This window comes from Lissotriton helveticus, chromosome 5_1 (assembly GCF_964261635.1).
Source record: "Lissotriton helveticus chromosome 5_1, aLisHel1.1, whole genome shotgun sequence".
NCBI classification, from domain to species: Eukaryota; Metazoa; Chordata; class Amphibia; order Caudata; family Salamandridae; genus Lissotriton; species Lissotriton helveticus.
Genome location: NC_136065.1, coordinates 881,619,122 through 881,763,300, shown reverse-complemented (window position 1 = coordinate 881,763,300; position 144,179 = coordinate 881,619,122).

Below are 144,179 nucleotides of genomic sequence, written 5' to 3'. Positions count from 1 at the left end.
GCCCCCTGAAGACGCCATCTTAAATGTACTTTGCTTTCCTGGTTGGACCAGGTTTGCTCTAGCTTCCCTGAAAAGGAGAAGCCCCTTAGATCTTACTGGTCTGCAACAGAGCCAATCTCGACATCCTGCGTGGGCTGCGGTTGCCACGGCTTGTTGGGTCCAATCTAGATACTGACAACGCAGTCATCTAAATCCATTGTGGGACAGCTTAAATCCAGTGCCTGGTCATCGTTGATGGCTCCTGGACATCATGGCTGATGAGACAAACTCACCTTCTTCACCTTCAAGCACCCGACATCGCCTGGTTCCTTCCTGGTACCTTCCTGGTCACTGGCTAGTGACCCAGACTCTGTCCCCTCTGCTTTCAGATTCTTCAGATCTTTGATCCACGCTTGGATCCACCCTAACACTTTTCCTCTGGTCGCCTGCAGCACTTCTTTGCAGCTCTCCATAGAAAACGATGATGAGACCCGACACGAAAAGACACCCATGCACCAGGCTTCCCTGGGTGAGGTAACACGAGTACTCCGGTGCTCCCGTGGGTCTTGACTCTTAAAGTATCCTAGTTTAAAAGGGTTCCATCTTAGTCCATACGGAAGTGTCCTTAAATTGTATATTTGTAACTTCTTTGTTTCCCACACAAAGTCAATGGTAACCCCTGTCTGTGTTTAGACACTGCACGCATCTCCCGTGGGCTTCATACTTCCTAACCTTTGGTTGTTTAGTGTAGCCCCAGCGATTCCACAGGCCCCAGGCCTGCTTTCTAACTCTCACGTGGTACTTATACCACTTTCTTAGTATATGGTTTGTGAGGCCCCTAGGGCATAATGTGTACTGTGCAAGTTATCGCATATTAACTCTGTGACTTGTATTGTATTTTGACCTCTGACCTCATAGTGCAGAGGGGTTGTGTTTAGAGTAAATACATATATATTTGAAACATACTTTGTTTGGTGTCCTTTCATTTGGTACTCAAGTGATTATATATAGTAAAACAACTTGCTTAACTCGCCTACTGAAGTCTTAGCCTGAAGACTGCTGGTTCTTACTACCACTAGGATAGCTTTCTATAAGGTTGACTTTACAACCACCATCATTAAGGGTCGATTAGACTGGTGCAAGCTGCCCACTAGAACTAGTGGACATCATATGACAGGCTAACTTCTCACAGATCTTTCCCCTCAAGCAACAGACAAATGTCCCTATGCCAGTTCTATTTCCTTTGAGACTACATGTACTGATCTACCCAAAAAAGAATCAGATGTTGTGCCAGCTTGAGAATTCACAGTAGCACTGTTCTTCCCTGCAGCCTATTTGTGTTTGGCTGTGGCTAATGGCTAGGCTGGCAGATAATAGGGAACAGAAAAAGGACTCACCAGAATATATGTGGTATGACATCAAGGGTCAAGGTGGGTTGGCCTAGCCCAGCCTCTTCCTTGCAATGTCTGGCAAATACGGGCCCGGTCTTAGCCTGGTCTTGGCCCGGCCTTTGTCTGGGTGCACGTTCAGATGCATCTGGCACTGTGGGAAGTTGCCAACCCTTTACAGTGCTTCCTACATGCTTGTAGCCCCTCCTGGAATAGGGGAATGCAATGAGATGTTGTCCAACCCCAGCAAGGCTGAAAGAATCAAGGTGCAGCAATGCAAGCCGCTCCCCGGGGGCTCCAAATGACAAAATGTAGCAACGTGGGCAAGGAAACCACTGCAGGCACCCCCCCCCCCCCCCAAGCTACAGGAAGCTGCCAGCACTTTAAAGTGCTTCCAGCAAGTCTTTAGCCCATCCTTGAACAGGATAATGTTGGGGGACATAGTCCCAAATCAGAAGGCCTCCATAAATCATGGTGCAGAAAAGCGAGCCTCCCCTGTGGCTCCAAATGACAAGGTGCATCAATGTGGCCAAGAAAACTGCAAGGAAACCGCTTCAGGCACTCAAAATTTCAGTGTTCTAAAAGACACACATATCCCATTAGATGACAGATAATATGCGACTCCTGTATCATTGCAACTATGTTTTGGCTTTGTTTCATATGGTGATCAGCTTAAACTTTACAGATTTGTTGCTAAATCTTAAATTGGATATAAAGTGATGGAATGCTTCAAACAGAAACAAGGCAGTTCCTCTGTGCTTTACATGGTTATACAATACTTAACATGAGCTGGATGAATTTACCTGTTTATTCCACACTGATTTATGCACTCTGATCTGTGCAAGACAGACAGCTTTAAATGCATGTCATTATCATCAAGTGTGGCTCACTGGTTAGAGGCGGCAGACCCGTAAGCAGAGAACGGCCCGGGACCAGGGTTCGATTCCCGACACGGCAGGGTCGTGGACCAGGGTCAGCGGACTCGATAATTCTCGCCTCGGTGCCTACTCTAGTCAGGGACCACACGCGGCAACTCTGGGCATCAGCTTGCCTCATCTTCACAACGGCCCCCCCAGATCGCCGGGGATACTTGGTCGCACCTTAGAGATACCCATCTGGGACCATCTCTCAGGGTGAGCCAGGACGGGTTCCCCAGCGGTCGAAGCGTGGAGATACTCCTCCGGGAGTCGATTCCTAGCGCTATATAAACCCACAATTAAATTAAATTAAATTAAATCAAGAAATCATCAAGATACGATTCACCATATTTACTGTACTTCATGCACCGGAACGCTGTACTAAAAATGGCAGCAAAGGACATACAATAGCCAGCACCAGAAGTAGTAAGAGCTGCCAGCTGATGATGGCACTTGTGCTAAATCTAGGTGTCACAGAAAGCCGTCTGCTGTAAAGCAAAGGGGGCTCTGAACTGTACAATTAAGGATTTGTACTGTAAGTCCACCCTCCTTTGCAAATTTCTAGTTTAGATACCAGCACAGGGGTGACACATTTAGGATGTGTTCCCTAGGGTAAAACTCATGTTATAAGTAGATATTTCAGAAGGTTCACCTCTTGAATCCATGCTTGAGCCTGATTTCATTCATTGGATTTAGTTTTCAGGAAAAAAGCAAATCACTCTAATTTAATCAATCTGATTTTGCACCAAAACCTAGGATTTTCACACTAGTCCACACTACATATACCCCCCCCTTGTATATATTAGCAAGAGGATAACAAGCACTTAAAAGCACGATACTCAGGATGTAATGGCACCTACTTTCATTAATGGTTCTTGATAAAAGGTGCAGCGAACTGTCCTCATGTATGCTAGAGGCTAAATGTGTGGTGGATGGTGTTGTTGATAGTAATAGCTATAAATAACACTCTACAGATAGTGGTAATAGCGTTTCGTGGAAACCTTTGCCTATTGAATGACTGCTAACGTCTGTCGTCTACCCCGCTACTCTGGCTTCCTCTTCGCAACCTTTCTATGGGTGCAGATGATGCTGTGTTCTTTCCTAATGAAGCCTTAACCCATGCCAAGCTTTCTCCCTCTTCTTCTCCCTAAATATTCTTATCCTGTTTAGCATTACATCTTCTCCATTTGTTCATCTCAGGAGCCCTTGACTGAAACGAGTTGGGTGCGGGATATTATCCTGAGCTCTCTTTTCTACAGCTGCTTTAATTGGTCCTCAAGTTCTATGTATTCCTTCCTTCTTTCAATTTCATCTTGATTCAAACCTGAGTCTCCTTTTCACTCCTGTTGACATTCACATTAGATTGGAGTTCACCTTCTGATCTCTGTCTGGGCAGATTGGTCCAATTCATCTAGTGTGTGCTAGAGTGGAATTTGGGCAGCTCCCCCTTTTCTTAACACCTGGACTGTCTGATTGATTAAAGCAAAAAGAAGTCCACATTCAAATGAACAAATTAACATTCGTGCAGTCAATTTGGCAACAGAAGGAAAACTAGGAATTGGAGGATAATGTTCAGTAGATGTGTTACAAATTCACAATTAGTCCATAATTTATGCACGTCATGATTATGTCAATGACATACAAAATTAAAATAGATACATTCAGATTTCGGAATAAGTTCAACCTTTGAAGTAGAAGACATGAAACAAAAAGAATCACAAGAATGCAGATGGTTTCAAATAAAATGTGATGCTCCTTAGGGAAACTCTGATTCTCCTCTTTAAGCATGAATAAGGTTAAATGGTAAGATTAAAATCCAAACGGAGTTTAGCACAGTTGAGACTTTCAGCTTTGAGCTCTTAATTAGGAAAAGGTGCAGTGGTAACCATAAGTCTCTAGAGAGTCAGGAGGACGAATTGAAGATGTCAGCATTGAAGAAACATCAGTAGAAGTATTCCAAAAAAAGAAGTGTTACTATAAAGCCACACTCAGAAAGGAATAAGGGAAGCAGCGAGGTCTGTACCGCTCTAAGTCCAAAACAATCTGCTTTTCCATGAACTGTGCGAACACCAGGGCATGGCGGAAAACGTGAGATTCAGATGGTGTTATTTTGATCACACCACCATCATCCAAGGAGAAAACAGTATTCAGGTGCTTTGCAACATCGCTCTTCCCTCCCCTCCCTCCCAATATCACAGCTAACACGACAGTTCTCAGCCTTTAAACAACTTGCCACTCCTGGTACAGGATGGGCAGGAGGTATTCATGTAACATGTTAGATCATCACGTTCTTGCCAAGATTTTCGTCCCAGCCTTGCTATCACTGGTACATTATCTTCCTAACTCTTGCTAATGAATCCACAAAAAGGCAACTTCAAGGTAAAACGTTATTGCAAACAAAATCAGAAAAATACATCTTCACGTTAAAGAAGTACAGGCCTCGGTAGAATAAAGTTAAAATAAACTCGAAGTGGGGATTTTTAAATGTGGCTATAAGTGCACTAACAACTACAAATAAAAAAGTAAACTTTATTAATAACTCAGGATTTTTCTTAAGCTAGACTTTCAGTAGCTTTCACGTTATTCTAATGTGGGGTATGCTCTTCTTTTCAGTTTACATCTCTTTTTTACCTGGTCCTCCTCCCTCAGTGTCTGAGGATTATTGTTTAGTCTTGTTTTGGCAGGAAAATCACAGCATGCCTTCTTTGCCCTTGAGTCTAAAAGCCATTTTACACAGGCTTGTTGCCTCCATGGTGACCAACTCCTTTCTTCCCTGGAATTATTTGTGCTCCCTTTGCCAGCAGACCCTTTGTTGTCTTTTCAGCACATATCACTTGCCACAGTAAGGTTGCTAATTTGTCTGGGTGCCTATGGAAGGCATTGCATGACCCTCAGGGACCTCTGGTGGCTTTCAGGTCTTCTTGATTCAAGAGAATTTGCGGCCTCCATGTCTGCCTTGTTTCATGAGTGAAATGAATGTCTTTGGAATTTTAAGTTGAAAACCTACCAGATATTTTTGATTTAGATTTGACCCCCAGTCGCAACTTCAGGGTTCTTTCTGCAACCAACTGTCAAGTGGGCTACTAATGTTGTAGCTAGGCTTCAAATTATAGTATTTCATAGTCTCAATTACCTGTTTTAAGGGGGGGTTACAAGTTTTAGCATAAAATATGTCTAAGATTTCATTAAAAAATATTTAAGCACAATGCTGCTTCCTCTCTCCCAGCAAGCAACTAGAATATTTAAGTAGTCACTAGTAGGGTATTTCTGTTTAGTTTCCTCTCACTGTTTAGTAGATACATGCCACTGTTCCACTCAGGACGTCTTCCTGGTCATGTTCTTGCCCTCTTGCAAAATTCTTGCCTTTCCATCCAGCACAGGAGTCTTTTCTCAATGCTTTAGTTGCGGTACTGCAATATCAAGTCACCCACTATCCGAGGTGTATCCTATTCTCCACCAACTGTCTTTATATGGGTCAGTGATTAGTTGTATTGTTTTCCAGTGGTTATTCATGCTATCATTGCTTTCAATTGCAGCTTTTTTCCCACTCTTTAATGACTTAGCACAATACGATTTAGAATTTGGCAGATGGAGTGAAGGCAGTCAGGGTGGCAGAGGACATTACTTCTGCCATTCTGCCTTTATTCTGCTCCCAATTCCAGAGTTCACCATCGACCAAGTGATTGAATCTATTTTTCTTGTTAATTATTTTTAATTGCAGATTCACCAAGCATTGACAAGAGAAACAATATTTGCATTAGAACATAACTATCAATATTATTGCTATGTTCAAAAGAAAGTAAAGGTGCTTATTATTTATATATATAAAAACAAATGTATGTCTGTCTGTTTGTCCTTTATGCATTACTACACCATTCATCCGATCGCCTTGAAACTTTGGGAAGTTGTTGAGTACACTCCCGCGAATGTTTCTGGCATAAACATTTTTTAAATATCGGCCCCCCAGGGCCCTCATAATCTTTCGAATACTAATGTATGCACCAAACGGAAAAACAAAAAATCGTATATCCACAAGCACTCGAATAAATAAATAGAATTAAAACGACACTTTGAAATGTTTTCCATATTAAAATGAAAAAGTTTCAATAAAAATGACACAATGTAAATTGAATTTTATCATAACGAGTTTCCTTGAATTTTCTTTCTAAGGAGATCGCAGCAACGCGCAACGGGTAAGCTAGTTTTATATAAAAAAGAGATAGAAGAAGTTGGAGGGGAAAATTTAGGGGTGAATGAGGAAAAAAAACTATACGTGTAATTAACATAGTGATGCGTGTGAGGAGAAATAGGTAGTAAAAGATAACCAATATAAATCTGATTTGATATGCTGATGTAGCATTAATGAGGAAAGTGTATGTATTCTATGTTCCTCACATACAAAATGCCACCATGTTATCTAGGATAATTTAGATGCATCTTTCCAACATGAAAGTAAGACGTTGAAAACAAGTGCAATAAATAGATCATACAACAAAGGCTTGTGAGATACATGTTCAAAGTCGATTGACATAGATCGTAAGAAAACGTTTTGGAATGTCATCAATACATCACATTTAATATTTTAAGGCATTTATACCAATAAGATTTCCAAAAGTTGAGAACATGAGAATAATAATATAATAAATGAGTCAGAGCACCAGTACATGTTGTGCATGGCCAACATAGTGAAAAAGTGGATGAGTCAAATTTAGAAATACATTCTGGGGTAATGACAGTTCTGCAGTAACAATGAATAGAGATTGTGCAATATACTCAGCTTGGGAGGTGCTATATATTTTACGGTAACATTTTCACTGAATTGTACATAGAATGATATGGGAAGAGCAGCTTATCGTAGCATTTCAATGAAGTTTTTAAGTCTCATAGAAGTAGGTGACATTACATTTTTATATATACAAGCAGCTTTGGGATTAGAATGATGGTAAAAGCATTCCAAAAGTGTCAAAGGCAGGAGTGGGACTTGGGGAGGAGGGAAGTTATGAGTGAGTAAAAAGGAATGGAGAGCTAAGGATTTTGCTCATATTCCTATAAAAAAACTATTTGATAGTCGATATTGCTGGAGAAAAGATATGACAGAGTTCGCATTCACCAGTTGGTGCACAAACACGATACCCTTCTCCATACAATGTTTAAAATTAAATGATTTGTGACAAAATTTGAGACATTCATTGTACTAAAGTAAGAAGGATAAAAACATGGTTAAAAATCAAGACCAAAGGATAATGTATGTAACAAATATTGGGAGCATTTTTTAATAAGATGTTTGGATATAAAAGAGCAATTTAAAATATATATAACTGCTTTTGAAGGGAAATAATTCAAGAAGGATCTTTCAGATGTCATCTATTGTGGAATGGGTGATTCTTTAAAATCATTAATCAGGGAATCGGGGAATGAAACTGTCAAATCAACTGTCAAATCAAGAAAGCAGAGTAGTAAAGCTTAAAATCATGGTATCAAAGTCCCCCTTAATTTTTGGGGCGTTCAAGTTTAGATAAGGCAATATGAGGCAATATGAGGGTATTATTGTTCCGTAAGAATTTTGTACATATGAAATTAATTTGTGAAAATAGTAATTAGGAATCTGGAAGGGTAACATAGAAATTGTATAAATTGTATAAAGAACATGTGGCATAATCATCATTTTAAATGTAGGGGAGACCAAGATGAGACTAACATTTTTAATGTTGACTTTAAAGTGGTGAAATTATGACTAGGCGTGTTGGAGCTAGTAAGAGAGAACTGTTATATTCTGTATATATAGTGCAAGTATATTATTTACATGTATTTAAATATATCACTTTAAGGCATGAGACTTGTTATCTTCTGTAATTGACTCTGTATTCTAAACAGAGCTTTGTTAATGTAGCATTCTGTACTGGTTAGGCAGTTGTATCCTGCTGCCATCCAGTCAGGACTTATGATGTGCTGTTTCTTCAATTAAACATCTTAAAAGCTTCTGGATTGGATTCTTACAATTTTGGCGACGAGGACCTATTACTCCTGCCTTTTTCAGCACAGGAGCGGAGTATAAATTGAACCCATGGAAATTTTACAACTATTTTTCATATTTATGGATATTCCTTAAAGATGCTTCATTATTCAAGTTACTGTTTCTTTACATTGTTTCTCTAGTGATTACTACCTTTTAGACTGGTTTTTTTCTTTTTATTAAATTTTTACGAGTTAATTGACTTCGTTTTTCAATTTGCCAGCGTGTGGACACTTCGTTTGGATTGTTCCACATCTATTTTACTGGTTCGAATTTAACCTGTAAAACTTTCAAAATTGTACCTGCTGTGTCAAAATTGTTATCCAAGCGCGTTATTTCCAGCGCCACGAAGCCTGCATCCTTTAAATTTCCCCGTGTTGTTGACGCGTGAGGAATTGGAGTCTTCGTTCACCCGCGTTGCTGCCTGGAAACAAGACGACGTGCTTCTTCCTATGACGCTGATCGCGTTGCTGCCTAGTAACAAGACGCTGATCTCTTTGCGCTTGACGTAACATACGCGTGTTACAACTAAGACGTCTTGCATCGTGTGATTACCTAGCAACTAAATAAACATCACGGATGCAGCCGCAGTGACGTCTTGCATCGTGTGGTTACCTGGCAGCTGAATAAACAACACGGAAGCTGCCGCGGTGATCGTTCCTTCGTGTGGTTGCTCGGCATCTTTTAAATGACACAGAAGAAGTCTCTGCTATTACGCTTTACATTTCAACAAATTTAGCAACACGGAAGCGCTTTAAAACACAGTTGAAGCACACTCAAGTGTCTATTGGAGTTTACTGATTTCTTTGCTTTGAATTGCTGAAGTTTTCACACGGTAACATTCTATTTTAAACGAAGTATTGTTAATCCATTTATTTACTTATACCTAACCTGTTATTCAGTACCTGGATAAAATCTTACCATTATAATTATATTTATTTTTCTACTGTACTTTCAGTTCTTGTTAAAAAAAAAAAATGCAATTTGATCCCCCAGCCAAATTTTTACAAAGAAAAGGTGATCCTCCTATGCCATGATCCAGATGGAAGGAGGAATTCTTTAACTACATGAAAGCTATTGATGGGGAGCGCATGGGTGCTGAAAGAAAGAAAAGCATTTTGCTTCACTGCCTTGGCTCAGAAGGCCAAGAAATTTTCAGAACGTTGCCACAATCTGCTTCACGCATGGGGGAAGGTGATGCCTTAAATGTGTATGTTGAAGCATTGTCTAGACTTGAGAAAAGATTTAAGCCAACTGCTAGCATTGCTTTAAATAGATTTAAATTCTACACCAGAGCACAAAAAAATGATGAATCTTTTGATGATTTTCTCACGGCTTTAGGGTCTCTTAGCCTACATTGTAACTTTTGGACAATGTGTGATGAAATGCTTCGGGATCAAATCATCGTCCATGTTAAAAATAAAAAAATCCAGGAGAAACTCTGGTGCATGGGAGATCCCAATTTAGAAGAAACTATTGTGGTAGCTAAATCCACTGAAATGTCTGAGAAATGGATGGATGTCGTCAAACAAAACTCTAATACTAACAAATCCATTTCTGAAGAAGAGGTTTGCAATATTAAACCAAAATCTGATAACAAAGGTTCTTATTTGGCGCAAGGAAAGAATAAAGGGAATGTTAATAATTTCCTTTATAGAAGACAAGATAATTATAATAATTATTTTTCTTGTTGTAGGTGTGGTAGTAAGTCACATATTGCTTCTTTTCATGGATGTCCGGCTATCAACATGGTGTGTAAGATTTGTGGGAAGATTGGACATTTTAGCAATGTTTGTAGAGACAGACGTTTTAACCAGACACGCACTTCTTCCAACAAATTAGACCCCACAAAATTGTCTTATATTAGTGAAAGTACAGAAGTTAATCAAACTCAAGAACTCGACAAAGGTTTTGTTGTTTCTATTGTACAAAGGGGTTGTGTTGTTATAGGTAGCATGAGTCTCCTATATGTTCTTTTTATGTGTATAGTAAGGAAATAAATCTTATGGTTGATTCAGGATCGCCATGGGCGATCATTACTAAAGAACACTTTAGTGAGAGACTTGTAGACGTATGTGATATTAGATGTTTACTACCGTCTGATATCATTGCCGAAAGTTTCAATGGATCTATCATTGATATTGAGGGTTTCTTAAAGGTACCGCTTACTTTCAGGAACAGAACTGCTATGATTAAGGTATATATTGCGGTCAAGGGTGTTAATGTTTTAGGTTGGCATGATCAATATGAGTTAGGTATCATTCTCAACCCACGTTCAAAAGATCCAGTATCTTTATGTAGTGAAAAAGACATGGTAAGCACTACTAGTCATGAAGTGGTTGGAAAATAAAATATAAGGGAAGACACGAAATATTGGAGTCTCAAATATAGCAAAGTGTTTTGTGATGATTTGGGAAGGTTAAAACATTTTGCGCACAAAATTGTGTTGAAAAATGATGCGGTTCCTGTTAAACAGAAATTGAGAGGTGTTCCTCTTAATGTAAGAGATGAGTTGAAGGAGATGTTAAATGACGTTCTTAAGGAGGACATAATAGAACCAATTGAGTCCTCAGAATGGGTTTCTTCCATTGTTCTAGTGCGAAAACCTGATCAAAAATTGCGTGTGTGCATTGATTTAAGAGCATTAAATTCAAATATCATAAAAGACTTTCATCCTCTTCCCAACATCAATGAGCTGGTTTCTTTATTTGATGGTGCACAGATCTTTACCATACTTGATCTTAGATCGGCGTATCATCAAATAGAGTTAACTGAGGAATCCAAGAAGTATACTGCATTTATCACACCGATGGGGTTATTCCAATATAAGAGTATGCCTTTTGGGTTATTATTATTATTATTATTTATTTTCATAAAGCGCGTAGTCACCCGTGAGTATCCCAGCGCTAAAAGCCTCAGCGGCCTCTGTTTTTCAGAGAGTAATGTTTCAAATATTTAGAGACTTGGATTCCTTTGTCAAGTGTTTCCAAGATGACATTTTAGTATTCTCTAAAAATGAACTTGAACATGTGTCACATTTGGATCAGGTTTGCAAAAGACTGGAGGATAGTGGCCTCACTTTAAAAGCACATAAATGTAACCTTTTTTGTAAATCAGTTGAGTATTTAGGACATACATTATCAGGGGAAGGTTTAGTTCCCAAGAAATCTAATGTAGAGGCTATTCTTAAAGCACCAGCTCCAGTAAATAGAGACAACTACTTTCTTTTCAGGCATGTGCGAATACTACAGTAAGTTTGTAGAAAATTTTGCAACCACAAAGGAACCGTTAAGAAAGTTGTTGAGACAAAAGGTAACTTTTGAGTGGAAAGATGAACAAGACAAGGCCTTTCAGGATAGTAAAAATGATATTGTTAGTGCTCCTACATTGAAACCATTTAGGATGGGCCATAAGTGCATTATAACTACTGACGCTAGCTTGTATGGGCTGGGTTGTTTTCTGTCATAACGGGATGGAAATACTGAGTGGAATGTTGCTTTTTCATCTAGAACTCTGAATGAAACTGAACGGAGATATGCGGTCATAGAGAAAGAGTTGCTTGCATGTGTGTGGGCGGTGGAACATTTTAGAGTTTATGTTTGGGGCAGCAATTTTGTACTTAGGACAGACCATAAACCTCTTATACACATATTATCAGCAGGTGGAGGATGGAATTCTACGGCAAGGTTTGCACGTTTGGCATCTAAATTGCAAGAATATAATTTTACTGTGGAGTATATTCCTGGGAAGAAAAATGTCACTGCGGATTTTCTTTCACGTCTTCCTTGTAGTGTTTGTTCAGACAAGGTAAATGTAGTTAATGATATGGATTTTATATTGGGTGTGACGGATGTAATTCCATCCCATTATCAAGAAATTACTGAAAGTAAGTGGAAAGAGTCACAAGATACAGATGAAGTGTTTATAATTCTCAAGAAATATGTGATGGAGGGTTGGCCCAGCAAAAATTGTATTAGGTCAGATTTGTTACCATTTTTTCATATTGCTGATGAATTATTTTTAGAAGGAGATTTTCTATGTAAATCCGTAAAATGTATTCCACCACATGGTCTGCGAGAATTGATTTTAAAGTTGGCACACAGAACCTATCCCGGCATTTCTGCAATGAAACGTTTGATAAGATTGCATTTTTGGTGGCCAGGCATGGACAGATTCATAGATCGCACAGTCAGGGATTGTTGTGAATGTTGTGATAAGGACAAAATGTTAAGAGTTCATGTTCCACCGCTTAAATTGTTCAATGGCCTCAAGCTCCTTGGAGTAAAATTGCTTTTGACATCTCTGGTCCCTTTTCTATCCTACCAGAAACCTCATGTTTCGCACTGGTCATGATTGACTATCACTCGAAATGGCCTGAGGTAAAATTTGTTGCCATGGCTACTACGAGTGCGGTCATTAGTTTTTTTAGAGAAGTTTTTGCACGGGAGGGTTGTCCTTCTACTATGGTCTCGGATAATGGTGTGCAATTAGTCTCTGCAGAGATGGAAAGTTTTCTGAAGGGTTGTCAGATTAAACATATGCGCACTTCTTTGTATGAACCCCATGAGAATGGACAGGTTGAGCGCTTTAACCGGGTGTTGAAAGGGTTTGTTGCGGATGCAGTTAAGGTGATTGGTTGAATATTGTTAGAGAAAAATTATGGACTTATCGCATCACTCCACATACCACCACAGAGGTTAGCCCTTTTAGATTGCTTAAGGGTCGAGAACCAGCTTCCGCTATTTGCCCTTGGTGGTTTAAGGAGAAGTGTACTAAATTAATGGAAAACAAGGTTGATCTTCAGGAAGTTGCTGATAAAGTTATTTGTAAACAGGACAAAGCCACGTCATGGTACAATTATAAATGGAAGACTAAAGAACATGACTTTGTAGTTGGTGATTGGGTCAGGATTCTCAAACCTTTTCTTGTCAGTAAAGGAATGAGTAAATATGGTAGACCAATTCAAATAAAAAAAGTTTTCAGAAATACTGTTATTACCCAAGACGGTAAGGTCTGGAATTCAAGAAGGGTGGCTAAATGTCCTGTACAAAATATCAAACGGTACCAAGAAGATTCTATGCATGAAAACAAAAGTGTTGATGTACCAATTTGTTATTCTGTAGCATCCTGTATCAAAAGTAATGTTCGGGTCAGCAACAGGCCCGTTTCCTTACATGATTTTGTATAACTTATTGTTTTCTTTCATTTACATATGTGCTTTATTTAAATGGGGAGATGTGTTATATTCTGTATATATAGTGCAAGTATATTATTTACATGTATTTAAATATATCACTTTAAGGCATGAGACTTGTAATCTACTGTAATTGACTCTGTATTCTAAACAGAGCTTTGTTAATGTAGCATTCTGTACTGGTTAGGCAGTTGTATCCTGCTGCCATCCAGTCAGGACTTATGCTGTGCTGTTTCTTCAATTAAACATCTTAAAAGCTTCTGGATTGAATTCTTACAAGAACCAAGTACCAAGGTATGTAATTTGGGAGGCACACCATGTAAAACTAGTGTTGGGAAACATATATTGATAACAAAAGGAGTTTAATGCTAAGATTTCAGTTTTGGAAAAATTAACCTTATATCAAGATATACCGGAATATAAATTGATCTCTTGTACTAAAAGATCCAGGGAGGTCGAGGGATTGGGCATATAGATAAAAAATACATGCAAGGAATGGTTCTAGACAAAGAACAAAAAGTAAAGGGGAAAGGGGGCAATCTTGTCTGGTACCTCTATGCAAAGTAAAATAAGATTAGGAATAACCATTAACAAAAACAATGGCATAAGGGTCAGAGTATAATAATTTTATGAATGAAATACATTTTGGACCAAAGCTTAACCATTGAAGAGTGGTGAACATAAATTGTCAGTTATAAAGGCAAATGCTTTTTCAGCATCTAGAGATAGGGCTGCAAGAGGGGTATTTATTACTCTTCTTACCCAATGTAAAAGTATTAGAAAATATCCTCTGTTTAACACCTAATTGGGAATTAGGTGTTCACTGTGCATCCTATTAAACGCCGATTTAGTCCATATGTTTTCCACCTGCCCGCGGCTTGAGCCAATAAAATTTTTTATTACGGCTTTCTGTGAACACACCTTGGATATTAAAATTAAGCTAACTCCAACCCTAATGCTCCTCAGGATTGACAGCACCCAGGGGCAAGCCTCGAATGTTTGCCTTTTGTTTCATGTTATGGCAGTTCTCCGAATTTGTGTTGCTGCAGCCTGGCTTGATCAAGCCACCCCAATTTTTTAACTTTGGCTAGCTAGGTTACTAGCGATGTTTAACCTGGAGAGGGGAATTTACGAGAGGAGGGGTGAAAGAGGAAAAATTTTGGGTAAACGTATCTGGGACCCTATCTATAATTGGCAGGAATCACAAATCCAAACTGGGTCTTGATTTTCGAAAAATGACTGACACATAATTTTGTTGTGGTGTTTTCTCTCTGTTAATATATTTGTTTGCCAGAATTTTATTGTAAAGGATATTTGTCAGAATTTTTTCTCAACTGTGGATAACTCTTAGTTTCCTGACTTGATTAGATTTTTTTGTTTTCCTTTCCCTTCCCTCTGAGAGTCTACTTAAATTGTATTTCAGGAATTTGTTTTATTTAATTTTGAAAACCCTGGATGTAAAAAATGGAATTATTAATCCTCATACGTGTATGAATTCCATATGTATTATTGATGCTGTTTATAATTAAAAAAATAGCAGTACAAATATTTATTTAAAAAAAAGAAAATATCCTGCCATTATCAGTGGCAGCCAATCCTTAATTAAACCAGATTATTCAGGTTTAACAAGAAGGGGAACAACAGTTTTTATGCAAGATGCTAGAATTTTAGCAAACATTTTGCGGTCATAATTGATGTATTAAAAAAGTGTGATCATTTTTGCAGACGGTATGATATTTATCGGGCTAGGGGATAATAACAATCAAGGCTTCTAAAAAGAGTCACTAGCCTCTGAATTCAAAGAAAGGATTTGAAGAACTGTAATAATTTAGGGGCACAAAATTTTGAAAGGGAGGACATTAATTTTATAGAAAATCCATCAAGGCTTGGTGCCTTAACTTTCGTTGGTATTTGATGGCATCTAACATTTCTTGAAAGGTAATATCAGCTTATAATTCTTGTAAAGGGTCAGATAGGGAAGGAGGTTTAGGGACCACTGAAATAATATTAGCTTCTGATGGGGTGATATCTTCTTTATATAATGATTTGTCATAGGATTGGAAGGTGTTGGAGATATCAAATTCAGAAATCACTGTGGTATTATTAGATTAATTACAAATGGGGGGGCTATATTTTCACATTCTGTTATAATTTTTAAATAATTAGCTAACATTTTGTCAGTGTTATTCTGACCACCATGGAATTTAGATTTCACTTTAAGTCAGATGTTACATACATCAGTAGTAGCAAGTGTATTGAGATTCAATTTATCTGTGATTAGTTCAGGTAAGATTGAGGACGATTTTGAAGAGAAGTAAGTATGTTCAAGTGTTTTAATTTAATTTTAAATTGGGATATTGAGAATTTAACATCTTCTTCCTTTTAGCGAATTTGGTATACTGAAAACCGGAAAAAAGGCTTTAAAGCATCCCAATTGTTGGAAATGGATGAATTTGAAAAAACTCCCTAATAACAGTAGTAGTTTCAGTTATACTTTTTTATCAGAGAGTAAGAGATTAATAAATCTTCTTTGGCCAGTTTTGGAGTCAGTGAAGGATTGGTCTGAAGAGGACAGTACTGGAGCGTGGTCAGCGATAAAAATGAAGCCTATTTCTGATGATTGTAGAGAGGGGTTAAGGATTTTGTAACTAAAATATAATACATTCCAAACATTGTTTGATGTACATTAGGAAAAAAAGTAAACTCACACTTATCGGGTTACATGTTTTTCAAACATCGAGTAATGGTTTAGAGGTGATACCTGAATGGAATGCCTTATGGATTTACCCGGATTAGGTTTGCATTTAGATTTCCTATCTAGAAAGGGGTCTCACCATTAATTAAAGTCTGCTGCTATAATAATTTAGGGATTGCTAACATTAGCAAGTTGTGCCTTACTAGTGTACCACAATAAGGGTTGACTGGACCATAGACATGCAACAAGGACATATGTAATTCTAAATAATGACATTAATCTACACCCATCATCTATTAGCATCACATTCAGTTGATAAGGTCAATAGTTTCATTGTTTTGTGACAGAGAATAGCAACACTACCCCTGTGATCAGTAGCTAGAGAAAAATAAACCTGACTAACCCATTGTCATTTTAGTTTTAGTGATTCAACATCATTACAATGAGTCTCCTTTAAAAAAGCAATTATATAATATACAAACATTCATATAATAGAAGTAAAAACTAAGAAGAAGATAGGAGAAAAGGTAGAAAGAAAGGGAATACAGTAAAGTAGAAGAAGAGACAGATCCTTGTCATATTTGGGTCCTTTTAATTGGAACAGACTGCAGCTTCACATCTGCGTTTGTTCTGATTTTGTCGGTTTCAAAAAGCTACTTAAAACCTAGCTCTTTTTATCCCATTTCTTTTCATCCTCTTTCCTTTGTGTCTGCGCTTCAGTGCCAAGAGAGCCTTTCGGGGGTGATTTGTTGCGCTATATCAAGTATTGCTAATATAACAATACAGATCAAGAATAGGAATCCAGATCTGAGAAGAAGATCATTGGAAATGAGAATGGGACACATCAACATTGTAACAAAAACAACAACAGAGAGTAGAAAATAAAAAAGTATGTAGACAAAGCCATATATTCCAGAAATTTGAAAAATGCAGAAATAAACTGGTGTAACTCAAAGTTCTTAGAATTTCTCAGCATTAGTGTCCAAAGCATGAGGTGTGATAGCCTGAAGAAACATTTTTAATTTAACAGAAGATCTTTAGGGTGCCTTCATAAGTGATTTTGCATAAGCAAGTATGGCGGATGCCATAGCTGACATTCAGCTGTTTCATTTGAGGTCTGACGTTAGTGGCATTGGATGGATATAGAGAGATTAATATTTTGTGTCCGGACAAGAAAAGACGACATTTTTCCTTAGCGGCTTTCAAGATGCGTAGTATGTCTGTGAACTCAAGAAAGAGCGAATTGATTCTTCTAGGCTTAAAAGATTTAGGAAGAGGACAACCCAAACAATGTGCTCACTGAATATTAAGAGGAGGAGCATTAGAAAGTCTTCTGGAATAAAAGTATACCGGGACATTCAAGAGCTAATGGAAGACCATATAGGCAAGGATTATTCCGTCTATTCCTGTTTTCCAACTCTTCTGTATGCAGTTTAAGAATTTCCTGTTCAAGAGAAGAGATCTTAGTGGTCACATGCTGAAGTAACCTAATACATTGCTCCATTTCCGCCAATTTCCCCTCCATAATATTCCAGAAGTCCTCAATTTGTTGAAGCTGTTCACTAGTAGCACACATAAAAGGTTTTAAGCCCCTCACTTCATAGAGAATGGTATCTAAAACTGGATTATGGGAGGACATGATAGATGACAGAGGATAATTTTTCACCCTTTTAGGTTTTGTGCTATAAGAGATAGTTTTAGCAGGTACAAAGACATCTTTGGCTATTTTGGTGTAATGTACAGAATGGTGAGGATCCTTCTGGAAGGTTTTTATATCCTGCCCATAAAACGACGTAATGACACAAGCAGAGTGTGAGAGTCAGAGAATAAAGGGGAGCAAACTTTAAAAGTGGCGATCAAAGGTAAATACATTTTCTTGGCGTGATAAATAGGTGGAACATATATTCCCATTTTCAAAATCTTGGCATGCACTAGAACAACATTGTGACAGCTTTCCCAGAATTCTTAATGGTAAATACAAAGCACTCTATGAGGTAAATAGGAAAATATAAGCAGAACAAATGATTTCTCTGAAAGGCTGCATATTCATACAATGCCATTGAAGAGTTTAGTGTGTGTCCATCATTGGTGATGGATGTTTACACCAAATGTTTGAAAGTTTTACACTTTTCAAAAACAAACTTCGATGGAGGGAGCTTGTTTATGAAATATATAAAACTAATAGCCCCCTTGTTCCTCATTCATGGTTTTACCTAATCTGTAGGGAGTAATCTTTCTACTAAACAATGTTAAGATATTAGCACAGAGCTCTAGTTAAAATACTCAATGGGAAATGCACTCTTTTACTTTTTGAAACTTCAGTTGGTTAATGTGATCCTTGTAGATGTGCATGTGTGTGGGTGACCGGAGAGAAATAGAACTAAATCCTAGTTGATGAAGTGGGGAAAAGTGATTTGTGTGTTGCTATATGGACCCAATTTATATCAGAATGTACGATGAGGATGTAAGTCATTATCTTAAAATTATATTACACTAAGTATTAGATAGGCTACAGGAAAATAATTTAATGTTTACGATAAAAGTGCTTTTAAAGTATTGTTGTGTTATCCCTACTAATCCGTAGGATCTGTGATTTGTTTGAACAACAGAAACTAGGGGTTTGGTGCCAAGACTGATTTCGGACACCCCCGCAGGATATGTTGGCCTATAGACCAGCTAGCTCACAGTGCCACCATAAGCCCCCATAACCTACCAAGGAGCGAATGGTTTCTAGCAGCCACTGAACATGACAACTCTGACCCCCTAAAGGATCGTGGAAACAGTAAAGAATCTTTTGCTCAGTCACTCGTGCTCATTTATTCTCAAAGAAGTATACAGAGCTTATACAGTCTGACGTTTCTAATATCTTTATCGAACCAACCTTATTCTTGTATAGAATACATGTGCAGCAATGATTAATAGACAGAAGCAGAAAAAAGTGAATAGTAAACATAGTTCTACCATTGTGCTAAAATAATGTATGTATGCAGGCATATAAAACAAGGCAGTAAATGAATGTACTCCCTCCTTCTATGCAAGCCCTACTCTAAGTATACCAAGAGCGTGTGCAGGTGTAGAGCCAAAAATCCCCACAACTTGGTGGGAAAGAATGAAGGCCCCTCTCTTGGTCGCAAACTGGACACCCTGGACACCCTCATGAGATGTCAGATCACTGAGTGGTGATTTCTCAGCATGCAAGGACCTCTGGTGTCAACTTGAGTGCCTCCTCTGCTCATCTAGCAGGATGCTCATCTTTTATAATAGCCTTGCGATGTGTGTATAGATTAGTGATGTTATGGATAAATAGATAGCCCTGTCACCCCTTGGATGACGATAGAGATGACATTTGTACATAGTGCAAAATGAGACCTTGTACATGATGTTCAGGGAGTTGTGATAAATTGCAGAGCTAGATGTGTTAACAAGTTACATTTCAGGGAAACTAATCCAACATTGTTATGCATGCAAATATGTGCAAAAGGTCACCGCTGAAAATGTGATTGTGAGGACAATGTAAGAAATAAGCTGCTTCGCTACATGGGCCTATCTTGGGAACATAACAGTATATATTTAAGTAATACTTAATCAGACATCACCTACTGCTAAAAATATTTTTTATTTCTTCGTTATGTTTAATCAAAAAAGCATGACTATGTTGTTCTCAGCATATCCCATCCACTTCAACCTCGGTTTATATGCAGATTTTCCTTGCTAGCATTCAGCCTTGTTAACCTTGCTGCACAGGGAAGAGGGTCCAAGAAATGTTAATGCAAGATCTGGGCTTTTTTCTTTTTTTTACAGAAAGGAGTTGACAGTTGACTTTGGGACTGAGGCCTACTAATGATGGCCCAGTGAACTGGTCAGAGGAGACAGCCTGCTTCGGACCCTGTCAATATCATTGGTGCTGCAGGTGAGATTGCTTCATTGTTTTGTGACAGAGAATAGCAACACTACCCCTGTGATCAGTAGCTAGAGAAAAATAAACCTGACTAACCCATTGTCATTTTAGTTTTAGTGATTCAACATCATTACAATGAGTCTCCTTTAAAAAAGCAATTATATAATATACAAACATTCATATAATAGAAGTAAAAACTAAGAAGAAGATAGGAGAAAAGGTAGAAAGGGAATACAGTAAAGTAGAAGAAGAGACAGATCCTTGTCATATTTGGGTCCTTTTAATTGGAACAGACTGCAGCTTCACATCTGCGTTTGTTCTGATTTTGTCGGTTTCAAAAAGCTACTTATAACCTAGCTCTTTTTATCCCTTTTCTTTTCATCCTCTTTCCTTTGTGTCTGCGCTTCAGTGCCAAGAGAGCCTTTCGGGGGTGATTTGTTGCGCTATATCAAGTATTGCTAATATAACAATACAGATCAAGAACAGGAATCCAGATCTGAGAAGAAGATCATTGGAAATGAGAATGGGACACATCAACATTGTAACAAGAACAACAACAGAGAGTAGAAAATAAAAAAGTATGTAGACAAAGCCATATATTCCAGAAATTTGAAAAATGCAGAAATAAACTGGTGTAACTCAAAGTTCTTAGAATTTCTTAGCATTAGTGTCCAAAGCATGAGGTGTGATAGTCTGAAGAAACATTTTTAGTGTAACAGAAGATCTTGAGGGTGCCTTCATAAGTGAATTTGCATAAGCAAGTATGGCGGATGCCATAGCTGACATTCAGCTGTCTCATTTGAGGTCTGACGTTAGTGGCATTGGATGTATCTTGAGAGATTAATATTTTTTGTCCGGACAAGACGACATTTTTCCTTAGCGGCTTTCAAGATGCGTAGTATGTCTGTGAACTCAAGAAAGAGCGAATTGATTCTTCTAGGCTTAAAAGATTTAGGAAGAGGACAACCCAAACAATGTGCTCACTGAATATTAAAAAGAGGAGCATTAGAAAGTCTTCTGGAATTAAAGTATACCGGGACATTCAAGAGCTAATGGAAGACCATATAGGCAAGGATTATTCCGTCTATTCCTGTTTTCCAGCTCTTCTGTATGCAGTTAAAGGATTTCCTGTTCAAGAGAAGAGATCTTAGTGGTCACATGCTGAAGTAACCTAATACATTGCTCCATTTCCGCCAATTTCCCCTCCATAATATTCCAGAAGTGCTCAATTTGTTGAAGCTGTTCACAAGTAGCACACATAAAAGGTTTTAAGCCCCTCCCTTCATAGAGAATGGTATCTAAAACTGGATTATGGGAGTTGTGATAAATTGCAGAGCTAGATGTGTTAACAAGTTACATTTCAGGGAAACTAATCCAACATTGTTATGCATGCAAATATGTGCAAAAGCTCACCGTTGAAAATGTGATTGTGAGGACAATGTAAGAAATAAGCTGCTTCGCTACATGGGCCTAACTTGGGAACATAACAGTATATATTTAAGTAATACTTAATCAGACATCACCTACTGCTAAAAATATTTTTTATTTCTTCGTTATGTTGAATCAAAAAAGCATGACTGTGTTGTTCTCCGCATATCCCATCCACTTCAACCTCGGTTTATATGCAGATTTTCCTTGCTAGCATTCAGCCTTGTTAACCTTGCTGCACAGGGAAGAGGGTCCAAGAAATGTTAATGCAAGATCTGGGCTTTTTTCTTTTTTTTACAGAAAGGAGTTGACAGTTGACTTTGGGACTGAGGCCTACTAGTGATGGCCCAGTGAACTGGTCAGAGGAGACAGCCTGCTTCGGACCCTGTCAATATCATTGGTGCTGCAGGTGAGATTGCAGCAGATACTAGGAGTGTGAGAGGCCAACTAGCCACAATTATGGGTGTTTTACTATCTTTCCTTGCTTGCATTAAGACTCTTGTAGTGCAAGTGTTGCTTTCTGCTTTGAAGCAATGTCCTACAGAGAGAAACTGAACCAGAGGAGGCATCTTATCACGGGCCTCAGGTACGTGGCAGTGATGGAACAAGATGGGAGTCCATAGTGTTAACAAGGAGAACAGGAGATATCATTAGTGACTCAAGTGCAGTGGCACTGGGACCCAGGGATGTGATTGGCCCGCTGCATCACAATTATGACTTTCTTTCTTTACAAAAGGCCCCAGGGGAATCATTTTCCTTGCTGGCATTGGGGCAGAGGCAATCTTACTGAAAAGTAGGGGGAAAAAGGGTAGCTATTGTTTTTCTGAAAGCAACAGCGAGCCAGTTTCAATATTGAAGCAATGGTCAGGCATTGCAGGGAAGGAGTGAAAGAAGAATAGGAGACTTCAGGGCAGTGTTATATTCCATATAGTAATTGCAATATCAGCTCAGGTACTACATGCACCTTTAACCTACATTGCCTCATATTGCACTACATAACGGTTTTTAGGACTGACTTTTTACCTAGTTGAGGTAATGACAAGAGGACCTGGGGATGTCTCTGAAAGGCCTAAGCCTCATTCATTATGCATGAGGATTCTTGAAATCACAGTTCGTCAGCAGGCCAAACATCCTGTGCATAGAAACTATGTACAAGGGTCATTCCTTCCGTCATCCTAGTTCAACATGACACAGCTAGGTATATCCCCAGGGAGTATCTCTTTGGATATATATATATATGTATATATATATATATATATATATATATTACCTACTGGCGGTCGCCAGTAGGTATATATAGTTAGGATTTTTTCTCTATGGGATTTTTGAAAATTCTATGTCTAATAACTTTGGCGTTTGTGGACGGAATTGGCTGATATTTTCTGGAAAATGGTTACTGAGCAGCCCCTGAAAATTTGGGGGGGTTCGTCAAGGGGGGGCCGAGAAAAAAGGGGGGTCCCAAAACGCATTTTTCCCATGTTAATTTCCATAGGGCGGTTGGCCTCACTTTTAGCCCGAACGGCTGAATGGATTTGCACGAAACTTGGCAAAATTGTAGGGACCGGTAGCCCGATGTGCCTTTGCTGGGTCTCAATATATGTGCTGCAGTGGATTTTGAGAAATTAACGTTCAAAAAAAGATATATATCTGTGACAGCGTCCCGGGTAGCGCTCCGTTTCGCGTACTTTTCGCGTTACGGAGCTTTGCGAAGCGAAGCTGATTGGCTCTCCGGCGTCTGTAAACATTCCAAACAGTCCGTAGCGGCCGCCATCTTGTCTCTCGGTAGGATCGAGAGACAAGAGGAGGCCAAAGCGAAGGGGCAAATGACCATAAGGGGGCATAGTAGATCCTCCCTGACCCCCTAGGTTTGATGTGGAGGTTTTAAAAGGGCCCCGCGGGGCAAAAAAATAAATAAATAAATAAATCGAACGGCTGAATGGATTTGCATGAAACTTGGCAAAATTGTAGGGACCGGTAGCCCGATGTGCCTTTGCTGGGTCTCAATATATGTGCTGCAGTGGATTTTGAGAAATTAACGTTCAAAAAAAGATATATATCTGTGACAGCGTCCCGGGTAGCGCTCCGTTTCGCGTACTTTTCGCGTTACGGAGCTTTGCGAAGCGAAGCTGATTGGCTCTCCGGTGTCTGTAAACATTCCAAACAGTACGGAGCGGCCGCCATTTTGTCTCTCTGTAGGATCGAGAGACAAGAGGAGGCCAAAGCGAAGGGGCAAATGACCATAAGGGGGCATAGTAGATCCTCCCTGACCCCCAAAACTTTTTTTTTGGTGGGGTGCGCCCGGTACGCGTAACGAGAAGCGAACTGGGGAGCGTACTACAAGGAAACAAGAATGATTGACTTTTAACTTATTGTATGTTTATAGACTTTTTTTTTTCTTTTTTTTCTGCTGAGTGACGTCTCGGCCTATGTCCACGGGATGCAGTCCCTACCATCTCGGCGTTTAAGCCCAGGGGGACCGGTAGTGTGGGAGAGATAACGTCTGTTAACGCTCGATTCGAAGGAAATCAGGAAGTGTTGATAAACATTGTCTACGCCATCTTGCCTTTTTTCAAATGCCACACTTTTCTCGTGCACGGCAGCCATTTTAGATGCCTTGACCAGACCCACTCTCTGCACGCTGTCGATCCTTAGCATGGCTCCCCACCCTCGCAAGCATCTCCCCCAGGCACTGGTCACCCCGCTCTCTGTCTTATGCATGGGCAATAAACCTCCCCCCATCTGCGCTGCTCTTCCCTGAGAATCACACCCTGTGCCCGCCCGACACCTCCCTTTCGCCCTATTCACTACCGCACCCTCTGACACTCCTCTTCCTCTGTGTCCGATTGTCCAGGCCGGTCCCAGGCTATCAGGTAGCCCTGCAGATGTAGTTTATGGCCCCAGCTATAAAGAATCACCCCTCTTCAAAGGAGTTACAGTAGATCAAGGCCCCCACCCGATGAGATCCGTCACACCACACGCGTTCCTACTATCTGAAAACCATCCTGTATTGTGATTGGGGAGGGGACCGAGCCTGAAGCAGAAGATTCCAGGGATGCCTCTTTGTACATCAAAGTTTTTACAATTATGTGTCACATTAAAAATATATAGCACTCCAACAAAGTAGTAGGATTATAAAACTTTAATAACTTATAAATATATACAACGCAACAAAAACAGTAAAAACATTTAAACATTTTTAGGAAAAAAGAAGCAACAATGGTCAGTAGCTGTGTTTTGTGCGAATAGTTCCAAGGCAGCACAACGTGCTGAGTTCTGGATGGCACCCAGGTGATGTTGCCTGGGTGCCGCACTGGTTTTGGGTATCCTACAATGCTGCTCCGAATAACGGCGTGGGGCGTCCCGGGGGGTGGTTCGTCAGTAGCGGTCTGTTGTGCGAATAGTCCCAAGGCAGCAGAACGCGCTGAGATGTGGATGGCACCCAGGTGATGTCAAGTAAGTTGCCGCACTGGTTTTGGTATCCTACAATGCTGCTCCGAATAACGGCGTGGGGCGCCCCGGGGGGGGGGGGGGTGAGGCGGCGTGAACGGGCCTCCCCAGGTGGAGGCTCGTCTGCTGTAGTGGGGCGCCCCTTTACCGTTTCAGTTGCCATTCCGCCCGCTTTTGGTACACTGTGCCAAAATCCGCCATTCAGCTGAGTTGCGCCCACTCTTGCGGTGCAGCGATAGGCGGCTGCCACAGGACTCTCAAAATGGCGGCAGGCTCTTTCCTTTTTGGGCACGGCGTGGGGCGCCCCGGGGGGGGGGTGAGGCAGCGTGAACGGGCCTCCCCAGGTGGAGGCTCGTCTGCTGTAGTGGGGCGCCCCTTTACCGTTTCAGTTGCCATTGCGCCCGCTTTTGGTTCACTGTGCCAAAATCCGCCATTCAGCTGAGTTGCGCCCACTCTTGCGGTGCAGCGATAGGCGGCTGCCACAGGACTCTCAAAATGGCGGCAGGCTCTTTCCTTTTTGGGCCTGGTCCACTGAAATGGCCCTGGGACACCTTGGAAATCGGACACTTGTCTGCTAGGTCTTGTACCCCATTCTCGAAAGCGTCCCCTCAGCCTTGAGGATTCTACAAAAGTCTTGGGGGCCCCCGACTCCTGCAGGCTTCCGGTGGGGAGCGGCTGCCATGATTGCTCGCGGAATGACCACGACGGAGCCACGAGATGGTGGTGCTTTCATGCTGACGCCAGCTTCAGTCTGAAACATCCAGAAACAAGGTGGGGCTTTCATCGTTTGGGGAAAAAAAAAAGTTTTCATCCAATGAAAAGTGTTATTTTTAGGTCATATGATCAAGCCTTCCATCATTAGGAAACCAAAAGTAAAATGAACCAATGAAAAGTTTTATAAACAAGTCACATGACCTGTTATGCGGCATAGGGTATAAAAAGCGTAGAAAATCCATTGGCACGTGAGGCGGCGTCAGTAGCAGACCGATGTGCGAATAGGCCGAAGGCAGCACAACGCGCCAAGATCCGGATGGCACCGAGGTGGTGTCCACCAAGTTGCCGCACTGGTGTGGCCATCCTACAATGCTGCGCCAAAAGTCGGCGTGGGGTGCCCCGTTGGCCTGTGAGGCGGCGTCAGTAGCGGACCGATGTGCGAATAGGCCGAAGGCAGCACAACGCGCCAAGATCCGGATGGCACCGAGGTGGGGTCCAGCAAGTTGCCGCACTGGTGTGGCCATCCTACAATGCTGCGCCGAAAGTCGGCGTGGGGTGCCCCGTTGGCCTGTGAGGCGGCGTCAGTAGCGGACCGATGTGCGAATAGGCCGAAGGCAGCAGAACGCGCCAAGATCCGGATGGCACCGAGGTGGTGTTCAGCAAGTTGCCGCACTGGTGTGGCCATCCTACAATGCTGCGCCGAAAGTCGGCGTGGGGCGCCCCGTTGGCCTGTGAGGTGGCGTCAGTAGCGGACCGATGTGCGAATAGGGCCAAAGGCAGCGCAACGCGCCAAGATCCGGATGGCACCGAGGTGGGGTCCAGCATGTTGCCGCACTGGTGTGGCCATCCTACAATGCTGCGCCGAAAGTCGGCGTGGGGCGCTCCGTTGGCCTGTGAGTTCGCGTCAGTCAGTGGGGGTTGTTTGAGGATCTGACTGCATTGGAAAGCAATGTGATGCTGTGCGTCGCCCCCAAGATGAAGGTTCCTCGGCTGCAGTGGGGCGCCCCTTGGTGTTTCACTCGCTATGCAGCTGAGTTGCGTGCGCACTTGCGGCGAATAGGCCGAAGGCAGCACAACAATATTTTCGGAATGGAAGACACCACAAGGCGCTGAGATTCGGTTGGCACCGAGGTGGTGTCTAGCAAGTTGCCACACTGGTATGGCCATCCTACAATGCTGCTCCGAATAACGGCGTGGGGTGCCCGAAGGGGGGGGGGAGGCGGCGTGAACGGGCCTCCCCAGGTGGAGGCTCGTCTGCTGTAGTGGGGCGCCCCTTTACCGTTTAAGTTGCCATTCAGCTGAGTTTCGGCCGCTCTTGATGCTACAGCGACAGGCGGCTGCAACAGGACTCTCAAAATGGCGGCCTGTTCTTTGGATTTGGGCCTGGTCCACTAAAATGGCCCTGGGACACCTTAGAACTCGGACGCTCGAATTTTTTTTCCTTTCCTCTACATGCAAAAAAGGTAAATGCCCGGTACGTTACCTGCCTCATCTGCCACGATGTACTCTCCAGAGGAACCGAAAAAAAATATAGTTATGGTAACTATACCATGCATCGTCATATGGAGAGGTGGCACCGATTAATTATAGTGCTGCACAAAAGAGAGATTTGGAGGAGAACCCCCGACCTGCCAGTACATTCACCAAAGAAGTGGCACTGACAGCATCAGAGGCAAGGGAAACGGTCCCAAATATTTAGAAGAACTTTGGAAAGATTAAAATGACATGTTTAGATTGTGGCAAATTAATTTCATGTGGACAGATGAGTGTTACTCTAATAAATACAGCATATGAACATCATCATAGTCGATGGTTGGTGGAGACATTTTGACTATATCCTGGACCTGCCCGTCCTCGCCCAAAATGGCGCCGGAATAAATGGGACTCGTAACTCCTTGTTGTGTACTGGTTGCAGAACCTTGATATCACGAGATACGTATGCAGTTTTGAAGCACATGGCGGGCGGGGACGAGAATTGATTGAATATTTTGACATCCCTATTGATATTAAGTTCTGATGTGTTATTGATTACTGTACTATTGAAAGTTCGAATTAACGTCACCCATGGTACTTGCCCGCAAATGTATATCTAGATAATTTTATTGTAACTGGCCCTGTCGTATTTTAATTATAAAATGTACGTCCACCGATTCCGCAACTGTTAGACACCTTAGTTCTTGCAACCTAATGGCCCGCCCGTTACGTTCCTCTACAGTGTAAATGTCTACTCATCATATACGATTACAGTTTGCTCCGTGGCCGGCCCACGTGGTTATAGGCCCGTATTTGTATACTGACATTTTCACAATAAAGGTTTTTAAAAGAAAACATGGTAGTAGTATTTACATTGGTAAAGTTTTTAATAATAGTCACTGTTTTAGAATCAGTAAAAGGCAAGTGAAATAAAGCAGTCCAATTACATGAAGGGTAAAAGGTATAATACGCAGGAACGCAGTAAAGATAAATGGTCAAGGGCTGTTGTGTTTTCTACTCTTGCAACATAAAGTGATCGATAAGAATCTGATATTCAGGCGTATCGGCGACTAAGACAGCAGGCCGAGCCTCTTTTGCTCAACGGCTCCGTCATGGGACGAAGAAACGCCCTTTTTCTCGAAAAAGGAATATATTTTACTTGCAGGACAGTTGTAAATTTTCCGGGAAAGTACATTAGCCTGGAACATTATAACATATGTTTAAGAAAAAATAATGTTCAAAAGTAATAAAAAGCGTAATTTTTAGGTCATATGACCAAGCCTTTCATCATTAGAATAAGAAAAGTAAAATGAACCAGTGAAAAGTTTTATTAACAAGTCACATGACCTGTTATGCTTACGTTACGCGCTGCGCGCCGCGCCCGGATCGCTTCCGGGAAGCTGCGCTTCGCGCACCGGAGCACTTCCGGATGCGCTAACGCGGCGCGTCATATGACACATTACGCGACAACGCAGGTCCAGAATATAGTCAAAATGTCTCCACCAACCAGCGGTTGGAACACAACCCCTTTCAGCAGGCTAAATAGTTCTGTTAAATGACAACAGAAGGGACATGCAACAAGAACCATCAGTCAAAGAGGGGAGGGCAAGTTCTTCTCTACCGGGTCACGTTGGGGCGCTACCGGAACTGATCGAATTGGTAGTCTACAGTGTTTCTGGATGTTTCAGACTGAAGCTGGCGTCAGCATGAGAGCACCACCATCTCGTAGCTCCGTCGTGGCCATTCCACGAGCAATCATGGCAGCCGCTCCCCACCAGAAGCCTGCGGGAGTCGGGGGCCCCCAAGACTTTTGTAGAATCTTCAAGGCTGAGGGGACGCTTTCGAGTATGGAGCCCAAGCTCTAGCAGACAAGCGTCCGAGTTCCAAGGTGTCGCAGGGCCATTTTAGTGGACCACGCCCAAATCTGAAGAGCCGGTCGCCATTTTGAGAGTCCTGTGGCAGCCGCCTATCGCTGCACCGCAAGAGCGGGAGCAACTCAAGTACGTGGTGAGCGAGACGCTGTAGTCGAAAGAGCGGGCGGTAAACAGCTGAATAGCGGAAGAGGCACAGTGTAGCAAAAGCGGGCGGAATGGCAACTGAAACGGTAAAGGGGCGCCCCACTACAGCGTGTCTTTAGGTGAAACGGATTGTGGGACAAGGTCAAGAATGGAAGAGTCACCAAAAGGCAAAAAGTTCCGCTTGACCCCGGGAGCCGGCTACCTATGTCGGGGGCGATCTCAGGCCACACCAGGGCAACACGACTTGGGGAGGGGGCCGGAGCCAAGCGCCCCCTCCGAGTCCGCGCCATCACACCGTCCCTCGGGGGCCTCCGTCAAGCGGTTCAGGGTGGCACCGCATCACATTGTTTTCAAATGCAGTCACGTCCTCAAACAGCCCCCACTTACATTGAGAATAGTGAAGCTGTAGCAAGTGCAAATAGGCTTCAGACAGTGTTATAAGCACTCCTCAAAACTTTGAACTATCAGAGTGCATGAGTTTCATGCTCGATCGATTGAGCTAGCCGGATCGGGCAACAAAAAGTATAAAATAGTTATGTAAATAGTTATTTAATAAAATGTTTTACCCTGTTACTTTGCTGGTGTGTTGTATATATTTGTAATATTTGCATAGAGTTTATCGTTATTTTGGGCGGGGTGGGTGGCGGAGCCGAGCTGTCTTGCAGCCATCATGGTGTGGAGCTCAGTTCATCTCACTAGTTTCGTATTTCTCATGAGGGGTTGTTCCTAATGTTTCTATTTTAGCGAGGTCAAAAAGAGATCCCATTAGTGGCCTACTGATTTTGCTCGATTCCTTTTGTTTTTTTACACGATTGTTCACTATCTGCAAAGACTAAACAGAGTATTGCGACTCTGTGCTTGTTTGTAAATAGAGAATGAACCAAAGAGAACCAATTCTAAAACAGTAAATGCTTGGATAACAATCAATCAAATGGAGAGAGAAGCAGGCACGACGGATTACAACGGGGGCAAAGGCCTGCGTTAACTACCCTTCACTATCTGCAAAGAGAGAGTACTCCTAATAGAAATGAGGGGGAGGGGGGGCAGCATTCAAAGCAGATCAGTGTGCATAAACACGAAAATGTTTTTACTTACCATGTACTTGACATTCGACAGCTTATGATATTTGCTATTAAAAAACCATTGAAATTCACTGAAAAAAACATAGGTTAGAGACCATATATAGTTAGGAATTAGCATTTAAAAAACCTTGAAAATTCACTGAAAAAACCATAGGTTATAGACCATATATAGTTAGGAATTAGCATTTAAAAAACCTTATTTTACTCACACAAAACCATTGAAATTCCATATATAGTTAGTTGCACTAACTATATATCGCGCACCCGCAATCCACTGCTGATGATGTCACATATTACATCATTCATGACATGGTCAGTGACATCACTGATGACATCACTGATGACATCTCAAATGACATCACTGATGACATCACTGATGACATCTCATTTTACATCATTCTTGTGCTAATACGATAAACCTCTTCAGACTCTAATATAACCTTAGATACACTCAGTGTATACAGACACTCACACACTGTCACTCATCCATGGAGTTACTCACACACCTAGTCAGTCATGCAAAGAAACAATCTCACCTCCATTCCCTCAACTATACAGATATACACATTACTTATTCAAACATATACTAACACATATTTACTCCCTGATACAAGTTCACAATGATCCATACAGCCACTCACACATTCAGTGGCTCTCATGCACAGTTATTTATATATGCCAACTCTCACATGTACTGTGTTTTACATATGTACTTACTATGACATGTAGCATTGAGATATCCATTCACTCATCAATACACTCATGCACACAGTCAACCGCCCATGTAGCTGTTTCCACATGCACTCTTGAACTCATACACCTAGTGAATCAACTGCTCACACATCTATGCACAGAGTCACACACCTCCCAGCCACCCCCACACAAACTCAATCTCCCATACAAATACTTGGGCAACCAATCAATAACACATATAACCTCTCGTATAGTTAATGATCAACACATGCAGCAGTTTACATCACAACAGACATACTGATGCACATATTCAGACAGTTTAGTCACTAACCCATGCATTTAGTACGACACATTTATTTACTCACTCATACAGTCAGTCACGCACCTACTAAATCCTTCATCCAGACACTTATACATCCACTCATTCTTCAATAAATCAAACATATTTAAACTTTACAGAAACACACAGTCACTGGATGATGTCATCAGTGATGTCATTTGAGATGTCATCAGTGATGTCATCAGTGATGTCATTTGAGATGTCATCAGTGATGTCATCAGTGATGTCACTGACCATGTCATGAATGATGTAATATGTGACATCATCAGCAGTGGATTGCGGGTGCGCGATATATAGTTAGTGCAACTAACTATATGGAATATATATATATATATATATATATATATATATATATATATATATATATATATATATATATATATATATATATACATATATATATATATATATATATATATATATATACACACTCTCTCTCGGTAAGGTAGAGAGAGGAGATGTTGACTTCCATGCTGACACACCGACGCGAGATGCTGAGACTCCTGAACGCAAACACTCTAGCTCGCAGTGGTCTGACATCCCTTGCGGGATGTTCACCTCGAGACCAGAACGGGGTCACACAGTCTCTCACTTCAGGTAATGGGGTTGACTTTATCCTAGATGGATTCTTGACTTTACACCCACATCCATGCTATGTACATTCAGGTACATCTAGTTAGGGACGTATCTTAGGAGTACGCTTTTATTACTGTTATGTATTTTTATACTTGCCTGTATTTATCGTTTTAATACTATGGTAGAAATCTACCATCCTTTTACTCTGTTGGTGCTTATTATCATTTATATCTGTTACTGTCTAATGGTTGTTTCAGCACACCTAGTTTACACTAGAATGACCCTGGTTCAATAAATACATATTGAGAAACCTCCCCACCATTTATTCTGTGTATCTCTCTCCGTGACAAAGTTAGCCCGAGTGACTGAGCGAAAAGTGACATTGTTTCCACGATCTCTAATGGGACAGAGTTGTCTTGTTCGATAGTTGCTAAGAACTATTCTCTCTTTGTAAGAGGGATTTCTACTGGCACTGTGAGCTAGCTGGTATACAGGCTGACATACTCAGTGTGGGTGTCCGGAATCAGTTTGGACACCAATCCTGCAGTGTATGTTGTTTAGACACGCAGAACCTATATAGGTTTATAGGAACTATACGATAGCAGTTTCGTTTTTAATATCGATGGATTAGTAATCACAAACCCTCTTACTAATGTGAAAGTGCCATTTTGGGAAATTAGGCATTTTTATGCTTGTGGCCCTCTGGCTACATCTGTGCATTCCTAATAGACAGCCATAAACTAGGGGCATGCAAGAGAAACTGCAGACCTCTGACTCTGAGGGGCCTTCCTAGGACAGATAAGAGGGTGTGGAATTTGCACATGCTTTCCAAGGAGCAGGATCATGGCCCACTAAAGATATATATCAAGCCAACTAGGGTAGGATGGCTGACAGGACTACATTTAGAGGGGGCCCGTGCATTTCAAAGGTGGCCTTTTGAAACAATCTCATTTTCAAAGGCTATTGCAGGTATAACTACTGATGCTCTATCCTCAGGTGTTAAGTGATGCTTTTGGGATTGGAACCATTCTACTTTGGTTGGATACTGGGACCTCGACAAAAGAAACCTTTGGGGCAGGAGGGACTGCAATGGGATTATCCACAGGATTGTGGTGGCCTAAGGCTTGTTGTGCTCCAGGAAGGGGACGGTTGCCTGGATATTGCTGGCCTACAGTCTTTCGCCTCCTGACATGACCCAGGCCCTAAGCACTCTCCAGGGATCAGGTTCTGCTCTCCTCTCTATGAGATCCCAGACACAAAAAGGATCATCCCATTTCCACGAGATTGTAAGGACTGCACAGGCTGCCATGGAAACAGGTGGAAGTTATCTTTGGTTGGGGCAAGGAGAGTACTGATGTATGCAGTAACCACACTGTGCAGAGGAGAGTGCTCATAAAATTCAGTGACCCACCTGGGGTACCCTACACAAGGATTTTGAGGAGTGCTGATGAAGTTTCCCGAGTCGAAAGGACCCGAGCTTGCAACCAGAAACCTGTGCTAGCTCACACTTCATAGTGTGTGTTGTCAGAGGGATCTCGGGGGACATTTGTCTTGTCTGCCTGAAATTGCAGCCTCAGTCCGAGGTCACTGGCTACCTCTCCTCAGACCCACGCCATAAGGCACTCTATTGTCGGTAACATCATGACTGGACCTCAGGGGTCTTGTTGTGCCTTGTGTGCACCCACAGATGGCTGCCCGGAGCAACTGCAGCTTGTGCCTCCACCTGAGGGGAAACATTTCTCCAACTTGGTAGCACCACAGCTTCCGATATCACAGTCTTTTGCTTAAGGGTGGATAGTAATCCTGCACTTGTGAAGGTGCTGCTAGGTGCTTTGACGGCCTAATCTGGATGGACTAAAACAAGTAACTATTCCCTTCCCCTTTATGTGGTCCTGACGACCTAATCAAAATACCTCCAGCTGGTGCAACGTGTATTGTTGGCTGCTGTAGTTTGAGTGGCTGTGGGACTGGGTAACAAGGCATAGCTCAAAACTGTGATTTCTTGACCATTACAAGCTGTACAGTGTACGTGATATTTGTGAATGTCATGTTTGATGCTAAGGTTATATTGGGAAAGTGGAATACCCTTGAAAAAGTCTTCATATTCGATCTATCATTTTGATGTGGAAGGGATAGTTTAAGCCGTAAATACCTCAAGAATGTAAACACATGAGTTTGCGTTGCTTTTGAGGCTGAGGGGATAATAGAGCAAGTTAATTCATATGTGGGCACATACATGTCCATGCCGTTCTGCTGCTAATGGGAGAGGTTGCCAATTGCATATAACTGTAAAGCATATATCCAATGTGTGCGTCATTTTAATTTCAATGTGTGTGTAATACAAAGACCAGTGTTTTATACGTACAGTGTGGAGTCTCTTTGTAGTGTACTCAGTGTTTTGCGAGGGCTGTGCAATGCCAATGCTTTACACTTTGACCCTGAGGATAAGCATGACTGCTCTGTGCCAAGCTACCAAAGGGTGAGTATAGGTTATCTGACAAGTGCATCAGACACATCCTATCTTGGACAGTGAATTCTGTCTGGCTTTGGTGAATTCCAGCCAGCCAGAAACATATGGCTCCAACAGTGCACAAGTGCATTTGCACTGGGGCCAAGAAGCAGAAGAGCTCCATAGGGAGAGTAGTGTTTCTAGTCAATTTCAATTTTTCGCAGATGCATTAGCTCTTTAATACCATTTACATTCAGTGTGATTCATGAGCCTCAGAAAAAGTGCCCCTGAAATGATCTCATGAGCCACACCCCTTTCACTCAGTCCTGCACCTCCTGCTCCCCCAATCCTTGTCAAAACGTTTTGGAAGGGGACCTAATCTCAATATATTTTGCCTAAGGTGGCTTAGACAAACGAGGTTGAAGAACTTTGCATTAGCATAGTGCTTGGGTGTCCATCCTGCTCTTCTTTGATATAGTCTATTGCCTTTTTAGGATTACTCCTCAGGTTTCGTTATGTGTTTTGTCTGGTTCACAATAATCTTTGCATGTATTCATAAGCATTTTCTATGTTTTGTTTTTGTTGTCTCTGAGACCTTCAAATGGAGGCCTATTATTTATTTCCTCCTACTTGGACTCCTTCATGCAGAACTCCAAGAGGATGTGTTAACTCATTCCTCAGTGGCAGTTGTTGCATAAGGTTTCCTTCTATATAAGCATTGTCTATTGTTGATTGCTTGATACATGCCAGTGATTTTTCACCTTAGCACCTCTCACATCTTCTCTTGTAGGTCCGTCAAGATCCTCTGTTCAGCTTCTGTGGTGCACTTGATTTTTGCTGGATGTTTCTTGTTTGCTGTGTATGTACTCAAGATTAATAGCCCCATACATAGTGTTGATTGGATTAGATACTTTCGATCGGTAGTCTTTCCTGGAATCACAGTATGAGGAAGTAACTAGAAAGCGGGGGCCATATTATCAAGAAAGGGCAATACATTATCGCCTCTTTTATCGTCAGGAAACTGCCACTAAAGCGGCGATAATGGGCTTGATAATATGCCCTTGTGAACTCCCATAGAAGCCCAGGTTCTGGTTTTAACCTTTGTTTCTATGGGAATTCACAAGGGCATATAATCAAGCCCATTATCGCCGCTTTAGCTGCAGTTTCCTGCCGATAAAGCGGTGATAATGTATCGCCTTTTCTTGATAATATGGCCCCTAGTGTCTTAGATACCATGATGCAGTGCTGTAAGACATTTGTTCTTCATTTGTTTCTTTATTATTTCTTGGGAGTCAAAGTAAGAAATAGACTGCTACATACAATACTTGCATCAGAGTTTAGATATACTCTGCACTAATGCTAGAAAATAGATTGTTTGATTCTCCAATTCAAAAAGAAAAGGATCTGAGCCTGTATAAAAGTGCAAGTAAGGGAAAATCTACTATTTTTTTGTAAAAGTAGTGCTCCTGTGATCTTTGTTTAATGAATTTTCTAGGAACACCAACAGACCGTTGAAGGGCATGCAAAAAGCTATTCCAAGCATAATCAGCTCAGTGTGAAAGAGTTTATGACCTACAATGGAAAGTAAAGATGCCACAGAGCGATTAATATCAGGTAGCACATTCCACATCTGGAAACATAGGTTGCAAGATTCACCATGGGGCATTGACATGAGGTAATCTGAACCTGTTTGTTATCAAAGTTCATTTCTCCTGCCATTGCTGGCGCTGCAGGAGATACTCATTATAATTGTTAAGGGGGTAATTGGCCTAGTCCACCCAGCAACAGCCGGGAAGGCATACACATAACATGAACCCTCCAGTCAGGCTGTCACAGAGTCCAATTAGCAGCAAGAACTGGAACTCAGAAGCTAACGCTGTATTCCTGCAAAAGGGATGCATGAGTCCCAAAGCACAAGGCCTCCAACATGGCCCAGCCATTTAGATTCTGCACTTGGAGTGTGAATGGCCATAGTAGTGAGATGGCAGAGAATGAATTCATAACCTTTTTAAGCGACTTTGACCTCCTGTTGGTACATGTTAGAATTGCGGGTCTCTAGTTGGCACAGGTAGGCAGTTGTGACAAATAGGGACCCATGCCTCTAGTCAGGGTGAGGGGGTACACTCCCAAAATAACCCCTGCTCAACCCCTTGGTAGCTTGGCATGAGCAGACAGTGCAGAGGCAGTGTGTGAAGCATTTGTGAACACATACAGTAATCCAGTAACAACACTACAGATGGACACCACACAGTTGTATATTAAAAATATGTATTCTTTATATAGATTTAACACAGGACCACAAACGACAAAAATCCACAATACTGTACTGAAAATGGTAGAATTAGCTTAGTTCTCTTTAGATCTTAAAATGTGACACTTTGAGTCAATGTACCTTAAGATGGGACACGCAGGGCAACGAAAGTGTTGCAGGAAAGGTGATGCGGTAGTCCCTTACACGCAAGGACGGTGGTGCGTTGAAGATCTGGTGCAAAGAAAGAAAGATGATGTTTTCTTCTTGATACGACACGCTTCCCGGTGATGCGGCGGCGTCTGCTGTGACGTCGATCCTCTCTCCTGGCGATGCGAGTTGCTTCCACAACGATGTGAGCCGCGACAAGCCCTGCGACACTCTTCCCGGTGATGCGGCAGCGTCTGCTGCGACGTCGATCCTCTTCTCCGGTGATGGGAGATGCTTTACACGATGCATGCCGTGACAGGACCTGTGATGTAGCAGCGTATGCTGCGACGTCGATCCTCTTTTTCGGCGATGAGCCACGACAGGCCCTGCGACACGCTTCTCGGAGATGCGGCGGCGTCTGATCCGACTTCGATCCTCTTCTCCTGCGACACAATTCCAGGTGATGCGGCAGCGTCTGCTGCGATATCGATCCTCTTCTCCGGCGATGCAAGGTGCTTTGTTTTGTGAAGCGGCAGTTCGGCGATACGCTTCCTGTTCTTGAGTCGCGCTTCCAGCTCCTTGCAACAGGCAAGTCCTTAAAATGTCCAGCACAACTGCAGGAACTTCAAGAGAACTCTTGGGGAGATGGTGGGTGAAGTCTGTTGTCCCTGAGACTTCAGCAGGAGGCAAGCTCTATTCTCAAACCCTTGGAGATCCTTACACAAGTTGATGAAAGTACATACAAAGTTCCTCTCTTCTTTCTTTGGCAGTCAGACAACCACATCAGGCCAATCCCCCAAGCAGCACTTCAGCTTATGGATAGTCTCTCCTCAGTCTCTTTGGTTCCACTCCTCAGCAAAGGTTTCTTCTTGTTGCCCCGAAAGTGATCTAATTCTCTTGGGTTTGGGACCCCTCTTTATACCCAGTTTCTCTTTGTTCTCTGAAGGCAAAGAGGCCTTTGTCTAGTCCAAACCAGTTCCGGTCAGTCCTGGAACACTCTGTTTACACGACTCCTTCTTTCCTTTCACAGTGCAGGGCAGAGACATCAGACGCACCACAGGAGGTGGAGCCAGCATTGTGGAGAGACGGCACAGCCCTATTCAGATCCCAGGTGCAACTCCTCCCACCCATATAGAAGCAGATCTTTCTATTCACCACTGGGCTGACTCACCCTGTCTCCTGGAATGCCCCACCCCCTGTCACTCAAACTCCAGACAAGGAATACACAACCTAGCAGAGGCAGGCTTGGATAGTTAGACAAGAAAATACCTACTTTCTAAAAAACACAGAAAGTTAAAATCAACTTCACTAAAATATGTATTTTATCATTCTGAAATCAGGCATGCTAAACTCAAATTTCTACCATGTTCCCTGAGTCAGTTAGGATTATAAAATGTAATAATCTAATTGCCCATTCTGGCCTATGGCGAATAGGTAGCCTTGCAATAGTGAAAACCGAAAATGGCAGTAATTCACTATTAGGACATGCCACACACATCAGAGCTTGTCCTACCTTATACTTATAGTGCACCCTGCCCATGGGACTACCATAAGGGTGACTGAAATGAAGAAAAGTGAAGGTTTAGGGACTGGCAAGAGGTTGCACGCACTCAGTCAACATGACAGTACTAAACTGCGCACATGCTCTGCAATGGCAAGCCTTAGGCACACTTTTACAGGCTGCTTCTGTGGGTGGCACAGCCAGTGCTGCAAGCCCACCAGCAGCATTTGATTTACAAGCACTGGGCACTCCTGGTGCACTGTACTACGGTCTGACAGGTAAACCAAACCAGTCAATCATGGAACCACTAATCCATACATCAATTTACAATAGGGAGCACTTGCACTGTGGCACTGGACAGCAGTGGCACAGTGCCCAAAACATCTAACACCAGCAAAAACACATGAGGCAGCAGCAAAAATGGAAGGGAGACCCACACAAAGGTGCCAGGTCTAACAGTACTCAAAACTTGGATAAAGAGACTGACACACTTTGTAGGCTTCAAAGAATATTAAAGCAAAGCTACGAAAGTCTGCAACTCAGGAAAAGCGAATAGGGGGGGCTTTCACTTTACATCGTCACAGACCTTCCGTGGGACCAAAAACATTTAGATATGGGTCTACTCTGTGTTAAATTCTCAGCACCCCCCTCCCCAGAGCAAAATTTTGCAGTTAATCTTGAATTTATACACCCACCCAAGTAAGAAGAGTAAATCTGCTCAAAATCAAAATTTTGATTGGCTAGCTCAAAACACTCCAATCTATCCATCCACAAGCTTATGTTGTGCTGTCTGCAGACTTTAATATGAATCTACTCCAAGGCTCACACTAGAAGACTCCTCCCCAATCCACAAACATTCCATTGTCGTGTTACAACAGACCATAATGGAAAGGCGTGCATCAGTGCACTCAAAACCATGGGTTATGTACGCTAAACAGGCATTCTCCCCTTTATCAGCCAGCAGCATTCACCAGATTGACATATAGAAGAAATTCCATCCTCAACTGTAGTAGACTCTGAGTTATTTCAATGGATCAGCAGTTTCTCTGTGAATCCCAGAGTGGAGAGTGACCATTGTGCCCAATTCTTTGGCATAGGCAATCGGTCCACCTTTGTCTGCACAGACTTTCAATCTGAGGCGTCTGGATGGAAAGACTCATTGGTTCCAAGGATCCATGACTTTGTCACCTTACATTTCAAATGAAGCTGATGAGCACGACTACCATCCAATCCCATATACAGTCTTGGTAGTGTTTTATTAAGGCTCTCATCACTGCATTTCCAACTAAACCCTCCACTAAGCAAAGCCACGGACGAGCTGGGGGTCAATTGGTTCTTGCCACCACTGTTAACAATGAAAAGCCAAGTTAACACAGAGATCAGACGTACATTGATGTTGCACCCACAGCCCAACAGAGAAACTAAACCCCAAATCTTTGCAATTAGTCAAGTTTATTAAAAAAGTGATTTGAACTGCTTAATCCAACTTCCAGATGGGCATTTGGGCCAAACGGCTACAGGCAAGCAAACAAAAAAATTCCAAACTGTTTGGACGAAATTCATCAACATCACAACACTGACATTACCGAGTCTGCTTGGTCAACGCACATTGCCCCAGTTTTTTCCCCGGCAGAACTGAACCAGCTATTGACGTCAGAAGTGGAACAGCACTGGTTCAACCTGCCTGTGCATAACAACCTCAAATCCTCCATTCCCTCAAACTCACCATCTTTGGTGTCGCCTTATTCTATACGGAACCACTCAGAGGCTGTATGTATTCTGAAAAGGCTTAGGTCTGAGGGGGCATCATACCAAATACCTTATTCAAAAAGACCCTTCATCCTGTGTCATTCATCTCACACCGCTGGTAATTATGCATGCATTTTTAACAAATTCCATCCTGGATGGATGGTGTGGCAGGGGAACATCCATGACCACGCGGTCAAAACACCACGCTGCCATTACCATGCGTTGTAAAAGACGCGTGGTAATGGCAAAGCGGTGTGGCAGCATACTCCAACCAATTTACAAATCAGGCGCTCACTCAAGTCCTGCAAATTACAGACTAATCACCCTAATAGACGCAGAGGCAAATCTTTATGTCTCAAAATTGCTCCTGGACCTGGAGGTCTGGGTCAACCAAGCACATAACATTCCGAAAACACAGACCGGCTTTGGAGCAGACAGAAACACTACAACAAACTTACTGGCAGTCATGCTTCTTGTAGAAAAGGCAAAGGGAAAATCCAAAAAGCTCTTCACCTGCTTCATCAACATGAAGCCAGCCTTCAACATGGTACCGATGGGACAGCTGTGGAAAAAATGGGCCACTGGGGTGTGCAGCCAAAACTATTGGACGCAATTATTAACCTATATACCCACATCTGGGTACAAATCAAGGTCCGAGATGGTCGCAGAACTACACATAAGATCTATACCAACACTGACCTGAAGCAAGTGTCCGTTCTAGCCGCCCTGTGTCTAATTGACATCTACATGACTGACCTCAATAGGCATCTGGCCCAAGTGGTGAGCAATCCCCACAGGCTGGCCAAGGAACAACTAAGATATTTCCAATAGGTAGATAACATCTCCTGCTCAGCTAAACGTCAATAAGCCTGCAGCGCCTAATTAGCCAATTGAGGGGATAGAGTCAAAACTTATGCTTGAAACTCAACCACAGAAAAACCAAGGTGATTTCTTTCTTGAGTTATTTTGTCAAACTAAAGCCCCGAGTGTTAGAATTGGTTAAATCTTACAAGTACTTAGGTGTCTACATGGATGCTCATTTAACATTCAAATACCACCTCGTCATCAGAAGAGCAACGGCAAGCAAACATGTGTTTGCATTTAAAACAATACACAAAAAGACACATAACACTTCGTCCCACCATCTTCTTCAGGTCATTAGCGCAAAGTGTATGCCATTGATCACCTACGGCTCTGAATTGATGAAGTGTAATGGTGTGGCCATCTTAAATATACTTCAGTCAAACCTTTTCTAAAAGTTGTTTGAGTTACTACAGCATGCATCGCAAGCCCAATTCAGGCTACAGTTTGGGCTCCTCAACCAGGGCCCTATAAGGATCGGGGCCATAGTAACATTATGCTAGAGGCTGAGATCCTCTCAGCCCATCACAGTAACCCGCCTTTGCTGGCAGGGAATATGCTGCCTTTATATGGAACGCTAACTGAGCTGCAAAGCTCCTATCACAAATTCTAGGTAAGGCAGAATTTGCCATTAAACGTCATCCATGGGCAGTTTTGCCATCCTATGCCGCCTGGGTCCCAAAGCCACACCTGACTGCTCATTTTTCTGCGGCCATGAAACATGCCCAGCTGTGCATTCATCTTGATGTTTTTCCATCTAAGGACTTGGGCCTAGATGTATCAAGCCTTTTGCGATTCGTTAAGGCCGAAATTCGCAGAATTTCGGCCTTTACGAATCGTAAACGGACATTTTGCATCTTTTGGGATGTATGAGAAATTAGCAAAATAAGGAATCGCAAATATTTGCGATTCCTTATTTTGCTATAGCATTTAAGGAATCGCTATTTTTGCGATTCCTTAAATGCAATGTATGTAGCATTTTTACATTGCGAATTATGTTTAAGAATTCGCAAATTAACACCAAATTGTAGTTGATGTTAATTTACGAATTCATTTAAAAATGCACTAATTGACATTTTTTAGGGTGGCATGTGACGCACACACATGCCCTTAGGGCATGTATGTGCGCCATATGCACACACATGTACATTTCAGGGGTGCAGCAGGGTGTCTTTGAGACACCCCTGCACCCTTGAAATAATTCTCAAATTGCGATTAGCAAATTGCGAATTCGCAATTTGAGAATTCCTTCACAATCATTCCTATGGGCCTCCTGGCCCATAGGAATGCATTGGAAATTATTCCTTAATTGCGAATTTGCAAAATGCGAATTCGCAAATAAGGAATAAAAAGGAATCGCTAAATAAAAGCGATTTTTTACATACATTCCATTTTGCGAATTCTAAATAGCGATTCGCTAAAAATCGCTATTTAAGATTCGCAAAATGGAATCTTGATACATCTAGGCCTTGGTCCTTAACTAGAAGCAGATCTGGTCCAACAATGACTGTCAGCCATGTGAATCAATTAGGAAAGCTTGCTGCATATGCTTTGTGTGTGCCCGAGTATTTTTGGCCTAAAGGAGAAAAGTTGTATGACCAGCCTTCAGAGTTCTTCTAGTTATGCCATGTTGCTCGGCAGTAATTGCTCTTCTAAATGAAACTCGGCCAAATTGGCCTGCAAGGCAGTGAGTTTCTTTACTTATGTATCCAAACAAATGGAGGAGCATTGATATTGTTCAGCTGGGTGAGGGATAGGACTCTTACTGGGAACTGCCTGGTGCCTGGGTGTTGTTTTTTTTTCTCACAAATTTGTGCTTAGAGGGACTTTATTGGTAGGTTTTAACACCTTAGTTTTTATATAACTGTACCTTATAAAGGTTGCACTTTTGATGATGGGCTCAGGGGGTTTCTATGAGCTCCATATAATCGGCGCAAGAGGTGGAAATCTCTCCAGTGGGCTGCTTGATAGGCATTAGCACTTTATGTTTTGGTAGGGATCGCCATGGTCTCCTTCACAGGGCCCTTTAAATAACACTGAAAAACGTCTGCACAGATGGAGTATGCTCATCAGCTCCTCAATAGCTAATATTGTATTTTATTGTCAGTTCAAATCACACTTATACATCATTTACTGAATGAGTCCAACTCGAAGTATTCTAGCTGGGGACTAAACCCAAACAGTGGCAAGAACATGATTTTAGATGCTGTTCATATTTTGCACACTAGCACTTTGCGTTTTTTGATTGGACTATTGTTTGTCACATCTCACTGCTTGATGTCTTCTAGTTGATGCATCCTCTGTCGACTGCAAGGCTTTTTTATATGGTTTATAATATTTGTAATTATGCACATTGTAATTATTTCAAATTATCAAGCAATAAACAATACTACTGCAGAGCTAGTAGGTTGATGAGATGGATGCACTTGCCCGCCTTAATTGTTTTTGCCAAGAAGTTGTAATTTTAAGCTGTGTATATCAAATAATACTATCATATTTTTTAACAATAACGTAAAATTATGCTTGATATTTAGGTACATGGACATAGACATTCATGTTACATGGTACATATAATATATTTGCTTAAGGAATAATGACTTTCCACCTGAGCAGCAAAATAAAACTCTCCAAACAAATGTCAAAAGGCTGAAGCTTTCTGCTTTGAGCTTTAGAAAAACTCAATCCCGTGAAGTGCTCCACCAAAGAGCTCATAAATAGCTAAACATATGTGTCTGGGTCTAAGACTATTAAAACAGTTAAGTGAAATTAATTAAAATTTTGCAAAGATGGTCCAGATTGACCAAAATGCATTAGGATGGCAACTGAGTCTGGTTTCTCTTGAAATCCACACCTGCAGATTATTGGTGAGTGCCAGTTCTGTTTTGAGTGTAGCCACATTGAGGTTGTTTTGCATAACGTAGCTCCTGGGTAAATGGCAATTTAACACAGCCGGGTGGGAGGAGCAGGTTCTAGGCATTTCTGAGATAATTAAAAGACACAGCATATTATTATCTGCATTATGTTGATGAATTATACTTTATAGGGAGTTATGAAAAAATGTTGTGGTTTATTAACATCATAATAGTAACATTTCCATTTATTTCATACTGCTGAATTCGTTCGGCTGTAGGTTTCAGACACAGGCACACTTTCAGTAGCGCCTGCATGTTGTCTGCTTTCTTCCCCAGCAGCAACATGCAGGGGGGAGGGGGCTTTCTTATTTTAAAATTAAAGCTAGGACCAAAAAAAAGACCGAAGTTAAGGGGCCATCAGTCTTCATTTGTTCGAGTATCATGGCTGGGAGCTACCCGGTGCCACACACCTACATGCACTGGAGGGGAAACAAAGGCACACAGCTTATAACTTCAAAGGTACTTAAGAGAGGCATGCTTTTTACTTTGTTCAGTCCCTGCATATAAGAGATATACATTAACTGTAAAAATGTCAGATGTGATGGTCTGTCCCAGTATTTACTCAAAAAACAATTTAAATGCCACTATTTTGTGTGATCTTTTCTTTTATAGTCCTTGTCATCTCAACGCAGGGTGTCAGAGCACTTTCCATCACATGTAAACATTATACATTGATAATGAATCATATGTGTGTAAATCAATGTAAGGAATGTGTTACGACAGTGAGGCTTACAAGGTGTAGGAGTCACATGTCCTTCATAGCTCACTGTGCTATATTTGAAGGCTTACAATGTATTAATTGCAAGTAATAAAAAAATCTTTGTGTTAAAAGCAGCAACCCACTTACCGAGTTCCATAAACAAAAATCTGTAATCTCCATGTTAAATGATGTGCTTGGCAGGAAACATGTTAACCCTCTATGCTACTTTGATTCAAAGCTGGGACTAGAAAAAAATACAGATTTCTCACTCAAATGTGTTGCTCTCCAGAGTTAGCTTTTCCTTATTATTATTCCCTGAGATTTGTGGGCGCACAAAGATCTCTGCAGCAGGTTTCTTGACCCCAAAGGATATTTTAAAATGTAGACTTTGCAGCCAATTAAGCAGAACATATTTACTGGCACTTTTCTTCTTGCTGCCAATTTGTTAGTAGCAGAGTTTAAATAAAATAAAATTCATAAATTGAGGTCTAGATTTTGTTGGGGTTGCGTAACACGTTCAAATATACTCATGATAGAACTGTTAAACATATGTCTGAGGTGTTAAGATCTGAGAGGTCATAGGCTGTGACATCACTTCCTGTGATGTCGCTTCCTGTGAAGCCAAGTGAAATGTCACATGCTGTGATGTCATGCTCCATGATGTCACTTGTATACTGCCTAACTCGGTTAGCCCCCCTACTTCATATTTAGGACCTGTGCCTTGGGAGTGAGAAATAACAGAGTTATTCCAGTAACCTACCACTCATAGCAGAATTTTTCATGCTTGAAGCCATCATCCAACTAAACTGAAGTGTCATTTGAAGAGCTCCTAAGAACTACAAAGAATCTTTTAAGAAAGAGAAAGAAAAATTTGAGATTTCAGGAATGGTGGTAACTCAACAGAAGATTGATAATGCAATCCAGAAAGTTGATAAAAAACACAATGGAGGAGCTATTGTTTCATCAACTCTCTAGGAAGTCATAATGAAAATCAGACCCGCTAAGGTTTATTACAACACACAGTACACAATCCCAGTAAATAAAACATATTCTTAGGAAACATTGGGATCTTTTAAAGAGTTATATCACAACAGGTGGTAAAATACTGAAACATCCTTCAATAACCTTTAGGAGTCCTAAGTTTCTTCAGGATTTTCTTGTACACAGCTATGTAAAAATCATTTAGCTGATATCTGGCTAAAACCTGAAAATGGCTTTAAACAATGGTCTAAATATGTGACTGACTAAAATTCTGAGAACATTGAAACAAACGCGATCAAACACTTACATTAAACATCAAGAATACACAAGCCAATTACATGCACCACTCATTTTGCAGTCTAGATTATACAATTTCTTCACCTCAAACAGTATATAGGAAGTACTTCTTGCAAGAGAAGGAAACAAATTAGAAAACACAGAAGAGTAATAAATAATAGCGATGATACTTCCCTAGTAGCAAGACATTTCAAACATGCACATAAAGGTGATCGTAAATTGAAAAAGGTTTTTTGTTTGACAGGGCACAAAAATATCTATGAAGGAAATGAGGAAATAGATTACAGAAATGATGCACTAGAATCTGAATATATTATCAAACTTGGCTTTTCTGTCTTGCCCTGTTAGGCCTTTGAACCTTAGTGGTGGCCCCCAAACAGTATGCGTACTTACCTCCATTTTTGTACTAAAATGTGTTTTTGTTGGCTCTCCGCATTTCACCACTACTAACCAATGCTTACGTTCATGGGCTCACTCCCCTAATTCTGATTGGATTGGCTTACACCTGTTTGGCATATGTAATATACTTATACGTCCCTTGAGAGTGGTATACGATATACGGAGGGCCTCTAAATTAACTGCTACTAGTGAGTCAGCAGCACCTATTATATCTCCTCTTAAGTAGCACCTTAAAACATGCCCGACCTCCCATTCCAGCCTGAATGCAGTTTTGAACTGCCAATTCAACTTGGCATTATAACTAAATTGCCAAGCCTTAAACTCCCTTTATATTGCATATAAGTCACCCCCAAGGTAGGCCGTATGGCAGGGTGCATTGTAATTAGAAGGTTGGACAAGTACATTTAGGTTTTACATGTCCGGTTATCGAAAAACTCCTACATTTGTTTTTCACCACTGTGAGACCTATCTGTCAATAGGATAAAATTGGGTTGCATGAATTCATCTGATAAGTGCTAAATTCTGATTGGGACCAGGTAGACAGTTCATGTTTGGTATCTATGAAATTGCAATGAGAAAACCTCTTTATTGGTAAAGGTGGAGTTTTAATGACAACTTTGAAAATGCCACTGTTAGAAAGTTAAGTACAACGAAAGGGAACCCGGTATTCTGATTAACTCATGCAGTTTCTGTATTGCAATAATCACATTCAATAATTGCATATGATTAGGTTATTTATTAAACCTTTTTTTTCTTTTAGTGTTTGTTTTTATCTTTTCAAAATTATATACATTAGAGGGAACGTAGGTGCAAAAAGACTTCTAATCATTCTGGTCCAACACATATCAAATGAATTCCACTATTTACACATATTCACATATTTACAACATTTACCACAATACATGATACATACATTTGACACAAAACAAATAACAATAACATCAATGTAGTTCATAAACCAAAGACTCATTTGATACTGATCCATACAACTTAATTCATTATTGCTGGTAAGTACAAGTCAGTTTTTGAAACTGGCAACCCCAATGACATTCAACGTTACTCAGAATCTAACAACCCTTCTATCGTGGTCTTAATGTCAATTATAATACATGCCAATGCGTTTCGAACCCCAAAAGACCTCCAGGGGCTCTCAACAGGGCTTCTGAATTATGGATACATTGTTATGATCTACAAAATAAAAACAAATGTGTTACTCTTACTCCAATCTCAAGATAACTCACTTCTCATCAGTGAACTCACAAACCAAAAATGCCCTACCTGCTGATTGATCGTTTTTACTTCAAGTATGCCACTGTTAAGGCGAAGGGGGAACAAGCTGAACTGGCCCTGTTCAAACAAAATTCTAGTTAGGCTACCCGTTCAGGTCTTGCCTCATTAGCATTTGTAAGATGGCTACAAAATCGTTGCACATACCTTAGCTTATTTTAGGTGCTGAGAATCTAAAAAAACCTTGATATCCTGAGATTCACTGCAAAGCACCTGACTCAATCTAAAACATGAGATGAAAAGGAAGGGAGTCGTAATAAAAACGGCTTTTTGCCATTACATGGTTTTAACACTGCGACTCATGCGTTTTTCTCATCATGAGTCTACATACCTGCCGCAGTTTTGGCTATCATTTAATCCTGCCACTCATGGGTTCCAATTGGCACCATAGTGTTGGCTATCATTTAAACAAGAAGTGGGAGAAACCTGTTTCTTCAGACCAGAGAAATCACAAATTGGGCAGATTGGCTTGGGGGTTGGCTCCTAGTACTCCAGAGGTCTGGAAGTCTAAACATTTTCAAAGTCCCTTTTTAAAGTTTTTAGGATAAGTCGAGCACTTGAAGGTCATGACTCACCCAATCAGATGCCTACAGCAGGGTAAGTCCAGGTCCAGTAGGTAGTGGTCAGCTGGGTACTTCAGGGAAAAGCTCTCTTGCAGCTTGTGGTGTCCTTGTAGCAACACAGGAAGTCAGCCAAATGATGCTTGGAGTTCACCTCTTTGTCCTGGGTATTAGTGGGGGCAGGTCCAGGCCCTCACGTCTCCCAATAGGTCACAAACAACAGGTACAGTCTTTCTTCTGTTCTTCTACAGATCTGGAGAGTGTTCTCGGGAGGGTGCATTGGGTGTTACGTTTATGATTGGCACTAGCTAGTGGGTGGATTCAACTCCTGGCTCATAAATAAAAAATGTGGCAAATGTACCCGGTGCAAGCTTAGCTACTTTTTCAGCAGTTCTTCTTGCTCTCCTTTAAACAACCCCACAATCCACCTTCCTACTAAAATCCAAGGTCGGCAAACCCTTTCTTCCGTGTGCCTGTGTGCTTTCCCAGAGGTGAATCCAGGAAAATAAGTAGTCCCTTCGTTTGTGGGTACTTAAACCTGGTTCTAGGGGTAGCTCTCCTACCACTAGGTCTGGTGCCAGTTTGGTTGGAAAAGCTAAGTGTTCCCTTTTCCATGTCCCCCCTTACATATTCTTGTGAAAGGAAAGGCCCATTTAAAAGTTAATGAAGTATCTCGGCCCATCCTAACTGGTCGTCCTGTAGGGGAAGAAAAACATCTCCTCACAACCAGGCCATTGTTCCTGCTCTAAAAGAATTTCTCAACACCTCATTAAGGTCATAGCCAAGTATTTGACAGCTGCTGGAGAGTCAATGGTAATTAGTCTCCAGAAGCTTCAGGCAGGAAAAGGTAACTTTCTAAATGTTGCTTTTTCTAAATATGTATTGAAAATACATATTTACCATTGGATTGGGCTTCTAATAAATATTTTTTAAAAGTGGTTTAACTATTTTTCCAACTGGTCCCAACCCTGAGATAGCAGAAAGAATATTTTACCCTGTAACATCACACTTCTACATGTTCTGCTTTTAAATACCATGCACCCTACTTTCTGGGCTACAAAGCCTATTGATCAGTGACTTAATGTTTGAACGAAGGATTTTTCCCCTGTCAAGAGGGGCATTTTGACAGGTTAGATTGCAGGTTTAAACCGCAGCAGTCAGCGTACAATAGAAGTCCTGATAACATGTCTTCCTTGTCACATTAGTGGATGGCTCTGTATGCACTGCAGTTCACATGTTTCATTTAATTTCTATGGCATGGGAGTAGTTTGCTCCACATACTCTCGTCTTAATATAGAGTTAAATATGCCACTGAGGCATTAGGCAATTTCTAAAGGTTTGATAGTTGGGCCAAAGCTCATACATAGGGGAATGAACATATGTTTCCCAGTGTAAAGAGTGTAAAAAATAGCAATACAATTCAGAAAAAAATGGGGAGACCACAACATTTTTACTTTATCACAATAATGAGAACGTTTTAAGACAACGTGGCTAGATCAATGCTGCATGTGATAATGTCATATGACCCCCCGCACCACCACTTAAAGAGAGCATTCGGACATCCTATGCTTTGGAAAATGTGGGCTTCAGGTCACTTTCCAAAGTAAAGTTCACCAGAAGGACTCTAATCTGTTTCTGATTCTATGCTTGAGATTACCGACCCGGGTGAGAATGCTCTAGTGTTATATATACAATAAGGTATGGCTATTAATAAGATTGTTCCTTAATACTTTTCCCACTGTCTCTCAAAGTACATTGAAGGATAACTGTGATACATGTTTACAATTGTACACTAATCAAATGTGAACTATGAAAACATAAGATAATAACAATAATCCACATTTGTAAAGCGCACAATCACCCGTAAGGGTCTCTAGGAGCTGGGTGCCGTCGGGAAGATTAAGCAAGCTATTATCCAGAGTCACATGGTGCTGGGCTAATCTGCCGCCGGTGATTGAACCGTGATCCCCAGATTCCGGAGTCAGTCGCCCAAGCCGCGGCGCCACACCTCTTCCTCTGTGTTTTGGGTATAGATATCCCTTAGAAAATTAATATTAATGCGCTTCCGCTGAAAAAACTAACAAGTATATAATTAATAGAGATGTAAACAGCACTGATTTATTTTTCATCAGGTCCTAAAAATGATGGATTTGTTTTTGGGTGTTTTAAACCTGGTATGAGATTCCCCGATTGGGTTCCGGTATTTGCAAATTTAGTGGCCTATTTATAAGCCCCTTGCGCCACTTGTGTGCAGTGTGGTGCTCCATATTTACAAGGCCAAGCAAAGTTATCCGGCTGTGATTAAGGCCCCTATTCACTCAGCACTTTGCGTGAAAGGGGCGTGCCATGGTTGTTGCTGTCCCACGCAAAACCCATGGATTCTGTCTTATTTCCAGATTTACTACATTTTGCAAACCTGGGAATGTATCAGAGTCTTCTGCCTCCCCAGTAGCATTCTGCAGCACACATTGAAAGAGGAAAACTCCTCACATGATTGTCCCTTCCTGCACAAAGATAATCTCCCCTAAAATGCATACACCCATGCTCCTTGATGCATGGGTGCCTGCGCTGCTGCATGGCAGCCAATTGTGCACCAACACAGGGATGCAGCATATTGCCGTAAATATGACACGTCCCTGTGCTTTGAAAGTGATGCAGCGTGGCACTGCCAAATGACTTGCAGTGCTGCGCCACTCACTTGTAAATAAGGTCCTTACTGTCTGTTTAGATGAGATTGTTGTATATTTGTTTTAGGATAAACTAGTAAGGCTTCTTTCCCTTTTACTTTCCAGATGCTTCTGAGAGGCACCTACACTGAGCTCGTCGATTCTCTTTTGGTAGTGATGAAGTTGCCACAGGTTGTGTTGCCAATGAAACATGTCAACATTCATCATTACAAGTCCTAGCAGATTCTAAATCTTTAAACATATACTAGGGATTTAATATACATTAGCAAAGATAGGCTTAACCCTCCCCTCTAATATGCTTCTGACTAAGGTTAGAACACATACCTTACCACAGCTAACAACTAACTTCCTGTATGCCTAGTAACATTAAGTAGGATAGTCGATAGGAGGGTCAACCAAAAAGCTCCCTTGCCCTGTGGTGCTAATACTTTCAGAGGATAGTACTGGTCTGACCTCCACTATGAGTGTACACTAATAACAAGAAGACTGAAGCACAGCATCTGTTGTTCGTCTGTTGGTCTAGTGAGGCATCTCCTCATAATGAAGACAGCTGCATAATGGGGCTATTGCATCTAAAAGTATATTATCATTGGATTTTTGTTAGGTGTACAATTGACAATGCTCAAGGAAACACAAAAGTGTCCTATGCAGAGTTCAAACTGTTATTACCAGCTTTCTATAGGGCTAGCAAGTATATATTTGGCTATGAAGTACATTTTTAGCCTGTTTTGTCACTATTAGGGCTGCAGTAACTTTAGAACTGTAGTTTGTGACTTGCAATGGTCTTACTCATTTGTGGGTGTGTGTTGTGTATTAGCATGTCCCTCCTCCTTAATATTCCGTTAATTTCCCATTGTTTAATATTAAGTCCCCATTATCCACTTCTCCTTCTGCCTCTCCCCCATTTACTACAAATTACCCTCTATCACAGGTTGTTGAACCACATCTTAAGGCATATACATGTGGTTAGGCAGTCTGCTGATAAGGGAGAATTCTGCCCTTAATCTGGGACCTGGATGTGTCTCTGTCCCTGTGTAATTCCTTAAAATTTCCATGCAGACTGTCCTTGTCAGAGCATATTCTACCCGGTCTATCAGTGGGTGTATTTTTCAGATGGGTAGAGCCATTATGGCTAAGGGATGAATCAACTGCCTTGAGACAAGCAGTTATGTATCAACGGCTTTGAAGCCAACAGATTTTCGAAAATTCTCCAGTTTATTCAGGTTAGGCAACTCTTGGGGTTTTACCATTCACCATGATGACCATCCTCACCAATCTGGTAACAATGTATTTTACAACCCATTACTTGATGCAGGACCTGAGGTCCAAAGAATGTCTTTTGTGTAAGATAAGTGTCTAATGAGTGGTACACAAAGAAAGGGATAGTCTGACCCTCAAGAAGGAAAGGTCCATTGAGTATCCGGGACAAATCTTATGTTTTCTCTGGAACTCCAGAGGTGGTCTAACTGAGTATGTAGGAGACAGAGGAGCAACTCCATCTGCAAACCAACTATGTCACCCTTCTGTGCTTTTTCATCCACCTCATATAGCCTAATGTTATCATGACAGGAGTGATCTTCCATATCAGTGAGTTTGCCTTTCATAACTGCCCCAAGTCTGGAACTCTTTCCAGTCAATCTTCACCCATCTTTGGGTGTCTCCCTGCAGAATTCATTCTCATGTTGGATGCCACAATAACCAGTCTTGTGGAGTTGACTTCATCCACCATCTCCATGAAATGGTGCTTCAAGTTTGCATTAACTTGGCCTAAGTCCCAGATCCCCTTCTTTATGATGTCCAAGCTAACTTTAGGCATCTTTGAAACAACCTTGTAAGCTGTTTTTGAATGTCCTGTATTGTCTTTGAGAAAATACATGGATGCTAGGAAAGTCTTCAGTCAGTCACCTACATCAAGCAAGAGAACTGTTGAGGCATGGTGGCCAAACCTGCTGCCTCCAATGTGCCTGTTTCAGGTCTGCTTATGAACAAGAAGCAGTATAAGTAATTTGCCTCATTATATATGGCACCTTCAACAGCCCAGCCTACATCACAAGTTTATCCAGGTCGAGCGACATAAAGTGAAGAAAAATAGATGCAGCGCATAGCATGGAGCCATGAACGAGCTGCCATAGCCCTTAATGTGTGCAAAGGGCAATATAGCCTATGTGTTTCTGCAAGCCATCTGGAGAGCAAAGCTGGAGGGGCATAAATGTGGCCCTGTGGCAGCCACAGATCAAGCCTTAGGTGTCACCCACTTGTGTTGCAGTCCTGATGGTTAATATGGTCACTGAGGCTGGAGCGCTATAGTTGTTTACAAGACACCCTGCTGTAATGCTGGTCTACTGCCTGCCACTCCACCCATACTACCTCTTCCAAGTTTAAAGATAGTGTCAGTTTTCTCCCTATCCTATCCTACCCTGATCCTGCTCATACACTTAAGATGGCAGCTGTTGTAAGCCCTGCTCTCCTCAGGCATCGAGATGTCAGTTGCGGCCTGTTCAATTATGTTGGTCTCAATCTACAGGGCTTCCTCCCTAATACAGCATAGGCCCCATACACTGTGACAGCCATGGGCAGCAAAGGTGAGCATCCCTCTACTCAGTTTGTGGCTGCACCCAATTGGGGAGATCTATGAATGCAGCATGGGAGATGGAGAGCCAGACATACAGGCATTCTGAGATTCCGTCGGCCAGCTGACAGGTGGGTGAGTGCACTTTCTTCTCCCACAAATCTTTTTTCTCTCTTATAGCATCGCGCCCGTGGGGAGCAAATTTAGGGCCCAGGAATGGACTTGGCTACACAACACTAGCACAGGGTGGCCATCTTCACAGTGAACGAGGTCCACCTCCTCAATTAAACGTTTTCTAATTCGGCATCACAAGACGTGTTCCCAAACTGCTATACCATTAGACTATTCAGTTTTAAATATAATGCTATTAAAACGTTGAAGCCACAATATCAAATGCCAAAATATTGTGAATGTTAGTAAATATAGGTAGGTATAGACTTACTATTTTAAACTCCACTTATATGCAACTTTACGATATATAATTTCAAGTCATGTAGATATGGAGTTCACAATACCAAACTACACTTACATAAGTATGCTTACCTTCTCAGTATTTTGGTCCTGATACCCTAGCTATTAAATACTTGTGCTCGATATTTTGAAACAAAATCCTCAAATTAACAAAAGTGGCTTGTGTGCGGGACACAAACACCTCACCGAATATCCGATTAACAAAGGAGATCGAATAAAACGCTATCAAAGTTTCATAATTAAAAACTGTGGCTTCGTACAGCAAAACTAACCGCGGATTAGCTTTGGCTATTGCATGTGAAGGCTAGTAAAAATAATCCCAGAAAACGTGCATACCTATATTTACTGTACAGTTCACTGAACACATCTGTGTTACAATTCAAAACAGGAAAAAATGTTGCAGTTTTGCGATCAATCCGGTATCAAGATCAGATTAACACAGATGCAAATGAAATGTTCAATGCAGAAACCTACGAGCAGTGTGTGCCAAATAAATATACAAGGTGATCTGTTGACAGCTATTTAAAAGAACTTGGCTGTGGTATATGTTATTTAACATATAATGCCGATTTACCTGTCAGACATAACTGTATACTGTCCTCTTCCTTGATGACAGTTATCCCTATCTACAATTATACATTTAATACCGCTGTCAGCGATTGTTTTTTATCCCTCGTGTTCACTAAAATATTTAGTAGAGATCTTTGCTGACTCCTTGATAATATTTGAGGAGTTATCTAGGCGTTGAGATAATCTACAAACAGAATCTCATCGCTGACAGCTTCCTTGGAGCAGTGATATGCGATGAATTAAAACTAGCAAAGTGATAGTTCCGTGTAAAGTGAGTCTACATCACAGTAATTATCTTGTCTAAGAGCACAATTATCGCTAAATACTGACAAATACTGTCAAAGCACATCTCTGAGATTGATTTAAGGCCTGAAACGTATCCATTATCCCAGTGATGACAACACAAATTAATCGTTTATGCACTTTCTGTCCTGTACTAAACCATCCCTTCTTAGCTAAAGCCCTGGAAAGTTTTTTAGTCACTTGTCTAAAGCAAAGCAGTGTAACCTTCTATTCACCTCATTTCTCTTTAATTCACTACTCTGCAAATACAGAGCCAGAAGTCTGCAGGCCTGCATCCCTTCATTTGCAGCTAATCACAGAAGGTCTTAAATTGTGACCTGCCAAAATAACATCATTGGGAAGGTTACTTTGCAACACCCTGTGAATATAGTTGGCAATGGAACCTATTAGTAGATAGGTTGAATCGCAGATTGCATCCTGGTTTGCGAACCAGTTAATGTGCAATTTGCACTAAATATATATTCATACAGGAAAACAAGGTGTTATTTCAATGGCGCCTTATGGAAACTCGATTCAGGCACTATTGATATGGTAAAAGTTGAAGCAGATCTAATGTTTAGAGATGTGTCGCCAAATGCATGTTTATGACTATGCATTGATCTTAGCATGGCAAGCTGTTAAATACTGTGTATTATGCTGCAACTGGTGAGACTGACTGAAATGCATGGTGTTGAAACTGTTACATAAAATAAATAAAATCTGTTTAAAAACAAAAACAGTCCTTATGGGTGCATCTGCAAAAAATCAACATTAGGTATTCTCTACTCTACCAATACTCAATTTGCCTTTGAAATAAAAATGCTAATTGCACTTTTATATCTATCACCAACAGAGGTTACAAAACAGTGACGTAGGACCCTGTTCACAATGGTAGACTTAGAGCTGATGTCTAAATTTAGACCTTTTTTTTTTTTTTTTTTAATTGGAAATTTTTCAGTTTTACGTGCAGGGCACGGCAAATGTTACAACAGAGCTAGATATAAAATATTTCATTATTTCTTCTCTGTTAAATAATAAGCCACAATACAGTCATAGGGGAAGGCAGTTGACATACTTCAAATCTTTCTAATACATAGAGTCGCTTCAACTTAACATCTAGTAATAGGATTAAACAAAATTTACCAAACAATAGAAAACAGAGGGGACTGAGGCAAACATCAAAAACTCACATATATATAGTCCAGCACACAATAAACAGATACATTTCTAATACTTCAATCCATGTTCCCTTCTTTTCATCGCGTAATGGGACCCCAAATTTGCTTAGCAAGCTTCCTTCCCTTTTTCTCCTTCCTTGAATATATCTCAGTCTCCAAGTTATATACTGCTAGTAGTTTGGCCAACCAATGATGAAATAAAGGTGGGAGAGGGTCTAACCATGCAGATGCTATGCAAAGTCTCATAACTGACAAAGCTACAAACAAGAATTCCTCCCCACCCTGCATTTGCCCCTCGTCCTCGTTCACTCCCAGAAGGATTATCGAAGGGGTTAAGAGAATTTCGATTCCTAATACCCTATTTATAAAACCCTCGATGCCTTTTTTGAGCAGTTGCAGGTGAGGGCATGTTGCAAACACATGTAGCAAATCTGAATCCAGGCTTCCACACCTAAAACAGCTAATCCCTGTTGTGCCTCCCCACTGAGCTATCTTTGCAGGTGTATGATATAGATGGTATATAGTTTTATAGTGTTGTGCCTGGAGAGGCGCCGAGCACAACAACGTATATCCCTTTTCTAGAGACATGTAGAAGCTTTCCCCCCTGATATCCAAGCTATTTTTCCATTTGTCTGCCCATTTTTCCATATCATCCTGCTTTGAAATTATCAATTCAGCATAAAACCTCTTTATTGTACAGTCCTCCCCTGCTTGAATCACTTCCATAATAGGGTTTTTGCTGAAGCCCGCCGGTCCCCCTTCTTACTATACAAAAAACTCCTTACTTGGAAATATTTGTAAAATTGTCTAGTATCTAGAGCAAACTTTGTCTGTAATTCAGAGAACTGGTAGACCCCTTGTTCCCCCAAAACATCCCCTACCCTACTGACTCCCTTCCTTTCCCACTCCGTAAAAATGGGGTCGGCAAATACCACCTCTGGAAGATTTGGATTATCTTTCAATCTAGTATAAAAATTATACTTCCCCAGCCCAAATCTTTTAGAAAAAGCTTTCCAAATTGTATAAGCTGCAATGAGTGTCTTAAACCGTGTCCTTTTAAAATAGCTAGCCTCCGTATATTTCAAAAGCACATTTTCAGCTTCTGGTCCCAGAACTAGTCCGTATATTGCCAATGAACCAAACTCAGTCCAGCCTTCAGCCTCTCCCCCCCCCCACTAAGCCTGCCATGTATTGTAAAGCTGCTGCCCACTAGTATAACTTTAACTCTGGCAGTGCCCACCCTCCCCTCTCCCGTGGAAGTGTCATAAACTTAAGTGCCCTCCTGGTTTTCCCCTTTGACCAGATGAATCTATTAATCATATGTTCGATATTCTTAAACAGCTTGGCCTCAAATAATAAGGTTATTGCTCTAAAAAAGTACAAAAACTTAGGTAAGACCAACATCTTTACTACATTCGTCCGCCCCACAATAGAAAGATGCAAATTGTCCAATCTATCCAAATCCTTCCGCACTTTATTGATAAAAGGTGTTATTTTTTTATACTAAGCTATCTAGATCAGCCGAGATAGTTACCCCTAGGCATGTTCCTGCCTGTACCACTCGGCTATCAGTGCAGATAGAATGGCAATTTTTAATTATCTGCGTCTTGGCCGTGTTCAGTTTGTAGCCCGAAATTTGCCCAAACCTCAGTGCCTCAATTTCAACTTGCACTATAGCCTCCATAGGGGTCGGCGTAATCACTGCCACGTCATCGGCGTATGCTAGTATCTTACAATGGCCAATACGTGTAGGCAGCGGTGTTATTAGCTCACACATCTCTATTCTGCGGATCAATGGATCCATATACATGGCGAATAAAAGCGTTGAGCAAGGGCACCCCTGTCTCGTACCTCTCCTTATCCGAAATTGTCCTGTGGACCCCGCATTCACTCGCACAGAAGCCACTGGATCTGCATATAGTGCCTGGATTGCTTTAGCAAATCGCTTTTTAACACCTGATCTTTCCATTACCCGCCAGAGGTAGTCCCAGGAGACCCGATCAAATGCCTTTTCTGCGTCCAACAGCATAACTGTCATTGGGTCCCCTGTGACTGCTGTGGCATCAAATAGGGTTATCACCTTACGTGTGTGGTGGGTGGTGCCCCTTCCAGGTATAAAACCATGCTGACTGCTACTCACCACCTTATCTATTACCCTGGCATATCTTGTTGCCAACGCTTTAGAGAATACCTTAGTATCCGTATTCATTAAGGTGATGGGCCTGTACGATCCAGGTTCTTCCGGAGGCTTCCCTTTTTTCAAAATTATCACAATTTCCGCGGCCCCCCATGATCCAGGAATAGATTCACCTGTCTGTGCCTGCTGCATTGTCTTAATTATATCCCCTTCTAGGGTATTCCAAAACACTTTAAAGAACTCGATTGGGATTTGATCAGGACCCGCTGCTTTCCCTGAAGGGAGGTTTAAGATAGCATCCTTGATTTCTTCTACCTGCAAGACCCCTTCCAGACCTTCTGCATCCTCCTCCATTAACTTAACTACCGGGATCTCCTGCAAGTAGTCTCTAATTCCCCGGATATCTCCCCCCAATGGTTCGTCATACAATTTCTCATAAAAAGTTCTAAAAACTTCCCTTATTTCCTCTGAGTCTGTATGAGTCCTGCCTGAGGTATCCCTGATCTCTCTCACAGTGCCTGACGCTTCTTGTTGCCTTGTTCGTATAGCCAACGTTCTCCCTACTGTTTCACTGAACTCATGACATCTCTCTCTTTTTGTTGTGTATATTTTCACAGCTTTTCTGGCAATATCTCCCTCTGCCTCCCCTTTAGCTTTCATCAGTTCTATCATAACAGTGTCTAATGGGGTTCCAGTCATGACACACTTCTCCAACTCCTCCTCAGCCTTGAGTACTGCCCCGGCTAATTCTATATTCCGCAACAGTTCCTGCTTTCATTTGAAAGAGTTAAAGCTCAACGTCTCACCCCGAACCCCCGCCTTAAAAGCATCCCAGACTACCCCTGTAGCAGCACTACCCCTGTTGATCCCGAAAAATTCCCTAATCCATTTTTTCATATGTTCCACATATTTATCTTCTTGTAGAAGCCCTCTTTCAAAAGTCCACATTCTTTGGTGTCTAGTGTTTGTTGGCTTAGTTATTGTGAGCACAAGGGGATTATGATCACTAAGGATCCGCGGAAGTCTTTCTATCCTCGAGTCAGAGAGAACTGTACTAGAAACAAAAAAGTAGTCCAATCTTACACAGGTTTTGTGCGGAGCGGAGTAATATGTAAAACCCTAATTATCTGCCCTTTTTTTTCCCCAGACATCTGATAAAGCGTTGTTTGCTACTAAACTCTGTAGCGCCTGACTTACTCTCCTCTTCCTACCTTGATATTTACCAAATGAACCCAGCCCCAGGCCATCGGCACCATTAATATTAAGATCCCCTGCCAAGATGATTCTAGGCGCCCATGTAGCTAATTACACATCCAAAAACTGGAAGATCTCAGGGTCGTCCTCGGTTGATCCATATACTGTTACTAACGTAGTCCACTCCCCATCTATCAAACACTCAACCATTGCCCATCTCCCCCATTGATCCTGCGCCTTTCTTCTTATTAACAGATTTTTATTTTTAGTTAATATAGCTACCCCCCTCTTTTTGACACCCTGTCGCGACTTTACTAATACGTGAAAATCCAGCTGGTTCAAAAAATATTCTTGTGAGACCATAACATGTGTTTCCTGTAAGAAAATAAAATCAACGTTCATTTGTCTTAATACAACTGAGACCTTTAACCTTTTCTGGGCATCATTTAGACCGCAGACATTCCATGTTACATACCTAGTCACCATAAATAAGTTCTTAGACTTTTACCATCTATGCTCATGCGTTTAATAACCACATTTATTTTCATTTTTCCATTATTTTTTGCTTCTTTTACTTTATGCCAACCACCAATTAGTGCCTTCCTTCCTTCAGGCCCCAAGCACCTAACCCAATCCCCTTTTCCTCCCATCTCTTCTCCTGTGAAAAATTCCAGCTTTCGCTGCCATGCCGTGCCCTGGACTCCCCCCTACCCTCCCCCCCCCAAACCCACCCCTGCCCCCCCCTTACTGGCAAATAGGTCAATCCTGACCTATATCTGACAGCCGAACCCCCCTAGGAAGCTTCCCCCAGCCCCTCTCCACTTTCCCTTTCTTAGTCCTGCATAACAAGGATATGCTGATCCCTTCCCTTCCCTTCCTTCCTTATTATTGCTATGCCATATGGGCTGTCTGTCTTATAGCTGCAGCCCGGTCATTTTGCGCATTTCCTTCCCTTTGTGCCTTCCCTTCTCTAAGGAAAGTCAGATACTCCTGTGCCACTATTTCAGAGTAAAATACCCTGAACTGACCATTGAATCCAACCTTGAGGCGACAGGGAAACAACAAATATACCTCACATCCTATATTTTGAAAGGGTGTTATTAGCTGCCTCATGCGCCACCTTCTCTCCACAGTAGTGTGGCAAAAGTCCGGACGAGCAAAAAAAGTTATATCCTTGTATGATCTTTTGGCCACTGGCTTTGCCTTACTAATTACTTCCTCCCTTAACAGAAAGTTTCCGACATACACCAGTATAGCCCTTGATTTGGAACCTACTAAGCATGGGCGGATCTAGCGGATCTCGCGTACGCGAATTTGCGGATTTACGGATTCGCAATCCGCGAAGATACGCGAACTCTCGCGGATTTGCGGATTTTCCCGTTTTTTGTGTTGGCGCGCGTTCGCGCCGATTTTGGGACAATTTCGCAATTGCGAACTTACTTTTCGGCTCGCAACAGCCGCGACTATGTTGTTTCTACGTCTGGTTTATCATCACAGGTTCACAGCACCCTCTGTTTCACCACTGCACCCTCTGGGACACCCATGCCACCCTCTGGTACATCCTCACTGCCACCCATTAGGTTTGTTTATCACTGTAGTTTATGGGGGGTGAAAAAAGCAAGCACACCTCCCCTACTTCAACTGCCATGAATTAATTTGGGGTTGATTAATGTGTCAGTTATTTAGAAAGTTCCAGTCTGGCTGGCACCTGCTTCCTTCCTTATCTGTAATTTGCTTTCTGTTGCAGTGAAATTTTTTTTCACAGGACCTTTATGGTCTACTTGTAGCTATTCTATGAGCCTGCTGTTTGGGTCATAGCAGGGTCATAGAATAGTTGCAAACTCTGGAGGGGCCCCTCAGGAAGCACTACAGTGAATGTTACAAATGTTAAGTTTGAACTTTTGCACCTGCTCATTGCTTTCAGTTTAGCAAAAATCGTTTTTTCTGCAATTTCGCTCGTTTTTTGGGGCGCGAATCCGTGCGAGATCGATTTCGGAAGCCGCGAATGCTTGCGAATACACAAATTTTTTTTTGCGACGTGTATGTTCGCGTGATTTTGTGCGTGTTCGCGAGGCGCTTGTAGCTATACGTTTGCCAAGTTACCCCAGCGGTCGTACACGGGCGCGGCCATCTTGTTTGCGTGACGTAATTCCGTTTCCGGCCGCTATGTGTAATCTCGCAAAGTGTGCTGCTCGCTAGTACAATTTTGCGCGTGCTCGCGAGGAAAATCTCGCGCGAACTTACCCACGCGGTCGGGAACGGGCGCGGCCATCTTGTTTCTCATTCATTGCTATGGTTCTGGGCATGCTTTCTGTATCCTCTCTGAATCTCTGCCATCCTTTGCTTGTTTGAAGTTTATTTGATCTATTTTACTTATTAATCTATCCCTCTATTTTTCTAGCTCTATATTTTTGTGTTTTCTGCTGCTTTTAGTTACTTTTAAACTACTTTTTTAAACTCTTTTCTTTTCTTCTTCACTATTCTATTTCTTCTTTGTCATTTAACTTTATTTCTGCCCAGACCATGGAAAAAGGGAGCCGGGAAGCACCCTGAGAAGGGGAAGGGTCCCGCACCCCGTGACCGGCTCCCGTGCGGGCGTTTGAGGGGGGAGCAAGTGGTGCCACGGGAGATCTTTAGCGCGGAGGAGGTGGCCGCACTCATCTTCCACGTCCAGCGCCGCCTCCCCAAGACGATCCTGGGAGGCGGCAAGATCGCAACCGGCTATGGCATCCGGGAGCGCCGGAAGTGGTGGGAGAAGGTGTGCCGGGCCATGTTTCAGCTCTCTGGGGTCCGGCGCACATATAACCAGGCCACCCACCGCTGGACAGATGTCATGGACCGGGAGCGGGACTTGCTGGACGCGCTCGGCGTAGAGGTCCCCGGGCTTGGTGAGTAGTAGTAGCTATTCATCACTACTCTGTTTTATCCGGCTCTGTCATTTGCAAATCTTTGTTCTTTACCAAGAGCAATAATGCTGCCGATTACATTGTAGGTAAATTATATTTCAAAATCTTCTATGCATTTCAGGTGCACTGCTCTCCTTCTCAGTAGCCTTGCTTGCTACTATGCTTATTTGTTTTGTATTTTGTGTTCATTTCATTGGCCTGAGAAATTATGTATGAGTGTAGTGTAAAGATAAGAACTGCGTAATGCTAGACACTAAGGGTCATATTTTCAATTACCGGCGCATCCCTGCAAAGTAGCAGGGGTGCGGCAGTAATTGTGTGCCATGCCACCACCACCCATTGGCCCAAAATGTCACAGAAGCCTTACGCATCTGTGCCGTAAAGGCGGCGCATTGCTGGAGTTGCGTGCCAACGATGGCGCAGCTCCAGCAATGCTCTGGGGTACCCTATCTCCCCAATGCTGCATCAAGCCGTACGTCGGCTTCAAGCGCGCAGGGTTTGAGTCATGCATCATTGTCCTAAAAGTGACTGATTGACATCTTGTAGATTTCCCTCAGCCACTTTTAGGATTCGTTCCTGCGCAGGTACGCCCTCCCTTGCGCCGGAACGCCCCCTGATGGCGCAGGGCTTTACAACGTGATGCATATATACGCCGCACCAACACCATGGCGAGTCTTTTGTTCTGCCGCTGCGTCACAAAAGTCATGCAACAATGGAGGAAAATGAGCCGCAAGGGACTTCTAAATCAGCCCCAACAGACTGAAGTCCAGTCCTTCCTTTAGACACATGGCTATAAGAAGAAATAGTGGCGGTGGTCGGTGGATTGATAGTTTGAGTATTCACTGATCTGCAAGCAGGATGGACTTTGTCTGTCACTTCGCGTGCTGCGGACTGCTGCCTGCCAGGCCTAGGCAAACTTCTTTAGTAGTCTGTTTATTGAGTTACATAGGAACTTTCTAAGTCAACGGTCCGCAAATCAGGCAATACGAATAACGTAGTATACCACATGAGATAGATCCCGTGGAATAGTTGTCTATCTATTTGCTATTTCTCCAAAATATTTTGTTATTGTTCTTTTGAAATGTTTGATTTGGTTGACAAATCTCATCCATGTTTTCTGGTCTTTCTTTCTTTCATGTTGTACATCAGCTCCCCCAAGGGCAAGAGGACACAGGAGGAGGGTGCTGTTCAGGAGGATGCAGGCCAGGATCGGGCAGGCGAGGGCTCCTTTGCTGGCCCCAGTAAGTTTAAATTTTAATAAAGAGTACCTATTTTTTCCTAGCGTTCCTCATTCTATTTTTTCTAAATCGTCTTTGATCTTCTTGTAGACTGGATATAAATTCTTATCCTGCCTCGAATATGACTCCCTGTGGTATTACTAGATTATTCTTATTAGTCTGTCTGTGTAGCTAACTAAGATTGGACATTTGGCAATTCCATTGTACTCCCATTCTATTCAGCAATAGCTCTATGCACTGTCTCCTTACTGACTAGATAGTGTGGCAGAGTCATTTAGCTCCCGAAGTCACCGATGATTGATCCCCAATGATCTCTAGATTATCGTACGCAGGACAAGAGTACGGAGTCACAGTCAAGAAGTGTCAGAGGCACTCATGCTTGCAAAAATTCCAAAACCTTTAGCTCATCCACTCTAGTCTGGAGGACCAAAAACCACAGAGTCTATTTAAGTTTAAAAGCTTTATTAAAAGTAAACACATTTATTAAAATCTACTTTGTCATAAAACTATTTAACTGAAAACGGAAAAGTGCTTAGTGCTGACGATTAATTGGACACATTTCTTGTGGTCGAGCCGAGCTCTCACCTGGTTTGAACTTGATCCTGGTCGTGTTCTTAGGAGTCAAGCTTCTGTCTGTTAGGAGAAAAAGTGGTGCGTGTTAAAACTAAAAAGCAAGCATTCATCAGTTGTGCATAAAAGTGCAGCAAGACAACAGCCTTCCCTGGAAAAAGGGACATTTTTACTTTAGAGTAGACAGTCACAAATTATTACATTGTATTCTGTTTTTTTAACATTTCTTTATTACTCCTAGACCAAATATTATATAGTAGTGAGTGGTGTATTCTAACATTCTTAAATGTACTTTGTAGGTGGAACATCTGGTGACGGGGCCAGCGCGGAGGTGGCGGTGTTGGGCGAGGACTCGGAGGACTCTGGGGAGGAGGCGGTGCAAGAGCCGGCGGACGGTCCTGTGGGGGTTCGCACGGTGGTGGCGGGAACAGGTAAGCTATATATTCCTTACTTATTGAGATTGAAGACTGCATAGTGTGCTTTCTGCACGGGTGTATTACAAATCAACCAGGTAGTAGCCTCCTCGAAATGTACTTCGACTTAGCTGTGAAGTTTTTGGTGAGAAGAATCCCAATAAGTTCTTAGATGAACGTGATGGATGGGATGAACGAAAAGCGAAAGAAGGGTGTAAGTAAGTGGGACGCGAAATTGTATGATGGCTGGCAAAGAAGAACAATATGTGTTTGCTTGGCCCCCGAGGTGGCTGGGAAGGAAAGAATATGGTATGGTGCATGGCTGGGTCAATGATGAAGCAAGGATGGGTGGAAGGACAGCAGCCTGGGTGGGTGAAACAGAAACTGTATGTGTGCGTATACTTTGAATGAATGGATTCCTGGAGCATGGTATTCTCTGACTCTTAGATAGCACATGTGTATCTAGAGAGAGTAGATGGTCGCTGGATGAACTAAGTGTTACCTTGAAGAGCATGTACCACCGCACCCGCACGTCCGTTCCAGTGTAGGGAAGGCAAGGAAAAGAAATTGTAAATGTGTCCAATACTACCATGAATAGTAGCAGTACTTTGTATTGCAACTGCAAGCACAGCATATATCTGGTTATTACGGTGGACACTCCGTACCTCTCTTAATAACTTTAGTTTAGTTGTAGTACGTCATTCATGTGTGGGTGTATCACTGTTCACTCAATACTAAGCAAAGCACCTAAAGTCATCCCATATGTCATCAAATACGTCCCATGTGAAGTGATAGATAATCAAATTATTTAGCTTGTTCATTTTCCTTTTCTAGTACTCATTTGCACTGTAGGGTGAAAGGTAAATTAATTAAGCAGTAGCCCTTGTAACAGAGTATTCTCAGTGCCACTCGTAATAGAAAAGTAATAGCTTCACCACCTGCATGTACTGGACCGGTACAGTAACGCAAGTCTGTCTCACTCATCATGGTGTGCAACTGTTTTTCTCGGGTGCAAGTTCACTGTGCTGCCATTCTGCCGGCTTGCATAAGATAACGTACCAATTTTCCTAAACAAGAGAGAAGAAGAAGAATAAGACTGGTGTACTGTCATAGTCGACTGTAATGGAAGTCCATAGTGGTCGTAGAATTTGTTCATTAAACTACCACTAATGTTAGAGCAAGGATGCAGAAGTGGGAGGTTACATAGATACTGTCCTCAATAGTTATGTACTGTGCTTTCAATTTGCTACTTGTACTGTGACCCAACTTTCGGCTCAATCACTTTGTGTTATTAATGCTAAGGAGCATTGGTTACAGACTATGTCTTTCTTTCTTCATATAGTTGCTCCTTCCAAATCAACATCACGGAGGGAGCAGGCTCGAATGGCCCGGCAACGGAGGCTGGATGCCACTGTCGCCGAATATCGGCGGCTGGTGGCCCTGGAGGAGGAGGAGGACACGCAGTCGACCGGTGCAACAACAACATCCTCGACTGGGACAGCTGCATCCTCCTCCGTGACCCCACGGGACGCCAGCATGCGCAGTGCTCCAGCGGGACCGAGCCGGGCTAACAAAGCCAACCGCCACCGCCAAGCAACAGAAAGACCAGCTGCCCCCCACAGGAGCTGCAAGGCACGCCAACGCCGCCTAGGAGTCCGAATGTCCTACCTGGAGCAGGAGGTCCAGAACTATAGGAACTTGGTAGAGGGCCTCCGCTTCGAGCTTGCCACCCTCCGCAATGAGTATGATGCCCATGCCGCAAAATGCACCAGCACCCTCCAGTAGTGGAGTGTCCCTTGCCCTTTTTTTAGAGACTTTTGGGGGGTGGGATTTGGGAGTTGGGTTCTTTTTGGGACTTTTCAAAGACAATCGTTGGGGTTAGGGTGGGTCTTGAGGGAGATTATTTTGTTAGGGCTACATAAATATACATTTTTCAACTTTATCTGACCATACCTGTTTTTTACTGCTTTTCAGTCTGGTGGGTGGGGGACGGGGGTGTAACAGTAAGTTTGTTTTCCTGAACAGTCGTAGGACTTTAGTAGTACTACCGTCAATCTCTCGTCTAGTCCTAAATAATACTCCATTACACTACCTCCCACCAAACGCTTATCTTACCTGTAATTTGTGTTAGAAATTAGGGCTAGGCCCAGGGCTGGCTCCACGTGAAATGGGGATTAACGTTGGCAATCCTGGGCGGGTGAAATTTCCTCACTGCGGTGGTACTAGTGGTGTGACACAGTGGCAGTTGCATGCCTATGGAAAAAAAGAAAACGAAACCTGGTTTGTCCTTACTGTAGCATTACAACGGTTACGGTACGATCGAGAATATAGCAGGTGACAGTACACTAGAACAGTGCCATAATGTAGCCTAACAAATGGTAAAGTATTTGCTTGCAAGTATAACTAGTACTTGCGTTGAATTTATTTGACATTGGCTCCTACTACTAGAAGATATAGTACTGAAGCTGAGTAAGTCTAGAAGATATCCTCGTATTCCTTCACCAGCCTGTTGCTATGACCTTATCCTCCCCAGCAAGTGTGTGGAATTATTGATGTCATTTTAGTCAGACATCAAGCAAAACAACACAGCCCGGGGGAAGAGGGTTAGGGTTTGAAAAATGGATGGGAATGGGGGTTTCTTTTTGGGTAGGTTTTGTTGAGAGAAGAAAAAAAAGCACAGCCTGGACAAACAATAATTGAAGATAAAGAAATCTTTGGGTACAAACTAAAGCTAAGCACATGCAGTCACACTCATAGAAGAAAACAATGGATACTGTATCTGTATTCTGTATGTTGTTGGAGTTGTCCTGTTGAATTTGGTAAGTAAGTTGCATGCAGCAAACAATTCCTCTTATTAGCGGCACTCCTCCATTCCAGCTGACGCTTCGTCCATCAATGTTGGTGACCACTGACAGAAGACACCCTGTCCACTGCCTGCCTGGCGGATGTTGACTGAAACCCGGCCTGTAATTATTGAACGGAAAACAGGAATTGCTATTACAATACCACTGATACCACGCTGTGTGGTGCAAAAAGTCACACTTTGATTTCCCTAATAGACAGTAGAATATTTTTGAAATTGCGTGCTCTGTCTGAGTCACCTTTTTAAGGATAAATAAGTATGGCCAAAATATTATAGCGGATCTTTCCCCTCAAGGTAGGTGTACTGTAAACTGTGTTTTAGAACAAAATTTGACCTTCCCAGCAATGCTCCCAACAAGACCCTTACTAAAGCCAGTCGCAAAAATGTAGAAGACCCCCAATCAGATCTCCAAAAACGATGCCTAGCAGAAAAATGGAGACAAAACGTACTTTGAAAGTAACAGTAGGCCCAAATACAGACCGTGGATTGTATTCAAACCACTTGCAAGCAAGCAAAAGTATCCATAGCCAGCATCGCTCCAACAGTGCTCTAAAACCCCAGAACTGCGTTGCAATAGAACACCCCGAAACACATGCAATCCTGCTGCTAGGGCTAACCCTAACGAACCCTAACTTACAAAAAGTGCCAAAACTGGTGTTTCCTTATGGATTTTGTCCAAAACACTTCTATCCGGTATTAGACCTTCCCAGGAATGCCCCAGGCATGACCCGCCAACCCACCCGTAAAAAAACCACGCGACAACACCCCCAAACAGCGAAAAAGCTAAATCTCATACTTACAATATCTCTCGGCCTTCTGGTCCAAACGCACTGTGCAGCTACTACCAGCTAGGTCATCATCAATCATCATAACTCCTGTTTTCCACCACGGATTTCCTGAAAAGCAAATGCAATCAAGATTAGACTGTCGCAGCAGTGCTTCGACAGAGACCCCGGCCGCAACCCACCCACGAACAGCAGGAAGCCCCCAAAACGCTACATTGAGCAAGATGTCAGAAGAAATAGCAAAAAAAAGGCTTTTCCTTAAGGATTTTGTCCAAAACACTTCTATCCGGCATTAGATCTTCCCAGGAATGCCCCAGGAATGCCCCAGCCAAGACCCGCCAACCCACCCGCAAAAAACCACGCGACAACACCCCCAAACAGCGAAAAAGCTAAATCTCATACTTACAATATCTCTCGGCCTTCTGGTCCAAACGCGCTGTGCAGCTAGGTCATCATCAATCATCATAACTCCTGTTTTCCACCACGGATTTCCTGAAAAGCAAATGCAATCAAGATTAGACTGTCGCAGCAGTGCTTCGACAGAGACCCCGGCCGCAACCCACCCACGAACAGCAGGAAGCCCCCCAAAACGCTACATTGAGCAAGATGTCAGAAGAAATAGCAAAAAAAAGGCTTTTCCTTAAGGATTTTGTCCAAAACACTTCTATCCGGCATTAGACCTTCCCAGGAATGCCCCAGGAATGCCCCAGCCAAGACCCACCAACCCACCCGCAAAAAACCACGCGACAACACCCCCAAACAGCGAAAAAGCTAAATCTCATACTTACAATATCTCTCGGCATTCTGGTCCAAACGCGCTGTGCAGCTAGGTCATCATCAATCATCATAACTCCTGTTTTCCACCACGGATTTCCTGAAAAGCAAATGCAATCAAGATTAGACTGTCGCAGCAGTGCTCCCAGACCCCAAAACTCACCCACAAACACCCGGAACCCCGCCAAAGAGCACCTCAAAGGCAAGCAAGTCAGCAAAAACGGCAAGAAATTTCCACCTCATATTTGGTCCAAAACACTTTTATCCATTATTAGAGCTTCACAGCAATGGGCCCAAATCCGTCAACTCACCCGCAAAGAAGTAGAACACCCCCACAAGTGCTGAGTCTTTCTTCATTGGGCGTAATCCAGCACTCTGCTTTGAGGGAAATCGCAGTCTGGAGGAGGAGGATAGAGGAGCATGTTCTTCAGAACTTGTGAACCTGAGGAATGTAGACTGCGGCACCTTCAAATCAATAAGCAAACAAGTGAAGACAGTTCTGCTGATGGTCTTGTTTTTAGGATTAGGTGATTAAAGTTTGAATTAAATTAACTGTGCAAAACAAAGAAAGAGAGACACACAGGAATAAAAGTGAATAAGGACGAAAAAGAAAGTTATTGATTCATTGTCTCATTTTCAGGGCTCGGTGTCAGGGAATAAGAAGAAGATTTCGTCATCATACTCTGCGAATTCAGGCAGGATGAGGTCAGTGCCACCGAACAGAGAACAAATCCCCTCATCTACGTTGCCGTCCTCCTCGTCTTCAAGCGGCGTGCTTTCTCGTACTTTGTAATCTGGTGGTATGAGGTGCTGATTCATCTTGATCATTGTCAGCCGCTCCACATTTTGGGGCGAGAGGCGGCTCCGTTTGGGAGTTACAATGCCACCAGCAGCACTGAAAACACGTTCAGAAGACACACTTGCGAGTGGGCAAGACAAATAGTTTATAGCCAGGTTGGAGAGCTCTGGCCACAATTGTTTTTTCCCATGCCAATACTGCAATGGCTCATCATTAAGAAAGACCTCTGTTGAGTCATTCAGATAGTCCTGCACCATCGACTCAAGGTCATCAACTGTTCCTCCACTTTGCTTACTTTTTGCTGTGCCTGTGACATTTTTTCGAGAACATACCCCATCAAACTTAGCCAATCCTCCTCCGCAGCCACTGTTAGTGTTGTCATTGTGTGTGGTGCAGATTATCCACTTGCCGGTGTCTTTAACGGCTGAGAGGTCACTTGTGCCCCAGCCACAGGTGCAGAAGTGGATTCTTGTGACTGGGGATGGCCTGCTGATGCTGATGCTGATGTACTGTCTTCTCCTTCAATAACCTGCCGTTCTTTTTCAAACCTCTTGGCTGACCAGGCTAACCAATGTTTGTACTTTTGAACATCTGCATCAGCAAAAGGAAAGAATGCTTCGCCTGCCAGCGCCTTTTTGTAGCGTGGATCCAGAATAGTAGCACAAATGTAATGCTGTTCTGACTTGATCTTTTGAAGACGTTCATCACCACGTAGGCGCTCTAATAATTTCTCAGACAAAATAAAATGGTCTTTTTTTTTTTCATCTGTTTCAAACTCAGAAGACACCGCCATCAGTTGGTGCTCCAGCATGCACAACAATGGGATAGCTTTTCCCAAATTACAGTCCTCCTGGCTGACTGCACGCGTGAAGAACTCAAAAGGACGTAGCATGTCTGTCAGGCTTTTAACTATGTCCCATTGCGCCGCACCCATCCGCATGTCCTCCTTCTGAGATGTACCCTCTGTGAAGAAATAGTGATCGAGTACCGTATACTGCTCATACAGACGCTCAAGCATGTATAAGGTTGAGTTCCAACGTGTTGCCACCTCCTGGATGAGTGCTTTCACTGGTATTCGACTTTGAAGTAGCAGCCTCCTCAGATGCTTCCGGGCCTTAAAAGAATGGCTGAAATGGTTGCACATTTTGCGGCAGGTGGCCATTACCGCGAACGCTGCACTGTCTCTATCACTCAAGAATTTTTGAACTACCAGGTTGATACAGTGCGATAAACACGGCACTCTAAAATAGCGACCCAGCGCCATGGCCTTAACTACATTGGCGCCATTATCCGTGGAAACATAACCAATCTGGCGTTTTTTTGGGGATAGCATTTTCAAGACCTTTTTGTCAAACTCGTCCAAAATGTTTTGGGATGTGTGACTTTTCTCCAAGCCAAACATGGCTAGTGTTGCATGTTTCCGAGCAGCTTTGAAAACTTTGTCCGGGTCAACACCTGCGTTTAGCTTTGCTTTAACACCTGAAAAAGAGACCCAGTGTGCAGTGATGCACATGTAATCAGCGCCTGCGCCACTGGTCCACATGTCTGTTGTCAGATGTATTGTGTGAACAGCACTCTTCTGCAAAGCTGCCCCAATCGCCTCCAGCACATCTTCATGTAGTGCTGGAACCGCAACTCTGGCAAAATAGAACCGGCTAGGAACCTTCCATTTAGGGCAGAGCGTTGCCACTAATTCTAGAAAACCTACCGCTTCTACAAAAGAAAAAGGGAGAAGGTCCACAGCTAGCATTTTAGCCAGCTTAGTGTTATACAGACGCGTCAGTGGGTGGTTGCGTTCATATGGCACGTCTGAAGTAAGCATTGTTCTAATGTTGCCCTGGACCAAGCATTTACGGGCTGATAATGACTTCGTTGACCCAATTTTGCTCACTGGTGAACTTTTGTGCGTTGGTGTCTCACTCGCTCCAACACTCTTAGTGTGCCTCACATTGGGTGTGCTGCTGACAGGGGTACTGGGTGTAAGGGAAGTGTTTGACACGTCTTCTTCCTCCTCGTCATCATCAGATGCAACATCAACGTTTCCTTGAATTCGGCCTTTCTTGATCGCATCTAGGTGCGCAAACCATTGGACAGTGTGCTGTCTCCTAAGATGACCTCTCTGGCCTCCGGTACCATAGTTGGTACCTGGCTTACCACGACTAACTGCAACCTTACAAAAGGTACAAATGGCAAACTTTGGATTTTTTTGACAAACAGTAAAGAAGTCCCAAACTGGGGACTTGAAGTGTCTGTGGGACCTGGAGGAGGCGGTGATACTGGTGGTGGTGGTCATGAAGCTAATGCCAGATGAAGTGGAGGATCTGGATTGCCCAACTTTTGTACGTTGTGCACTCTCACCGCCACTAATTAAGGTCGAGGTGGATGGAGGTCTCTTCTTGCCAGAAAGAAATATGGAAGCGGGACGAGTTGGTGTACTACTTAACTCCAATGATTGTGGTGTTTCCACTGCCTCCTCATCGACAACATCATCATCATCACGCTCAGCAGCTCTTCGGGCTAGGGTCAAAATGTCTGTTTGCTGCATGCCCGCTAGGGCTGCAGTGACCTTTATGATGACTGGGTCGTCGTTGGCAGAGTCTTCATCCGCAGCAGTATCCGCCACTTCTTGTTGAGCCTCATCACACTCCATAACTCTGAGACTTTGGACGAGCTTCCTTTTACGCTTAACAACCTTTGTCGGATCATGGTGTGCCTCACTCTCAGACGGCAGTGGTGCTGGTTCCCAAGTTTGATCCGTATCATCAGAAGGAGGTGTGCTTGAAGAAGATGTAGACACCACCCTTGATCTCTTCCTTGCTAGTGGTGTGGAAGACAATGAAGGATCATCAGGAGGAGTGGCTTCCTCAAATGATACCTCGCCTTGATTGTCGATTTCCTGATGTGCCCCTACTTCGGGAGGAACAACTATTGTGGGCACTTGTGACCCTCCATGCACCTCTGCTTGCGCATCTCCTTGCGCTGCCTCTCCTTCCACATGTACTTGGGCTTGTACTTGCACATGTGATTGTTGTTGCGGCTGTTCAACACTCGTCAGATGAGCTACAACAACCTGTGTTGATTGAGGGACATTGCTGCTGCTTTCTTGCGATGAGCCAACATCACTGGTCGATGGTGATTGAAGAACTATACTGGCTGGCTCGGCAGCACTCAAGGGCTTGGACTTAAGTTGGTGTGGTGGTGGTGGTGGCACTGAGCCCAATGGAGCGGGGGTGCTGCTGCCAGCTTGGTCCCCAGCAGATCCCGCTGCTGCTGCAGGCATACTTTTTTTTTTACTCCCAAAAAAAGGGGCGGGTGGCACACCAGTCTCCTTGGTAACTTGCTTCTTCTGCTCCTTACTGGCACCTTTCTTGCTAGAGGAGCTACGGGTAACTTTTTTTGGGGCCATCTTCTTCAGAGCAGGTCAGAACAGCAGGCAGCAGTTGCACGAGTTGCAGAGTTGTCTGTGTCCAGACGTGACGTCGCGTGACGTTATGCTGCACACACACACCGCTGCAGGACTTCTTCCTGGCACTGGTGGTTCTCTTGAGTCTTGTGCACCTAAAAGCAATGGAAGACAGAGGAACATCAGTTCAGTTATACACCCCAAAAAATCGACAAAACACAGAAAAATGAGCACAATCCCATGCCATCCATGATGTTTATATTGAAGACACCCCACAGAAAGACTAGGGCCATGCAAGTATGCAACACTCACTACCCCTGGGCATAATGGATGAAAAGTAGGCAAAATAAGTGCAGGCCTCAGACACTGCCTCTCTTAAAAATGGCCCCTTACACCCCAAGCACATGTTGCCTGTACCAGCCAGGACTCAAGATGGCCACCACCACCACCCACATGGCCACAGTCCACATCAACAGTACACCCCCAAAAAACAGGAAACCAGCCGGAAATCACCACAATCCAATGCCATCCATGATGTTTACATTAAAGAGAGTGAGACCACACTACAGGCACACTCAGTCCATGCACCACTACCCCTTGGCAAAAGGCCCCACCAGCAGCCCCAAAAAAACGACAAAAAACAATAAAATCAGCACAATCCCAGCCCATCCATGGCCTCAATGGTGTTTAAATTCAAGAAGACACCCCTCAGAAACACTAGGCCCATGCAACACTCACTACCCCTGGGCATAATGGATGAAAAGTAGGCAAAATAAGTGCAGGCCTCAGACACTGCCTCTCTTAAAAATGGCCCCTTACACCCCAAGCACATGTTGCCTGTACCAGCCAGGACTCAAGATGGCCACCACCACCACCCACATGGCCACAGTCCACATCAACAGTACACCCCCAAAAAACAGGAAACCAGCCGGAAATCACCACAATCCAATGCCATCCATGATGTTTACATTAAGGAGAGTGAGACCACACTACAGGCACACTCAGTCCATGCACCACTACCCCTTGGCAAAAGGCCCCACCAGCAGCCCCAAAAAAACGACAAAAAAAATAAAATCAGCACAATCCCAGCCCATCCATGGCCTCAATGGTGTTTAAATTCAAGAAGACACCCCTCAGAAACACTAGGCCCATGCAACACTCACTACCCCTGGGCATAATGGATGAAAAGTAGGCAAAATAAGTGCAGGCCTCAGACACTGCCTCTCTTAAAAATGGCCCCTTACACCCCAAGCACATGTTGCCTGTACCAGCCAGGACTCAAGATGGCCACCACCACCACCCACATGGCCACAGTCCACATCAACAGTACACACCCAAAAAACAGAAAACCAGCCAGAAATCACCACAATCCAATGCCATCCATGATGTTTACATTAAAGAGAGTGAGACCACACTACAGGCACACTCAGTCCATGCACCACTACCCCTTGGCAAAAGGCCCCACCAGCAGCCCCAAAAAAACGACAAAAAACAATAAAATCAGCACAATCCCAGCCCATCCATGGCCTCAATGGTGTTTAAATTCAAGAAGACACCCCTCAGAAACACTAGGCCCATGCAACACTCACTACCCCTGGGCATAATGGATGAAAAGTAGGCAAAATAAGTGCAGGCCTCAGACACTGCCTCTCTTAAAAATGGCCCCTTACACCCCAAGCACATGTTGCCTGTACCAGCCAGGACTCAAGATGGCCACCACCACCACCCACATGGCCACAGTCCACATCAACAGTACACCCCCAAAAAAACAGAAAACCAGCCAGAAATCACCACAATCCAATGCCATCCATGATGTTTACATTAAAGAGAGTGAGACCACACTACAGGCACACTCAGTCCATGCACCACTCCCCTTGGCAAAAGGCCCCACCAGCAGCCCCAAAAAAACGACAAAAAACAATAAAATCAGCACAATCCCAGCCCATCCATGGCCTCAATGGTGTTTAAATTCAAGAAGACACCCCTCAGAAACACTAGGCCCATGCAACACTCACTACCCCTGGGCATAATGGATGAAAAGTAGGCAAAATAAGTGCAGGCCTCAGACACTGCCTCTCTTAAAAATGGCCCCTTACACCCCAAGCACATGTTGCCTGTACCAGCCAGGACTCAAGATGGCCACCACCACCACCCACATGGCCACAGTCCACATCAACAGTACACCCCCAAAAAACAGGAAACCAGCCAGAAATCACCACAATCCAATGCCATCCATGATGTTTACATTAAAGAGAGTGAGACCACACTACAGGCACACTCAGTCCATGCACCACTACCCCTTGGCAAAAGGCCCCACCAGCAGCCCCAAAAAAACGACAAAAAACAATAAAATCAGCACAATCCCAGCCCATCCATGGCCTCAATGGTGTTTAAATTCAAGAAGACACACCTCAGAAACACTAGGCCCATGCAACACTCACTACCCCTGGGCATAATGGATGAAAAGTAGGCAAAATAAGTGCAGGCCTCAGACACTGCCTCTCTTAAAAATGGCCCCTTACACCCCAAGCACATGTTGCCTGTACCAGCCAGGACTCAAGATGGCCACCACCACCACCCACATGGCCACAGTCCACATCAACAGTACACCCCCAAAAAAACAGAAAACCAGCCAGAAATCACCACAATCCAATGCCATCCATGATGTTTACATTAAAGAGAGTGAGACCACACTACAGGCACACTCAGTCCATGCACCACTCCCCTTGGCAAAAGGCCCCACCAGCAGCCCCAAAAAAACGACAAAAAACAATAAAATCAGCACAATCCCAGCCCATCCATGGCCTCAATGGTGTTTAAATTCAAGAAGACACCCCTCAGAAACACTAGGCCCATGCAACACTCACTACCCCTGGGCATAATGGATGAAAAGTATGCAAAATAAGTGCAGGCCTCAGACACTGCCTCTCTTAAAAATGGCCCCTTACACCCCAAGCACATGTTGCCTGTACCAGCCAGGACTCAAGATGGCCACCACCACCACCCACATGGCCACAGTCCACATCAACAGTACACCCCCAAAAAACAGAAAACCAGCCAGAAATCACCACAATCCAATGCCATCCATGATGTTTACATTAAAGAGAGTGAGACCACACTACAGGCACACTCAGTCCATGCACCACTACCCCTTGGCAAAAGGCCCCACCAGCAGCCCCAAAAAAACGACAAAAAACAATAAAATCAGCACAATCCCAGCCCATCCATGGCCTCAATGGTGTTTAAATTCAAGAAGACACCCCTCAGAAACACTAGGCCCATGCACCACTCACTACCCCTGGGCATAATGGATGAAAAGTAGGCAAAATAAGTGCAGGCCTCAGACACTGCCTCTCTTAAAAATGGCCCCCTACACCCCAAGCACATGTTGCCTGTACCAGCCAGGACTCAAGATGGCCACCACCACCACCCACATGGCCACAGTCCACATCAACAGTACACCCCCAAAAAACAGAAAACCAGCCAGAAATCACCACAATCCAATGCCATCCATGATGTTTACATTAAAGAGAGTGAGACCACACTACAGGCACACTCAGTCCATGCACCACTACCCCTTGGCAAAAGGCCCCACCAGCAGCCCCAAAAAAACGACAAAAAACAATAAAATCAGCACAATCCCAGCCCATCCATGGCCTCAATGGTGTTTAAATTCAAGAAGACACCCCTCAGAAACACTAGGCCCATGCAACACTCACTACCCCTGGGCATAATGGATGAAAAGTAGGCAAAATAAGTGCAGGCCTCAGACACTGCCTCTCTTAAAAATGGCCCCTTACACCCCAAGCACATGTTGCCTGTACCAGCCAGGACTCAAGATGGCCACCACCACCACCCACATGGCCACAGTCCACATCAACAGTACACCCCCAAAAAACAGAAAAACAGCCAGAAATCACCACAATCCAATGCCATCCATGATGTTTACATTAAAGAGAGTGAGACCACACTACAGGCATACTCAGTCCATGCACCACTACCCCTTGGCAAAAGGCCCCACCAGCAGCCCCAAAAAAACGACAAAAAACAATAAAATCAGCACAATCCCAGCCCATCCATGGCCTCAATGGTGTTTAAAGTCAACAAAACAGTTGTATCATGCACCCCTAACCAACCCTGGTCCTACTGGATACTGTGGCTACCAACAATATAATTTATTTAATGTTCTGAAAAAGTTCCAAAATTGTACTTGCAGCAACTGTAATGCCCCAAACAAACTTACTTGTGAAAGTTGATTTCTAATCCAAAAGTGATCCAAAGACAGTCAAAAAAGGCCTCAAATCCAAATATCCAGCAGCACCCACAAAAAGTAATCCTTCCAGCTCCAGATCCAAATGAAAGTGACCAGGAGATGGACAAAGCACTGGGAGGAGCCTGCTGGACAGGAACAGGAAGTTGGAGACTGTGGGGCACTTCCTTCCTCCCCCCCCAAAAATGGACTCCTTGCAAAAAAAAAGGCCATGCAAATGTCAACCTGAGGAGTGATTCTGATAAAAATCATAATTTTCTGAAGGTTTATCCTGTTTGCTGGTGATTTTCTTGTGCAGAATTGCAAAATCTCTATTTCGCGAGTGCGAGATTGTTCCTTTCCGCCGCAACTACGTGTTCGCAATTGCGAACTCTCGCGAGGTATGCTGTGCAAGGTGGCAAGCCGTGATTACGTATTCGCGGGCGCCAAACTCCCGCGGGATCACGCAGCAAGATCCAAAATGGCGCGGCACTCGCTAAATATGATCGAGAAAAACAACTCGGCAAACGCTTAATGACGGAAAGTGAACGCCGTGCACCACGCCGCGCGCCGCAACCAAGCAAAAAATCCGCCGCGAGCGGATTCACGGATTTTTGACAAATTCGCGAGAGTTCGCGGATTGCGAATTTGCCAAAAATCCAAAAAATCCGCGAGCGGAGCGGATTTTACGCCCATGCTTAGAACCTACATTGTTCTTTCTCTGGGTCAGAGGGAAGCGATGCGCCCGCTGCACCTCCTTATCCCAGTGTGGAAAAGTAAATTTTGCCATGTTCTGTGTCCCTACGTGTTCCCCATCTTATGTTATGTGTGCATGATTAATATGCATATGTATCCCCCATGTTTGATTAAAGACGCAATTACAGTTGTGTCCATCTCTAGTATGCCATTTCCCAGTTCTCGTGAATACTACGAATATCAGCCTATGTAAAGTTACGTTGCCACGTTTCCCAGTGTGCACGTTATTTCATTGTAAAGTCCCCGTTTCTAGGCCTCAAAAGGGCCCGGACACCAGATTCAGCTCCTGTCTCCTGAACCCTCGCTGAGGAGCGATACAGCCCCCACCTGTATCCTCGACCCTTCACTTACTTCCTGCCTCACAGTGCCCGGCTCGGCCTGGCTCTGCCTACGAGTCTGCCAAGAATATGTTATGATTCTAGTTATCAGTCCAGCCCTCCTTCTCTGCATTCCTAAACTACTGAATCGCATCAATAGTTTCCGTCATCGTCTAGCCTTTACGTCTCCACATAAGAGAAATACTGTATTAATGGTCATTTAATATTCTTCATCACGCACTACATGTAGAATAATGCATGCACCAGTCTTAGAGTCTGTTAGCCTTTACCCCGATACCTTTTAGTTTATATCAACATGTTCTCTAAACATCAGATACTAGATATTGTTTAGGCACATGTCACCCTGACTCTCCAGACTTCAGTCTCTGCTCCTAGCACAGAGTTCATAGCCCCCAGCTTCTCCTAGTAACACGTCATTGTCAGTTTGCGCGCACCATTAGGTTAGAGGTCCCGGCTCCTCAGGTAGCCCCCTCCATGTTTCCGCCCCATTTATGACATATTCTGTTACGTTTACATCACATGTCTATGTACACGCCTCTTGTTACACCCACTTTCACCCTTATCTTTCGCGACTGCTATTGACCACACCCACTGCTCCGCCTACTGTATTCACTGTAATGCAACTGTTTTAGTATATATGCTTGTGTACTGTTATTAAATGTTAGCGCGCTCATCCCATATCCAGCCCCGGCAGCTGCCGGGCCCTGCCATCCTATTCCTATGCAGGTTGTCCTGTTCCTGTCCTTTATGCTGTATTAAACCTGCAAACTCCTACTACCTCGAATCTTGACTCTTATTTATTGAGCTATCTGTTATTGCTATGTCCAGTAAAACCTAGATCCGGTATTATTTATTTATATACCACATAATGGCGCCCGAATAGGGACTTGCCCTTTCCCCACGCGCCGGTGAAGCCACGTATGCCCCCTGACCCTCTGCAGCCGTGACGGAACTCTTCTGCGCACCGGCAGATATTTCTGCTTCAAGTATCCCTCAGGCCCACGGAGGAGACGGAGGTTGCGGTCCAGCATCCAGACGAGGCGGTGGAGGAACGCGGCGAGTCCCGACCAGAGCCCAAGCCGAGAGTCCAAGGTCCGAGGTATCCGGAGGCCCACCCGTAACTGAAGTCCGAAGTTCGTCCGTCCGGCGTCAAAGCAGTCCAGTCCAGTCCGAGGCCTTCCGTTCTTGCTGCCCGGTGAGTACCGTTGCTGGGGTAGTATCTAGACAGGGTCAATCTAATTGTCTCTGGTCCGTGGGGTTTGGTGGTACACAGATCCCAAAACGAAGTGTCCACTTCGGTGGATGCGGGTCCTGACGTGTCTCTTTATGAGACCGGTGAGTTTCGTACTGTTTCAGCAGTGCATCTAGTTTCTGTTCTAGTCAGTTCTGTTCTCGAGAAAAATTCATGTAATCTGTTTTCCGTATTCAAGGTAGTGTTCTGTTCGAACTGTTATTTTAAATGTTTTTCATGTATTTTAATGTCGTGGTATGAATGTGGAGTAATTATCGTGTTTATTGTGTATTGTAATTACGTATTGTGTCTAGGTTACAGTTCAGTCATGCCCTTATTTTCTAAACTACGTCAGTTAAAAACCAGAAAAAGTATAGATGGCCCGTATCAGGCACAAGGGATGCCGAGTGCATCATACGAGTAGAAGAAGCATTATGGAAAAAGAAAGCCAGACAGTCACAGAAAGATGCCATCGAGTTATGGCGCAAAGAATCTCATAAACGAACCGAAAAAGAAATCAGAAAGTCAGAATTAAGTAAAGAATCCTTAGAACGAGCCCAAGAAAGGGAATTAATCGAGATAGGTGAACGAGTCAAAACCGAACAGTCAGATAGACAGAGAAATGCCCTTATTAAGGGTATGTACCCTCTTCTTGCCGAGGGCTTGCCAAAAGCGACCCCGGAGGCATCCAGTAATTTTCCGCCACCATTAGTTCCGACCAAGCTACGTCACAAACCGACCGCAGCTGATATTTTCATTTCGTCCTACTTGGACGACACAGTCCCAGAATATGCAAATCCTGTTCCGCCAGCTCCTGTAAATAATGTAAATCCTGCTCCTCCAGTCACCGGAGTACCTGCTACGGTACCCCCGGTCCAGCCCACATTACAATTTCCCGCCGCGCCAGTACGAAGAGTATCGGTCGATGATACCAGTTTAGGGGCCGCAGGAGGAGGTCCTCCTGGTACCCCGCCACCACACCAACGTTTAACGTTAGTCGAGTTACATGAAAGTGCGTTACAGCGTACGCCCAAATATAAGTCCGTTGCAGATATCCGACGAGCTCTTACTGAATGCCGCTATGATCCAGTTGCAGGTGATGATAGTACAGTTATATATTCCATCCGTGTAAGACGGGTGACCGGGTATTTGGACACCCTACCGAATATGAAAGAAGATCTAGACAGAATATATCGTTTCATCCGTACAGGGGATGATCCAGAAAGTATTGGCGAAGCCATGTCTCAAAGGAAAGCTGAGATCCAGCTCATGCTATTAAAGTTTCTGATTAATTGTTTAATAAGAGAACAAGATTATCCGACCAAAGATCCAGCCGAAATGAGAATCCTGACAAGGTGGAGTGATAATATAGCCGAGGGTAAACACAGAACCATCAGTAGTATAGAGAGTATGTACAAGAAAATTCGTAAAGAAATAATAAAGTTACACGAACAACGTAAAGCAGCACAAGTAAGCGAGAAAGAAAATGACTCTTCTACTGAAGAGGTAGAGGACGAGAATCCCGCCAGAATAGCGTATGTAGGAAAATCGAGACTTTCCGACCGACATTCACGTCTAGACTACAAGAAAACTGTTCCTCATCCAGCACCAGAACAAAGTTCCCTAGAACAAGTATTTCAAGCTACCGATCACATTCTGAAATCACGAATCGGTTACAGTGAGTTAAGTACTATGCACGAACAAGAAATAGCCCGATCAGCAATCCGATGGATTACTGATTCTACCACTTTTCCAGACGAAATAGTGGCACAAATGTTTCTGAAACTGCCCCCAGCCGAGCAACGACTGGTGGGTATGTATATGATCCAGCACCTCATCACATTGTATGAGGGTCAGCACTTTGATCCAGGTCCGTTACACGATGTCCTGAACGAGTTACTCCAGTATAGATGGAAAGGTTTAGGTACCGATTTAATTAGTGTCATTCTAGAACAGCGCCACAAATATAGTATGTTTTTGAACCCTCATTTTGTTCATGTCTCACCTCCAGAAAGTAAACCGTTTTACATAGATAGACAGAACCCGTTACGAGAAGTACACCCAGTCAGGACAGCAGGTGGTGAAATGCAACGAGTGTTTGTTTACACCCCGATTACAAAGATGGAACTCTTAGAAATGAAGAAATTAATTCCTTGTCATGACAAAGATCCAGCAGGGTTCCACCGAGAATTAAAAGACATGCTCCGTATGGGAGAATACACGTATCCAGATATTATTAAAATGCTAAAGGTCCTGTTGCCCGCAGGGGTATATGAAAAACTCAAAGAAAAAGAATGGGAGGTGGGAGAGAAAAAGATCGATTGGGCAGTTCTAGAAGCTGAAGATAAGATACGAGTACCAGGTACCGGTCTTGGAGATAAATGTAAAGAATTACCAGAACTGTTAATACAAGTTTTGCCCAGATTATTAACCACTAAAAAGGAAGACTGGGATGCAATCTCAGCCTGTAAACAGAAACAAGACGAAGACATTAGTGATTATTATTCTAGATTTGAGAAATGTTTTATCATAAACAGTGGCCTCAAGACAAGTAGTGAGTCATACCCTCATCTTTTTGTTACTAAACTAGTCGAGAATTCAAGTCCACAAGTTAAGAATCGAGTTTTGAAAGTCGAAAGTACGTGGCAAGCTAGTACTCCGTCCCAGATGTTACAGATGCTCCAGTACCACCAGAATAGAATCAGAGAAGAGCAAGAACACGAGAGAAAACGTATGAAAGACACGAAAATGAAAGTACTAGTTGCACAATCTGTTCCTCAAGACAGTCAGAAGAGGGGTACGAATCAAGCCAGTCATCCTGCAGTTCCCGTTAAAGGGACCTGCAATTATTGTAAACAGCCAGGTCATTTTATAAACGAGTGTGCAGTTCTGAAACACAACATAGCTACCGGTAAGACTAAAGAAAGACCACGTCCGCCTAGACAAGAACAAGTTTCACAGACTTCTCAGCCACAGAATGCACAACAGACAGTTCCAGCACCGCAGCCTATTGCTGCAACACAGCATGTTACACAGCAGATGTATCAGTATGCTCAGACAGAGTATCCAGAGTATCAGCCATATTCATGAAACAGCCTAGAGAGGGAGGTAGGCTTGCCTCTCATCGAGATTCCTGTAGATCAAGAAGGTCCCTATGTTCACAGTCAAGTACTAGGGAAAGACAGAAAGTTTCTGATTGATACAGGGGCAAGTAGGACGACCATTAGTCACGCCGAAGTTCCAGGGGCTCCGCTCTCAGGCTCTAGAAATGTTTCCCTTGGATTTTCAGGAAAGCCTATTGTAAACGAGATATCTAAGCCAGTTACTCTAGAAGTAGATCCATTGTCCCGCACTACTGATCTGTTACTTACGAAGTCATGTCCAGAAAATCTGTTAGGTATTAAAACACTGAAAGAATTAGGTGCAGTTATTTGCTGTTCCCCAGAGGGAATACGCTTGTTCCTACGTGACTTCAAGGGTCACTATGTATTACGAGATTTTGATCCGAGATTGTCTAATGTTCCGCAGCATCTATGGGCGCAAGGTCCAACTGATGTAGGTTATATGCAAATCACACCCCATCGTGTGACTCTCAAACCAGGTGTAGTGTTACCTCGAATCAGACAGTACAGATTGCCATCTGAGGCTGTAGCAGCCTTATCCAAAATTATTGACGAGCTCATGGCTCAAGGAGTAGTTGTAGAAACTGACTCCAATGTATGTAATTCTCCGATCATTCCAGTCATGAAACGTACTGATCCAAATGCACCCCCAGTATATCGATTAGTGATTGACCTTCGAGAACTCAATACATGTATAATTCCCCAGTACCCAGTTGTCCCAGATATTTCATCCCTATTGACAGCCATTGATTCCGAAGCCTCATTTTTTACAGTCATAGACCTCAAGAACGCGTTTTTCAGTGTCCCCATTCATCCAGACAGCCAGTTTCTTTTCGGATTTTGTTTAAATGGAAGAAGCTATATGTTCACACGAGCTCCTCAAGGTTTCACAGAAAGTCCTAGTATTTACAGTCAAGCACTTAAGAGACAACTAGACAACATTCACATGCCAACTGACACTGCCCTGCTCCAGTATGTCGATGATCTACTGATCACAGCCCGTTCTGAACGTGCTTGTGAGCGAGCATCCCTTACAGTCCTGTATTTCCTTGCTGAGATGGGGCACAAGGTGTCCCCTTCGAAGCTTCAATTCTGTGTCCAGCAAGTGATCTACTTAGGCCACTTACTGTCCAAGTGGGGTAGGCAGTTGACACCAGACCGTATCCAGTTAATAGCAAGTCTTCCACAGCCCAAGACACAGAAGGAGGTACGTGCTTTTATCGGCCTTACTTCTTATTGCAGACAATGGATTCCTCAGTATGCATTTCTAGCTAAGCCACTGATACAGTTAACGACACAGGAGGCAGCCGTATCGACTGTCCTCCCTTGGACATCTGAACATACACTTAGTTTCAATGAGTTAAAGAAAGCTTTATGTCAAGCTCCTGTTCTAGCTACACCGAACTACAGTAAGCCTTTTACACTTTTTGTCACAGAACGCGAAGGTACAGCATTATCTGTTCTCACACAAGATCAAGCAGGACAATACAAGCCCTGTGCTTATTTTTCAAGCACATTAGATCCTGTAGCCCAGGCCCTGCCTGTGTGCCTCAAGTCAGTTGCAGCCACAGCACTAGCTATCAGACAAAGTGATTCCATAGTATTAGGACATTCCTTGACAGTACAAGTTCCACACTCCGTGGAAGTTCTTTTAAACCGAACACAGACTCAACACTTGACAATTGCACGTTTAACAGGTTATGAATTGACATTGTTCCAGCCACACATAGAAATCAGACGCTGCAACGTTCTAAATCCTGCTACACTGTTACCGTCAGTTAATTCGAATCCTGCCACACATGACTGTGTGGAAGTAGTTAACATTATGACTAAGCCAAGACAAGATCTGACAGATATTCCATTACCAGATCCCGACCTGACACTTTATGTGGATGGTTCATGTATGAGAACGAGTACAGGAGAACTAGTAGCCGCTTATGCAGTGACTACTGACACTGAAGTTATAGAAACACACCGTATTGACACCCTGTCTGCTCAAGCAGCAGAGCTAGTTGCTCTGACCCAAGCCTGCATACACGCCAAGAACCTGAAAGTCAATGTTTACACAGATTCGCGTTACGCATTTGGAGTTGTACACGACTTCGGAGTGCTCTGGCAGGAGAGAGGTTTCATGACTTCTCATGGAACCAAGATTCAGCATGGTCTCCTTATTCAAGCTCTGTTAGATGCCATACATTTACCGACATCTATTGCTATTATGAAGTGCAAAGCACATACGAAAGTTACTGACACCATTTCCCAAGGTAATGATCTAGCAGATCGCACAGCCAAGCTTACAGCACAGACTCCAGACATTCCAGTTAATCCGACACAGACACATACTCCAGATCCGACTACATGTATGACAGTTAAGGACCCCACTCAAGATGTCATAGATATCCAGTTACATGCTACTCCCGATGAAATCAAGAAATGGTCCGAACAAGGAGGGGTCCAGACAGATCAGGGATGGGTAACGAAGGGAAGAGCCACATGGTTTCTCCCCGACTCCATGGTTCAAGTCATTATCAATACCGCACATAGTCCAGCACATTTAGGAGAAAAAGCTATGTTAGATAGTATCCAGAACATTTGGTTTAACAAGCATTTACGAGCTGCAGCCAAGCAGAAAGTCCGTACCTGTATGATATGTTGCCAGTTTAATCCAGGTAAAAGTGTCCCGGTGGAACAAGGTGGATTCCAGCCCCCTGACCACCCTTTTGAAGTCCTCCAAATGGATTATATTCAGATGGAGCGATGTCGAGGTTTCAAGTATGTCCTTGTAGTTGTATGCGCTTTGTCCAGGTGGACAGAAGCATATCCGGTCCCAGATTACACAGCCACGACCACTGCCAAACAGTTGGTTCGTGAGTTCTTCCCCCGTTATGGACTCCCTAGAGTCGTATATTCTGATAACGGCCAGCCATTCTCATCTGAGCTTATGAAACATGTTTCCCTTTTGTTAGGGTACCAGTGGAAGTTCCATTGTGTACGCCACCCAGAAGCAGCCGGTCTCGTAGAGAGACATAATCAGACCCTGAAAATCCGCCTTGCCAAAGTATGTAAAGAGAAAGGTGTAGACTGGATAGTAGCTCTGCCAGTCGCTTTATTTTATATGCGCATGGTCGCACACTCCAGATCAGGTCTGTCCCCGTACGAGGTCGTATTCGGCCGCCCCCCTAATATGTGGGGTACACCTAGACCCCGAAGTATTACAGATGTTTCAAGTAATATGCTGACAGATTACCTAGCTTCCTTGATGTCTGCCCTACACTCTTGTCGTTCACAGGTTGCCGCCGCATTTCCAGACAATACCGAGGTGGCACCGCATGAAATCGTTCCCGGATGCATGGTTCTTGTGAGGAACTTTGATCGTTCAAGTCCGCTGGAGCCTCGCTGGAAGGAACCCAGACAGGTCCTCCTGGCCACCCGTACTGCCGTCAAGCTGGAAGGCAGGAAGGGCTGGGTCCACCTGTCTCATGTGAAAAGATTTTACGGACTAAAGACTGTTTCTAAGAACATTTCCGAGGATTTTAAGGATTGCCAAAGTACTATTTTTAAGGACTGTCCCGCAAAAGACAATGATACAGATTCCTCCCTGTTAGAGAAAACTCCGCAACAGGAGTATAAGAAAAAACTAAGGTCTAGTAAAATAAGTCAGCCAGTTTGATTGTCTAAGTCCTCCCCTAGGTGAAACGGTTAGACCGGTTTCTGACATGTATAAAATAGACCCCCATAGTGAGAGAGTTAGTCAAAACTCAATCCGATGTATCGTTTTTCTAAGTTTCATATTGTTTTTCAGCCTTATGACTACCTGCACGAGCTATGCCTTTTATTTGTATTTTCCAGTTCCTCATGTAAATAAGTCTTCTAATGTTACAGTAGAGCACACGTTTAGTGATCTGCCTCCTCATGAACTATCTTATCGTCTTGCTATGCGTAATAATTCCTTTATCCGCATGTTACATTATTCACACCAGACCAGCAATGCCACTAATTGTTGGGTGTGTGGTCGACTCCCCCCTTTCCAGACACCGAAGGGAGTTCTGCCACTCTTTCCTTATCCATTTTCACATAATGGTTCGTGTGGAGCATGGTCCACGTTAACGTCATCCTCAACAGATATGTCTTTTCTTAACAGTACATGTTTTCCAGACAAGCAAGGTCTTCCCCACAGAACAGGGTTAGATCTAGAAAATGAAGTTTATAATTTAGGTAATTATTCTTCGAATTTCATGGTCCTGAATGTTCAGTCTGATACTACTCCAGACTTACCTGCTATGTCAGTACTACCAGTTAAAGGCGAATTATGTGTCCGAAAGAATGGTTCCGTACATGTAGGACATAGTGATTGTACTACTATTGTCAAGTATAGTGACAGTAGGAAATCTATTTTCAAAGCTTCACGTCATTCTTATTTTGTTTGTGGTCAGACCGCATATGTTCGTCTGCCCCTCGATTGGGAGGGAACCTGTTACAATGCCTTCCTACTGCCACCAGATTTCCTAGCCCCACCTGACTATCATAGGAATTCCCACCTAGTACATACTAGACACAAGAGAGACCTCCCGATTGTCGATTATACTGAAACTGCTCTAGAACAATACATAGATATCAATAAAGGTGTCTTCCCCTATTTAGGTACTGTCGTGAATAGTAAACTGATACGTAGATTAACCAGAACACTTGAAGCAGTGGTGATTGAGACTACCTCTGCTCTAGGTAACTTAACCGAAGAACAATCTGCTATGAGATTTGTCGTACTCCAAAATCGTCTCGTTCTTGACGTCATACTGGCCGATAGGGGCGGGGCTTGTAGAGTCATCGGATCTAGTTGCTGCATTTTCATTCCTAATAACGCGCCGTCTGTTTATTCAGCTATAACCAGACTCCATAAAATTGCCCATATGTTACACCAAGATCCAGGCACCTGGACATGGTCCGGTTGGTTCTGGAATATAATTTCCGCCTGGGGATGGAAAGTATTGTCCTTTCTAGGTATTGCAGTAGCGATCATATTCAGTTGCTGCCTCTGTATACAATGTGGCCCTGCGATTTGTGGCATTTGTGCTACCTCTTGTATTCCTAGTCCTAAGTCCCGTCCTAAATCCCGTTCCAAGAAAATTCGAGACGAGCAAATGATACTGTATGAAATGATAGATGGTATCATGAATATTGATGTTTCCTGATGGAAACGTAGTGACAAGGAGGGAATGTGGAAAAGTAAATTTTGCCATGTTCTGTGTCCCTACGTGTTCCCCATCTTATGTTATGTGTGCATGATTAATATGCATATGTATCCCCCATGTTTGATTAAAGACGCAATTACAGTTGTGTCCATCTCTAGTATGCCAGTTCCCAGTTCTCGTGAATACTACGAATATCAGGCCTATGTAAAGTTACGTTGCCACGTTTCCCAGTGTGCACGTTATTTCATTGTAAAGTCCCCGTTTCTAGGCCTCAAAAGGGCCCGGACACCAGATTCAGCTCCTGTCTCCTGAACCCTCGCTGAGGAGCGATACAGCCCCCACCTGTATCCTCAACCCTTCACTTACTTCCTGCCTCACAGTGCCCGGCTCGGCCTGGCTCTGCCTACGAGTCTGCCAAGAATATGTTATGATTCTAGTTATCAGTCCAGCCCTCCTTCTCTGCATTCCTAAACTACTGAATCGCATCAATAGTTTCCGTCATCGTCTAGCCTTTACGTCTCCACATAAGAGAAATACTGTATTAATGGTCATTTAATATTCTTCATCACGCACTACATGTAGAATAATGCATGCACCAGTCTTAGAGTCTGTTAGCCTTTACCCCGATACCTTTTAGTTTATATCAACATGTTCTCTAAACATCAGATACTAGATATTGTTTAGGCACATGTCACCCTGACTCTCCAGACTTCAGTCTCTGCTCCTAGCACAGAGTTCATAGCCCCCAGCTTCTCCTAGTAACACGTCATTGTCAGTTTGCGCGCACCATTAGGTTAGAGGTCCCGGCTCCTCAGGTAGCCCCCTCCATGTTTCCGCCCCATTTATGACATATTCTGTTACGTTTACATCACATGTCTATGTACACGCCTCTTGTTACACCCACTTTCACCCTTATCTTTCGCGACTGCTATTGACCACACCCACTGCTCCGCCTACTGTATTCACTGTAATGCAACTGTTTTAGTATATATGCTTGTGTACTGTTATTAAATGTTAGCGCGCTCATCCCATATCCAGCCCCGGCAGCTGCCGGGCCCTGCCATCCTATTCCTATGCAGGTTGTCCTGTTCCTGTCCTTTATGCTGTATTAAACCTGCAAACTCCTACTACCTCGAATCTTGACTCTTATTTATTGAGCTATCTGTTATTGCTATGTCCAGTAAAACCTAGATCCGGTATTATTTATTTATATACCACACCAGTCCCACTTATCCATCTCTGGGAAAGCCCCTTTCAACAAATCAACAACGAAGGCACGTGCGTCCCCCCCCTCCTTCCCTTCCTCAATTCCAAGTAGCCTTATGTTATTGCGTCTTTGTCTGTTCTCAAAGTCTTCAAGTTTCCAGATAACGTCCGATGAAGCCTTTTCTTGTTCATGTCTATACTCCTGTAGTTTCACTACTTCATCCCCCATTTTACCTGTCCTCTCCTCCACCTCCTCCACTCTGCCAGATACTTCCGCATACATTTTATTAACTTTACGCAGAGACCCTTGAATTTTCTTATTTGCATGCTTAGCTCTCCGACTTTCAAGCCGAGCCTCCCCCTGTATTTGCTTCAGGGTTGAGAACAGAAGATCAAAACTAGCTGCATAGCCTCCCGTCCGAGCCTGTGCCTGTGCCTGACTTGCTTGTTGGGGGCCACCAGCTGCGCACTCCTGGTACAACTGTGAAGTAGCTGCATAATCCCAGTCCAATTTCTTAGCTACCCTTATTTGTATTGTGCTCCCAAGTTTCTTGACTCTCCTGCGGGACCTTCCTTTGACTCTACTCGACTTGCATACTGGGTTTCGTTTCAGTGCAGTGATATGCTCTAGCTCTAGCTCTGAAGTATCCAACTCTGACTCCTCCGAGCAGCTCTCCGTAGATGGTGAGAGAACATTTGACTTAGTAGACAAATCATCACTTAAGGCTGAGTCATCGTCCTCCTCTTCATTATCCTCATTATCCTCTTTATCCTCATCATTGCCAGTATAAAAGCAGTCATCACTAGGCGAGAAAGTGGCTGATAGAGGCAAATAGTTTTTCCTACTGTCAACTCCCCCATTAGCCTCCCCCACATCCACCACTTGAGCGTTATCAGGTCTTTTATAGGTTGCCCCCACACCAGTGTTCTCCATACTACCACCTGTAGCTTTACTGGTTTTGTCTGCTGACTCCATGCTTGGAGGGGCACCCCCCGGTGCTTCATTATCACCCAGTGATTTCTGTGCTTCCTCCACTATCAAGATACCATCCCTCAGATGTTTAATCCCCTCTTGTACCTTGCCCATCTGAACTTGCTGCACACTCTGCACAGGTACTGATACTTGAAAGAGAGTCACGGCCTCTGAGACAACTGCTGAAACATTCCCCTGTGGGAGTGCATCCTCCCCCACACTCCCAGACACGGGACTTATCTCATTCGGGTCGACCAGCTGCTCCATGACTGCTACTTTGAGCTGTGTCTTACTGCTGAGAACGCTCAGAAGCGTGAGATCAGAAGCGTCCACCATGTTCTCGCTCTCTTCCCCCCGGGTCAGCTGCACCGGAGCTGCTGCCTCGCCTAATACCTCGCCCCGTAGGCCGCTGTCATCATTCTCGGCGTCTGATTCTCCGTGATTCAGCTGCATCGCATCTGTTGCCCCGGGCTGTGCCTCACTCCTCAGATCATTGACGTCATCCTCAGCCTCAGCCTCCTGACGCACAGCTCTCCCTACAACAGTCAGTGAGCTCAGCTGCTCTGTAACCCCGGCGGGCCCGGTAGCATCCGCAGGCGTAGGCGGCCTCTCTGATCTGGCCGCCGGGAATGACTCAAACAGCGTAGGCTGCCGCAGGCTGACTTCCCTCGGGGGATCAGAACCAACATCCATACTCTTGAGGGTTCCTTTACCAGGTAGCTCCTTCTTGCTCTTCTCGGCTTCTCTGTCCTGGTTTCTTCTATCGATTGCAGACAGCCTCTCTTCTTCACGTAGCCTGGCAGCCTCCCTTCGTGCTTGCGCTCTGTGACGGCCCTTTGCTCTCAGAGTTGCCGCCGGGATATCAGAGTCGCTCGCTAGTAGATCCTCATCTTCTCTCCCAGTCACTTCTTTAATCGCCCTCTGTACTTTCGGGGCCATGATCCGCTTTAAATTGTCCCAACCCGTAAAGAAGCGCCGGAATGTCTCCACAATCACCAGCCCGGCTATCCGCCAGAGAGCACTCGGGTCCTCCTTGGTATAACTGTACAGGTGTGCTGGGGGCCACTCCGCTTGAGTAAGCCAGCTGATGTAATCCTTGAGCATCACTCTACACGGCTCGGCTGTACCTTCTCCAACATACAGTACACAGCATGTGGCATACCCTTACATATGCTCTAAAGAGAGGGTCCGACAACGTCTCAGGTTTGCTTAAGCCAGGGATCAGCACATCACCATGGGAGAGTAGGTTGGGAGCTGCTACCTCCTACGGTCTGTCGGCAGCCATCTTGCCTCTGTCTCCTAAATTTAGACCTGAAGGATAACTTTAGACCTGAAGTCTAAGTTGAAACCTGAAGTCTAAATGTAGGGTTCAGGTCTAAACTTAAACTTCAGGTCTACACATAGACTTCAGGTCTAAACTTAGGGCCTGATTCACAAAGGTAAACTTTGACATGAAATCAAAGTTTAGAGCTGAAGTCTAAATTTAAACATGAAGGCTGGCATTAGACTTCAATTTTAACTTTAGACCTGAAGTCTAACTTTAGAAGCACGTGGTCAGAGCCATTTCCAAGCAACAAAAATAGTTAACAGCCCAGTTAGCCGTTGCTAATGTTGAGAGTGCAGCACAAGAAGAGTGCACAATGGCCAGGAAACCTGAAGTCTAAGGTGCATCTGGCATTAGCACATGTGGTTCATAGTAGGCATCTTGCAGCAAAGGAAGCAGCATCATTTCACAACCCAGCCAATGCGACCACAAAGGATACACAATCATATTTCTATCAGGATACTACAACAATTCAGTGGCAAGAGATAAGTCGAGATCACACTCAAATGAGTCCCATAGACAGCAAAATACAGGCTGCACTCTCTGAAACCATATGGGCTGGAAGGACAGATACCAGTTCTCATTCAGTTTCAGCAATATTGATTCTCCGGAATACCATATCATGCGTTCATGACACAAAAGGATGTGCAGTAGTGCCATTTCCATTGGGCCTCATGGTGGGACATCCATTGCGGAGCAATACAAATAGAATCAAGGCAGCAACAAGGAGCAATAAAACAATTGGGATGCCTCTGAAAATGCTTGAAAATATGGAGTACAAAAAGGATGGAATAACTACAACATCGTCTGAAAAGTAGAAACAAGTCTGTACCAAATCACTTTAAAAAAGTCTGTCACTCCAGCTGTGTTAGAAGCATTTAAAATATGGTGTACAAACTCACCAAAATGATGTGGCAATTGAGTTTATAAAAGAGATTTCACCTCTGATGAGGTACATGCAACTTGGAGATCAGAGGTTTCTTGGGCAGATGTAAGACTCACATCATTTTGAAACAATAAGGCTTTGAGTCTGCTCAACAGATCAAGGCATATGACCTTGACAAGGACCTTGGACTACAGAGTAGCTTCCCTAGAAGTATGTGTAGGAGGATACAGAATGTGCATACAGCAAGTTACAGCCCTGGTAACAATGACTACAAGTAGGTCACCTGGCTTCACCCCGCAACAACCATGGCCATTTAAAATTAGATAGCTCCCATTTGAAAGCAAAATAAATTCATTCTTGATCAATTGTACAGGAGCACCTTTCAAATAACATGCTAAATTATCCATAGATTCATTACAATCTTCATGAAGTGTAATCTCTTGGCAGACCAATGAGTGGTCCTTAGAAAACTTCACTGTCACTTAGAATAACAAATGCTTCTTTGTTACAGTGCATGCATCTGTATTGAAAAGCGAGGAACCAGGCTTTGTGTATAAAATTGGTACTCATCTCTGCATACATGCCTAGTTGAAAGTGCCAAAGACATGATGTGAAATGCAACGTGGAAATTGGGAGATAAATGTGACCATGAATGAGCCAAATCACAGATGCTGTTTCAGCAGCCGAAAATAGTACTTTTTCTAAATGTTCAATATATAGCATAGTGTAAGTGGCTTCTTTTATAGCCATGATTTTTTGTATACACGACAAATTATAGGGCAAAAACAACTTAGTGGCATTCAAATAATTCCTAGGCACCCTAGTTGCTTTTAAAACCTGTAAAGTTCAACTCAATTGAAAAATCAATCTCAACTGACTCTGGAAGCACATCCTTTATCATTTTATATGATATCAAATGCATATAAAACAATATTATTCAATTAACAAATACGAGTTGACAATGTGGTCCTCCCATTATCCAACAACAGCCAAAACATTTTGCTAAGTTTCCTTATCAATCTGCTTCAAATGTTCAGCAGCTTCTTGTTGTGAATTTTTCCAAACTTTATTGTAACTGGCATATATAAAAGGTTTAAATGAAGGAGATCCTTGCCCAAACAGAAAAACCTACAAATCCATATTATCTGAAATGAGAGATAAGTGGTGTTTAACTGCTGACAAGGCTGAACCAGAAAGTAAAGAGTTGTATGTTCCATCCTACAACCTTTCATTAATGGAAATAACCAACCGTTGCCAGTAATCAAACTTCACAACAGAGGGAATGCTTGGAGTATTTAAATATTTAACACTGCCAAAAGCAAGACGTGTATTCTGTTGTACTGTTTTCTTTAAAAAGATCATTTGGAGAGGGATCAGACAAGCTCTAAATAAAGCATCAGTGCCCTGGACCTGCAAGTGTCGTGTTCCCCCAACAAATTTGAGCTCAATGTAATATTGCCAATACTCATGACCCTGTTAGGATAGCTGTGAATAAATTAATCAGAATAAATCAATTTGGTTTGCATGAGCATGTTTTTAATCGGTGGGAGAGGTGTAAGCTTATCAAAATCTGAAAATGTGTCTGTAAGGATATGACTGGCAAAATAAGGAAACTTCTTCAAATATGTATTTGAACTACCCACCTGCGGTGTCAAACAGTGTTGCCATTGTTTATTGTTAACAGGACGTGGAGCACTAGCTTTGTGTAAAAAATTATGAGCATAATGATGGTAGCAAAACATCTCAATATAATTTGCAGAATTTAAATGCAAATCCTAATTTTCAAATATTGTGTAAGATTCTAATTCACGTACCATTAGACTTTAGGTCTAAACTCGGGCCATATTTATGAGATTCTGACACAGTGCTGGGTAGCAAGTCACTTTACTTCGTCAAGCTGTGCCAGAGAGCTGGGCAGGAAAGTGCTGTATTTAAGCAATACCACTCATTCCTGTACTTTCCTCCTGTGCTGTCAAAGTCTCGCCTAGTACCAATGCAGGCTCCCTTGTGGGAGCCTGAGTTGTAGGCAGCATTGTAATATTTCATACAGACGTTTCTATGTGTGCGGCAGAATGCACATATAGAAAAGAAAAAACAAGGAGAAAAAAATATATTTCGCCTTGCTTTGCCTCACCTGGGGATACATATCTTGTTGGCGTAGTCCCAGGTTTACCAGGATTGGTAAATCTGGGAAAGCATCCAAAACCATGGGATATGTGTGGGAACACCCACTCCAATACCCATGGAAAGACTCCCTTGCCCAGAGTAAGTTCACTCAGCGATTTGCTCTGCTTTGCCTTACTTCAGATTTATGGAGCCATTCAAGGCCAAACAATGTGGCATTGCGTGTTTTCATGCATCTGACTTAGAGAGTTGCCTTACGCATATACCAGTTTTTCGTGGTGCAAACGTGGTGCAAGCCTCTTATAAATATGCCCCTTAGACTTCAGGTTTATATTTTTCTTTGTTGATGGGGACCTCAGTACTTAGTACTAGAATCATGATTTGGTCAAGGAAATGAGAAAGAATCTTGAGAAAGAAACTAACACCCTTCCTAGACTATATTGAAGATACTTGTATCGGATGAATGCACTGTTAAGAGAGTATGCGCATCTCAAGTTCCATATACCCTTATGGAATGTATAGATTAGTGCCCTTCCCAAGGAACGCAAAACTAATAACACAGTTGAAGAGTGGCCTAATTCATTCCAAGGTACACTTATAAGGAGATGTACTAACCCATAGCAATTTATAGAAATCAAAAAAAGACAATAGCTATCAAGAACTAAACCTATGACTCGCTGTAGCATGACAATTATGGCATCAGTTATCCAGACTTTCCAAATTCATAATATTTAAGGTAGCAAAATTCAACCCTTATCGAACAGATAAAGACAACACTCATTTGAAATAGTTGTTCAAACAATATTGCAATCTAATCCGCAATAAACAGATAAAACAACATATTAGATCAACACAAAACTCTAATATAATTTTTTTATATTAAAATAATAATTTATTTTGTATCATTCTGAAAAAGTAACTATATAAACTATGCTCCAAATTAAAAAAACATAATTATATAAAAAATGTACACTATTAATAGTTTAAAAATTATAATCCATTCAAATTCAAATGAAGATACATAACATTTCAAAATTTTAACAAACCCTCTTATAAAAAATACCAACATTACTATAAAAGATAGCATAAAAATATATAACAATTCTACTTTAACAACAAAGAAAAATCCCCTATCTATATAACTTGTTTTATACTTGAAATGTATACCACCCAACACAGAATAAAAATGTATTCACACTTACATATTTATAGCTGAAAATCCTCAAAGTGGATATCTGTGGTTAAAAAAAGAAAGCTCAAAAAATGCATAAATATGCTCTAATCACAAGAAAATAATCCTTGGAAAATATCTAAAGAAAATCATTTAAATCCCCCAAAGCATGAAAAAAATTAAAAACACTTCAGCAAAAAGAACACAGTTCAGTTCATGAAGCTTTATTCGGTGCATTCAAAAGTGATGACCATAAAAGCAGACAAGCAAAATGTTAACAATACAAAAACACCTAAGTTAAAAACACATACAGAGTTTTAAAAAATCATGCTCTTCCTGAGTTGAATGGACTTACATAAAAACATTGCAATAAAGAAGCATTTGTCCGTAGAATTCAATTCATAAATCATTTTCATGGCATCTTCCACATTAAAAATAGAAAACTTTTTAAAAAGTGTTTTTAAATAAACAATCCTCAAGTTCATGAATAGTGAGCAAATTAGTAAAAAGTGCAGGGTGCTCTGTTTCGAGTAGCCATCACATGGGCATGGTCCAACCGGCTGTCTCTTTAGTTGTGGAAAGGCCACCAACCCGTGGGCTATCCCAAGCCTAAGCCTCGTCAAAACAAACCTGTGGGCTGGTTTGGTTACCATACTCAAGTACATTTGAAAGCCGTCACTTTGCATGTATTTATTGTACGAGATAACCGATGTAAGGCGCCCAGTAAGAGCTTCACGTTTTTGAGCTCGGTATGCCAAAAAAATACTCTTCAAGTCCAACTTAGAGTAGTTTCCCACAGAGCCGGGGTCTGCAACTATTTTTTGTCCAAATATCTTTTGAAAGCTATCCACAATATAACCGAGCCATGGTATCTTAAGGAAATTGTCCAATTTCAGGCAGTCCTCAATGACAGACCGGTTAAAAGCTCTCTCATCTATGGCCCTCCATAGCAACAATGGTCTTAACGTAATCTGGTCACTTAAATAAGTAACTCCGACTTCCCTATGGGTTAAATCAGTGGAGGCAGAGACGGGGGCACAAAGCAGTTCTTTAACAAAGCAATTTTCTTCCCTTTGCAGGCAGTCAACATTTGAATGGCCCCATAACCCCGCCCCATATAATGCGATTGAAACATTTTTCACTTTATATATTTGCATCATGTCATTAACTCTTCTATCACCAAGCTTTGATGCAAATTTAAAGATACCATAGGAACCTTTCTTCATTTTAGACCTAACGTTCAGTAAGTCATCGGACCAACTACCATCATGAGAGAAAATGACACCCAGGTAGCAACATTTTTCCACATCCTGGACTTTCACCCCATCAATAAAAAACACATTGTTTTTCCTGTTTCTAGCACCACATACCATGGTATGAGTTTTACTTTTATTAATGACCAGCCTCCGCTTTCTAATAAAATCAGAAAACTGGTCCATCCGCCGCTGTAGACCTATCGGGGTCCTGGACAGGAGCACAGCGTCGTCTGCATAAAGCAGAACTGGGACACCTGTACCACAGATCTGGGGGGCATCTGCTTGGACTGTTTTCAGGGCCCGATCGACTGCATTAATAAATAAGGTAAACAAAAAAAGGGCTAGGACACAGCCCTGTCTTATACCGCGTTTAACATCAAAGTTAGGGGTACACTCTCCCCCTACCCCAAAGCGCACACAAGTCTGCATTATATCATATAATCTAGCTAGGAAGAAAATGATAGCCTCGGGTGCGCCAAGTTCCAACAGGACAGGCCAAAGAATGGAGTGGTCCACCAGATCAAATGCACTGCTCAGATCGGCAAAGCAAAGATATAAGGTACCAGGCTTAGCCCTGGTATACTTTCCGATAATTAATTCTAAGTTCAGGCATTGATCTATTGTACCACGACCCCTTCTGAAACCGTATTGAGAGTCAACCAGAATCCCCTTTTCATCTGCCCACTCTTCCAGCCTGTACAACAGCACTCGACTCATAATTTTTACTGAGGAGTCTAACAAACTGATCGGGCGGTAGTTACTTGCTGTCGCCTTGTTCCCTTTTTTGTAAATTGGGACGATGATGGAATCCCCCCAGGTAGATGGAATCTGGGTTGTGACAGCTGCATTCAACGCCAGTGTTAATATGGGTCCCCACATCCGTGGAACTGTTTTATATACGTCCATGGGTAAACCATCTGGACCCTGCGCCTTACCCCCCTTACTCAATTTAATGCTGTATTCCACCTCAGCCAAAGTAATATCTAAGGGGACTATGGGCCAGGAACTTAAAACAGTATTAGTAGGAACCGCACCTTGAAAGATGGCTGAGAAATGTGAAATCCAGGCCTCACAACCAACATTGGATACAAGATGAGGTACTTTATCATCACAGAGAAAAGGGGAATTAACAGTAGCCCAGAATAGGCAATTATTAGAAGTTTCTGCAGCCTGGGTTAGATTATCCCATGCTTCTTGTTGTAACTCCTTCTTCCTTCTGGACAGAGCCAGTTTGTAGGCAGATCTCAAGTGGGCAACCAAAATTTTATCCCAGGGTTTCGCTCCCAGGGCCACTTTCAACTGACTTAAGGTGGAGGTGCATGTATGATCAAACCAGCCCTTTCCTTTAGAGGGGTTAACCGTTCTATTACTAGTAAAGACATCCTCAATAGTTTTACAGATTATGTTAAAGTGGTCCATAATATCAGAAGGAGAACTACCCACATTCAGGATCCCTTCAATTTCATCCATGGATTTAGAGACGATCATACTCATAACTGTTGCTGATTTTTCCCCTTTCCATCTTATCCGTGTTCCATTTCGCCTGTGAGGCTCAATGTCACATGAACTTATGGTCGCTAGTTGTCTACAATGCATCCATATCTCAGTTTCCAGTACAATTCGATTGTGATCACTGAGTGATGGATCCTGGATAACAGAAATAAAAATACTTGGCACAATACAAGAGGACACCATAACATGCTCAATGAGGGAGTTAAAATTCCTTCCAGTAAAAGTGGGTATGATTTGGCCACCCCCTTCCTTCCCATGTTGTAATAGCTCTAAATCATAAATTGCCATAAGATTGTTAATAGCGTCACCATAGGCATTATGCGGAAAGTGTGCTATGTAATTATCACTATTGTCTAATATACCACAAGCCCTAGAAAGTGACAGAGGACAAATGGAAAGATTGAAATCACCTAACCAAATAAAATTGGAAAAACATTTTGCTTCAGAAACCAGCTTAACGAGTGCCCTTTCCAATTCATCTATAACTAGATGACGGGTACTATTAAAAACATTATTATAAAAATGTATTAGTACCACCTCACAGCCATCCTTTTCCTTGACCCACAGAATTTGTGAGTGTGTTCCTACCGTAACATATTTAACAACTGTAAGTGGTAGGTCCACAGACAACAGAAAGAGCAAACCACCCTTCGCTCTACCATGCCTAGATACTGTTGCTTCTAAGCTGTAACACACAAAGCCATCAACACTAATACTGCTGGTGCACCACGTTTCCTGTAAGCAAAGGATATCATAGGACCTAACTAAGTCCATCCACCAGGGATTCTTTTCCTTAGAGGCCCACCCTGAAATATTCCAGCTCACCATAGTAATCCTACTCTTAACACTGCTGTTAAGCATACCGGTCTGACTATCAGTTACCTTATCACCATTCAGGTCCGGATTGCCTTCAGCTATACCAGCACTACTAGACATAGGACAATTATAAATCGGGTCGACTATTGCCCTCTCGGGGACTTTTTGACTGGTCCCTGAATCTATCCTTAAGGACACATCCAGTTTGGAGAAGGGCACTAATTCTTGGTTACTGTTGTTGGTATTAATCAGGGCCACATCCATGGTTACTCTCGTGTCAGTAGCACCCCGGCAGTGTTCGTTAATAAGCTTTCCCCCATTATTAGTTAAACTGTGCCCCCAGACCTTTGGCTGTCAATCATTTAAGTCCATAGAGCTTAGGACTTGAAAGCTATTAAGAGTCGGAACCTCAAAGGTCGGATGAGTGATAGGGAAAAAGGGTCTACCCCTATTAACAAACTGCGGTGCTTCGTTCAAGTGGTTATAAAAGTACCCCAATGGATGAACATGTACTTTATCAGCCTCAGGATTTAAAGAAGCAGCTCTAAGTAGGACAGTTGCCACATGTTGTGGGTGTCTGAAGTTAACAATTATACAGTCACCCCTATAAACTTTCTTAGAGTTACCAATCCAGTTAACTCTCCTGGTGCTTAATATCTGGTCATAGTAATTTAACAGAAATCCACACTGCCTATATAGCCAGGAAACAGTTTTATTTTTTAAGGAATCATTGGTTTCACTGTAAGACGAGGATGGGTTGGGTGCTAAGGGTGGCACATTGGTAAGAACCACCGTAAAAGGTGCACAATCAGGCGGGAGATCTATATAATTACCCCTGTAGATTGGTACCTCCTTCTTACTAACTGGAGCCATAGGGGCCTTCTTACTTTTATCAGTTGGGACAGGGACGGCCGTAGCCCTTTTATTCTGGGTCCCTGGCGGAGCTGTACCCACCCTCCTATGCTGATCCACCTTGGTGGTTGATGTAACAACCTTGCTTACGTCCAATGTGTCACCTTTCTGCCTCCGTCCAGCATTACTAATTGAGGCACTCTTGTCGCTAGAGCTTGAACAAACAATATTATCAATATTAGCACTATGAGCAATTAAAAGATTACCCAACCTAGAAACTTCGGCAGAAATTAGGTCTATTTTGTCCACCAAAGGTTTGACAATAGTTGCAAGCTTATCCTCAATAAGTTTAACCATCAGGTCTAATAACTCAGTATTCAAATTGGCAGCACTATTCTCCATTGAAGTCCCCTTGTTGCAAACAGTGTTCGTAGGCGAAGGAACAGTTTTTTTCTGATTATTGGATCCCCCATGCTTTAGTTGCACTTTTCTGCAGGCCCTTATTTCTCTCCTAATCTTCACGGGACGCTCAGGAGTGTCAATAGGGGTGTCCAATTGAAGATCATCAATGTGCACTATGGGACAATGCTCTATATTCACAATGGGTACTTCCAGAGGTACTTCCAGTGGCTCTACTACAGCTACTTCGTCAGATAAAACCGATAGCACGGCTTCAGGGGCACAAACGAAACCAGGGATCAATACATCAGCCGCAGCCACGACAGGCGGGAGCTGTACCACTAAAGAAGGTGAGCTCCCGCGCCCCAAAGATTTTCTCCACTCGCTATTAATTTTGTTAACTACCTTAACCAGATAGTTATCCAGTGTGGCCGGCTGTTTGGGTTGTTTCAGATGTACTCTAACGTTATGGGGTGATGAGTAAGGGCTATGGTGGATGAAGGTGTCACTTACTGCGGCTGGGAACGGAGACACGCAGGGGGTATGGGCCAGCCCAGCCTCCTCCTAACGACTGCCAAAGACTGTCCCGCCCTTGTCCCGGGCTTCTCCCGGGCAGCTCCCGCGCGCGACTCGCGGAGCGAGAGGTCGCTCCCCCCTTTAATATGCCTCCAGTCGCGCTGGTGACGCGTGGGCAGGGCGCCGCCCCCGGGGCTGCTGGGGAGTGTGGTGTTGGGAGTCTCCTGGCGCTCCCTGTGTGCCAGAAGTCTTTAGCCGTTCCCCTTACGGTGTTTGATGCAGCGCAGGAGCCGATGCCCCCAGCGCTGTGTTATCTGCACATGTAAGGTAGATTCAATTCCACGGGGAAGGACTCTTGATGGGGATAGCGCTGTCCAGTATTCACCAGATAATACGTATTGCCTCACGTTGTTCTATGCATGCAGCTCTACTGGCTCTGCCGGCTCTTGACGAGGATAGCGCAACCCAACCTTCACCCAGATAGCAAGTATTTGACTCACATTGTTCTGTGAGTTCAGCTCTTATTCTTCCCCCCTTTGCAACCGCCGCTCTTCGGTCTTCGGGCGTCTTCACTCACCCCTCTTTACAGTCAGCCTTCACCCCCGAAAGCACGTATTAACTCACGTTTTCTGGGCATGCAGCTCTTATTCCTTCCTCCCTCCTCTGCAACCGTCGCTCTGCGGGCGTCTTCACTCACACCTCCTCGCAATCAGGGCAGATTCCGGTCGGGAGCCTCCCGCCCAAAACAGGACCCGAGCAGCTGCGGCCAGGCACTCCTTAGCACGAAGTGCTCCTCAGCTCTCGAAAACTGACGCCGACACATCAGCACATCAAAACGCCCGGTATACTGCCACAATACTGCCACGATGCTACATCGCGTAGCTCAGGTAAATGAGTCGGAGCCCAGGGGGGAGAAAAGGGTCCGCACTGCAGGCTGTTTTTAGTCAAAGTTGCTGCCTTAGAGATAGCAAGTCAGGATCGGCAAAAAGAACACAATTATGGTTAAACATTGGACATAAAAAATCCAAACCAATTTCTTTGTAAAATAAAAAAAAATCAAACTTGAACAAAAACTCCTTCTTTTTGGTGTAGCCAGAATTACCAGTAAGAAAAATAACAGACATACCCACACACAAAACAAACAATTCTCAGAGTAAAAGGCATTATATCATTAAGCATCTACATGACATGGGTACCGCAGTCTGTCTAGAAAAGAATAACCTAAAAACTTACTACACAAAACAAAAGGCCTTAACACACGTTTTAACTACCTGTTATGAAGTCTTATTATGAAGATTTGGGGGCGTAGGACCAACAAGGAGCTTCAATGAAAAGGTTATGCTAGATTTACTTGCCCCCTGATTAACCAAACCATGTTAATAAATTAAACTGACTAATTCTGATCTTACTGCTGACCCAACCGAATATACTGATACCAGATGGAAATGTCAAAAAAAAAGCAATACCTGATACACAGAGCTGCATTCCAGAAAAGTACATCCATGCCCATCACTGCTTCATACCAAAGACAAAAAAAGACTGAAATATACAATAAATAGTAAAAAAAATCTGGCTAAACTGAAACAAGCAATCTACCTTTAAATTGAGCTGAATGTAAAACGTTACTTAAATAACTGTTTTCTAATAGAGAAATCATTTTGAATTTATAAATATTGTTCATTAAACTGGTAAAAGTTAAATTATGATGTAACTATGTCCAACAACTCAATTGGGAGTCAGGCAGACCAACTGTCTCTGCCATCAGAAAACTTACTCTAATAGTAGCGGGGGCCAAAAGACTGTGGACATCAGACCTCCCGCCCGCCCTATGAAAGGGTGCAATCTGATGTCCTTACTGTGAAGGACAAGGCCCCGCGCGTTATTTCCACAACCACCTGCTATGCCTTCCCAAATAAAGAGTCAATCAGTCAGTAGAGAATACAAATTTACTTTATTGATAATATGCTCTGCAGAGGAGCCCCAGGTCAGGCCTTCACCCTTAGATGGTTGCCGAGAGGGGCTGACTCCCCAAGGCGCGCCTATATATGATAAAGCTTTCTTGAAACCTCAGCCACGCCTACTATGGAAAAGTACCACCCTGAGCCGAGCATGAACAAAGAAGGTACAGAGAGATGAGCTAACATCTGCCAGATGGGTGCATTATCAGAGCTCCAAGTCCAATGTGCTGGGCTTCAACGTCTCCTAACATGGGAGCCAAACTACACATAGAGAAAGGAATGTACAAAAAGAGCATCTATTCATTAGCAAACCAGACTTCAACCTTGAGGAGCAGAGGAGAAACAACAATGGTACACAGTTTTACAGTTTTGCTGAAGCAAGTAAAAAAGAAATGAGGCCTAGTGTGGATGCAGCCTAAATAGGCTCCTAGTAGTTGCGCATTTTCAACATGGAGGCGCACAGGCCAACAAAGCCTGCATACCATAAGGATAACACAGTGGGTTTCATAGAATCAATACAAAGGGTGTCTATTTAGCCACCTAATGCTAACTTATATAATATGTATAAAGGCACAATATAAAAGGAAATTTAAAACCTAACAGACACTCATTTTGGCATAGGGGGCTAAATAGGCTTTATTGCTATCCGGCAGGGTCTTTACAATTCTAAAGAGGTGGAACTATTGCATAATCACCCATATAGCGAAATGCATTGTAAAGCAGATATACGAAACATACAAAGATTGTAGTAATTTATTAGTCAAATATTCCCTCATCTATCAAACTTATTGACTGAACTTCTTGTACCATCATAGTGGAATATTTATTCTCCTGTGAAGGCATCACCATGTTGGAAGTAAGTTTCGTTACACAGTACGTGCAGCAAGCTGGAAGACCATTGAATCACAAACAACAGGTGAATATAATCCCTGCAACAGCTATCAATACGAGAAATATCTTCGAACCCCTTGAAGTCAATAGGTCCCAGAGCCACCCTGTGAGAGACCATAATCCATTATTCAGGTGTATCTCTGCGGCCAATCTGTGTAAATTTTGTATGGCAGAATATACGGATGGAGCACTATAAGGTACGTACACACAGCAGCTATTGCCAATGATCCTACATGATCCACCCCTATCAGCCAGTATGACGTCTAAAACCATCCAGTTTTGAAGTGAAACAAGTCTCGTAGCTTGGATCGTGACTGTTATATTAGTGAGTATACCAGCAGTAGTATTAATGACTCCTTCAACTACTCTGGCTAGGCGGTGTATGTTACGGCTATTAAACATGTGACCCCAGAATGGCACAATACCTTTCAGTTAGTCAGTCAAAAACACTTTATTCAATTAATTAAAATCATAAAAGGCACAAATTTCATCAAAAAATTATACAATCAAGCGACAATAATATACACCCACAGTATTAAAAACACATTTGGATTACAAGAGCTAGGGAAAATCTTCGATCTGCGCCGCACAGCTGCCACCAGAAAACTAGCCACACTAAACATAATGCGGGTACTGCTTAACAGCTGTAGATATAACAAGGCAGGTCTAACTTGTGAGAAGCCGGCATCTTTCAAAATTGGAAGCAGATATTTTTTCCGACAATCAGAGTAAAACCCGCAAAACATAATAAAATGCAGTGTGTCTTGGTGAGAGAAATTGTCGCAATTGCACGGCCTGCTAGATTCAGGTTTACCCCAGGTTGGGTAGAAGCCTAGGGTGTAGTGGATCAGGTTAAATCTGAATCTAATCAATAAGAGTCTATGATAAGGTTTGGAAACAATTCTTGAATAAGGTTCCAGCGAGGGGAAGAAAGAAGCATAAAATGCGCTCTAACCCAGGTTTTTGTAAGTTCCCTCTCCTCACAATCCAGTTTTGCCCTGCCTGAAAAATGGTGCTTAATCCACAATACATCCTCCTTCGTGATGTGGGTTGGAGATGTAAAAAGCTCGGGACGCCCTAGACGAGAGAACGTCGCTCTAACGTACTCAAGCCAGGGAATTCTTTTGGCATTATTCATAGCTATGATGTCATTAAGAATCGCATGGTTAAGTGTGATTTCCTGGTTTAACCAGGTTTTCACCCAACACAACAGTGGGGCCATCTTCAATTTATCCGTAACATAACCCAGGCCAACCTCCGCGTGAATAGAAAAAGTAGGAGTGGATTGGGGAACTGAAAGCAAATGTCTCAGAAACCTATTTTCTACTACTTGGATCTTGTCCTGGGCGACATACCCCCACAGTGAGGCACCATACATAGCGATGGCCATGCATTTCGAGTTATAAACTCTCAGCAGGGCCTCCATAGGTCTTGCCCCCAGTCTTTTTGTAAAGCTCATCAGCGCTGAGGTGGACCTCGCAACCGAGTTGCTTTTGAGCTTCATTTGGGGGCCCCATGTGCCTTTGTCGTCGAAGAGAACACCTAAATAACAGAAAACGTTAACTTTCGAGACCTCGTCTCCGTTGCAAAAAAAGGACTTGGATTTGAGTTTTTTACAGTGTTTCCCCACTACCATATAATGCGACTTCCTAATGTTCACCTTAAGATCTAATGTATCCATGAAAGCTCCAAAAGAGTCCAATAATCTCTGAAGTCCCACACCGGTACGGGCCAGCAAGACAGCATCGTCCGTGTATAGAAGGACCGGTATAACAGATTCTCCTACACGCGTAACGTCCACCCCCAAGTTTCCCAGGGGCTTTTCCAGGCCATTAATATAGATGGTAAAGAGGAGGGGGTCAAGGATACAGCCTTGCCTCACCCCCCTCTCTGACCTAAAGTGCTTCGTGCATCACCCTTCCTGAGTGACCCTCACTGAGGCAGAAAGGTCCAGATGTAGGGCCACTGAGAAACTTACAAAAGGGGGGTCAAAGCCTATTTCCAGCAGCATAACTTAGCCCGATTGACCAGGTCGAAGGCTGAGGACAGGTCCATAAAAGCCATAAAAAGAGACCCGTCCTTCGCCACCGTGTATTTACTAATTAAAAGCTGGAGGTTTAGACACTGGTCGAGGGTGCCCCTCTTCTCTCTGATCCCATATTGCAAGTTAGACAAAACACCACGACTCTCTAAAACTTCCCTGAGTTTGTGGAGTAACACCCTGCCCAGGATCTTCACTGCAGAATCCAGCAGGGAAATGGGTCTGTAGCAAGAGGGATCCCCGCGCTGCCCTATTTAAAAATTGGTATGATGACTGCGGTTGCCCATGAGGCAGGGAACCTATTGCCACTAGCGGCATTAAAAACGTTGGTTAAAATCCTTGCCCACAATTTTGGAGAAGAGCCAAATAAATCCGCTGGCACCTCATCTGGGCCCAGAGCCTTGTTTTTAGAGGATTCATTTATAGCTTTCTCCACATCCACTATGTCAAAGATTAAGTGGGGCAGAGACTGCGTCTCGGGAAGAGTTCTGGTTAAGGAATAGGAACCAACAGAACCATACATATTACTGAATGGTGAAACCACTGTTCGTCAGGGATGACACAATCCAAATCTGTACCATCTGTACCCGAAAAAAATGGGTGATTGATCGTTGCCCAGAACTTCCCACTATCTCGGAGGACGTCGATTGAGAGGAGTTTATCCCATGCTTCCTTTTTTATGTCCTTTTCAAGTCTAGCAATGGCTTCTTTATAGGCCCCTCTCAACTCTGCAATTACCACCTTGTCCCTGGGTCTACTTTTCAGTGCTTGGAACAAGGACCTATGTGCCCTAGAGCAACTACCATCAAACCATCTTACATGATGACTACATCTGCGGGTATTGGATGAGGTCAAGTCCTTAGCGATCTGTGTGCAGATTACCTCAAAGGCACTCACTACCTCTACTGAGGGCGAGTTATTATTGAGGCAAATGGCCAAAGGCCCATCAATTTTTGCACAAAGATCCTCCAAGAAAGTTGCAATAACCACCTTTGCTCACTTTAGCCTGCGACCCTGATCATTTGTGGACAAGGGAGGATCTCTCTGATATAAGTAATGCTCGGGGCCCATGCCCTCTCCCACATCCAGCTCCAAGTACACCGGAATATGGTCACTAAAAGTAGACAAGACAACTTTGTATGCGCTGACCCTAGGTATAACCCCAGAGGACATAAATATGTAATCAATTACTGTCCCGGGATAAGTGCCTTTATAAGTGGCAACCCTCTCCTCTGCCTCAATGAGATTAGACTCATAGATATTAGTGTTAGCCATAAATTCCTCTAGGGCGTCCCCATGCTTAGTATGTTCAAAATGAGGGGCCACTGCGCCTGATGGCCCCTCCTGTGCCTCCTGGGCCCTGGCATAGCACTCGGCATCACAGGGGTGAACATTAAAATCGCCCATAAGGACAATCTCGAAACCAGTGTTTTCTGTACTCTAAAATAAAGCTTTGTAAAGCAGCCACATGTTGATTGAAATCAACACAATCTCTAGAATTGTAAAAATTAATCAATAATATTTTCAAAGAGTGGGATACGGACCATTCAACAATAAGGGAATTATGCGAGCCAGAGTCCAGCAGTGAAAAAGTGCCCTTCATATGTAATGAAAAAAGAAATATTAAGCCTCCTTTTGCACGACCCACCAATACCTTTCATTATGTTAGTGAACTGCTGTAGGGAAGTATCCTTTTGATCAATATCATCTACATTGACCACTCTTTTAGCTCTGTGCATGAAGGCATCCTTTTGATGTAACTAAGTATGGGCGAAATTTGCGAATTCGCAGTCCGCGAATTCGCGCAAAATCCAATTCGTGGTCTGTGAAATCCGCGTATTTGTGCGACCTTGCGAATTTTTTTATTTTGGCATGTTCGCTGGGGTTTTTTTCAGCACGGCTTCCGCGAACTTACCCATGCGGTCGTTTTTGAGCGCGGCCATCTTGTTCGCTGGAGGAAAACAAATCGGCAAACGCAGAATCAAGGTAAGTCAACGCAGCGCTCGCGAGATTGTATTTTAGAAGCGCGAACAAGCAAAAGAAATTTGCGAACTTGCGAATTGCGGATTGTTTGGCAATTTTGTGCGATTCGTGGATCGCAAAATTGCCAAAAATCCGCAAATTTCGCGAGCAGAACGAATTTTCAGCCCATGCTTAGATGTAACCTAAGATCTTTGTGGTATGTGGATGGTGCAATGTAAACAGGGGCAGAAGGAAAGAGAGATAGCACTGGCCAGACCATGCCCTAGGGAGCCAAGTAAACGCTTGTTCCCCACAAGTACACATTAGGGGTTGTTAATAAGGGCGCGCTACTAGTCGTATTCAGCTGATAGGTAAAATTACACTGGCTTCGTCCCACCGAAACATTCCCTGACCCTTGAACACAGATACTAGCCGTTTTCTTTATCAGAGGAACAGGTTTGGCCTTATCCTCAGTGATATTACGCTCTTGGAATCACTTAAAGTATTCAGTGACGTTAAATCCTTTAAAGTTTCTTAACCAGGTAACATTTTGGTATACTGTAAAAATGTTCATGCAAGCATCAGGATGTAGCGTACCCTCCTTTCCATCTTCCCCAGGGGTATATCCCTGATTCACCACAATATACTCTGGAATCGCTCCATAGTCTGCCTGCGTCATTTTCATTGCATCTGCTTAATAGTGTATAAAAACCATGGACAGTAATTGAAACCAAGCCTCACAGCTACATATGTAAGATAAAGGCATAGGAATTAATAGGTCATTTTTATGCATAACTGAAGGAAGCAGGCCACATACCCTGCACTCTGTGACATTAGTTGTGCTATGCACCTGATAGAGTATTTGAATGAACCCATTTTGAGCATGTGTTTGACTATGTCTCTCCTTATGCGGGCCAATGTAATAAATTAATGCTCCGCAGGCATTGGGGTAGTCCCTATCAGATTATGTACAGGATGCTGATCTTCCAGATACCAGACTATTCCAAACAGTGTTATCATCAGCACCAGAATGAACACCACCACCACCACCCTGCTTCCAGTGGACCAATTAGACCATTCAAGCCCATTCTGCTGTATTCGGAGAAGCCATTAAAGGGTGCTCCTCTCTCTCATTGTTTCATGACCAAACCGGTACATAGCTAGAAAGTATTTAGGGAAAGTCAAATCTGGTGTACAACCAGCCAGAGGGGTATTCATTTTTCCTGTGTCCTTCAAAGCCTCATAGGCAGGCTTCTATTGTTCATCAAGGTTGTCTTTCCCACGATGGAGCTGCACACTTGCAACTCAGCAACACAATCGCGGCCCGTGCTGTAGACAAACCTTCATTCAGGAAAGGGTAACCTCCCTCCGGGGCAAATACCCTCAACGATCCTGTCCAGTGTTCTAGACAGTGCACCAGTATTCTTTACTCTGAGCTTAAGCAGATACCATGAGCACAGCACCTGCACCCTCAACTCATGTCTTTCCCTAACTCCTGTGTTGGCCTGTGGATGCACTGTCTTTCCGTTGGGGTTCAGATTGTACCTAGTGCGCCCAGGCACTTCCTTGTCAACAAACAAAAGTAAGAACTCACACTCTGTCGGGGATAAGGACTCAGGTAGTTGCACTGCAGGAGCTGGAGTATCTGGGGTGGCTTTTATCTCAGGGGGATGGCCTCAATCAAGATCTTTGTCGGTCTGTGCCCCTCTCAACCGGGCATCAGAAAAAAGAAAAAAACGAGGTTCCAGCTCTCCTTCCTACTCAGCAATCCCGTCTTTCACCCGTCTTTCACCCAGGAATCATACAGGAGAGGCACAGGCACCCTCTTTGCAAGAAAAGCGTGCACCCAGTGCTTCCGGCCATCCACTTGCACAGCTGTCCTAGGGGTCAAAAGCACCTGGGTAGTGCCCCTCCACCACGTTTCCAAGCAGGACTTGCGGTGAAGCTGGCGGATGAGCACATAATCTCCAGGCTTGATCTCATGTCCGGGACCCTCTGGCAATGGTTGTAGGGTGGCAGATATCTGTTGGTGAACAGAACGGAGATCTTTAGACAAGGCATACAAATAATCAATCAAGAGAGGATATTCTATCTCTGAAAATTTTCTAGGTCTGGGAATGCCCCAAACATTAGCAGAGCACCTGAAGACTACTTCATAGGGTGACAATCCAGCCCTGGAATGTGCAGTCACCCTTGCTGACATGAGTGCTAGGGGTAATGTGTCTGGCCATTGCAATCCTGTACTTTCATGAATCTTTGCTAGTTTCAACTTGAGAATGCCATTATATTTATCAACAAGGCTGGCTGATTGTGGATGGTTCGCTGCATAGAATTTTTGTACAATTTGCAAGCCTTTACACACCAGTTCAATGACTTTAGCATTGAAGTTGCTCCTGTTGTCATGCAGATCACACGTGGGGCGGGAAGTACTCTTTCAAAAGTGCGCTTGCTGTCGCTATAGCTGTGTTCTCTTTAGTTGCGTAGTAAGTAAGTACATTTTTACTGTACAGTTAATTAAAACCATTACAAATGTTTGTCGATTTACACAGTATCGTAATATAAAAGAAGAACATGACCAGTTACATTAGTATTGGGCAGTTCCCAGGTGAAAAAAAACTGTTAAAAATGAGAAGATAAGAGCTAGTAAAATGTAGTTAATAGTTTGCGAACATAAAATTAGCCTAAAAGCAGGCCCAATCATCCTCTGTATGTGCTGCCTTCGCAGCGGGGTGTGTTTAGCAAGAAAGTAACGTTCAATGTGCGCTAGCGGCTGGGAGCCAGTGTCAAGCGATCTGGGAACCAAGGCAAATGGTTTCATTGCTTAAAGCGCATGTGGTGTTGTACTGGTCTTAGGGACAGTTAGCCGAGTCCATATACAAAGGGTTGCCTTAAAGACTGTAGTGAAGAGTGCCAGGGCATAGTTAAAATTCATACTTGGAAATTACCGTAAAGTGTGTGGTGTGCTTAGTGTGCAAATATTTCTAGAGGCTAAAGTTCATGGCAAGTTGGGCCTGACGTAGGTTAAAGAACATGCCTGGCAGCTATTGATGTATGAGATAGCCCACCGCCTGATCTTGAGCTTGCTTCATTTCAGTCCGATGAGTGATTAAAACATGTGGTACAAAAGGACGCGCGTTATAACAGAGGAATTCCCATAAGAACTTCTAGAAGATATACAGTGTTAATTGCTCCGAGAGCGGGAATGTCGGAGAAGCATCAGAGTCATAGCTTAGTTTTTGAGATTGGTGCCGTTGACTCTTGGGGTTTAAGAGCTTTAGTTGGGTAGGCATCTACCCACTGCTAAATGCACAGACTACCACGAGTACGAATTTTAGATTGTTGGCTCGTTCCATCTCGATGAAATTCAGCTGGATAACCTCAAAAGGGAAAGAAGGTGGTGCAAAATCACCAGCAGGTATAGGGGTGACTTTTCCGGGGTTGTGCTTCAAACAGACAAGACAATGTCTCACCTAGTGTGTTGCAACTTTAGAGATATTCTCATTCTGCTATACTGGGTCTAGCAATTTACAAATATCCTTCGCACTAATGTGCACCGGACCATGATGCTTGATTCCGGTCTGGGAAAGACATGGCTTGGTAGTTCGGACTGGACTGTTCCCATGAGGCACAGGGTCAGAGCTGATTTGCATATAGCCAGTGTCTAACCCAGGGTGGTGTGGAGTGCAAAAAAACGATGGATTTATGCCCAGATCCTTGTACTGGCGTGGATGTATGAAATTGTTTTACATTCTGTCCATCAACTGTGTTTTTTGCAATTTTCACCCGAGTGGGCTGGGTATGCTCAGACGTGAGTCCCAGGCTCTCCACACCACTGGAGTCAAGCTATCCAGGCTGATGAAGGCTGATAGCCAGTAACAGGTCCTTGGATGCTTGATTCCGGTCTGGGAAAGACATGGCTTGGTAGTTCGGACTGGACTGTTCCCATGAGGCACAGGGTCAGAGCTGATTTGCATATAGCCAGTGTCTAACCCAGGGTAGTGTGGAGTACAAAAAAACGATGGATGTAGGCCCAGATCCTTGTACTGGGTTGAATGTATGACATTGTTCTACATTCGGTCCATCAACTGTGTTTTTTGCTATTTTCACCCCGAGGGGGCTGGGTATGCTCAGACGTGAGTCCCAGGTTCTCCACACTACTGGAGTCAATCTATCCAGGCTGATGAAGGCTGATAGCCAGAAACCGATCCTTGGATGCTTGATTCCGGTCTGGGAAAGACATGGCTTGGTAGTTCGGACTGGACTGTTCCCATGAGGCACAGGGTCAGAGCTGATTTGCATATAGCCAGTGTCTAACCCAGGGTGGTGTGGAGTGCAAACAAATGATGGATTTAGGCCCAGATCCTTGTACTGGGGTGAATGTATGACATTGTTCTACATTCTGTCCATCAACTGTGTTTTTTGCAATTTTCACCCCGAGTGGGCTGGGTATGCTCAGACGTGAGTCCCAGGCTCTCCACACCACTGGAGTCAAGCTATCCAGGCTGATGGAGGCTGATAGCCAGAAACCAGTCCTTGGATGCTTGATTCCGGTCTGGGAAAGACATGGCTTGGTAGTTCGGACTGGACTGTTCCCATGAGGCACAGGGTCAGAGCTGAATTGCATATAGCCAATGTCTAACCCAGGGTGGTGTGGAGTGCAAAAAAAACAATGGATTTAGGCCCAGATCCTTGTACTGGGGTGAATGTATGACATTGTTCTACATTCTGTCCATCAACTGTGTTTTTTGCAATTTTCACCCTGAGTGGGCTGGGTATGCTCAGACGTGAGTCCCAGGCTCTCCACACCACTGGAGTCAAGCTATCCAGGCTGATGAAGGCTGATAGCCAGAAACCGGTCCTTGGATGCTTGCTTCCGGTCTGGGAAAGACATGGCTTGGTAGTTCGGACTGGACTGTTCCCATGAGGCACAGGGTCAGAGCTGATTTGCATATAGCCAGTGTCTAACCCAGGGTGGTGTGGAGTACAAAAAAACGATGGATTTAGGCCCAGATCCTTGTACTGGGGTGAATGTATGACATTGTTCTACATTCTGTCCATCAACTGTAATTTTTGCAATTTTCACCCTGAGTGGGCAGGGTATGCTCAGACGTGAGTCCCAGGCTCTCCACACCACTGGAGTCAAGCTATCCAGGCTGATGAAGGCTGATAGCCAGAAACCGGTCCTTGGATGCTTGATTCCGGTCTGGGAAAGACATGGCTTGGTAGTTCGGACTGGACTGTTCCCATGAGGCACAGGGTCAGAGCTGATTTGCATATAGCCAGTGTCTAACCCAGGGTGGTGTGGAGTGCATAAAAATGATGGATTTAGGCCCAGACCCTTGTACTGGGGTGAATGTAGGACATTGTTCTACATTCTGTCCATCAACTGTGTTTTTTGCAATTTTCACCCCGAGTGGGCTGGGTATGCTCAGACGTGAGTCCCAGGCTCTCCACACCACTGGAGTCAAGCTATCCAGGCTGATGAAGGCTGATAGCCAGAAACCGGTCCTTGGATGCTTGATTCCGGTCTGGGAAAGACATGGCTTAGTAGTTCGGACTGGACTGTTCCCATGAGGCACAGGGTCAGAGCTGATTTGCATATAGCCAGTGTCTAACCCAGGGTGGTGTGGAGTGCATAGAAATGATGGATTTATGCCCAGATCCTTGTACTGGGGTGAATGTAGGACATTGTTCTACATTCTGTCCATCAACTGTGTTTTTTGCAATTTTCACCCCGAGTGGGCTGGGTATGCTCAGACGTGAGTCCCAGGCTCTTCACACCACTGGAGTCCAAGGAGCCCAGATCCTTGTACTGGGGTGAATGTATGACATTGTTCTGCATTCTGTCCATCAACTGTGTTTTTTGCAATTTTCACCCTGAGTGGGATGGGTATGCTCAGACGTGAGTTCCAGGCTCTCCACACCACTGGAGTCAAGCTATCTAGGCTGATGAAGGCTGATAGCCAGAAACCGGTCCTTGGATGCTTGATTCCGGTCTGGGAAAGACATGGCTTGGTAGTTCGGACTGGACTGTTCCCATGAGGCACAGGGTCGGAGCTTATTTGCATTAAGCCAGTGTCTAACCCAGGGTGGTGTGGAGTGCAAAAAAAGATGGATTTAGGCCCAGATCCTTGTACTGGGGTGAATGTATGACATTGTTCTACATTCTGTCCATCGACTGTGTTTTTTGCAATTTTCACCCCGAGTGGGCTGGGTATGCTCAGACGTGAGTACCAGGCTCTCCACACCACTGGAGTCAAGCTATCCAGGCTGATGAAGGCTTATAGCCAGAAACCGGTCCTTGGATGCTTGATTCCGGTCTGGGAAAGACATGGCTTGGTAGTTCGGACTGGACTGTTCCCATGAGGCACAGGGTCAGAGCTGATTTGCATATAGCCAGTGTCTAACCCAGGGTGGTGTGGAGTGCAAAAAAACGATGGATTTAGGCCCAGATCCTTGTACAGGGATGAATGTATGACATTGTTCTACATTCTGTCCATCAACTGTGTTTTTTGCATGAGCCATAGTGACCACAGGGAGAACAAAGGCATTGGGTAACAGCCATCTCTGTTTTCCTAACAAATCAGTCCAACCTCCATCCTCGTCCAAGCATCCCATTCTCTCCTCCCACATGTCTAGTTCATTTACAGTAGCCTTACTCTTTATTTCCCTTACACTTTCCACAGTATTCTTGAACATCCCATTATCTGGGACCCATCCAGCAGGACCTGCCACAAACATCTTATTCATCTTTAATCAGGCTCGCTCCTTGGCTGTTCTGTCTTTGAACGCATATCCTCTTCCAACATCATCTGTGACAGACCTATGGGCACTACACCTTATGATAGCCATTAGTCACTTTAGCAGGAAGGGTCAGGGCTGATAACAGTAAAAGTATCAGTGGACCATGTTGTATTCTCTTGCTGTGTGATGTCAGGAACCCTCTCTCTGCCCAGAGGCGCACAAAATTATGGGCCACCCCGAACGCATTCTGGCTGTCGGTGTAAATATTTACAGTCAATCCTTCATTCAACTCACAAGTCCTTAGAAGTGCGACCAACTCGGCTGCCTGGGCCAAATGGTATGGAATACGAGATATCCCAACTAGAGTATGTAAGGTGGTGATTGCTTAGCCTGCAGTAGTAGTTCCATCCGGCAATTTGAAACAAGAGCCATCAACATACAGTTCCTCTTGGGGGTAAGATAGGAGAATATCAGTCAAGTCTGCCCGTCCCTTCGTCTCTTATTCAGTCTGAAACAGGCAATCATGGACACCATTGTCTTTTTTCAGAAGGGAGGGGTAGTAACGTGGTTGGGTTCAGAGTAGCACACGTTGAATGGAAATGTGTGGAGCGAACAAAGTCAACTCATATCCGTAAGACGTGCACTAGTAAGGTGCTGTGTCTTTGTCTCATTCAGAAGTGTATCCACAGCATGAGGTACCATTACTGTGAGGTCCGTATCTGATAGAAACTGCCACAGCCACAGCAGCTCTCAGACAGCTCGGGAGCGCTCTGGCACGTAATCGAGCATGGCATAGAAATAAGCGTAGGGTCTCTGCTTACCACTGAAACCCTGTGTTAGAACAGAAAGCAGGCAACCGTCCACCTCATGCACATAAAGCACAAAAGGCTCCTGGTAATCAAGAGTATCAAGCACAGGAGCAGAGCAAAGCACAACCTTTAGCTGATCGAAAGTTTTGCTGGCATGCAAGTGTCCAAGCAGGGGTTCTGCACTTCTTTGGTGGTCATGTAAAGAAGGGGTTTTGTTAGTAGGGAATAGTGAGGGATCCAATGCAGACAATAATATATTATTCCAATAAACTCGTGTTGGGTCTTGGGAACAGGCATATTAGTGATGGTGGCTATGCGCTCTGGGGTTAGTCTGTGTCCCTCCTTTGACAGTAGGTGACCTAACTAGGTGACCTCCTGTCGCCAATACTGACATTTTGAAAGTGACACTTTGTGGCCATAGTGTGCCAAATGTAAAAGTAATTTAACTGTGGCTTCCCTGCAGCCATCCTCAGTATCTGAAGCCACAAGAAGGTTGTCAAAATATTGTAACAGCACATTACCAGTAGGGAGTTCCAGAGAATCCAGTTATGTTTGTAATGCTTGGCTTTATAAACTAGGGTTTTCTGTATAGCCTTGAGGAGCATGATAGAATCTAAAACTTCGACCAGCAATTATAAAACCGATCAAAATATCGGCGATCTGTGTGCATTGGTATACTGAAAAAGGTGTTCTTTAAATCTATTACATAAAATGATTTTGCAGACGGGGGAATCATTGTCAAAATGGTTGTAATGTCCGGAACCACTGGTTATTGGGGAACTACGATCTTATTAACTTCTCGCAGGTCGAAAACAAAATGGTAGCCATCTGGGTGAACATCTGGAGAATCTAAGGGCATCTTTTTTAGGAAAGGAAGAAAGAACTATTACACACATTCGCCACTGTCTCTTCAACTACCCCCGTTTTAATCAAATCCTCTCTTATTTGTAGGAGAACTTTTTCTCCCGCCTGTGAAATCTTGTACTGAGGGATACGTGGCAATTTGGTATTATCCTTGAGCTGAATGGATACCGGCGGGATCTGAAGCAATCCCACATCTGTGTCTCCTGTGGTTCACAATGTACTGGGTACTGTCTCAAATTCTACAGGCAGTGGGGCACATTTGGCAAAACCTTGTTTGGCACGACAAAACATTGTTTGGCATGTGCCACCCACGGGCCAATGGTCATATACACACCATCAGGAGAGCAGAAGATTTTCGTATGTAGTCTTTTAACAAATCCAATCCCAAAAGATTTTCCCCACAATTGGACGTTAATAAAAACTGGGGTATCAACCGTAATGGGACCAATAGTCAATTCAAGAAGTGTAGAAATGGGGCTAACAACGGCACACCTGAGAAACCAACCGAAACATTATTTTGGCCAGACAGAGCTGCCTAGGGGACCAGTGAACAGGAAACAGAGCTACTCAACCTGTGTCAACTAGAAGTTTCTCTGTGGTGCCCTGCAAATCAGCGGTGACGTAGGGTCTGCATTGACCTATAGGCACTGGAACTGGTCCCTTGCCCTGTCCCTGGCTGTCCTAGCTGTGGGACAGCCCAGTCTCCTCATCCATGTCATTTCTTCATGATAATACTGTTGGCTCCTGGGGTCATCAAAATAATTCCCACTCTGTCCATTTAATGATGCATCCTTCGACTACATCCTCTCTCATCCAACTCTCCCTCTCCCACCTCCTCTATATCCTCGACCTCTCGGAGCCTCACCACCGGACACTCATTCCGCCAATGTCCCTCCTCTCTACAATATGTACATTGGTTACTTACCAGGGGGCACTGGAAGCACTACCTCTATTGGTCCGAGGCAACCTCTCCTGACCCTTTGCCTCTGCCCCTCACAACTTGCTGCAACAACACCCTCGTCTTTAAATCCTTTGCCTTTTTTCTCCTCCTTTTCTTTCTCCTCATTCTCTCTATGCTCATAATACTATGCCATACTCAAAATCACTGACGTGGAGGATGTATTCCAAGTGCTTACGGAAGCCTGTAGTCTAGCTGCAATCTCGGGAAACAAATTAGTAATAAATCTATTAACGAACACATGAACACCACCTTCCAGCAATAAATTCTGACCACTGAAATCCAAGAACACCCCTTCGAATCTAGTAAAGTCATCAGACACCCTTTCATCCTTCTGGCGCCATGCAGTCAATTTATCCCAATCCACTTTCTTCGGGGGAATAAGGGAGTGCACTTAAGTTATAATACGACCTGGTAAGGCTAACAGCTCCGCTTTCGGCTTGTCACCAGGCTTACACTCTCTATCCCATGCCTTAATCTCATCCCAGGTACCTCCTAATTCTAGTGCATCATCTGGCGTATGAACCTGCCTCCATTTACCAACCTGTACCAACAAGCCAAAAAACAATTCTATATCAGCTAATGTCATTACAGTGGAGGAGGCCACCTCTGTCAATTCTTTTTAATATGCAGTGGAATTTTTCTGAGGGTCCGGCAATTGGCCCTTTAAAGACAGGACCTCACTCCTCTTCCAGGGAGTATAGATCCACTGTTCCTAAAACCGGGCATCAACTCACTGGCAACTTACTGTATTCGTCGAGTCGCACAGTTCTGGTACTTCTGGATGATAAATGGGATTGACTTCCCTCATAGGGTGCTGTTCCTCTATGTTCGGGATCTTTTGAAGCAATCTACCTCGGTACCCAACTATTGTCGTCACAGTGGAAAAAACTTCATTTGTGGCCATACCCATAGTATAGACCTTGTCTTGTATATCGCATAAAATCTGCAGTGCAACACCCTGAAAGCACTGCTCCCACAATCCTATTAATGTAGCTGACATATGCTCAAGAGCAAGCTGCTGTAAAAATGGTTCATAGTCTTTCATCACACTCAACACATCTTCAACAGTGTAAATCGCATTACGGGCCCACTGGGCTGTCTGATTCACCACCTTGATCTTTTTCTCATCACCCACTGCAGAATGCACCAACACTTTCTCCATGTGATCTCGCGCTGCTGCCCAATTTCCTTCAAACATCCCTCGCACAGACGTATCAACATTCGGTAGTGTTTGAGGTGTGACACCCGGGGAAAGAGTGGATGCAGAGACAGATCATCGTGTAAGAGGACAGCACTGTAGAGGTGGAAAGAGCTGTGGTAGCCGAAGCGGAATGGACGGACAGGGTAAGGAGGCTAGCAACACCCGCTCTGGTTACTGGTGTGTAGGAAAGGGCGGCAAGAGGGGTCGGAGCGGAGGCAGTAGAACTAGTTATATATGCTTCCGGGAGGGTGGGAGTAGGAGACAGAGATGTCAGGACTGTCGGGTATATCTGTTCAGGGAATAAGGAGGCAGGGGACAAGAGTCCAAGAGCTCTTCAACAAAATCTTCATCTTCTTTCCTCGCAACATAAGATTTATCAGTCTGAAAACAAAACTTCATGTCTGCACATTCTATACCTTTCTCTACCTTTTCCTTTTCACAGGCCACAGCTTTCTGTGTTATTGTCTGTGTCTGTCTTTTCCTCGCCTCTTTCTCCGTTCTCATGCGCTGCTGCTTCGCTTCTTTCTGCCACACTCTTAAAGAATCAAACATTGATTGCCTACTTTTCCTAGAAAACAATTTGTCCTGAAAGGAGTTATTTTTTTTCATCAAACAAACTAGCAAGTCGCCATTGCAGTTCAACATTGTCCCTCGTATATTTATGCCACAACGTGCTAAACATAATAGGGCCAATACCATGCTGCACGTATACGTCACAATTTGGGGAACCCTCCGGAGGTGCAGGCTGGCTCTCTTCCACTTGAGCATCAGTAGAACAATGTCGTTATCATAAGCACCCAAACTTGCTTAAACACGGCATCTTAATATGAGACACATACACTGTCCTCAACCGACAAATCCAACACCAACAAACAGAGCAGTCCGTGAACAACACACCACAACCCGAAGGCTGCACCAAGTTAAAGAAGACAGGTTTTACCCCAGACCTTTTAAAACATATGCCGAGTTACCAATTGGCCTGACAAATTGCCTGCGAACAGTCCCAGACCTTTTAGAGTGCGAACCGAACTGCCAATTGGTCTAGCAGGTTGTTCACGAACAATCTGTGTATTTTCCAAGGGTCCACAAACCCGCCAAATTCAAACCAAAGTAGTCCGAAGACTAAACCAAAAGACACAGGCAATCGACTCGTGCCATCCAAACAAGGTAGTTCGCAAACTGCACCCAAAACAGTCCGGAGACTGTACCAATACAAAGGGACAGGCCACAGCCCTAGATCTTTTCAAATCCAGATCAAAATTACCAATTGATCTAGCAGATTACCTGAGTGCAGTCGTGGACCTTTTCGCTTGAAAGCCAATTACCAATTGGCCCGGTACCACTCCCAAGCGCTCTGTGTCCTGTAAGGGTCCGTAGACCCACCAAGTCTAAAACAAAACAGTCCGCAGACTGTACCAGGCACGGACCCACAAGCCATTGTCCAAGAATCCATTTTCCAAGAATCAAATCACTCACATGGTGCACACATGTTAAGGAAGCTATTCTGCACTGAGGACCAAATGGTCAATTCCAGGGTTTTGCCTTTAGGACCCCGGCCAAGGGCCACTAGCTGAGGATCCGTCCAGTTGGGCGGAAGGAACAGCTGCGAGAACCAAGCTCGGTCTTGTATGTGAGGTGCCCCGATCCCCCGACCAACCAGACACCACCCTGGTGCCTGCGACCCAGTTACAGGTGAGGGGGCCCTTTCGTGGGGTCCCTGTTTGGGTGCCAACTGAAGGATGTGGCCCTGTATGGGCCCGCAGGTAATTTCCACAACCCCCTGCTATGCTTTCCCAAATGAAGAGTTGGTCAGTCAGTAGAGAATACAAACTTACCTTACTGATAATATGCTCTGCAGAGGAGCCCCAGGTCAGGGCTTCACCCTATGGTTGCCGAGAGGGACTGACTCCCCAAGGGGCGCTAATAAATGATAAAGCTTTCTCGAGACCTCAGCCACGCCTACTATGTTAAAATGTACCGGCCTGAGCCGAGCATGAACAAAGAAGGTATGGAGAGATGAGCTAACACCTGCCAGATGGGTGCATTATCAGTGCTCCAAGGCCAATGTGCTATGCTTCAACGTGGGAGTAGAACTACTCATACAGAAAGGAATGTACGAAAAGTGCATCTATTCATTAGCAAATCAGACATCAACCTTGGAGAGCAGAGGAGAAATATTAATGGTACACAGTTTTGCTGAAGCAAGCGAAAAACAAATGAGGCCTAGTGTGGATGCAGCCTAAATAGGTTTCTAGTAGTCGTGCATTTTCAAGATGGAGGCACACAGGCCAACGAAGACTGCATACCATAAGGATAACGCAGTGGGTTTCATAGTATCAATACAAAGGGTGTCTATTTAGCCACCTAATGCTAACTTATATAATATATACATGCACAATATAAAAGGGAATTTAAAACCTAAGAACTGTTTGTCACTGCCATGAATAGAAAAATAATTACCTCCACATCCTGCAGAAACTCTGAGAGTGTGGAGGACCAATTTATAGCTTTTTGTTTTTCAGAAACAAACTCCTGCTTTTAGAGTGTGTTTCTTAAAAACAAAGGAGTTTGGGTACGCAGCCGCTAGATGCATGGTTGACCTGCACCAAATTTACTGTGGTGGCGGCTCCTATGAAGGCACAGAGATCACCCAAAATCCAGCAGTGATCTCTTAATTTGGCAGGTTGCGATCTGGCTGGGTTGGAAGAGGAGATGGCCATCCACCAGGGTTCAAATTGACCAATAGTTATTGTAAACATAGTTCTACTCAATCACCAAAAATGTTGCCTACTTGCATTAAAGAATATGAATATTTTTAAAACCAAACCCACGCACCTTCTTATACGATTTTGAGGTTTTGAAATTCCAAACACTAAAGAAATACAGAACTTTGGGGTTTTTTTTGGGGGGGGGGTGTTCAGATTAATCCTTCTCATTCCAACCCAACTCCTGTTGGTGAAATTGTTTGATTTTGTGTAAGTCAGGTTTCCTATTCTAACTTCAACCCAACTACATGTATGGACAGTGACTAATTTTGGGTTGAGAAATGCACTATTCAAACAAACTACCCATACAGAAACTGTTTAGTTTGAGAGAGATTTATAATTCTAACTCCAGCCCAAGTACAATTGAGAAATGTGATGTCTAATTTTGGGAAGGGAAGATTTACTAATCTAAGGGCAACCAAGAGCTACAATCAATAGGTTCTGCTAGACCTACTTGGTCCTGCAAAGATCAACCAAAGAAGATCAGCAAACTCACGATCTACAAATTGCAATAAGTCTAACCAAACTAACGTTGGGGTAAATGTTTGAATATGTTTTGTGAAGGCTGACAATTCTCACTGCAAACTAGCTACCAGTGGGGAATTGTTTAATTTTGGGGAGGCTGCATGGATCTAAACATGGCGGGTGGACCGCCAAGATCTCAATCAGGTCCTTAGTATTCATTGAGAAAAGGGGTTTGTTTTGGGGAATACAGACTTATAATTCTCATTAATAACTACTACTGAAAAGTGTTTTACTATTTAAACCAAACCCTGCCCCCATTTTAAAAATAGTTTGGCAAATAGTTTATAAATCCCTGACATAAATACATCTGAAACTTGTATTACGTTTTTATAAATATACTATTTGCACAATGTATTTGTATTTCCTGATCTAAAAACAGTGTATACCCATGTAGCAATGTAAAATTATTTGTTAATTTTAAACATTTATTATTTCTTTCACAAAAACAAAGCAGAATATCTCAATTAAAACACAATCTTTATATTGCTGTCATAAATTATTAGTACTTGATCAAAAAGGAAGTATAAAAAAATACAATTTAAAAATAGTATTCAATAAAAATAAGCATAACATATTTATTTAAACAAACATCAACACCCCTCTCAAATTAACTTTAAAAAATGTAATTCTAACACACATGCATCTTTATATCTTAAAATACAATTTAAAATGTAAAATTATTTAATACCTATCATAATATTTAAAATATATAGCACATTACTAACATTAAATTAATAATTGAAACATGGAAAAATTACTACAATTAAATTTTGAAAATCTACTAAAAAATATTACTGGTAACTACATCAATTAAAATATGTAAATAATTAAAATATACAATTAAACATGAATTTAATATGAATACTTTCTGCTCTTTCAAACCCAATAACCTCTAATTAAGGAAAGAAAAAAAAATATTTTAATAATACAATGATCAAATTAATAAACCAATGAATTAGTTGATTCATTATTCATTTCACTATTTCAATGTTTAAAACATGCACTACCATATTCCCCAACAAACTCAACTACCCATAACACAGAATCAGAAATAAAAGGTCTTGATTTATGTACTTAGCACACAATATACTAAGTAGTTAATGCATTATTAGTAGATTTACAATAAATTAGATTTAATTTTAAAACAAACACCCTATTCTATTACAAACTCAACAGCCAAAACAATTTGTAAACAAATTCCACCATTTAAATTATTAAATTATGAAACATTTTAAATAAATATATAACATAATTATAAACTTATAAAATAATTACATTTAAAAAAAAATTAATAAATACTCCAATGTAGAAAATGTAGAACACAAAAAAGGAAAAATATATAAAATTATAACTTACAAATTTGAAGCCAAAAATTAACATTAAATACAATGGAATTAAAGTAAATGATATTATAAACAACACTGCTTTTTACAAAGTTAAAAAAACGATTTTCTTGCCTTTGATATTATCTCACACAATGTTCTGGACACAACAATATTTTGTCAAAACTACTTGAGTCAATAGTAAAGCTGAAAAGCATGAAGAGCATAACTGGATAGGGAACTATCTTTCTCTACCTGTTCATAGTCTGCAATATCCCATTTGTGGCTAAAACGGCTATCATTTGTTCGATTCAAATAGCCCGACTGCATAATTGAACATTGAGTATTAAACAAACAATTTCTCTTAATGTCTAAAGTAATTTCTTCTAGACAAGCATTAGGAACATCTACCTCTATATAAAATTATTAAACAGTACCAACAGTTTTCTAAAAAATTAACTTTAACATAAAGTGGAATATCTTCTGTTAGCAAGTAAACGTTTGGCATCATACACGTTTTTGCCAAATCCATTCTATCGATCAAAGCCCTTCCAGCAGCTCAACGTCCAGATCAAATAAAAGTGGTGAGATGGGTCATAATCTCCTAAGTAAGAGCACTGTTAGCCAAAATTCTAAATTTGCAACTTTCATAACTGTGTTTTTTACCATCTAGAACAAAAGCTTCTACAGCACCAAAAATGTGGGCTGCTGTGGAGTCTCTATTATGGTTACATTCTGGGATGTGTCTGAAGTTGTCAGTCATACAGATAGCCTTAAAATGTTTGCACACTGCCCTGAGTTGAAACCTGTCTGTGGGTAAGAATATTTTGAAGGTTCTGGGGCAATACATTAACATCAGGGTAATTGTTACTGTTGGTGGAATTTTTAACTGTGATTTAAGTCTGAGATAAAGTGATATACTTTTGCAATCTCTACTTAATTCTGTTACGAATTTGAAATGGAAAATCCGTTGCCCTGTCCTGGCACCCAAGACGTGAAAGGTGGTGCATAGAACATCTATTTCTGACCAGGAAAGTAGTGAAAGTTATTATGCACAAATTTAGTATAGTTGTTACAGTCAGGAAGCAGGGAGAGGAGGGGGCAGTGGTGCAAAGACGCCGCGTCAGATTGCAACTGGACAGATAGCCAGCCAGTCAGGCCTGATTGGAAAAGAATCAGACCTGAATTGGCTGTGTTCTACTGTCTCTTGGAGCCTGGGGGCGGTCGAGTGGGAGTGGCTTCCCAGGGGTTGCCCAAATGGGAGTACCGGATAAATAGTAGAAGCAACCGAAGTGAAATCAAACTTCTGACACTGCATGGTGGTTGCCACACTTCCCAGCACTAACAAGGAAGAGAGGGAGGTGAGGTAGTCGCGGCAGGCCCGCCCCGTAGAGATCATGAGGAGAGCTGCATTCCTCCACAGCTTCTCTAGCAGAGGCAGCCATGTGCTCATGCTGCTGTGTGGCAGGGATGGGTGGTCGGTTTCAGCACCCCTGCAGGGCAGCATCCAGGTTGCACTACCCTGTCCACCACACGCCCTACCAGAAAAGGTCACCAGCATTGAAGACATCTGGTAGGTGCTGCAGGGAGGGTGGGTGGTTGGAGCGGATGGCAGCTGAGGAAGGAGGTGCTGTGCTTGTTGCCTTCGGGGAGTATCTACTTCAGCCAGCCTGTTTCCCTAACTGGCTGGCGGCCTGGTGTTGCCCCTAATTTAAGAGCAAGGCAATGAGCGCTTGGTTGCCTCGCCTAATGTGTAAACAGTCCATTGGAACTTTCAATATGTGCAGTTGTATCAACTCTCTTAACTCATAAACTCATTCCTGGCAGCGTCAGGCCCTGGTCTAATGATCCGATTAACAAACGGGCACACATAGCCTGCTTAGGCTTAGGGTCACTCAGGCCATACGGTCCCGGAAGTATCATGCCTTTGGACATTTCCCCTGCAAATTTCGTCCCCCCTCAAAAAAAATGCAGGTGCCAACCGCTTGCAAATAATGGCAGGTGTAAGTCAGCTTGCCAATGTCTTCAAAAAATCATGGGTTCTCAAATGCCCAAAACACCTTTTGATTTTTTCAAGACACAAAGTGTGTATTTTTCATAGCATACAAAGGGGTATGCTTCGCACAGTCATTTGGATATTGTTTCAGAGTCATCTGCCATAGCTACTGGCCTGCTGCCTGATAACAAGGATATAGTGGGTGATGACATGGAAGGGGCTCAGCTAAATATACCAGATGTTTAGGATCTACAATTCTGGAACTCTCAATCAATCAATCAATCACTTCATTTCTAAAGCACGCTACATACCCGTGAGGGTCTCAAGACGCTGGCGCTATTGATCAAAGAGCCAGGTCTTGAGAAGTCTTCTGAAGGCCAGCAGGTTCTGAGTCTGTCGTAGGCTGGTAGGGAGAGTGTTCCAGGTCTTGGCGGTGAGGTAGGAGAAGGATCTGCCGCTGGCGGTGGTTTTCCGGATAAGGGGAACCGTGGCGAGGGCGAGGTAGGCTGAGCGGAGGCTGCGGGTGGGGGTGTGGAAGCTGAGACGGTTGTTGATGTATGTAGGTCCGGTGCTGTGTAGTGATTTGTGGGCGTGGATGAGGAGCTTGAAGGTGATCCTCTTGTTGACGGGGAGCTAGTGCCGGCCTCTCAGGTGGGGTGTGATGTGGCTGCGTCGGGGGACGTTGAGGATCAGTCGTGCTGAGGCGTTCTGGATTCGTTGTAGTCGTCTCAGGAGCTTGGTTGTTGTTTCTGAGTAGAGGGCGTTCCCGTACTCGTAGAGGGCGTTCCCGTACTCTCTTCCCAGACGGAAAACAGGAGTCTGTCGGATACTGATCTTTATGCTCAATCACCTTGTCTCAATTTTCAGATTGTGCAGCTTTTCCTTTAAGTTGTGCACCACCAGTCTGACAGTAATTAGACCTTTGAAGGCTGCATTACACCAATTGGGCCAGCAAAGCTCCTCCAAAAGCCTTCCCAGTGGGTTTACCTCCAGCAGTGGAATTATTGATAATCTCCACCAAATCAATGGAACCAGAACAAGCAGCATCGTAGAGTGCTGAGTCTCTTCATTAAACACTCTTCAAGCAGTAGTAATAGCCTTAGGGGCTTTTTATGAGCCTAGTGGTCCACAGACCACCAGAATCGAAGGGGCATGGCGGTGGCAGTCATCCAACTGCCCTATTAGGACCAGGGCTATTGGCTTTCCAGGTGCCACAGCAACACCAGAGATCATAGGTCCCTGGCGGTGGAGCTGCTGTCTTGAGGTTGCAATATACTTGGCTGGGATGCAGCGGCCCCACCAAGCATATTACAAATTTCCTCACAGTCACACTTTTCATCGCAATGCTTTCAGCATGAAAAGTGTGGCGGTGAGGAAACAAAGGGAGCCCTACAGAGGGGGGCACAACTTGTACCTGCATGGCATGGATTGCAGCATTCTATGCCTTGCAGATACCGCCTTTGACATTCCCATTGAAGTGCCTCTCCCATAGGTCAGAGCTTTCCAAACTGTGTGTCCCGACACAGTACTGTGTCGCCTGCAAATGGTGGGTGTGTCGCTGGCATTTAGCACATAACTGCTGCTAATTAAGAGGCATTCCTAAACACTCTGCTCTATGGTCTTTTAAAGACCTGTGAAGTGTGGCAGTGCTGACAGCTCTCATCTCCAGGCTAGAGGAGGGGGGATGCCGCCTGCCTATCAGCTACAAAAGCAGCACAGTAAAGGCTTTCAGTGTTAATCAGGGCTCTGGAATTCCTTTTGTGGAAATTCCTTCGGCGTCTCGAACTTGCAGAACAAAGCCTTAACCTTGGCCTCGGCTGCCTGTGCTCAGTGAAGTCAGGGAAGCCTCTTGCTGAGAAGCTGGAGGTACAGTATGCATACCGAGTTAAACATGTGTGTGCATGCGTTCATAGTTTATCTTCACTTTCGATGCAGGCCAGGGCTAATCTGCATAGAATCAGTTGAGAGACGTTGCATGTCTGCTGTCTGCCAATTCAAGGCACGTTCTCTCTGCTTGCTCTCTCATTTCTTGATGGTAGAATGTTCTTAAAGCCTTCAATAAATATGTCGTAAATGTCGTTCCGTATAATCTGGAGACTTTTGTATTGCTCCATTCAAAATTATGTAGTGCCATGCTGAAGCATTAGAATATGGTGCAAAATGCCAGTCCTGACGCTAAACTAATAAATTAAGTATAATTTCCTCTAAAATGCATCATGCCAATTTACAGTATTACATCAGATTAAGGGCCAGCTGTAGGTAAATATCATTTACAGATTCTAAAATACCGAATTTTACCGATTCGGATTTTTAGAATTGGTAAATGATATGTAGCTAATGATTTGGTTAATTTTACCGAATCAGTAAAATTCGGTAAATACCGAGGCCCAAAGGAATGAATGAGAATTACCGATTCGGTAAATACCGAATGGGTAATAGGGGGTAGACCTACAAGTGTGGCAGGGTGTCACATTGACACCCTGTTGCACCCCTGTTTAGTGCATGGGTGCACATGTGGCAGACATACATGCCCTAAGGGCATGTATGTCTGCCATATGGCACTGAATAAAAAGCTAAAAATTGCTTTCTGAAAGGTATTCGGAACTATTAGTTGGTGGTAAATAACGAATCCTCAAATGTAAAAAGCACTCACTTGAGTGCTCTCTACATTAAGGATTCAGTAATTTACCGAATCGGTATGTTAATAATTCGGTAATTTACCTATTCCTTAAGTTACCGATTCGGTAAATTACCGAATCCTACAATTTGGCCACGTACATCTGAAAAGCCTAATTCCGGTCGTTAACGGACGAAATTCGGTAATTTCGGCCGTTACCGACCGGAATTGGCTTCCTACATCTGGCCCTAGTGAGCAGTCTATGAGCACAATGAACAAAGTAATTTTCAGACATAAATTTATGTCAATGACCAAAAATGGCTAGACTTACACCTGCTCGGTACCAACAAAAACACGCACACATAGTAGGTGTAAATGTATTTACTCCTGTGTAATTGCAAGCTAAAACTGTGGACAATTTATCAAGAGTAAGCCCTATTGAAGAAGCTGGCTCCGTGTGGATCCAGGCTTGGCTTTTCTTGTGTTAGGGGTGTCTACATAGAAGATATCTGCTCCTATAAAGGGCTCCAGTAAACCCCTTTCAGGGCAGACAGGGTGTAAGGGAGGGTTTCTTGCTGGGGGGAAATTGCAATACGTGCTGGCTTCCCCCTCTGCGGCCTTGTACCGACAGAGAGAGAGGAAGACAGAGAGAGGGAGGGAGACAGAGATAGAGACAGAGACAGACAGAGACAGGGACAGACAGAGACAGCTAGAGGCAGAGACAGGGGCAGACAGATAGAGGCAGAGACAGACAGAGACAGAGAGGGAGACAGAGGGAGGGAGACAGGGACAGACAGAGACAGGGACAGACAGGCAGATAGAGGCAGGGACAGACCTGTAGAGGCAGAGACTGAGACAGACAGAGACAGAGACAGAGAGGCAGAGAGACGAAGAGGGAGAGGGAGGGAGACCGAGGGAGAGAGAGAGAGGGAGACAGAGGGATGGAGACAGGGACAGGCAGACAGATAGAGGCAGAGACAGGGACAGACAAATAGAGGCATAGACTGAGACAGGCAGAGACAGAGGCAGAGTGACAAAGAGGGAGAGGGAGGGAGAGGGAGGGAGGGAGACAGAGGGAGAGCGAGAGGAAGACAGAGGGAGACAGAGAGAGAGGGAGACAGAGGGTGACAGAGGGAGGGAACAGGAGTAGGCAGAGAGGGAGACAGAGAGAGTGAGACAGAGGGAGACAGAGAGAGGGAGACAAAGGGAGCGGCAGAGTGAGACAGAGGGAGGGAGGCAGAGTGAGACAGAGGGAGGGAGTCAGGGGGAGACAGAGGGAAGGAGAGGGAGACAGACAGAGGGAGGGAGACAGAGGGAGGGAGACAGAGGGTGACAGAGAGAGAGAGAGAGGGAGACAGAGAGAGAGGGAGACAGAGAGAGAAGGAGACAGAGGGAAAGGGAGACAGAGGGAGGGAGACAGAGAGAGGGAGCCAGAGGGTGACAGAGGGAGGGAACAGGAGTAGGCAGAGAGGGAGACAGAGAGAGTGAGACAGAGGGAGACAGAGAGAGGGAGACAAAGGGAGCGGCAGAGTGAGACAGAGGGAGGGAGGCAGAGTGAGACAGAGGGAGGGAGTCAGGGGGAGACAGAGGGAAGGAGAGGGAGACAGACAGAGGGAGGGAGACAGAGGGAGGGAGACAGAGGGTGACAGAGAGAGAGAGAGAGGGAGACAGAGAGAGAGGGAGACAGAGAGAGAAGGAGACAGAGGGAAAGGGAGACAGAGGGAGGGAGACAGAGAGAGGGAGCCAGAGGGTGACAGACAGAGGGCAACAGACATAGGGAGGGAGACAGACAGAGGGAGGTAGACAGAGAGAGAGAAAAACCGTGGGAGACAGAGAGAGGGAGACAGAGAGAGAGGGAGACAGAGGGAGGGAGACTGAGGGAGGGAGTCTGCGATAGACAGAGGGAGGGAGGAGGGCGACAGAGGGATGGAGACAGAGGGAGGGAGACAGACAGAGGGAGACCATTTTCCCACTTGTATTTCAAAATGTTCTTCCAGAGGGAGAACCCCCCTCCCCCCGAACCCCCTTAGGTGGTTCAGGCTCGCTCGCTACACTGTCTTACTGTGTCACAAAATAATGCATCTCCAAAAAGTGTGTCACCAACATGAAAAGTTTGGAAAGCTGTGTCATAGGTACTGCCCTAGGAACAGCAAAGAACTGCCCGCCAGACCAGGAGAAAAAACCTGATCTGGCGGACAGTACCTACACGGTAATGGCAGTGCTGTAGCGGGCGGTCCTGCTCCCAAACCACCAAATTCATAATAAGGCCTTTGGACTACCACTCGACAAAGTTGGATACCCTTGTGGATCTCACAAATATCTTGAACGTAGTAGAACTAGGAGATTTGGGTGGTCCAGTATTCAATCTCCTGTGCATTAGATCAAATTCAAGAGGGAATACTGTATAGTATTGGATTCTAGGTACTTTAATAAGACGTAGATCACAATGTGTCACTAGGAGTGTCTCCTCTTAGAAGCAAGTGCCCTCACCCACCCAAAGGTGGCATGCTTCATTATCAGCCAGGTCCTCGTTGGGCTGATGCTGCAATGCCCAATGGGCCCCTCGAGTGGGCACTTTACCAAAAATCTTTTGCTTCGCCTGAAGAAGACTGGAAATCTTGATGAATTCCAGTACTTTGATAGGAGAATTGGATGTGAATGTGGTTTAAAATTGACTATAGATGCTAAGGATCAAGAGGTATTTCATCAGTACCTATCTAGATGTACCAAATCTTAACTCATTTAGCAGTGCCAGCCCAACAAGGAGCAGGCCCTATGATGAAGCATGCCACCTTCGGGTGTTAAAGTGCACTTGCTTCGTAGAGCAAAGGCTCCTTGTGATACACAGTGTTCTAGGTTCTTAATATATTACCTAGAATGCAAAACCGGAGCAGTATACCCAATTGGATCTCACAAATACTCTCGTTATTTTTGTCTCAAGCATCGACTCAAAACTAGAGAAACTAAATCAATTATTCTCCAGAGCACAGTCTAGAGACGATTCCAAATTTACAAGCTGCTCCTGCTTACCAATAATAGGCATATTTAGCGTTTTACCTCCTAATCAACTTACTGTAATGATTAATCGTAAGTGAGGCCCCAGGGTGACCAGCTGTACAGAGAACCTTAAGATCAAGCAAATACGAAACCCTTTCACTGTCTAGAAGCCCTCATAAAAACTGTAGGCATAGCCGCACCCATACCAAGGTGCTAGCGCACCCAACCCTAGGCAGCATCATTTTCCAGGTTAGACAATGGCAAGAAGTTATATATAATACACAAAGAGAAAAGGGCAATGTCCCTGAATGAAAATAACAGAACTGGTCAGGTTTGCTCCTGGATTGCCCTCTGACTAGATCCTGTGAAGGTAAACAACAGCTTGGCTAGTCGTAATATAGAGCTTAAAATATCTAAACAATCCATCTGTGATGTCTCAAGGTTTCCCGACTCCTGCTTTATTGTATTAGATGCAGTTGATGAAATTCGAATTTTCAATCAAAAGATGGCCAAGATGAATAAGGGAAAGGGTAAACCAGTAACAATAAGAGGCATTCACGGTTCAACCAGTTTGCAGCTAGCTACCGGAGAAACCATAGCACCGAAGACCGGTAAATCATTTCCTAAACAAATAGATCCCATAGCCAGTCTCTTACACTCCAGTTGACCTACTCGCAGTTTCATATGAGGTAGAATAGAAGGCAAACCTTAGACAAATGTGTTGAATCTGCTCGAGCCATTCACAACAGATACTAACGTAAGTTATACTCAGAAAAGATATTTCGTTCTCTCGTGACAAAAAGTCCCAGATATCTAAACCCTCCATTACCACCCAGGCTGCATATTTCCTGGGGAGGCGTGGGGAATGTCCGTAGAGCACATATATGATAAACATGTCCCAATTTATTGTATATACTGTATATTTATAGCGAAAATCAAATATGTGGAGTGTTCTGTGCAGCAAAGTATGCAGACTTGCCACATAGAGGAGGATGTTCTCTGCAGAAAGGGAGACGCTATCCTCCCAGTTCTCAGTCCACCTCAGTCCTCTAATTAGCGGGTCTCCCCTTATCCAGACCTCCAACGGTTCCGGCATGAGGGCAAAAATCAATGGGGAAAAGGTGAAACCCTGCCTCTTACCTTGTTGTAACTGGAAAGTCACAGATGTACCACCATTCGCCGGCACCTGTGCAAGGGGTTTTTCGTACAGCAGTTGAATCCATGATAAGAATTTCGGTCTGAACCACTACTTCTACTGAACTGCTTGCATAAAGGGCCATTCTATTGTGTCGAAGGCCATCCGGGCATACAACAACACCACCATTGCATCTTCTTGGATAGAATCTGCTTGTCCCAGTCCCCCATGCAGAAGCTTTCGGTTAAGTGCAGTGTTTCTAACTAGCTTAAAGCCAGACTGATCGGGGTGGATCAGCTTACCTATCAACTCGGCTAGTCTGCTTGCCATGAGCTTTACCAACATCTTGACATCTGCATTCAATATTGATATTGGTTTAAAGAATGTGTAAAGATCAGCCATCTTTGTGGATGACTATTATCTTAGCCAGTCTCTGGACCGCAGGTACTTCCACCCTATCATGACTTTCTTGGAACATCCGCAATAGGAAGGGGGCAATTTTGGCTGCCTCAGTTTGCACAATTCATAAGGGAGGCCATTAGGGCCCACAGCTTTTCACGTGGTTAACGACCGGATGGCGTGTAAGACCTCACCTTCAGTGAGATCTTGTTCTTGGAGGTCCTTTGCAGCCGTTTGAAGGCATGGGACCCGAAGATCATCTACTAATTCATGTGCCTCATCAATAGTGGTATTCGAAGATGGGGAATACAACTTTGCATAATAGGCCACAAAGGCATCTTCTATACCATGTCTCTCTTATATCCTAGCATCTTCTTCATGAAGTACCTCAAACACCCATCTTGACATCGCTGATCTTTTGTCCAGCCAAGCTGTGAGGCTCATCTGGGATTTTCGCAGGGGCGCAGTGGAAGGAACAGATGCTGAATCCCAACACCCTCAGCCACCTCCTTTGCCCAACAAAGTCAAAGCAAAGCAAAAGGACAGAAGCTAGGGAAGGGGGAAAATATGACAAGGAAGGAGAGAAGGTGTAAAATCGAATGCTTTGTCCGGCGGGAAGTCACATGTGTTCCTAATGAGTAAAATTACGAAAGGTAAGTAGGACAGTAGAACTACAAGAGTGCTTATTTGGAAATGTGACTAATGTATGAGTAATACCTGTTGAATGTTCTGCTGATAGTACAGGGAAGATATGAATAACTATAACTTGAAACTAACGCAGTGGTATCTAAAAGGTACAAGTATGTAAGTTATGCATTGGGACTGTGTGAAACATCCCAACCTTAACATCAGGGCCGGACTGGCCATTACGGTCACTGGGCAATCCCCCTGTGCTTCGAACGGTGGGGGCCGGTTTTGGGCCCCAGGGGGCCGGTTTTGTTACAGGGCTGTTTTTGCAGCATCGGCCCTGTACCAAAATCTGCCAAAAAACTGGCCCAGGCAAAGAGCTCGGCGGCACCTCCAACCCCCCCCCCCCCCGAGTGGGGAGGGGGGCCGGCCGAGCACTTTGCCAGGGCCACTGGTGGTTCCCAGTCCAGCCCTGCTTAACAGAAAACACCATCTGGATTCAAAAAGACCCAAAATAAAACACAACTATCCTGAGAAAACTAGGAAAAAAACTTATTTTCCTAGACAAGACCAAGAAGAAAAAAATATTGCACAAAAATGTGCTGGGTCAGGGTATGATAACCAAGCAAATCCACAAATTAGAAGCTAATGTCATTCTATTATTTTTAGGCAGCATAAGAGAGGAAACAGGCAATAAAGTAAGATAGAGAACTAGCTCTACTCTGCTGGAGAAGTAATGAATCAGATAAGTATAAGATTCAACTAAGGCTTAAATATATATATGTTATCCTACCGTAGACTGAGCATTATGATTCTTCAATACTTCTCTTTGCATTTGTTGTTTTCTTGTAGGTACAGAAAAATACAGCGTAATGGAAACGCTGTCCATGAGAGAAGGACCAAGGCTGGTCAGCAAGAGAAATGCTGACTCTGCCACATGCCCTGGAAGAGTAGCTGTGACCCGGAAGATAAGGAAGCTGACAACATTGGGAGAAGAACGTCAAGAACGTTCCAGCTCACCAACGCGATCTCCAGGATGCAGGTAAGTGTGGGGAAAAAATCAAGAAACATCGAGGGAGGCCAGATGGGGATTCATGATGAAACGTACATCGCGTTCTTGTTGTAGAACACTGATTTTTAATGAATCAAGTGCAGTCTTAACAAGCTGACATGCGTCAGCAAAAAGGGTGTGCGCAGGAGTCTGTGGGCAGGGCAGCAAGCAAGTCTGAGGGTGGGGCGATGAGTGAGGCAGCGCCACGACACAAGCCAGAAGACTGTCTGCCTCATACAGCCGGTGTTCGGTTGTCCGATGTCTGGCTCATGATGCCCCTCCACAATACTTTTATACTCCTTGTGTTTGATGGCCAAATGATGTTTCACCATCGCCTCATCCCCTAATGTCAAACTCACTTCAAAATCTTGAATCTATTGCTTAAAAGGAAACCACCTATGCTGCAGTATGCTTTTTGTGACCTGCGATCAGAGAAATACCCTGGCCCCTTATTACTGCTTTGAACGTCTCCCACAATACACAATTCAAAACTACTGTTCCTTTGTTTTCTTTACAGTAGTGCTCAGTGGCCACATGGAGGCCAGTCCGTATTTGTGGCACTTTAAGAAATCAGGGGTTGGGTGACATAACACTTCTCCCATCCGGTGACCCACGCCCATAAGTTGCACATATTGTGGAGAGGTCAGAGAATCCATGTGCCAAATGGCGTTCATTGCTAAAAGAGGGTACCTGTTAAGCTGACCTAAACATGTAATCTATGCAGGCCAAGCTCCGGTGGGTGCCTGAGTGAATGGTATTTTGACTGGTAGTGGTTTTAGGGACTCGCAATACATCTGCAAATCCCAATGCTGACATGAAATCAGACAAGGCTTTACTGGAAGTCTCCCCATGACATGGGGACCAACAATCTATATCCTCACAGATGGCTGCACTACAGTCACTCCCGAGAAACAGTTCTCCTACTGGGAGGTGGAAAATAAAGGGACCTAATTCTGCAAGTGCCGAGGTGTGGAGTCTTGGAGGGATATAGACTGAGATAATACTATGCAGGTGGCCCTCCCAGTGACTCCTGATTGCAAGAAAACACCTATGGATATTGTGGGTAACCTGCTGAACAATGAAAGGAAAAGAATTACGGAGAATGATGCCAACCACTCTAGAGCCTATTGTGTAGCCCACGTGGGCGATCAGCCAGAAACCCCATCTATTAAATGCACAATAAGTTGTCCCCTGGAGGTCTGTCTCCTGGAAGAGGACCATGTCAGGGGAGAGCTACTTCAGATACTGCAATACCTCTCCTCTTTTTATTTTGCCCTCTAGGCCATTTACTTTCCAATTTTAAAATTGAATGACAAAACTGTGCTGGTCATTTGGGATACTTAGTGGGTACCATTTCAACCAAGGTGGGGGTCTCGACCCACACAGAACCTCGCATCTCTCTGACCACACAGACAGAGGGGGCAAGCCTGCGTCTTTGCGATCATTTATCAATAGTGTCTGGACCACCTCAAGGGGCCCAACTAAACTCTGCAACCACAAGAGATTATCATCACTACATACACAGATAACAAATCCCAATTGCAACCCACCCTTCCCATCTCCCTGCCTCTCTGCACAGTGGACTCAGAAATGCCCACCCCCCAACTTTGCTGAGTGCCTTTTCACCCCAACCCTAGTAACCTATTGGAGGGGAACGTGGACCAGCTGGGTGTAGTCTCACCTCTCCCTCCCTACATAACAAATTAAATTAGTTACCACACTGTTGTAGATAGTTCTGCAGCAGAGTTTGTGGTGGTCACGCAGGAGAAACTCACAGCAGGTATGCAGGGGGGAAACCAAACCAGCTCAATCAACCCACTTCTCCAGTGGGCAACATGACCACAGAAAGTCCTGCTAACCATTCCTTTAACACTTCTAACATGTCTGGTTTTCATGACAGGTTTTAAGGTGTTGCTGTTCCAGAGTTGTCGCCCGTGACATCCTCATCAGCCAGCTAGTGTTGCTACCCCCGATGTCTTTGGTCCTCGAAACCTTTGAGCATTGTGTGCGGTATCTCTTGTCCTTCATCATTCACCAGCCGTCGATCCAGTTCCATGCTTCCTCTGGGGTCTTGAAGAACCATGTCTTCCCTTCCGCTGCCACTCATAGCTTGACCCGTAAGATCATCGTGTATTTCAATTCCCGTTCATGCAAGGCTTTGCTGTCTTCGTCGAAAGAGAACTGCAACCTTTGAACTCAGATGGGAAAGTCTGGGAAAGAATATGATAGTGGTATTTTCCCGTTTGAGTGGTGGTGCACTTCGTGCTGTCTGCAGTATGACATCTCTTTCTCTATAATTAAACATTCACTCCACTATAGCGCGTGGGGGCACACCTGGCCTCGGTGGACTACCTGGAATACGATGCGTTTGCTCCAACAAGAAATAGTTGGAAAGATCACAAGGTTAGAGATGTTTTGGAATCAGATCATCAACAAATATATCCATTGATTGGCCTTCTGCCTGCTCCAGTACCCCAAGAATGTGGACTTTATTGTGAAGGGAACGCTCCTCATAATCCTCCACTCTGGCCTCTAAGATGTTTTTTAGTAGATGTCAGTTCTTTAACTTGGGCCTTGAGCATCTTTGTTTCAGCCTGCAATGTAGTTATTATGTCATCTGCAACTTTGACGCTGGAACCCGGATATCATATAGCTGCATACATCAGAGTACCTTTCTAGGTAACAGTGTATATTTTATCCTCCTGAGATTTGCAAACACACTGGATTGCTGATGTATTGTCTTGCAATGTTAGATCCCCCTGCAATGCAGGAGGTGACTGCTCCTGCCCCTCTTCCATCGCAGCAACTGTATCTGTTTTAGGGTGTGCATACTTGTCCATCTTGGCTTGATGTGCAACTCAAGGCCCCTTGACCCCAGCCATCACTCCTCACTCTGTTCTCCCCGATCATCACTGTAATCTGTTCACCAAGAGTAGCACAAAACTCGCACACCAAAGCAAATCCTTATGCGGGATACAGAAGTAATACCCCAAGATGTGAAGTTCAGAAGGGCCCACAGGCCAGGTGAGGCCGCAGAGTACATCATACAACAAAGAGAGCCACAAATGAAATCTAAATGGGACAGGACCACTGCCACCTCTCCAAAGTCCAATCGTGAGGTCAACGGCCATCTGTGGGGCTTCCGGCTGACAGTTCACAGCCAGACTACTGGCAGGCCCCCACAACACAGGACTCGTCCAGGACCAATAGCAGGTCACACGGGGTTGAGAATTTTTACCATGCTAGTCCGCACTTGGTGCCAAGGGGCAAGCAGCCCTCAGCCTGCAGCATACTCATCAGCTCCTCACTGGGACATCCAAGGCCCTCACGGGCCGCTCGATCTGCAGCCCACTCTTCAAGCGCAGGTAGCCCCTAGGCTGGCTCTCTCCACACAGTCGGCTCTGGGCAGACTCATGGATGGGCTCCTCTTCCTCCACCCATGGTGGGAATGCTGCCTCAGATGTCACCTCTCCAATGGAGCATCACATGACTGCCCTTCACTGATGGCACCTCTACATGGGGATGTATTTACTCCAGGCCAAGGATGTGGACAAAATTGACCCAGGAAAGACTGCGCTTGTCACACTACGGCGTTATGGTACTCTGTCCAGTTGGTATTAGCTGCGGCAGATGGATAAATGAATGGATGGGTAGGGATTGTTCATGGTGATCGGCAGGAACCCTGTCAAGATGCGACCATCTTAGTCGGCTGCTGGCTAAGCTCCTCTAGATGCTCGATTGTTAGTAACTTGGGACTTTAAGTCAAATTTCATACAAATGCAAACAAAACATGAGTACACTAATGTGCAAGATAATATCTGGACGTCCCCACCGTGGTACACATAGCAAAGATGTGCAAAGACAATTTGGAAGAAAATACAATCTGTGCATTGCTGGCAGCTGTTCTGAGAGTTCTGTGAATGCTTTTGCGAGGACTGATTCTTGTGTGGATCACACATCAGAAAAGCCAAATTCTACTATTGCTTAGACATTAACCAGACTAGTGCTGTTTAATCAGATAAATAGCTTCTCTATTAACCATTGTCCTGAGAGTAGCCATCATTCATAGATCATAAACCTTGCAGTGAAACTCATACCACATCAAAATATAAACATTTTGTATTCAGATGTGCTCAAAGAGCATCTAGGAAGATTCATGTGACGAGTTGAGCTAATACCTGAAATCAAGGCAAAATCTTTATAACTTTGGACGGAATTACATCATAATGACAGTAATCCCATCGCCATCTGGAATGCATTTACAAGAAGGACTATCAATAGCTGCTGGGCACAAAGCCTTGTTCACCATGGTTCACAACTACTCTAATGAATCTCAAGGATAATCTGTCTAAGCAACCATGGCACTTAAAGTTGGCACCCAATGACCAAAACCATATAGTGAAGACAAAACAGCTTCTCACAAGTTAATGGCAGCTGCTGTGCAACCCAAATGAGCAGTTGTCTAGGTCCAACTCCCCATCCACTTAGCTGGGACTGGTCAACTAACTAGTCTAACCAGTCTAGTCCCTTCCGGATCAGGCCTTATGCATCAAGGTCACTACCTCATTCCTTCTGTTGCCACCACTCTCTTCTCTCTCTCTCTCTCCCTCTCTCTCTCTCTCTCTCTCTCTCTCTCTCTCTCTCATTCTCCTCTCATTGTCTCTCCCATGCCTGTTTTCTGCTTCTCTCCCTTTTTTAGTGCCCTCCCTTCTTAGGGCCTCGCCCTCTATTGTCACCTCTTTTTGTGCTTTCTGCACTATTTTATCACTTTAGTGCCTCTTTCCACTGGCCTCTGAAGGGCTTTTTTAACTTTTGACTCTCTTTTCAGTGCCTCTCTCCATGTTGCCCCTTTAACGCTTTTCCTGCTTCCTGCTTTTTTCCACCACCTCTCTTCCTACACTTTTGTTCCTCTCTTTGTGCCTCCCCCCTCATGCACATCTCTTTAGTTGTCTGCATTTTCTCACTTCACCATCTTTCTGCTTTTGTGCCACTTCTCTCTTTGTGCCCACATTTTCTTTTGCCCTGCTTACCTCTTCAGGCCCCTTCAGTCCCCCTAAAAACCTCCCATGGTTTCCCATTATACATCTTCTCATGTGCGTCCCTTGTCTTTTGTCTACTTACTCCATCTTTTGCCACCTGAAGTAGCACCGCCCACTGCCCTTGTGCTCTCCCCAGCCAGGAACTGCATAATGATGTCTACTATGTGGCTGCATCACCGACGTTCCTAAGGTGCACCAAAAACAAGCCCTCTGTGCCTGGACCACACCCAGCATCACAACCTCTGGTCAGATCAACCCACATCCCTACACAGTAGCAACCCTCCGATTGCTTGACCCAGGCCACTAAGCCACCTACTACTGCTGCTCTGTCACACACACCACACCATGGTAGGGCCATTCACCTGCACCCACTGCCGCTTCACTTACAGCAACACACTAGCACACTCCCCCATGCACCAACATCACCACGCCCACTCTGACTATTGCTACAAAACACACTACACCAGCATCTAAGCAACCACTTTTTTCAAATGCTAAAAAATGACAATAACTCAACCCTAAAGATGTCATCACCAACCTGTCTACCACCATCGTACACTGACACCAAGCTAGCTGGAAAATACTCCCAGAGGATGATACATTAGCAATCATGAAAACAGTCCACTTCATGGCCCCAAAGGACCTCTGCCCTTATCACATCTCCAAAATGGAAGGACCATTTATCAGTAAACTCCTCACCTATATCATCAACTCCTCCATCAAATCAGCCACCTTCCCTAAATACTGGAAACATACTGCAGGTAACGCCCTCCCGTGCTCTCCATGCCACTGGAGTCAAGCTATCCTAGCTGATGAGGGCTGAAAGCCCGAAACCAGTCCTAGGATGCTTGTTTCCAGTCCACGGAGGACCTGGCCTGGCAGTTTGGGCTGCACTATTCCTAATGGGCTCAGGGTCAAGATTGATTTGAATATGGCTGGGTCTAAACTGGAAGGGCACGGTGAGCAAAAAAAAATTATAGATTTAGGCCCAGATCTCTGTACTGGGGTGAATGTATGACATTGTTCTGCATTCCGTCCATCAATTGTTCTTTTTGCACTCCTCAAAAACCCATCATCCAACCCCAGCAAGCTGAGCAACTTCTGACTCATCTCCCTGATCTCATTCCTAGCAAAAGTGATAGAGAAGACAATCAGCACACAACTCACCAACCACCTTAAACTCTGCAACCTACTTGACTGCACCCAATCAGCTTTCGGACAAACCACAGCACAAAAAAAGCACCCATTGTGGCTAAGGAAGAAATATTGGTTTATGAAGAAACCACTGCCCTCATACTACTCAACCTCTCCGCTGCCTTCAAGAGAGTATCAAACTACACCCTCATCAGAACACTGCATGACAAAGGCATTCAAGGACCCTCAACTGGATATGCTCCTTCCTCACAGAAGAACAGAGTGAGTCATACAACCATGTTGGAATCCAAGAGCATTATCTGCGGAGTCCCCGTGGTTCATCGCTCAGCCCAACCCTGTTCAACATTTACATAACTCCGCTCGCCAACATCTTCAGATTGCATGGCACTGCCACCATTTCCTATGCTGATGCACTAATCTCATCCTATCACTATCCGACAAGTCTACCACCACAAGAACCAACTTCATAGACTGCATGATCAATGTAGCAGTTCGGATGAAAGCCAATTGTCTGAAACTCAGTTCTGACAAGATAGAAGTGTTGGACTTCAGGAACAAGAACTCTCCCTAGGACTCCGCCTGGTAACCACCAGAACTCAGATATACACCCACACAAGCAACCACCCAAGAAACCTGAGTATAATCCTTGATGACAAACTCAAAATGACAGCACAGGTCAACACACTCAACTCCTCCTGCTTCTCCATACTCTGCATGCTTAGCAAGATCTTCAAATGGATAGCGTAGGTTACGTGAAGTACAATCACACAAGCCTTCATTGTAAGCAGAGTATACTACGGCAACTCATGCTATGTTGTGCATTGACTCCAGGCTATCTAGAATACCACAGTAAGATTCATCGTAGACCTTCCATGACTCACTCACATCACATCACATCTCAGAGAGGCCCACTGGCTCCCCATCCATGAAACGCCTCACACATGCATACAAGCCACTTCATAATTGAGGACCAACTTACCTTTCCAACCAACTTCACTTCCATCAACCAACCAGACACCTGCGCTCAGCCTCACTTTTACACACAAACCACATATCCACAGAAGCAGAGTGGCAGGCCTGGAATTCTCCTACATCTCACCCAAAACCTGGAGTGACCTCCTTCGGCAAATCAGGGAGCCATGAGAACCTCTTGGACCCGAGTTCGTCCCCACATTTCTTAGCTTAATTGTACATTTTGCATTTTACTCGTTTTAGATACATCAGTTTTATTAATTACCTTTTATATATATTTTATTTCAGCTTCACCTCAGTTGTATCATATTATTCAAGGAATATATTGTATGAATTGCTTTTTTAGTTAGCCTAACCTTGACGTGTAATTTGTACATTCTGTTCAAGGCTAGGAACTTTACATGATATCCTATTTCCTATGTTGCCCATTCAGGAGACAGGTTCTAACATCCAGATACTGCATTACATCAGAGCTCTGATTCTGATACAGCATGAGTTTTATTACATAAATGATAAACTGACCCAGAAGGTGCAGAGGGTCATTCCTGCAATGGCCATTCTTGGACGAACGCTGTGTTTGAATTACAGCTCTGCTATAACTACTCTACCAGGTTCGTCGGGGGATTACCATACCCGCTACAGGCTGGTTGCTGACTCTGTTCAAGGTATGGGGCTAAGGCTAATCTTATAGATCAGGCAGGCAGAAGGGTACACCCGTTATGCTCTCAGTAGAGTCTTAGGGTAAGCTAGGAATCTCTAGAACTTCTAAAACCCAGTTATCATTGTTGGACTGTTCAGTATCTTTTCCATGTTTATAATGCCAGTAACTTTGCTTTGTTTCGTCTGCCTAATTATCGTAGCTCATTCTGTCTATGCAAGATTATGATTGCTTCAATAAACGTAAAGAAAATATATTTCATTCCTCTTGTGTTTTGCCTGGGCATGCATGAGTAATACAGCAGAAAGGGTGATATCTGCTTCCACAACTTCCCCGGGGAGTCAGAGTGTTATGTTCAGGTAGCCACAATACCCTTTTACCCCAGCAGGGTTGTGGGTTTAGGTAAGGCACTTTGAGCTAGACAAGAATTGGGCTGGCTGTTTCTGATGGTGAGTGTGTAGAAGAACTCAGTCCCTAGCATTCTGGAGTTTCTAATATGCAGTCCTATTATCATAGCAGCTACCGAATAACAAGAGCCTCCTTCTCGCTCTTTGAATTCCTCAAGCGGCTGAAGAACTGCCTCATCAACAAATTCTCTGAAGTTGACTAATTTGCTACACCATTAGTCCCATAGCTATACACCTGCTCCAGTGCCTGGACACCCTACCGGGTGATAAGCCATATACAAATATACATATCTTATCATAACATAACTTATCATAAAATAGCATAACATAACATATGATGTGGTTGTGAACCAAGTGAAAGTTCCAGACTCTTGGAGGGGGTCTATTATACACCCCATATATAAGGGAGGAGATAAGTGTAACCCCGGAAATGACTGCATTATAGCCCTTCTGTACAATGAAGCAAAACATTTGCAAGCCTATTACTTCCAGGCCTGCACAATTAGGCAAGTGATAACAAAGAACATTCATGGAAACAGGCAGGTTCTAATCCCGGATCTAGCACTCTATCAAACATCATGATGCTAGCCATGTGTATGGAAAAATCCTTTGTGGCTAAAACCCTATTATATACTTACTTTGTTAATTTTAAACCTGCATTTGACAGTGTGCCAAGAGAGATCACGTGGTGGAAACTAGAAGCCAGGGCATCCCAATGAGTTTATAAAGGGCTATTCAGATGTTAGACACAGATATATGGCTACAGGAAAAACTTGGCAATAGGCTACTGTTGAAAATGTCCCTTTCTGCAGGGTTACCCCAAAACCTTTTTGGCCTCTCTCATACTATTATTCCGACCTTCCTTTTTGTTGGCCTAAGGACTCTGAGCACTTTACTACTGCTAACAGTGCTAAAGTGCATGTGATTCCCCCTTAAACATGTTTACATTGATGTACACCTGATTGGCATATCTATTTTATCTGTAAGTTCCTTGTAAAGTGGTAGACCATGTACCCAGGGCCTGGAATATATATGCTACTTGTGGACCTGTAGCACTGAATGTGCCACCTACATAAGTAGCCTTTCAAACCTGACTCATGCCTGCTATTGCAGGGCCTATGTGTGCAGTTTACTGCCACTTCAACTTAACATTCGGCCCTGAGTGACCATAAGGGCAGGGTGCTGTGTAACTAAATTGCAGGGCATGTACTTTTTAGAATTAACACAGTTTTTATTAGCAGAGCATATATTAAAAACTATATACCGCATATTTGCCTACAACACAACGGGCCGGCTGCGTTAAGGGTCACCAAAGAAATGGAACAGTAACTACAGAATATCCCTATGCAAATTAAATACACAGCAAGCTGCCTACAACCCAACCTGGGTCTGTCGCATCAACAGAAAAGCTAAGTGAGGCCAGCTGCATCCTAACTTCGGACCTTGAGGCGAATATCAGGCAACTGTGCATGGTGCCCTCATAGTGCGAACCTCAGGCAAAAACAGCATTTCCTAAGATGATAAATCTGCCTTTTCTTCAACAAGTAAACCGCAACAAAAAACATAAAAGACCTTCTTGAACCACACAAAAGGAACAAGTAATCCCACTCCCACCCCTCCCTAGCCCTCTCCAAATGAGCCATGATTCAGTAATCAGGAGCAAGGGAAAAACCACTCAGGGGAACACCCAGACCACACCACCCCCGTGATCCTGACCCAGAAGCAGAGATCTCAGTCTCCCCTTCTGAGTCCAGCATCAGTTTCAAAATGCGCAAATAGACGGGACAGGTCAGGTCTCGGAATTCGCAGGAAAGTATTGATATAAAGGGAGCCCAGATCTTCGTATAGCCAGATTTACCCCCAGGGTGGCCATTGACAATCTTTCCATTCCCAGGAGGGACCACAACTGGTGGAGCCACTGTGTGTGCTCTCGGATTCTATCAGACTTCCAACAAGATAAGAGCACCCGGTGGATGGCATTAAGTGCCAGGGCCATCTCTCTGCCTTTTTTTGAGCGTAAAGGAAAGGTCAGTGTATTTGACAAACCCGGTATTGTGTAAGCAGGGAACCTAGGGATAGCAGTGTCAAATACCTTGTCTATTTCATCTAATATTTTATCCCAATATCTAGTGAGTTTTGGACAACCACATAGAAGATGGAGGAGAGTACCAGGGCTATCACAACCTTGCCAGCATGCTGCTTTATGCGGACGATGCGGTCCTCTTGGCAAGAATTGCAAGAGGTTTGCAGCTTTTATTGAATGCCTTTCATAGTTTTATGGCTGACCGTGATCTAGCCATAAACAATACAAAATCCTACATACTCCAGGTTGGGGTTCGTCCGAAGCGCAACTATCCCTTTTATGGTGAATAATG